At 45.0% G+C, this 141,967-nt stretch overlaps 4 protein-coding genes, 1 long non-coding RNA gene and 1 pseudogene across 8 annotated transcripts; 1 reads left to right on the top strand and 5 right to left on the bottom strand.

Annotated features, from left to right (window-relative positions):
• Positions 1–9,490: 9,490 nt before the first annotated feature.
• On the bottom strand, positions 9,491–10,135 carry LOC129517574 (coiled-coil domain-containing protein 169-like). Its single transcript, XM_055337467.1, has one exon. The coding sequence runs from the start codon at positions 10,133–10,135 to the stop codon at positions 9,491–9,493; it is 645 nt and encodes a 214-aa protein (XP_055193442.1).
• Positions 10,136–11,426: 1,291 nt separating this feature from the next.
• On the bottom strand, positions 11,427–12,210 carry LOC129518080 (60S ribosomal protein L7a-like; annotated as a pseudogene).
• A 23,542-nt stretch (positions 12,211–35,752) lies between these two features.
• On the top strand, positions 35,753–65,920 carry ZDHHC9 (zinc finger DHHC-type palmitoyltransferase 9). Its single transcript, XM_055337853.1, has 9 exons — positions 35,753–35,989; positions 46,220–46,380; positions 51,221–51,379; positions 57,228–57,365; positions 58,275–58,323; positions 59,068–59,170; positions 59,730–59,833; positions 60,434–60,530; positions 64,926–65,920. Exons 1-9 carry the CDS (start codon positions 35,823–35,825, stop codon positions 65,040–65,042), a joined length of 1,095 nt encoding a protein of 364 aa, XP_055193828.1. The 5' UTR covers positions 35,753–35,822; the 3' UTR covers positions 65,043–65,920.
• Positions 65,921–75,887: 9,967 nt separating this feature from the next.
• On the bottom strand, positions 75,888–89,521 carry SASH3 (SAM and SH3 domain containing 3). 2 transcript variants are annotated; one of them, XM_055338258.1, is made up of 8 exons: positions 89,312–89,521; positions 82,343–82,438; positions 81,524–81,670; positions 79,791–79,932; positions 78,511–78,659; positions 78,167–78,376; positions 77,860–78,010; positions 75,888–77,335 (listed from the first exon to the last, which is right to left on the bottom strand). In XM_055338258.1, exons 1-8 carry the CDS (start codon positions 89,366–89,368, stop codon positions 77,142–77,144), a joined length of 1,146 nt encoding a protein of 381 aa, XP_055194233.1. In that variant the 5' UTR covers positions 89,369–89,521; the 3' UTR covers positions 75,888–77,141. The 2 variants fall into 2 exon arrangements, with proteins under 2 accessions (XP_055194233.1, XP_055194234.1); XM_055338259.1 differs by having other exon boundaries at positions 75,888–77,332.
• A 7,472-nt stretch (positions 89,522–96,993) lies between these two features.
• LOC129518374 (uncharacterized) lies at positions 96,994–99,179 on the bottom strand. 2 transcript variants are annotated; one of them, XR_008666181.1, is made up of 2 exons: positions 97,480–99,179; positions 96,994–97,385 (listed from the first exon to the last, which is right to left on the bottom strand). It is a non-coding gene; the product is annotated as an uncharacterized LOC129518374 (long non-coding RNA). The 2 variants fall into 2 exon arrangements; XR_008666182.1 differs by having other exon boundaries at positions 97,484–99,179.
• Positions 99,180–99,237: 58 nt separating this feature from the next.
• XPNPEP2 (X-prolyl aminopeptidase 2) lies at positions 99,238–127,411 on the bottom strand. 2 transcript variants are annotated; one of them, XM_055337411.1, is made up of 21 exons: positions 127,209–127,411; positions 124,637–124,713; positions 122,808–122,918; positions 121,597–121,660; positions 120,552–120,656; positions 120,217–120,303; positions 119,143–119,289; positions 116,198–116,299; positions 115,413–115,494; positions 114,913–115,108; positions 114,083–114,172; positions 111,976–112,085; positions 111,140–111,217; positions 109,715–109,786; positions 107,442–107,502; positions 106,108–106,177; positions 105,489–105,593; positions 104,991–105,050; positions 104,435–104,511; positions 101,298–101,387; positions 99,238–100,687 (listed from the first exon to the last, which is right to left on the bottom strand). In XM_055337411.1, the coding sequence occupies exons 1-21, from the start codon at positions 127,255–127,257 to the stop codon at positions 100,493–100,495; spliced, it is 2,028 nt and encodes a 675-aa protein (XP_055193386.1). In that variant the 5' UTR covers positions 127,258–127,411; the 3' UTR covers positions 99,238–100,492. The 2 variants fall into 2 exon arrangements, with proteins under 2 accessions (XP_055193386.1, XP_055193387.1); XM_055337412.1 differs by lacking the exon at positions 109,715–109,786.
• Positions 127,412–141,967: the final 14,556 nt, after the last annotated feature.

Below are 141,967 nucleotides of genomic sequence, written 5' to 3'. Positions count from 1 at the left end.
TATCCATTTATCAGTTGATGGACATTTGGGTTGCCTCCACTTTTTGGCTATTATGAATAATGTTGATATAATCATTCATGTACAAGGTTTTATGTGGACATAGGCTTTAATTTCTCTTGGGTATATCCATAGGGGTGGAATTCTGAGTCATATGATAACTCTGTGTTTAATCTTTTGAGGAACTGCCAAACTGTTTTCCAAAATGGCTGTGCCATTGTACATCCTTATCAGTGGTGTGTGAGGGTTCCTATTTCTCCACATCCTTAATACTTGTTACCTGTCTTTTTGATTATAGCAACATCTGTGTTTAAAATGGTATTTCTTGATATTTTGTAATACATTTAGACATTTAAAAATTTGAAATATACTAAATATTATTTTATCACTTTTTTGTTTTACAAATTCTAAACTTAAAAATTACTGATATTAATATTTCAATATTAGTATTTCGATATTAAACAAAGAAGGATCCCAAACTCTCATCTTTGCTCTGAATATTGCAATAAATAATTGCACTTTCTTTTAAAACCTTGCATGACAAATTATATTCAGAGCTTAGAAATAGGGAACAAGGGAAAACCTTTTCACTATTTGTGTATTCCATCTGCAAAAATAATGAGAGCTCTGTAACTCATTCCTTCTTTGGGATGGCTGTTAGAAAGCTTAAAGCTAGAGTTTTTCTTAGTCACAAATCCTTGCAAAACTATTTAACTTTTATTTTCATTTTCTATGTTGTGGATGTTGCTTTTATGCCTCTAAATTCAGTTGCACCCCTTCAGAGGGAAATAAAGTAAAAAGAAGTAAATAAATAAATGTTTAGTAAATAACCCTTGATCTGTACAGCAATCTCAAGGTGGTAGTTAGGGTAAATATTCCCAGCTCTCTATATAATGAAAGTGAGGCAATAAAAGGTGATTTACTTAGAGTCAGAAGCTTAGAAGTGGCAAAACTGATATATGAACACAGATCTTCAAAAGTCTCCCGTTTCACTACCCTATCAACATTCTATCACTGTGTTTAAGACAGACATATTTTGATATCTGGAAAGTATTCTAAAGAAGCCCCTGCAGAACTAACACTTAAATGTGAGAGATCCCCGTGGTAATTAATAGGCCATCACAATAATTGAGATAATTTTAAATGTTCTTCAATTCAATCCCTGCAATGGCCTACCTCTATAAGATAGAAAAAAAGCTTATTTTATTCTTCAGTGATGATCTCTGATTATATTTATTACTAATATTAAGATTATCAATTTGTTGCTAATACTAAGAAAGATAGTGTAAAACATTAAAATCTAATATTTGATAATGTGGGCCATAGTATCCAATATCTATAGTTAGCTTAATTAAGAATATGAGAAAATATTTCCAAACAGCTCCAATGTAGAGTGATTTATAGGAAGTGACTTTATATTTCACTGCACTACATTTTGTAGTCCTATAAAAGAATTATTTGGCTATATGGAATTTATGCATTCTCCTTAAAGAAAGTGAATAACTATAGAGATAGCTTTAGAAATGCATTTGGTATTCATTACTGGTGATACTGAATAGATTTTAGGTTTTAGTGACAGATACAAGGTGAGAACACCAATAACTAAAACCTGTACTATTGGATGATTTCTGGGAATTTAAATCCACTTATGAAGTTGAACAAATAAATTATGTGTGTATTGAAGACCTATGTGATGGTTACAAAAATAGTCGAAATATGAATGAATAGGAGAGTTTAATAAATTTTCCTTTTTTAGAAGTTATTTTATTCTCTTTTTTTGATAAATTTATTTTTTATTGGTGTCCAATTTACCAACACACAGAATAACACCCAGTGCTCATCCCGTCAAGTGTCCCCCTCAGTGCCTGTCACCCATTCACCCCCACCCCCCACCCTCCTCCCCTTCCACCACCCCTAGTTCATTTCCCAGAGTTAGGAGTCTTTATGTTCTGTCTCCCTTTCTGATATTTCCCACACACTTCTTCTCCCTTCCCTTATATTCCCTTTTACTATTATTTATATTCCCCAAATGAATGAGAACATACATGGTTTGTCCTTCTCCGATTGACTTACTTCACTCAGCATAATACCCTCCAGTTCCATCCACGTTGAAGCAAATGGTGGGTATTTGTCATTTCTAATGGCTGAGTAATATTCCATTGTATACATAAACCACATCTTCTTTATCCATTCATCTTTCGATGGACACCGAGGCTCCTTCCACAGTTTGGCTATTGTGGACATTGCTGCTAGAAACATCGGGGTGCAGGTGTCCCGGCGTTTCATTGCATCTGTATCTTTGGGGTAAATCCCCAACAGTGCAATTGCTGGGTCGTAGGGCAGGTCTATTTTTAACTCTTTGAGGAACCTCCACACAGTTTTCCAGAGTGGCTGCACCAGTTCACATTCCCACCAACAGTGTAAGAGGGTTCCCTTTTCTCCGCATCCTCTCCAACATTTGTGGTTTCCTGCCTTGTTAATTTTCCCCATTCTCACTGGTGTGAGGTGGTATCTCATTGTGGTTTTGATTTGTATTTCCCTGATGGCAAGTGATGCAGAGCATTTTCTCATGTGCATGTTGGACATGTCTATGTCTTCCTCTGTGAGATTTCTCTTCATGTCTTTTGCCCATTTCATGATTGGATTGTTTGTTTCTTTGCTGTTGAGTTTAATAAGTTTTTATAGATCTTGGAAACTAGCCTTTTATCTGATACGTCATTTGCAAATATCTTCTCCCATTCTGTAGGTTGTCTTTTAGTTTTGTTGACTGTATCCTTTGCTGTGCAAAAGCTTCTTATCTTGATGAAGTCCCAATAGTTCATTTTTGCTTTTGTTTCTTTTGCCTTCGTGGATGTATCTTGCAAGAAGTTACTGTGGCCGAGTTCAAAAAGGGTGTTGCCTGTGTTCTCCTCTAGGATTTTGATGGAATCTTGTCTCACATTTAGATCTTTCATCCATTTTGAGTTTATCTTTGTGTATGGTGCAAGAGAGTGGTCTAGTTTCATTCTTCTGCATGTGGATGTCCAATTTTCCCAGCACCATTTATTGAAGAGACTGTCTTTCTTCCAGTGGATAGTCTTTCCTTCTTTATCAAATATTAGTTGACCATAAAGTTAAGGGTCCACTTCTGGGTTCTCTATTCTGTTCCATTGATCTATGTGTCTGTTTTTGTGCCAGTACCACACTGTCTTGATGACCACAGCTTTGTAGTACAACCTGAAATCTGGCATTGTGATGCCCCCAGCTATGGTTTTCTTTTTTAAAATTCCCCTGGCTATTCGGGGTCTTTTCTGATTCCACACAAATCTTAAAATAATTTGTTCTAACTCTCTGAAGAAAGTCCATGGTATTTTGATAGGGATTGCATTGAACGTGTAAATTGCCCTGGGTAGCATTGACATTTTCACAATATTAATTCTGCCAATCCATGAGCATGGAATATTTTTCCATCTCTTTGTGTCTTCCTCAATTTCTTTCAGAAGTGTTCTATAGTTTTTAGGGTATAGATCCTTTACCTCTTTGGTTAGGTTTATTCCTAGGTATCTTATGCTTTTGGGTGCAATTGTAAATGGGATTGACTCCTTAATTTCTCTTTCTTCAGTCTCATTGTTAGTGTATAGAAATGCCATTGATTTCTGGGCATTGATTTTGTATCCTGCCACGCTACCAAATTGCTGTATGAGTTCTAGCAATCTTGGGGTGGAGGCTTTTGGGTTTTCTATGTAGAGTATCATGTCATCGGCGAAGAGGGAGAGTTTGACTTCTTCTTTGCCAATTTGAATGCCTTTAATGTCTTTTTGTTGTCTGATTGCTGAGGCTAGGACTTCCAATACTATGTTGAATAGCAGTGGTGAGAGTGGACATCCCTGTCTTGTTCCTGATCTTAGGGGAAAGGCTCCCAGTGCTTCCCCATTGAGAATGATATTTGCTGTGGGCTTTTCGTAGATGGCTTTTAAGATGTTGAGGAATGTTCCCTCTATCCCTACACTCTGAAGAGTTTTGATCAGGAATGGATGCTGTATTTTGTCAAATGCTTTCTCTGCATCTAATGAGAGGATCATATGGTTCTTGGTTTTTCTCTTGCTGATATGATGAATCACATTGATTGTTTTACGAGTGTTGAACCAGCCTTGCATCCCGGGGATAAATCCTACTTGGTCATGGTGAATAATTTTCTTAATGTGTTGTTGGATCCTATTGGCTAGTATCTTGTTGAGAATTTTTGCATCCATGTTCATCAGGGATATTGGTCTGTAATTCTCCTTTTTGGTGGGGTCTTTGTCTGGTTTTGGAATTAAGGTGATGCTGGCCTCATAGAATGAATTTGGAAGTACTCCATCTCTTTCTATCTTTCCAAACAGTTTTAGTAGAATAGGTATGATTTCTTCTTTAAACGTTTGATAGAATTCCCCTGGGAAGCCATCTGGCCCTGGACTTTTGTGTCTTGGGAGGTTTTTGATGACTGCTTCAATTTCCTCCCTGGTTATTGGCCTGTTCAGGTTTTCTATTTCTTCCTGTTCCAGTTTTGGTAGTTTGTGGCTTTCCAGGAATGCGTCCATTTCTTCTAGATTGCCTAATTTATTGGCGTAGAGCTGTTCATAATATGTTTTTAAAATCGTTTGTATTTCCTTGGTGTTGGTAGTGATCTCTCCTTTCTCATTCATGATTTTATTAATTTGAGTCTTCTCTCTCTTCTTTTTAATAAGGCTGGCTAATGGTTTATCTATCTTATTAATTCTTTCAAAGAACCAACTCCTGGTTCTGTTGATCTGTTCCACAGTTCTTCTGGTCTCAATTTCGTTGAGTTCTGCTCGAATCTTTAATTAACTCTCTTCTTCTGCTGGGTGTAGGATCTATTTGCTGTTTTTTCTCTAGCTCCTTTATGTGTAAGGTTAGCTTTTGTATTTGAGTTCTTTCCAGTTTTTGAATGGATGCTTGTATTGCGATGTATTTCCCCCTCAGGACTGCTTTTGCTGCATCCCAAAGATTTTGAACAGTTGTATCTTCATTCTCATTAGTTTCCATGAATCTTTTTAATTCTTCCTTAATTTCCTGGTTGACCCTTTCATCTTTTAGCAGGATGGTCCTTAACCTCCACGTGTTTGAGGTCCTTCCAAACTTCTTGTTGTGATTTAGTTCTAATTTCAAGGCATTATGGTCTGAGAATCTGCAGGGGACGATCCCAATCTTTTGGTATCGGTTCAGACCCGATTTGTGACCCAGTATGTGGTCTATTCTGGAGAAAGTTCCATGTGCACTTGAGAAGAATGTGTATTCAGTTGAGTGTGGATGTAAAGTTCTGTAGATATCTGTGAAATGCATCTGGTCCAGTGTATCATTTAAAGCTCTCGTTTCTTTGGAGATGTTGTGCTTAGAAGACCTATCGAGTATAGAAAGAGCTAGATTGAAATCACCAAGTATAAGTGTATCATTATCTAAGTATTTCTTCACTTTGGTTATTAATTGATTGATATATTTGGCAGGTCCCACATTCGGGGATTGGGATTGTTAAGTCCTCTTGTTGGATAGATCCTTTAAGTATGATATAGTGTCCCTCTTCATCTCTCACTACAGTCTTCGGGGTAAATTTTAGTTTATCTGATATAAGGATGGCTACCCCTGCTTTCTTTTGAGGACCATTCGAATGGTAAATGGTTCTCCAACCTTTTATTTTCAGGCTGTACGTGTCCTTCTGTCTAAAATGAGTCTCTTGTAGACAGAAAATAGATGGGTCCTGCTTTTTTATCCAGTCTGAAACCCTGCGCCTTTTGATGGGGTCATTAAGCCCGTTCACGTTCAGAGTTACTATTGACAGATATGAGTTTAGTGTCATCATGATATCTATTCAGTCCTTGTTTTTGTGGATTGTTCCACTGAACTTCTTCTTAAAGGGGAATTTTAAGAGTCCCCCTTAAAATTTCTTGCAGAGCTGGTTTGGAGGTCACATATTCTTTCAGTTCCTGCCTGTCTTGGAAGCTCTTTATCTCTCCTTCCATTCTGAATGAGAGCCTTGCTGGATAAAGTATTCTTGGTTGCATGTTCTTCTCATTTAGGACCCTGAATATATCCTGCCAGTCCTTTCTGGCCTGCCAGGTCTCTGTGGAGAGGTCTGCTGTTACCCTAATACTTCCTCCCCATGAAAGTCAGGGACTTCTTGTCTCTTGCTGCTTTAAGGATCTTCTCTTTATCTTTGGAATTTGCAAGCTTCACTATTAGATGTCGAGGTGTTGAATGGTTTTTATTGATTTTAGGGGGGATCTCTCTATTTCCTGGATCTGAATGCCTGTTTCCCTTCCCAGATTGGGAAAGTTTTCAGCTAGGATTTGTTCAAATACATATTCTGGCCCTCTGTCCCTTTCGGCGCCCTCGGGAACCCCAATTAAACGTAGGTTTTTCTTCCTCAGGCTGTCGTTTATTTCCCTTAATCTATCTTCATGGTCGTTTAATTGTTTTTCTCTTTTTTCCTCAGTTTCCCTCTTTGCCATCAACTTGTCTTCTATGTCACTCACTCGTTCTTCCACCTCGTTAACCTTCATCGTTAGGACTTCTAGTTTGGATTGCATCTCATTCAATTGATTTTTAATTTCTGCCTGATTGGATCTAAATTCTGCAGTCATGAAGTCTCTTGAGTCCTTTATGCTTTTTTCTAGAGCCACCAGTAGCTGTATAATAGTGCTTCTGAATTGGCTTTCTGACATTGAATTGTAATCCAGATTTTGTAACTCTGTGGGAGAGAGGGACTGTTTCTGATTCTTTCTTTTGAGGTGAGGTTTTCCTTCTAGTCATTTTGCTCAGTACAGAGTGGCCAAAAACAAGTTGTTTTGGGAAAAGGAGAAAAAGAGAGGAGAGAAAGAAGGAAAGAAAAGAGAAAAAGAAAAAAGAAAAAAGGAAGAAAAAAGAAAAAAAGAGAAGAAAAAGAGAAGGAAAAAGAAACAAAGGGAATAAAATGGGGTGGGGGAAGCAAACAAATCAAAAAGCAAAAAAAAAAAAACAAAAAACAAAAAACTAAAACCACGGGGGCGTATCTTCTGATTCTGTGTACTTTAAGTCCCTCGACTTCCCCTGGAACTTGTCCTTCTAGCCGGTCTTCTGGGGGAGGGGCCTGTTGTGCTGATTTTCAGGTTGTTAGCACTTGGGGGAGCTGCTCTGCCCCCTGCCTGGTGCAGGGCTCAGTGGGGGTTGTTTACCCCGTGAGGCCCCAGGAGGAACAGCCACAGTGGCTAGGGCAGCTCTGGAAGCCTGGATTCAGCCTCCAGCAGGAACTACGGAGCTCTCCGTCTGCAGGGCCTGGAGGCTCCGGGGCGGGGCCGCTGATCTGCTCAGCTCGGGGCAGGAGCGTCCTTGCTGTCCTGGGCAACTCCTGGCCTCTGCCTGTCCCGGGGGAGGCCGGATCCTGGGCTGTGTCCCAGCGCCAGTGCTCCCCGTCTGCGCTGTTGGATTCGCGCTCCCGGCTGCGCAGCCGCCTCTCTGTGGAGCCGCCGCCCGAGCCCCTCCGAGCTGCTCCGGGTCCCGCCGTGCGCGCTGCAGCCCTTAGGGAGCTCGGCGCACTCTCCTGGGGCGCAGGTGTCTGTTAGTTTCCCAGGGAGCCTGAGGGCATCCCCGCCCTCCTGGGATCCTGCTCTAACTCCCTGCGAGGCCCTTCCACCAGGGGAGATTGATGCAGCTCCTGCTTCTCCGGGACGGGCTTCTCCTGTCCTGGGGACACTCCCCCGGCCTCAGCCCGGCTCCTCGCGGGGCCCCTCCCCGTTGGAGGCCTTTTGTTTCTTTATTTCTCTCCCCCCCCCCGTCTTCCTACCTTGATAGAAGCGCGAACTCTTTTCACTGTAGCTTTCCAGCTGGTCTCTCTTTAAATCTCAGGCCGAATTCGTAGATTTTCAGGATGATTTGAAGGTTATCTAGGTAATTTGGTGGTGACAGGTGATTTGGAGACCCTACTCTTTTTTTTTAAATTTATTTATGATAGTCACACACACACACACACAGAGGCAGAGACATAGGCAGAGGGAGAAGCAGGCTCCATGCACCGGGAGCCCGACGTGGGATTTGATCCCGGGTCTCCTGGATCACGCCCTGGGCCAAAGGCAGGCGCCAAACCGCTGCGCCACCCAGGGATCCCTGGAGACCCTACTCTTCCGCCATCTTGCCCGTCCTCCCTATTTTATTCTTTAATTTTTTCAATTTATATTTATTTATTTGAGAGAGCGAGAAGAGAGAGAGAGAGAGAGAGAGAGAGAGAGAGAGAGAGAGCATGAGTGGGGTGAGAGGTAGAGAAGGAAAGAGGCTCCCATTTAGTAGAGAGCCCGATGTGAGGCTCAATCCCAGGACTCCGGGATCATGACCTTGAGCCGAAGGCAGAAACTTAACCAACTGAGCCACCCAGGCGCCCCGAGAACTTAATCAATTTTCTAAAACAACTCTCTCCTAAAAAAAAAAAAAAAAAAAAAAAAAAAAACTCTCTCCTATCCTCATTCTATCTCCACTTCTAGACTTGAGTATTGTGGACATTTGCCAAGTTTGGTTAAAAAAATAAGGTCATTTCTATAAACTAATAAACGTCACAAACATGACTTAATTCACCATGTGCTAAGTGGCAGGACCTTGTAGTTGAATACATATTGATTTTCTAGAATGGTAAGAAACCTTAGAAGTAACATAGTTTGCCTCATTTTACAGATGCAGGAAATTGATGAGGTAAAGGGACTTTCCCCATATCTCCCAAGTTCATGGCAAAGTAGGGACTATAACCAAGCTGATTCCTGATTGAAGTCTATTTGCTCAATACTGTGATACTTCAAGTCAAAATTTATTCTTTTTAATTTTTACTTTTTTATTTTTATCAAGTCATATTTTAAATGTCATTGATTTACCACTTTGTTTAAACTTTGGGCTAAAAAATGAGCATGATATAGACTAAAATAGAAAAAATTTTGGTGAACTCAGGTTTTGAAAGTTATTATTTATTTTTTGAACTCACATTTTTATTTTTATTTATTTATTTTTTTAAGTTGGCTCCAAGCCGGGCTTGAGCTCCCAACTCTGAGATCAAGACCTGAGCTGAGATCAAGAGTCAGATGCCTAACTGACTGAGCCACCCAGGCACCCCAAGTATACATTTTTAGATTACAGCTGACCAGAAACCAAATGAAATAGCAATGTTACTTATCAAAGCATATCATAGAGAGATTATTTAAAGCAAGTATAATGATGACAATCTTCAGGTTCTCTAGGACTTTTTAAGAATTACAAACGCTGCTATTAAATATATTAGAGTCACTAAAATTACTTTCTAGAGTAATTTTTGAAACTAAATTACTAAAAATATTATTTTCACGCAGATAAAGGAACAAACATCTGGAAGAGGAGCTAAAGAAGTTTTAATAGCTCTTTTAAAAAATCTGTTTAATTCCCTGAAAAATGCAGTGAATGCTAACTTCACAAGTTGAGTAGTACATATGAAGAAAGGGAAGAAATAGAAATCCATCCGGTTCTGTAATCACGGATTGAATTTTGGAAGATGGTTTGGTTTTGTAATTTTTTTTGCTGGTACCTTCTTGGCATTTACTATCTTCTGATTAGCTGAATTATATCTTCCTGTTTTCACATGATTCTCTTTTATTTTCTGAAGTTGATCCATCTGTTGCCTTTTAGAAACTTGGTGTGAGCTAGAGAACTGAGACAGTTCAGCTAGATATGTACGGCGTTCATCATTGGTTTGGTTGTAAGCCTTTGACTCTTGTTCCAGTCTAAGTGCACAGTTTTTCACTTGATTTTCAAGACTCCTTTTCTCTTTCTCCAGCTGTGTAAGTAATGCATTTAAGGATTCCACTGGCATTCGCTCATAGACACGAATAGAAGATAGTCTATCTGAAGGATTTCCACGGATTTTTTCCATTTTCTCTTTGAGAGTAGCAATTTGCTTTCCTAGATGATTATTTAGTTCAAGTTGTGCCTCATAACGAGTTTTCCATTCACTACCTTCATTGTCAGTATTGGGTTTGGCTTCCAGTTCCACTATCTTGTGTCTTATTTCAAGTATTGAAAGCTGTTCTAAATTTCTCATATGGATTTCTTCCAATAACTCCAGTTTAAGGCAGTCAATGCTCATATCTTCAAAGTTGTCCCCTCTTCTGTCTCCCATGGTGTCAGGTCAAAGACCTTCCGCACCTTCCCCTCAGCACAGCTTACAATAGAAGACCTGAAGGGACACCCAGAAACTTGGGAGAAGAAAGTGTTGTCATGAACTGTTGCCATGGTGATCTGCCTCCTAGAATTCTTGACAGTTTCTTCCCCAGCACTTTGAATATGTCATAATACTACCTTTTTTCTCCATTCTTTCTGATGACAAGTCAGTTGTTAATTTCATTGTGGTTCATTTGTATATCACATGTGATTTTCCTCTTGCTATTTTCAGATTTTCTCTTTGGGTTTCAACAGTTTGACTATGACCTCTACCTCTCTAGCTATAAATATCTTTGAATTTGTTCTACTCAGAATTCATTGATCTTGGATGCAGATTGGATGTAGAAAATCAACTTGGATGTGTAGATTAACGTTTTTCATCAAATTTGTGAAGTTTTCACTCATTATTGCTTCAAATACTTATACTCCTTTTCCTTCCTCTTCTTTTCTGGGACTCCCATTATGCATATGTGGTGTGTTTGATGGAGTCTCTCAGGCCTTCGAGGTTCTGCAGTTTTCTTCATTCTTTTCACATGTTGTTCTTTAGACTGGATAGGCTCTATTGATCTACCTTTGGGTTTGCGGATTCTTTCTTCTGTCAGTTCAAATCTGCTGTTGAACCCCTTGAGTGAATTTTTTCATTTCAGTTATTGTACCTTTTAACTCTAGAATTTTTATTCATTACTTTTTAAAAAGATTTTATTTATTTATTCATGAGAGACATACAGAGAGAGGCAGAGACACAGGCAGAAGGAGAAGCAGTCTCCATGCAGGAAGCCTGATGTGGGACTTGATCCCAGGACTCCGGGATCACACCCTGAGTCAAAGGCAGACACTCAACTCCTGAGCTACCCAGGTGTCCCTATTCATTTCTTTTTTATAATTAATATCTCTTTATTAATGTTCCCTATGTGATGAGCCATTGTCATCATGCATTCCTTTAATTTTTTAAACGTGGTTTCTTTTAGCTCTTTGGACATATTATCAATAGCTTATTTGAAGTCTTTATGTACTAATACTATCATGGAAGCCCTGCTGCGGACAATTTATATATTATACAGGCAATATATATATATATATATATATATATATATATTATACAGGCTTATTATATTATAATTTATATATATTATACAGGCTTTTCCCCTTGTGTATGGGCTATACTTTGTTTCTTTGTTTTATTTATTTGTTTGTTTATTTATTTAAAACTTTTTATTACTTTTACGTACAGAAAATTCAACAGCATCCACTCAGCTCAGTTTGGTGGCCAGTTATTTAGCCTTTGCCTTTTGTAACTTGGCAATGAGAGTCATCGAATTTGGACGATGCCTCCCCAGTGGCGGTGGATTTTCTTGTATCTGTCATTGTAATTGGTCCTGATGGCTTCCACCAGCTTAACCAGAGCTCTTTTGTTTTCTAAGTTATACTGTGTGAAAGTGACAGTGGTGTAGGTCTTCCTGTGGACCAGATGCCGCAGCCTGGCCTCCCCCTTGATAATGCAGTAGGGAACCCCTGTCTTATGACACAGGGCAGGCAGACAGTCAGCTCAGTGGGATCCACATCATGTGCAATCATTACCAGCTGGACCTTCTTATTTTCCACCAAGGTGGTGACAGTATTAACCTCAGCTCAAAGACAGGCAGCCTCTTAGTGGGGACATCCCCTTTGCTGGCAGCTTTCTTCTCAGTCTGGGCCAACAATCTCTGCTTCTTCTCCTTCTTTGTCTCTGATCTGTGTTTGTGGGCTAGCTTAAGCAGTTGAGTAGCTGACGTTCAAGGCCTGGGTGAACTGGTTAATTGTGGGAGGCACTTTTAGGTGTTTATAGAGAAGAGCCCTTTGTTGCTGCAGCCAGATGTAGCAGGGCCATTTGACAAAGTAGGTAAGGTCCCTTTTGCACTGGATGTCCCGTCCGATGCCAAAATCCTTGGGACTTTTCTCAAATAGGAAATTGACCACCTTCTTGACCTCCTTCTTATTCATAACAGCAGAGGCTGGGACCATCTTCTTCCATTTAGCCTTCTTTCTTTTCAGCATCTTGGATGGCTGGAGAGCTATTTTGATTTTTTGTGTTGCACTATGTTCCTTTGTTTTTGTTTGGTGATAATGCTTGGACTAATTTTCTAGTGTGCATCTCCCCTGTAGTGTGTGACAACTGGAATCTTTGCTCAGTTTTTAAAAAAATTCTCGTTCTTATTTTTAAGCCTAGCCATCTAGGTTTCACCCTTGGGTCATCATAACTTAATGATTAGTCAATTATTTGTCAAAGATTTTGCTTAAATACTTTGAGCCAGCAAGGTTTCCACCTTTTTCCTAGGGAATCTGTGCATGTGTTGGTATACTCATTCTAAGTTCAGGCAGTTTACAAGTCTTCTCTGGTTTATACTCTTTGCTTGTATAGGGCCTAAGGTCAGCCATCTCTGATCTCCCCTGAGCATGTGTGCAGCCCTTTGTATGCACACAGCCTTCCAGATCCTCCAGAATATAAAGTCTATTCTGTCTAATATTCATATAGCTATCCTGACATATTTTTTAAAGATCTGTATTTATTTATTTATGAGAGAGAGGGGGGGATATCCATGAGCATGATTTTTATTTATTTATTAGAGAGAGAGCAAGAAAGAGAGGGAGGAGCAGAGGGAGAGGGAGAAGCAGGCCCCCAGCTGTGCATGGAGCCCAACTCATGACCCCATCCAAAAGCAGATGTTTAAGTGACTAAGCCACCACCCAGGAGTCCCTCTCCTGATATATTTTTATTATTGCTTGCATGATGTGTTGTTTTGCCATATGTTGCTTATTTTTAACCATTTTGTATTCTTACACTTAAAATGTAGCTCTCACAAGCAATATATGGTTGATTTTTTCATATAGTTGGACTATGTCTTTCTTTCTTTCTTTCTTTCTTTCTTTCTTTCTTTCTTTCTTTCTTTCTTTCTTTCTTTCAAGTAAGCTCTATGTCAAATGTGGGACTTCAACTCACAACCTGGAGATCAAGAGTTGTGTGCTCTGGGATGCCTGGGTGGCTTGGTGGTTGGGCGTCTGCCTTCAGCTCAGGGTGTGATCCTGGAGTCCAGGGATTGAGTCCCACATCGGGCTCTGCATGGAGCCTGTTTCTCTCCCTGCCTGTGTCTCCACCTCTCTCTGTGTCTCTCATGAATAAATAAATAAAATATTTTTTTTAAAAAAAGAGTTGCATGCTCTACTGACTGAGCCAGGTAGGCACTCCCGGACCATTTCTTTAATTGGAACTTTAATAATATTTAATGTAATCATTGACATATTTAGGTTTATTTCTGGCATCTTTATTATACCTGTTCTTTTCTTTTGTTCCTTTCTTGTCTACTTTTGGATTTATGAAGTTTGTTTTAGATAAACTTTTTATTTTGAAATATTTTTAGATTTACAGAAAAGTTGCAAAGGTAATACAGAAAGTTCCTGTAAACCTCTCGCTCAGGTCCAATTTCTCCTAATTTCAATTTTCTGGGATGTTCTCATTTGTTGTAATTAGGAAACGAACATTTCTCCATCTTTATTAACTGAACTTCAGATGTTATTTGGATTTCAAGAGTCCAAATAGTCTGCTTCAGGATCCAGTCTGTACTACCACATTGCCTTTAGTTGTTGTGTCCCTATAGTCTCCTCTGATTTGTGACAGTTTCTTAGTCTTTGTATTTAGTGACCTTAACAGTTTTGAGCAGGATTGACTAGGCATTTTGTAGAATGTCCTTTAATTTGAGTTTGTCTGATGTTTTCCCATGGTTGGATTAGATTATTGGGTTTTGAGAGAGTGTATCCCAGAGATGAAGTGCCTTTCTCATCGCATCATATTGGAGGGTACATGCTATCAACATGACTTATCATTGGTCCTATTAACCTTGATTAAGACGGTGTCTGGGGGGATTCTTGGGTGGCTTAGCGGCTTGGCCCCTGCCTTCAGCCCGGGGCGTGATCCTGCAGTCCCGGGATCAAGTCCCGCGACAGGCTCCCTGCATGGAGCCCGCTTCTCCCTCTGCCTGTGTCTCTGCCTCTCTCTCCCTCTGTGTCTCTCTCATGAATAAATAAATAGAATCTTAAAAAAAAAAGACGGTGTCTGCCAGGTTACTTCACTGTAAAGTTACTATGTTTTCCCCCTCCCATACTCACTCCTTTGGCAGTGAGCCACTAAGTATGATGTGTTTTTTATTATTCTACTTTCCATCTTTTAGTTTACTAGTAATACTTTCTTTTGTTTTTCTTTTAGTTGTTAACCTAAAAATTACAACATGTAGTATTGACTAGAACATACTGTTACTACTTTTACCACTGCTTAGTGTAAGAACCTTTCAATTCTTTGACTCTATTTATTCCCTTATAAATTGAGCTGTTGTTGTATGCTGTTAATGTTATGAATTTTAATTCATCATGTTTTTTAACCTCATAAGACATTAAAAATATTTTGAAACAATCTCAAACCTACAGAAAAGTTTTAAATACATTACGAAGAATTTTTTGCCTGAACCTGTTATGAGTAAGTAACTGGCATGATGTTCTATCTTTTCAAAATAGTTTCATGTGTATTTCCTAAAAAACAAAGGGAATTCTCTTAAAAACTACAATATAACCATCAAATCAGAACATTAACATTGATATATCACTATTATCCAGTACCCAGATACCCATTCAAGTTTTACCAACTTGCCAATAACGTCTTTTACAGCCAAAGAATCGAATTCAGAATGAAGCATTGCCATTGGTTGTCATGCCTATTTAGTGCCCTGCAATCTACAGTAGTTGCTCTGTTTTTCCTTGACTTCATTACCTTGACACTTAAAGATTATGCCCCAGTTATTTTGTAAAATGTCCCACAACTTGTGTTTATCTGATATTTCCTCATGATTATATTTGGTTTATAAGTTTTTGGCAGGAAACCACAGAAGTGATGCTTTGTTCTTTCATTGCATTAAGTTGATGTCTTCCAGGCTTCTCGACTGTAGGGTGATTCTTTTTGCCTTCACAAATATTAAGTATTTTGTGGACAGGTTCTTTGAAACTGTATATCTGTATAACTGTATATCTATATCTATCTCCAGTTCCTCATCAAACTTTTCATTCATTCATTCATTCATTCATTCATTTTAGTATGCACTCATGACTTCCTACTTTATTCAATAGGTCTTAATCTATTACTATCATTTACTATGATGGTCTATTTTGGCCAATGGAGCCCTTTTAGGTTGGCTTCTGTGTCCTTTTGATATTTCCCCCATTATTCTTTGAGCACTTCTTTACTTTTAGGGACAAAAAGAAGGTTCAGGCTCATCTTATACTTTCTGTGCCCCCGTCCTAGGATTAATCTTTTTTCCAAGGATCCCTGGTTCCTTTTAATGGAGGTTGGTATTTAGAAACCAAGATCTGGGCACTGGGTTTGCTCACTGTCATTAGGGTAGTTATGGACTGAATTTTTTTTAAATATTTTATTTATTTATTCATGAGAGACACAGAGAGAGGCAGAGACACAGGCAGAGGGAGAAGCAGGCTCCTCACAGGGAGCCCAATATAGGACTCGATCCCAGGACCCCGGGATCACGACGTGGGCCAAAGGCAGATGCTCAACCACTGAGCCACCCAGGCACCCTGGACTGAATGTTTGTATCCCCACAAAATTCATATGTTGGAGCTCTAATTCCCAGTGTGTTGCTATTTGGAGATGAGGCCTTTAGGAGATAATTGGGTTTAGATAAGGTCATGAGGATGGAAGATCAGTACCCTTATAAAAAAAAGGAGAGACCAGAGTTCTCTCTAGCATACAAGGGTACCATGAGAAGGTGGTCATCTGCAAACCAGGAAGAGCTTCTCACCAGAACTTGACCATGCTGGTGTCCTGATCATAGATTCCCAACCTTCAGAACTATGAGAAATAAATTTCTGTTATTTAAGCCCCCCAGTCTATGGCATTTTATTATAGTAATCAGGCTGCTGCTGCTCCCAGGCCCTCTTACTAGGTTAAAAGGGGGAAATCTGGCTCCCAATATTTCTTAATTCTTCTATAGGCAATTAATCTTCTATAGCTGTGACTCTCCATTATGTCATTTAATTTCATGAATGTATTAATTACATTTATTTTAAAGTCTATGTCTGGGAACTCTGGTATCTGGGTTTTCTGTGGCTCTGTATCTATTGTCTATTTTTCTCCTGATTTCCTTTTCTTTCTTTTTTTTCCCAGTAGGCTCCATGCTAGGCATGGAGCCCAATGCAGGGCTTGAACTCATGACCCCGAGATCAAGACCTGAGATGAGATCAAGAGTCAGATGCTTAACTGACTGAGCCACCCACGTGTTCTGTCCCTATTTTCTCTTGCTTTTCAGCCAGTGGTTACCTTTTTGCATGCTTTATGACTAGTGATTGAATGTTGGACCACATATAAAAAGTTAAAGAGATAATTTGAGGTGCTGGTTTATGCTATCTTCCTCCAGAGGGGGTTTACTTTTTACTCTGGCAAGCACTCAGGATAGGGATACATCACCTTAATCTGATTAGAGATTGGGACTGGGCTTCCATCTTTATGAGAGTTGATCTTTTTCCCATTCTCTTACTTCTGGGTTGTGGCCCTTTGGGGGATTCAGCTGAAATTCTGTGGTATTTACCAGAGCTTCTCCTTCATGGCCACTCGATTCCATTTTCCTTTCTCAGTTTCATTAGACTTCTGAAAGCTTTTCTCAGCTTCTTAGCTCTCAGGCACAATTTTCTGCTTTGTTTTTTGCTAAGGTTCTTAGCTTATAATTCTACAGCTTTCAAATGACCAAATGGCTTAAAAGTAAAAATGCAGCCAGATAGCTTGTTCACATCTCTCCTCTCTCCTCCTCCCTCTCTCTTCCAGAATCTTGGCCTGTCTCAATTTCTTGTTGCCTTGATGATCCTTCAATGTAACTAAAAATGTTTTTATGTGTTCAGCTTTTGGAGTTGCTCTCAATGGAATGGTTAATCTGAAACAAGCTAGTCTGTCATTGACAAAAGTAGAAATTGATTTGTGCTTATAAACGATCACTCTGGCTATTTTTTAAAAAGATTTTATTTATTTATTCATGAGAGACAGAGAGAGAGAGAGAGAGAGAGAGAGAGAGAGAGAGAGAGATAGGCAGAGACACAGGCAGAGGGAGCCACCTGGACTGCCCCCACTCTGGCTATTATGTGAAGAGTTAAGAGGGGCTGAAAATGAGACTAGGAAGACCAAGTAGGGAGTTTGATAAAATGTTGGCACAGGGTGCACCTGGGTGGCTCAGTGGTTGAGTGTCTGCTTTTGACTCAGGTCGTGATTCTGGGGTCCCAGGATCGAGTCCCACGTCTGGCTCCCTGCAGGGAGCGTGCTTCTCCCTCTGCCTATGTCTCTGCCTCTCTTTGTGTCTCTCATGAATAAATAAATAAAATATTTTTTAAAAAGATGATGGCATGGATAAGTGTGAAAACAGAGATGTGGAGAAGCAAAAGTAAGTTGGGAGGTAGGTGTGGGAAGAGGGAGAGGGAAATGTGGAATACTAATGTCTTCATCTTACAAAATGGGCAGTTAGGAGAAACTACCTATGGTTGATCAAACAGGAAATGTAAGTTTATGCATATTATTTAAAGTGAAAAGGAGGGGCGCCTTGGTGGCTCAGTTGGTTGAGAGGCTGACTCTTGATCTCAGCTTGGGTCCTGATCTCAGGGTCATTGGATGGAACCCCACATTGGGCTCCATGCTCAGCATAAATAAATAAGTAAGTAAGTAAGTAAATAAATAAATAAATAAATAAATAAATAAATAAAGTCTTTTTAAAAAGCTAAAAAGACAACCATTCGAGGAAATAAAATTAATGTTAAAACTATATTGGAAGGGATGTATGGGAGATGTGAGTGGCGGAAGTAAACTTAATCCTTATCTCTCATAGCATTAGCTAGTAGATGTCAAGAAATATAGAGGAGGGGAGAAATTTGAAGGGTTTTTAGTAGGTAAAATTTGTAGGGCTTGGTGGTTGATCCAATTTAATGAATAAGGGAGAGAGGAGGCGAAGCTGACTTGCAGATTTTCTTGCTTGAGTGATTGGGTGGATGTGGTATTGCAACTGAGGTAAAGAATATGGAGGAGCATTGAGTTCAAGAGAGAAGATGATACATTCAGTTTTAGTTGTATGTGGCACATTGTGATTGAGATGTATAGTTGGTACACACACATGGGCAAAGATTCTTACCACAATGAAATTAAAAATGAGAAATTAACAATAAAACTACAGCAAAAAAATCTGGTCACTTTGAAATTTAAAATGACTAGCCTAAAAGCTTTTGGGTTGAAGTGGAAATGACACAAATAAATTGTTTATGAATAGATGACAATTACAGCAAAAAGAACAAAGAACCCGTGCTGATGTTCTTAATGGATAAATGTCTTTACTTGGTAGACCTCTGCTATAGATTGAATGTTTTTGCCCCCCCAGATTCATCTGTTGAAATTTACCCCCTAAAGTGATGATATTAGTAGATGGGGCCTTTGGGAGGTTCTTAGGTTATGAGAATGGAGTCTTCACGTATAAGATTAGTGTTCTTATAAAAGAGACCCATAGAGCTCCCTTGCTCCTTCTATCATGTGAGGACACGGTGAGAAGATGTTGACTGTCTAGGAAGCAGTTTCTCACCAGACATCAAATATGTGAGTTTGAACTTCCCAGCCTTCAGAACTGTGAAAAATAACTGTTTGTTGTTTATAAGCCCCCGCCAACCCCTTTTATGGTATTTTGTTATAGCAGCATGAACAGACTAAGACAATTACATTGATAACTACAGTCAGGATTCTGATACATGGAATGGGCAGATAAGATGAGCCTTGTCCATTTGGTGGTGCTAAGTGGGGCTTGTATTTGTGTGGCAGTGCCATGCATTTCATTTTGTCTTGCATTCATTTATAACTCTGAGTGAGAACTCTCTCTCGAATAGCACAGTATAAATTGGCTTCATATTCTAATAGAATGTGGGAATGTTGATATGCTCAAACTATGGTATCCCAATGTTTCCATAGTAACTAATGCACACCCGGGAGAAAAGATTGAGAATAAATGAGAATAGCATTTTAAGAAAATAAGTGAGGGGCGAAGAGGCTTTAGACATGTGATTACCTCTTATTTAGGAATATGAAGACATTCATCTCTTTAATAATGGGGTTATAAAAGTTGTTTCGATGAAACTTGCCAGTAGCCATTTATATTCCATTTTTCTCCATAATCATCACCATCAAAAACATTTAAATGCTTCTTTGCCCAGCAATAGTGTAGACAGTGAGTAAAAGGGACATAGTTGCCATTCTCCAGCTGGAAATCAGGATGGGACAGGTTAGGCCAATGTTCATATTCCAGCCTGCCTGGCAGAGCTTTGACTTTGTGCACATTAGGAGGAGTGGGGATTCAAAGAATCCTATTCAATTCTGTGGAATTTGTTTGCTTTGGTGCAAGATTATACTAAAAACTTAACACTCTCCTGGTTAGAGACCACCCTTGTAGAGTTTGGCTGTTTCTCCTTTCCTTTCCAAGCAGCTGATTTTTTCCATTCCTCCCTAACACCCTTCTTCCTCCTCCCTCAAATACGTTCTACGCACCATCCCCACTAATTCTACAAATAATGTTTGTATCTATGTGGGTAGATACATGCTTCTGCATATATCTTTGATAACCTGATAATTCACTAAAATATGAAACAGTCCGTTTTACTGTGAATTGAGTTGTTATGAACTGAATTCCTCCACTCTGTTCATATGTTGAAGCCTTAACCCCCAATGTGACTGTATTGGAGATAGAGCCTATAACTAGGTAATAAAGGTTAAGTGAAGTCATAAGGGTGGAAGAGAGCCCTCACCAGGAACTGAACTGGCTGGCACCTTGATCTGGGACTTCTAGCCTCCAGAACTGTGAGAAAATCAATTTCTGTGTTTAAGCTACTCAATCTATGTATTTTGTTATGGCAGTCTTAACAGACAAATGTATCAGTATACATTCACAACCAATAAAGCTGTCATCAGATAGACACAGACTTTGTAAGGGTGAAGAGATGACTTTCTAATTTTAGAATAACAGAGATTAAATTTCCACAGATAAATATAATAACCAATGGGATGTCTATTCAACCTAGAACAGAAACACACAGGGTATAGGGAAAGAAATATACCGAGTATCTCCAGGTTGGTAGATTGCCTCGTTTAGCTGATTCAGCTTAGCCTGCCTGATTCCTTCATCATTTATAAGAGGGGTTAAGAAGCACATTTTTAAAACGTGCTCATGTCACCTTTTGAAAATTAGTCTCCAGCTCACCTGCTGTGCAAATTAATTCAGAGATTAGAAGCAACATGTGATAGGAGGTGTCAGTAGGATGAGGTTCATTAGTGGGAACTAAAGTCAATTTCCTGGAGTAGCCAGGGGGAGGTACACCAGAATGATGACCCTTTACCTTGGATGGCCAGAGGTCTGGTAGACTTCAAGTTCAGAAGGGCCTTATAGGTCAGGTTTAAAAAAAAAAAAGGTGTAGGGACGCCTGGGTGGATCAGCGTTTGAGTGTCTGCCTTTGGCTCAGGGTGTGGTCCTGGGGTCCCTGGATCCAGCCCCACATCGGGCTCCCTGAATGGAGTTTGCTTCTCCCTCTGCCTGTGTCTCTGCCTCTCTCTCTCTCTCTCTCTCTCTCTGTCTCTCATGAATAAATGAATTTTAAAAATATTTTTTAAAAAGGAGCATATCTTCATACAAGAGGCTCAGGCTGAGCAAGGGACATTTCCATATCTTGGTTTTGTTTAAGCTTATGACATTTGATATTTAGTCACTGGAGAAATGAGGGAAATTTGAGGAAGTGGAGTTATTGATAAAGCATTTTTTTCATCCCAAGGGATTTGGTATTCATCATTATTGCATCCAAACTAAAACAAGGCAGAGAACTATTTATTCCTAGATAAAATGGTCTTCTCTTGTCATCTAGAACACAGAGCACTTAAATAAAGCTCCTGGTGAATCAATTATATATTATATTAAAATGTAAATAAATTTTTTTCGCTGCATTTTTTCAGACTTCCAATTATTTTTATAAGTGTTGCTTTAGGGAAGTATATGAACAGTATAGGTTAGGTCCATTTTCTTCTGCCTATTTCCATGCCATTTAAAGACAATCATATCAATAAGGAGCATATCATTGCAGATAATTTCTTTTTAGTCTTTTTCTCAGTGTGTGATTCAAAGTCTAACAGATTGCCAGGATATATATTTAATACCTCAGTTCTGAGTATAAAAAAACATGATATTTTCATATCCATTTGTAGCTGGGTAGAAGTTTGACTTGAGATACAAATACTATAGTTTTGTGCAGTATAATGACATAAAAATTGATTAATTTTTAAAAAGATTTTATTTATTTATTCATGAGAGAGAGAGAGAGAGAGAGAGAGGCAGAGACATAGGCAGAAGGAGAAGCAGGCTCCCCTCAGGGAGCCCCATATGGGACTCGATCCCTGAACTCCAGAATCACGCCCTGATTGTGAAAGCAGAGCTTAACTGCTGAGCCATCCAGGCATCCCGAAAATTGATTAATTTTTAAGCTAATAAATGCACATGGAACAAAATTCCAAAGCTATAAAAGGATATACACTGAAAATTAGAGGTCTCTCTCCCACCTTTTTAAAAAAATTTTTATTTATTTATGATAGTCACACACACACAGAGAGAGAGAGAGAGAGAGAGAGAGAGAGAGAGGCAGAGACACAGGCAGAGGGAGAAGCAGGCTCCATGCACCGGGAGCCCGACGTGGGATTCGATTCCGGGTCTCCAGGATCGCGCCCTGGGCCAAAGGCAGGCGCCAAACCGCTGCACCACCCAGGGATCCCTCTCTCCCACCTTTATCTCTAAGTTCTCCAGTTTTGACCTCTGAGGGCAACCACTGTTACCAGTCTCTTGTGCTTCCTTCTACAGGTGTTCCATAGTGCCCTGTTTCTGGAATAGGATCTTTCCCCTTCCCTAGCAGACTCTTAGTACCTGGCAACATGAAAATGTTGCTCTTTGAGGTCAAAACTAATATTCTGACCAATAGCATGGAACAGTGACTGCCCTTGATTCTTCTCATACCCCTCCTTGGAAAACATATTCCCAAAGCAGATCACCAGACATTTGTCTACACCACCTCTAACTGGACAACACTACCACAGACACATTTATCATGAATATACAACAATCAAAACACCTAATAGACCCATACATTAGATATTATTTACTTAGTGGTGTGTGGGGGAAAGTAGGTACTTTTGGTAGGTTTTTGAACAAGGAAGGGGTTCTGTTTTTATACAAGATGGAACCTGTGAGGAATTATTCCCTCTTTTCCAGGGAGTGGAGATTTTATGAGAGAGGTAAAAGAAGAAAGAAATCTTGGCTGGAAGGTGCAGAAAAGGCATTCCAGCATGAGTTGTGGTCTGGTGCAGATCTTGGAATTAGAGTTTGAGATAAAAGAAAAAAAGAGTGTTGAATATTGATTTATAGAGAGCAGAGGGGATGAATTAGAATGGCAGGGAGAGGCAGTGAGGTGAGAGTGAGGAAATGTGGGATGAATGGCCATTTACATTTGTCTGTATTGAAGGTTTGGATAAAGACCTACGGACAGAAGTCAGTCCTCCTATCTTTACTGTGCCTCCCATGTTCCTAGCTCTGCCGTTAGAACTATCATCAGTCCAGAATATTTCTCTGACAAAGGCACCAAAGAATGGATTGTAGTGTCGTTCTCCTATATTATATTCTTCTCAGAGGTTAATTCTATTTACTAAATAGCCATAACTTTCCTTAACAGCTTGTTATGGCACAATCATCCACATAATTATGTAAAAGGATTTCTCAATCTCACCACTATTGACATTTTGTGGGGTGCTGTACTGCACACCATAAGATATTTAGCAGTGTCCCCAGCCTTGACCAAACTGATGCTGGTAGCACTCTCCCCCAGTTTAAGAATCTAAAAGGTCTAGGCATTGCCAGATGTCCTTGGAGGGCAAAACTGCTCTGGATTGAGAACCAGTAATATAAAGCCTCATGAACCTATATTCTTTTGTTCTGTAAAATCCCTTTTTAAAAATCAACATTTAAGAATATCTACTGAAATAACACATTCATGTAGATAAAAATTCAATAAAGCCAAAGGACTTATAATAAAAAGCAACTATCTCCTGCCCCACTCCTCCTCACCTGTATTCCCATCCCTGAGGTCTACCACTTTTAAGCTGTTTCTGGTTTGAGTTTTTCTAATGTTCCTGCTGTACCCACCTACCTGTTCATCCATTCATTCAAACCACATATTCACTGAGCTCTCTGTTTGCTAGGGCTGCCATAACAAAATAGCACAGCCTGGGAGGCTTAAACAGCAGAAATTCATTCTTTTTTTTAAGATTTTATTTATTCATGAGAGACACAGAGAGACAGAGAGAGGCAGAGACACAGGCAGAGGGAGAGGCAGGCTCCCCGGAGGGAACCCTATGCAGGACTTGATCCCAGGACTCCGGGATCACGCCCTGAGCCAAAGGCAGATGCTCAACCACTGAGCCACCCAGAAGTCCCCAGAAATTGATTCTTTCACAGTTCTGGACCTGGAGGTCCAGAATGAAGATTGTGGCAGGCTTGGTTTTCTCTGAGGACCATCTGGGAAGGTTCCATTCCAGGCCTTTCTCCGTGACTTGTGGATGGCCACCCTCTTGCTGCCTCTTTATGTGATTTTCCCTCTGGTGGGACAAGTCTTTATGTATTTGTACCCCTGGTGTCTCTTCCCCTTCTTCTAAGAATACCAGTCATACTGGACCATGCCAATGGTCTCATTTCCACTCAATCACCTCTTTATAGAACTTCTAATCTCCAAATACAGTTACATTCTGTAATATTGGGACTTGAACATATGAATTTTGAGGGGATGCAACTTAGCCCTTTTTAAAAAAGGTTTCTATTTATTTGAGAGAGAGAGAGAGAGAGAGAGAGAGAGAGAGAGAGAGAGAATGAGAATGCATAAGCAGGAGAAGGGCTAGCAGACTTCCTGCTGAATAGAGAACCCGACACAGGGCTCGATCCCAGGACCTGAGATCATGACTTGAGCCGAAGGCAGATGTTTAACCAACTGAGACACCAGGCACCCCTGCAGTTTAGCCCTTAATAAGCACCTACTATGTGCCAGTCACTGTTCTCAGCACTGGGGATAAAGTGGTGAACAAAACACAAAAGTCTCTGCTCTTATTAAGTTCATATTCTAGTGGGGGAGAGCAACAATACACTGTAAATATATAGTTAAGATATGTAGTATGTGGGCAGCCTGGGTGGCTCAGCGGTTTAGCGCTGCCTTCAGCCCAGGGCCCAATCCTGGAGACCGGGGATCGAGTCCAATGTCAGGCTCCCCGCATGGAGCCTGCTTCTCCCTCTGCCTGTGTCTCTGCCTCCCCCCCCGTGTGTGTCTCTCATGAATAAATAAATAAAATCTTTTTAAAAAGATATGTAGTATGTTAAAAGACACTGTAAATACATAGTTAAGATATGTAGTATGTTAAAAGACACTAAGTGCTATGGGAGAAAAAGAAAGCAGAGAAAAGAGATAGGGAGATTTTGTGGGAGGGCTGCTGCAAGTTCGAATAGTGTAGCCAGGGAAAAGCTCTCTGAGAAGGGGACATTTAAGTAAGGACCTTCTGAAGGAGGTGAGAGAGCAAGTCATGCATCTATCTGGGGAAAGATCATTCTAGATGGAAAGTGCAGCCAGTACTAAGATCGCGGACATGTTCAAGTAACAGCAAGGAGACCACTGGGGCTGGTGCAGAATGAACAAGGGGGAGTAGCAGGACATGCAGGGGTTTGGAGATGTTGAGACAAATGATTGTATAAGATCTAGTGAGCCCTTGTAATGACTTTGGCTTTTGTTCTGAGGGAGATGATGTGTTAGAAAAGTCTCCTTCCCTCCTGTATGTCTCCTTTACTCTCACTCTACTGTCACATTTGCAACACTTTTGACACCAGGTGTGTGGGTTTTTCCCCCCTATAACAAGGAATTTTCTGTCATACCAGCTGGGTGTCCTACAATTTAATTCAATTCTGACAATATCTACCTGGAGATAGCAGCAGGTCCCACAGGTTAAGGACTCAATCCCACAAGATGGTTCCCCTCATCCCACTGCAGATGCCGGTGGCAAGTTCAGGTTGTCACCTGTGCTTCTGAGTGACTCCTTATAAATCTGAGGTTCCCATGACCCTCTCCTGAGGTTTGGTTAGTTTGTTACAGCAGCTCATGGAACTCAGGGAGACACTTAACTTAGGTTGATCTAAGGTTATTAAAGGATATCCTAAAGGATACAGATGAACAGCCAGAAAGAGATGACGTGTCTACATAGGGCAGGATCTGGGAGGGTCCCGAGTGTAGGGTCCAGCTCCTGTCCTTATGGAGCTGGAATGTGTCAGCCTCCCGGCTTATAGATGTGTTCACCAACCAGGAAGCTCTCCGAATCCCATACTTCTGGGACTTTTCTGGAGGTTTCATCTTGTAGGCATGATCAATCATTAACTCCATTTCCAGCTCTTCTCCCTTCTCTTGATGAAGATGGGGCTGAAAATTCCAAGCTTCTAATCATGGTTTGATCTTGCTGGTGACCAGCCCCCATCCAGGAACCATCCAAGAGCCCACTTAGAGTTGCTTCATTAGAACAAAAGATGCTTCTATCTTCCAGGAAATTACAAAGGTTTCAGGAGCCCTATGTCAGGAATCAGGGTCAAAGACCAAATATTAGAACTAAACATGCTGTAGTACTCTTACCACTTAGGAATTTACAAGGGTTTTAGCTCTGTGCCACGCATGAACTGGGGAGCAGAGACCAATATATATATTTTTCCTATTATTTCACAGATGGGAAGCCATTGGATAAGCTGTGGGTGGAAGGTCTGGGTTAATGTTTAAAAGAATCTCTCTAGGGACGCCTGGATGGTGCAGTCAGTGAAGCATCTGAATCTTGGTTTTGGCTCAGGTCATGATCTCAGGGTCCTTAGATCAAGTCCTGAGTTGGTCTCCATGCTCACACAGAGTCTGCTTGAGATTCTCTCTCTCTCTCTCTCTCTCTCTGCCCCTGTCCCTACCCCACGATCTCTCTCCCTCTCTAAAATAAATACTTAAAAAAAAAAAAAGAATCTCTCTAGCTGCTGTGTTAATAATAGACCAAATGGGGGAAGGATAGAAATGGGGAGATCAGTAAGGGGAGTATTCCAATGATCCCTTTTCTCTAAATGATATGTGGATACTGCCCATCAGGGTTTACCAGCTTTTTTTTTTTAAATCTTTTTTTTTAAATTTTTTTATTTATTTATGATAGTCACACACACAGAGAGAGAGAGAGAGGCAGAGACATAGGCAGAGGGAGAAGCAGGCTCCATGCACCGGGAGCCTGATGTGGGATTCGATCCCGGGTCTCCAGGATTGCGCCCTGGGCCAAAGGCAGGCGCCAAACCGCTGCGCCACCCAGGGATCCCAGGGTTTACCAGCTTTAAACATCATCTAGTGACTTGCTGCTCTAATAGGTGGGATTTTGCTCACTTACACAGCAGCCCCACTACTCTCTTCCTCCAAATACATGGCTCTTATTCACTCTCTTTAGTTCCTCTACTTAGTATACCTCTCCAGAGACAACGATTCTAATGTGTTATCTTTTTGTTTGTATGTCTTCCTGGCTATCTTTCTGCCTTTATAGAAGACTTTTAAACTCTTAAAACTCTTTTTTGTTCCATCTTCTACAGATAGTATTTCTTGATTCTGCACTTTCTAAAATTAGAGTATTAGCCTTTACAGCAATTTTCCATCTCCCCTAATTTTGTCTACTCTCCAATTTCTATATGCTATTTTTTTTACATTAAGTTTGTTAACATTTACTTTATACTTTGTAATCACAGTTAAGTTTTCTGTTATTTGCCTCTAGACTGGATCCCCCAAATTGAAAACCAATAAGGATAGTGCTTATGTTATTATGACTATATAAATATATATCTGTGTAAAGCCAAGGGATGGGTCTTGATTACATTTTCTTTTTTTTAAAATCTTTTTTTAAATTTTTTTATTTGTTTATGATAGTTACAGAGAGAGAGAGAGAGAGAGGCAGAGACACAGGCAGAGGGAGAAGCAGGCTCCATGCACCGGAAGCCCGATGTGGGATTCGATCCCGGGTCTCCAGGATCGCGCCCTGGGCCAAAGGCAGGCGCCAAACCGCTGCGCCACCCAGGGATCCCTTGATTACATTTTCTTCTTTGTAGTTGCAATGTTACAACCTCCATGGCTTGCTCTATATCATTCCATGTTCCATTTGCCTTAATTATTGGAAAATAACATTTTAAACAGTTTTATATGTCCCTTGAATTTCTGATTGCCATGTATGTATGTATGTATGTATGTATGTATTTATGCTATGGGTAGACTAAACATATGCCTTCTTTATTGTATCTCTATTTTCCAGTTTCTTTCTCATTTTGTTTATTGCTCAAAATAAATTCTATTCTCCTTAAGGCCCACTTCCTGTGTTAGTTTGAACCATTTCTTCATGTTTGACCCATGGACTTCTTGTATAGCTTTTGTTTTCCCTGGGATTTCTTTACTGCTCCTTTTGGATTTATTTCTTGCATTCTGTGCCTTTATTGTATCCTTAATTTTCCTAGCTCTTTTAAAAAATTTTTAAAAAGATTTTACTTGTTTATTTGATAGAGAAAAAGATAATGACAGAGAGCACCTCCTGGGAGGTGAGGGAGAAGCACGCTCCCTGCTCAGCATCATCATGATGCAGGACTCTGGGATCATGATCTGAGCCAAAGGCAGACGCTTAAAAGACTGAGCCACCCAGGTACCCCAATTTTTATTTTACTTTTTATTTATTATTTTTTAAAGATTTATTTATTTATTTATGATAGACAGAGAGAGAGAGAGAGAGGGAGGCAGAGACACAGGAGGAGGGAGAAGCAGGCTCCATGCTGGGAGCCCGATGCGGGACTCGATCCCGGGACTCCAGGATCGCGCCCTGGGCCAAAGGCAGGCGCCAAACCGCTGAGCCACCCAGGGATCCCCAATTTTTATTTTTTAAAGTAACCTCTATGCCCAACACGGGGCTCAAACTCATGGCCCTGAGATCAAGAGTTGCACGCTCTACTGACTGAGCCAGCCAGGTGCCCCAATTTTCCTAGCTCTTAACCATATCATCGCTTTTGCTGATTGCCCTTTTTCCTGGAGTCCTCCTATGTTCTGTATGGCACTTTTCCTGAGCTGATCAGCTCCCAAATCAGCCTTAGTTCTGTGTATTCTGTCAACACCTTTCCCTTCATTTTTTACATATATTGTCATCTGATGCCCCTTTTCTTTGGTGTGTGCTTATACCTTTTAAATCCCTTCACTATAATTCTAATGGTGTCTTAGGAGGGAGAGCAGATAAATGCATGTGGTCATTCTGACATATTGAACAAATACAGAGCCTTATTAAAATACCTTTTTAAATCTTAATTTTTAAGTTCTAAAATTATGTTTCTCGCAATTAATTCAGACATTAAAGTGTATAAAGTCAAACTTAAAAGTTTGTTCACCACTCTCACTCCCCAGGAGTGACTAATGTTTAGTAAATATCCTTTCATACTTTTAAAATATGCATATACAAAATCATATACATATACACAAGATAAATTCTTTTGTTTGATAGAAGTTGGATTTTATAAACATTTAGATAATGGGTTTTTAAACTTAATATATTAGGCATATTTGCGTATCAGCACATAGATACTTAATTTTTTTAATTTTAATTTTTTTGAGTGGGGGAGGAGTAGGGGATAGAGAGAATCTCATGGTTAGCATGGCACCCTATGTGGGGCTCGATCCCACTACCCTGAGGTCATGGCCTGAGCTGAAATCAAGAGTCAGATACTTAACTGACTGAGCCACCCAGGTGCCCCAATACTTAGATTTTAATGTATAATTTTATTAAAATATATACACATACAGCAAGGCAATGGTCTGTTCTTTTCTGTGTATATGCTATATCTCATTATTTTTAATAGCTGCATAGTACTGCTATTCAATAAAGAATTATTTGTTTGCTAACTTTTGCAATTACAAGCAATGCTATAGTAAACATTTGGAACATATATCTTTGGACTTTGGCGCTAGTATTTCTTTTTTAAGATTTTTTATTTATTTGAGAGCGAGAGAGAGAGAGAATGAGTGGGGGTTGGTGAGCAGGAGAGGGAGAAGCAGACTTCCCCACCAAGCAGGGAGCCTGACATGGGGCTTGATCCCAGGACCCTGAGATTATGACTTGAACCGAAGGCAGGTGTTTAACTGACTGAGCCGCCCAGGCACCCCTGTGTTATTTCTTTCTCTCTTTTAAAAATATTTTATTTATTTATTTATGAGAGACACACACAGAGAGAGGCAGAGACACAGGCAGAGGAAGAAGCAGGCTCCCTGCAGGGAGCCAGATGTGGGACTCGATCCTGGGACTCCAGGATTATGCCCTGAGCCAAAGGCAGACGCTCAACCACTGAGCCACCCAGGCGTCCCCCCTGTGTTATTTCTTTTTTTTTCTTTTTTTTCCCCTGTGTTATTTCTTGATAGAAGTATGTTTGTTGGGTCAATGGCTATGAAATGTAAAAACATTGATACTCCTAAATAGCCCTACTGAAAAAAATTGCTAATTTACTCTTCTACTAACAGTATTTGAGAGGGTACAAACTTTTGAGGCAAGCTTTCCTTAAAAGGTTGGAGGCTCTGCTTTGCATGGTTGAGAACTGGACTCTGCACTGTTTTTTTATTTATATTTAATGACTTCACATGAGCTGTTCTTTTCTGTCTTTGAATATTTCAAGTTCCTTAGAGCCTGGGATCATGTCATATACTTCTTTGGTATTTCCTATAGTGCTTAGTTTAGGCTGGGAGGACTGTGGGTGCTCAGTACATACTTAATGATTGACTGATAAGCCAGTTTATATTTTGGGCTACACAATCCCTCGAGGTCAGCTCCTGGAATGAGAAGGCTGGGCAGAGTCAGAGACCAGGGCTGTGCCGGGTCAGTATCAGATGCTCTCACCTAGATATCAAGTTTAGATATCTAAGGAACCTAGATAGGAACCTAGGAACCTAGGTTAGTCCTAAAGCACCTAGCTTAGTCCCTGGCTCTTATGAGTCCTTAATAAGTGGTCTTTCTTGGTGCGAGAGTAGTCTTAGGGCTAGTGTTGAGGGTTCAAGCATAGCACCTAAAACCATTCAGGCTGGAGTCAGAAATCCACAGTTCAGAGATGAAACAAAATTGAGAACCAGCAGGAGCAGACAAGTATCAGTGATAGAAACAGAGGCTCGGTTTGAGTTCAGTTGCATTGTAATATCACCCTCCCTGCCACTCCAGGCATTTTCTGGGGATGGGGGCTTTCTGTATGTTTGGCTTTCATGCAGTGGTATCTTCAAGGTGTTTTTCAGTCTCTGACAGGAGCCGACAATCCCAGCACAGTGCTATGAATACGGGAGGTGTGTAATGAAAGAGATTCCATTGATCACTCACCTGTTGAAATGGATAACATGATGGCTATGTTGAGGATTCACTTGAGATGATGGTGCTATAGAGCAGCCATTAGGCCAGAACAAGATTACTGCCCAAGCTTTTCCTAATCAGGGACTAGGGTGCCCCCGGGATTGGGAAACCAAGAGGTCAGGCAGATAAAGATTAACTTCAGTGACCAATTTAGAGGCTCTGAAAATATGAGGGTACATGGATGACACAGGTTCAACAAAGTGAAGAATGGGTTTCCTTCTTCTGACCTTTCTACCCCTAGTCAGCAGTGTAAATAAAGGAGGGAGATAGGATGTAGTTACGTATAGTAAAGCAGTTACATATAGTCATCATCATAACATAGTGTTGATTGTGTTTCTCCTATGTGCCAGACGTTTCTTGCATATTATCTCTAATCTCCTTTATAACTCCATGAAATAGGTATTAGCTCTATTTTACAGAAGTTTATATAAGCTACTAAGAGCCAAGATTTGAATCCAGGTCTATTTGGCCATAATGCTTTTGTGCCTTCTGCTATACACACCATTCTGCCTCTTCTATGTCAGTGATAGCAGCCCAGGCCTCAGGGAAATAGCTGCTGCCTAAGAGCTGGTTGGTTATGTGTGGGCAGAGTGTCTCATGGTTCTTTCTTTTGCTCACCAATTCATGGTACAAATATATATTAATTTATAGCCAAAGAGTTGGGAAAGGAGGGCAGGTCAGGTAGGTGGAGTGGGAGGGGACACAAGGGTGGGGAGGAGGGTTGGAACTTAAGACGGAGCAAAAGAAAAGGATCATCATGAGCTAGAATGCAGGATGAAGGCTGATTTGGGGGGTCTGTTCTTACATGCAGTGCTAAATGGGTCTTTGGGTGTTTGCAGAAGAAACACCTGGAGCAAAACTAACAGGCAAGCTGCAGCCCGCTGGCAGCACTCAGGCCAGCACTTTATCCCTACACATCCACAAACACATACTATCATGGGAGCCATAAATATGGAGACAGATATCTTTAAAGAGGCATACCAAAATGTATAGTATACCACACAACAGAAGGTGATTGCAGTTGTGTTTCTAGTGCTCATCATGTGACTGTAACTCTCCTTGAAGGGAACCAGTGCTCATTTGGATACATGAAGTCTGGGAGGTTTGTTGGGAAGAGAAGAGAAAAAAGAAATCATCTCATTTTATAGTCACAATTTACTTGTGTGTGTGTGTTAAGACTTTCAGGGTTATATAAACTGATATAAGTACATAGAAGGAAGTACTATGGAATATTTGTTCATATAAATCTTCCTCATGTTTCTTTTAGTGGTAAACACAAGCAATAACAGATAATAATAAAACAAGCCTAAAAAAAAAAAACAAGCCTGACCTACATAGCCACTTAATCCCGGAGGGAAGTGACCCATACCAGGGAGGGGCAGGGCCCAGAAATGTGTTGCTGTGACACATCGATTCCAGGACTCCCTGGGCTTCACCTACATCTGAGATATGGACAAAGTATGTTTGGAAGCTGCAGAGATTTATCTTTGACTGGGATGGCAGCTGGGACAAACATGCTATTCCTAAGGGCATCTTGTGTACACTAGCTGAGGAATCCAGGGGTCTGATGGAGCCAAGGGAAGTTCTTCTCTGTTCCATACCAAGTGTATGCAATACCAGCACCCTCCAGGATTCAAAGAGGGTAGAATTGGAGACAATGATACTACCAATCATACAGGTTATAGGGAATAAAGCAATGATTATAATCAGTATGAGTGCTAAGGAACAATAGAAGCTTTATAAAGACATACTTAACCCTAAAATTAATTATAACACATCTCTCTCATAAGAGAATTACCTAGTGATTTTTCAATCCTTTTAAATTTTTGATTGAAGGGTGGTGCCATGAAAGTGTCAGATGTAATTATCATTACATAGTTTTTTTCTTCATTTCATGTGGGACCCAAATACTGTAAAGGAGAAATAGTTCCTGACCATGTATATGGTCCTTCAACTAATACACACAAAAATTGTCTTGGGAAGAGCTTTGGCAGTCTCCTGCATATTAATTGCAAATATTCTCACCCTAGAGAAACTTTATTCAAGCTCAGGAAAATGGTTGGCAACCTAGGCACTGTCCCCAGCAGTGTGACAGGTAAGGAGAGGCCACTTTCAGCCCTTTCTCATATTTCCCCTTGTATTTGGAAATAAGGAACTATACTAGCAGAAGCAGATATGATATTTTTTAAAGTCCGCTGTATAATAGTGATGCCCTGGTTCTCAACTGTTTTTCCCACACCCATCTCGAACTTCCAAAGGATGAGGCTCACTGGGATCAGCAGTGGCTCATTGTGGCTGTAGCTGCAGAAGGGAGAGGCCGAAGGAAAGAATCAATGTGGTTGGTGGGTGGGGATTCTGCGTTGTATCCCCGCCCCCCTCCAGTTATCTAAAGCTCTCCAAAGCGAACAGTAATTTGCAAGCTTCTTGGCGATCTTACCTCATTACCGAACTGGAAGAATTTAAGTCCTGTCAGTAGTAGAGTTTCTCTAACTTCATCACCATCAATTATTTGTTTTCAGTGCTGCAAAATGATTGCATGTTCCTGGGGACAGTTCTCCCTTTCAAGTTCCTTTTTATGTTTGTTTGTTTTGTTCCGGAAACCTTAGAGATGCAGGCCAGGGTGACTGGGACAGAGGTGAGGTCCCTAAACGACTGAATGGGACTTGGGAGGCAGAGGACTTGTTTTTATGCTGACAAAGAGTAAAATCCCAGGTCGCAAGTTGATTTCATGCATGTAGGGCCAAAGGGGCCCAGGGCGGACCTAGTATGGGGTGAGCACCCGGATCTATGAGCCAGTGTTGCTTCAGCGTCTCACCGTGTGTGTGTGTGGCGGGGGGGAGGTTGGTGGCCCATCCCTCCTTGTCCCATCAGCACTACCCTTAATCTCCGTCTCTGTGTAACTCTAACAGTAGAAAGCGACGCTTCTCACATTGGCGCTCGGACCCCAAAGGGAGGCTGGCAGTGGCTTGGCAGGTGGGCACGAAGCCGGGAGATGGGTGGGGGAGTGGGGCGGAGGCAGCGTCGAATGGCATTCGGGATAGCCAATGGTAGTTTGGGGCAGGGGTGGCAGGGGCGGAGGCGCTGAGGCCGAGCAGCCAATGGCGGGCGAGCAACTACTGGAACGACCTGGTGACGTGAGGAGCGTTCCATTCGGCCAGCGGTGGGCGGTTGCCACAGCTGGTTTAGGGCCCCGACCATTGGGGCCCCTTGTCAGGAGGAGGCAGCCTCCGGGCTGGGAAGGAGAAGTCGCTGCCACCTCTGGCAGCTGACGTGGTCCCCTGGGACGGTCCACTTCCTGCCCTCAGTCCCGGCCGAGTTCGGTCTCCCGGGTTCAGGTAACGAGGGGTGGGGGTTGGGGTCTCCTGGGCTCGGCCGCATGGTGGGCTGCCAGCCCCTTCGCTGCTCTGGGCCGTGCGGACGTCGGCAGCTGCCCTTCTCATCTGGGCAGCCGCCGAGCCCCTGGCCGCGGGTGACTACACGTGGCGGGGCGTGTGTGAGTGTGTACGAGCGTGTGGAGGTGGCGCGCGTCCCAACCTGCCTGGGGCGGTGGTCCGCTGCGTGGCGGAGGCAGGGCTGGCCTCCCGAGGCCGCGCCCGCCGCCCGCCCCGGACTCGGGCCTCCGGTTCCCGGCTGGTGGGCCGGTCGCTGGCTCTCGACGGATTTTGATCTTTGTTCTCCCAGGGCCCGGCTCCCCTTCCTGGTCTCTCTTCTCCCGCTGGGCCGGTTTATCTGGAGGAGATTGTTTTCCAGGTTAGTTTTACACAAAGGAAGTGTTCTCTGCACCTCTGGTGCTCCCTCCCCTTGGCCAAGCCTTCTTGCTTTCTCATTTCCCTGCTCATCTCCTGGTCTCTGTTTGGACCCTTGCCCTCTCCAGCCCGGAATGATTTTGGGTTGGTTGTTTCTCATCAGTCAGGCAGTCTGCAGGCTTCCACCTCATTCTTGCCAGCGTGGGGCATGTGGTGTCAGTAAATGGAGGCCACAGCACCACACCTGAGACGAGAAGGTGGGCAGTGGCTGAAAAAGGCTGGGCCGGGGGTGTTCAGGATGCCGAGTAGGGATGGCACTTATGAAATGTCCCAGAAAGCAAGCACCTTTATGACTTTTCTTAGCTGCTGCCATGTCCACTCCACCACCCCCACCCCCACCCCTAACCATTCCAGAACCTCTCCTGCTTAAGTCAGCCTTTCACCTATGGGTCTGTGATGTGGTTTCATTAAGATTCCCACAAATGTTAGGCTAGACTGTCAAGATTGATTCATTTCCCGGACTCAGGAAGTTACAGAGGGTTTGATTAGGGGAAATCTGTTTTGAGTAAATACAACCTGGATATGTGTACAGAGTGTCCAGAACCTCCTAGCCCTGCCAGAGGGTGACTTGTTCCCGGGTGTGATTCATATTTGAGTGGCTAATTGAAGAAAGAAGGTGAAGTGGAGGAGGGGAGGGAATAGCTCCTTAGGGACACAAACTCTACTATTGTTTTTAGAGTCCTCTTACTGATGATTATAGAACAGTGGTATAGTGGAAAGTGCCCTGAACTGGAAGTCAGCAGACGTATTTTCTTGGCCTAGCTTTGCAGCTGTGTGACCCTGGACAAGTTACTTCCTCTCTTTGGTCTTAACTTTACTCACTTCCAAAACAAAGTAATTGGGGTTATCACCCATAAAATCCCTTCTAGTTCCAAAGTTCTATGATGATCAAATCATCAGTATTATATTGGAAGCATAGGGATTTATTTAAGAAGGTATGCTAGCCCCCCTCTTTTTTTTCAGAACCTTTAACCTTTTCTCCTTTGCTAACACAGACTAGAAATAAACTTTTCCCACTTCCCTACCCCTACCCCTTCAGGCAGTGCTCATCTTTCCACCTCTGGGAAAGGAGGATTGAACTGCATTTTCTTGTTCCTGCCTCATTTTTTTTTACCTTTTGTGCTTTTTCTTAGGCCTAGAAATTGGACTTTTGATGATGTTTGACCCTGCGGCAGCAATAGCAGGCATCGTGATTTCAAACCTGGGCTCAGCTTCTGTTTCTTCCCTCTTGTAATCACAAAGCCCATTTTGGACCAGGAATTCCAGTCATGTCTGTGATGGTGGTGAGAAAGAAGGTGACACGGAAATGGGAGAAACTCCCAGGCAGGAACACCTTCTGCTGTGATGGGCGAGTCATGATGGCCCGGCAAAAGGGCATCTTCTATTTGACCCTCTTCCTCATCCTGGGGACATGTACACTCTTCTTCGCCTTCGAGTGAGTTTCCATTGAATAGAGTTGCCTGATTATGGTTACTTTGGGTCTAGGGGAAGAACCCTCTTTCTGGGAAGTTTGTGGATGGTCCTTGGATGGCACTATCCTCTTGAGCAATGTCCTTAGATCATGCTGACTGAGTTCATTTCTTTGTGCTTATAGCAGAGTCCATGCTTCCTAAAAAGGCCAAGACCTTTGACCCCAATTTTATAGCACTGATTTGGGACTATCCCTGGCACACTTGGGAAAAAAAGGAATTTCTCTTTGTTATTCGCCTCTCCTTTTCAGTGGTCACCTTAGGTGCTTAGTGACAGAATCCCTCTTCCCCACCCGGTCTGGGCCTAAGGGTAGCCCTCATGGTCATTACTCTGTACCACAAAACTCACCTATTCTGTTACTCTGGGTCCTATTTCCTTAGGGCTCAGCTCTCTGCTAGCTATTAAATTGAAAAGCTAACTTACTGGGGACCTGCAGACCGGTTCCAGCCTCAAATGTGCCACAAACTCGCTGAATGTGTGGCACATATGTGCCTATTAAATGTGAGTTTCACTCAAGATCACTCAACATAAACAACTCCATATTCTCTGTGAGCCTGATACCAGCCTTGGAGTTATTTTTTTTTCTGTGATGTAATAGCTAGTACTAGAGTCACCGTTTGAATCCTGTATAGGTCACTGCTCTAGGGAGGTGGCCGGTTGGATTCTAGGGTTCTATGGCATGACTACTGGGTGTGCTGAGAATGCTATATACTCGAGGGATGGGAGCAATGCTAATTTTGGGATTATTATGAGAACCCTGGGGAGCCAAGAGGTGTGTGTACAGACTGTAAGCCACACCTGGTATGAGCCTGCTATAGTTCATATACTAGAGTGACCTGGAAATGGAGCTCCCATGCTGGGGCGTGGCCATGAGAGGGAGGAGGGGGCTCCTCAGCCAGCCTTTGTGGGTAATTAAAATGAGCTTTGCCCTCCTGGAGCTCATTTTTACCCTTCTTCTGTGAGGGCTCCAGGCCTTCCCGGTGCATCAAGAGTGATTTTTCAAGGCTGCTTTGCCAGACTTTTTGATGGTTGCAGCTGGCTTGGATAACAGCAGGGGGAGGGGGGCAGTTTATAACAGGGCTAGGAAAGGAAGGTCAGAGAGGCTCTTTGTAAAAGGCACTTTTGCTGCTGCTGTTGCTGCCGACTTTGTGAAGTATTTGGCAAAGTCAGGTTGGTGATGGCTTCTTAGCTGCTTCCCAGTCTGAGGTTTATGGTGGAGTGTGTGTGTGTGTGTCTGTGTGTGTCTGTGTGTGTATTTGTGTGTGGTCCATGTGAACATGTGCAGTCAGGCAGGCATATGTGTACTGTTAAAAAAAATGTTTCCCCTGTCACTCTTCAAGGTTTTTTTTCTTTATTCCTGCCTGGCTTCTTTTTGAAGTGCAGAGCTGAACTCTGCTCTCTGTCATTCTCCCTCTCTTTCAGTCCTTCCCCTGCTGAAACACTAGCTCTTTTTGCCACCACACCCTTCCATCCTAGAGTTAAATTTTTGTGGTTGGAACCATTTAAAACAGAGATGAGATTTGTTTCCAGGCCCTGAGTGATCTGGTAATTCTGGGCCCAGGCAACCTCTGGTTTGGCTGTCCAGGGGAATTTGAAATTTGGAGCTGTTTGGCATTTGGCCCTTTTTGTATCTGGGAGCCAGACAGAGTCTGATTTGGATCTGTCCCACTTGGGCCCCAAAGGCCTCTGAACAAAACTGCCTGTGGGATGAAGCTTATAATTAGCCAAGTTACTGTTTGATGGAGGCAGGTTGAATTTTCTACTAAAATGACTTTCCCCCCAAGTTACTTCTTGTGCTTTGCCCTCAGATATGAGGGGTGAGGTTGTTTGTGAACTGCCATGAGTTCCAGCTGTCTGTGTGATAGAGCAATTTTTTAAAAAAGATTTTATTTCTTTATCTATTTGAGAGAGAGAGAGAGAGAGAGAGAGAGAGAGAGAGAAGCTGGGGGAAGAGCAGAGCAAGAGGGACAAGCTGACTCTACGCTGAGTGTGGAGCCCAACACAGGGCTTGATCCCACAGCCCTGAGATCATGACCTGAGCTGAAATCAAGAGTCCAGTGCTTAACCAACTGAGCCACTCAGATAGAATAAATATGTTTGAGGGTAGGGCTGGGGGAAGGAGAATGGAGAGGGGAAGGAAGAAGGAAGTTAACAGGTTAGTGAATGAGTGGAATGGGAAAGCATAAATCTAACCAAAGGGGAGAGGACCCTGGCAATAAATCCTTTTTATTGAGGGTAGTGAAATCTGTTAGTGCATATGCGTGCGTGTTTGTATGTGTGTGCATATGTGTTTGCCTGGGTCTGTCATATACAGACACACAGAGACTCTAGGTGGTGGCCGCCTTATGACTAGCCAGTGACAAGCTGTACAAAGGACAGCAACATGCCTCTGAAACATGAAATCTCTTTCTGGTCGACCTTTTCCTTTGGCGTATAATTCACTACCAACCACACAGTGTGGGGTAGGACTTGGGGGGCAGAATGTGGGCCCCTTGGTTAGTATTAAAGCTTAGGGAGACGTCAGGAAATCAGCTGATCTAATCTCCTGTCTTCAGGCAGGTGATGACATCTGAACCACCAGTGACAGAGGGCTGTCTGTTTTCATCTTCAAATTGTCTAGGGGTGTGGATTGCACATCCTCTGAGTGCTGCACTTTTGCCTTGGGGAAGTCGAGATCTTGCTGCACATCTGGACCTGCATTTTCATAATAGGGTCTTGCCTGCAGCAGGTGCTTAGGAACAAGTGCAAGTTGATTTATAGCTGCCCGCGGCACAGCCCTGGGTCAGCCAGATGGCTTGAGGAATCTGGCCAGGCATGCGGGCACCCCTTGATGAAAACATGCCGTGTTAGTAGTGCCAGTGGTATTTTTTGTTTTTGGATTTTGCCTTCACACGTTTCGACTTCTAAGAGAAGGGACCTATAATTTTGAGTGGACAGAGAGTAGGTTGAATACATAAAATGAGAAAAGTTTGTCTCTCTAGGAGCTAGTTAGCTCTGTATTGTTATAAGTGCTTCCAAAGATACTGGGTGGCCATCTCTCAGGGCTGCTGTCACAAAGTGAATTCTTGCTGGGAATAGGAAATTGGACTAGATTATCACTAAGCCTCATGCACCCCGGAGAGTCTGAAATTCTGTATAACCATTATGTTTGTCTGGAAGATTCAAATACACACCCTGAAGAGGGAAGGATAGATTACCAGTAGATAGCCGTATTTAAATATATTCCCTATTTAAATGTAATTATATCTATGGTAAATGTATTGACTTTAAAAGCAACGTGAAAATTATGCAGTGCTTTAAAAAAAGATTTCTTAAAAACATAAATAAAAATAAAAAAAGGATTTCCTAATTTATTTTTAGGGTGAGGTATTTAGATGTGAGTGCGTGTGCCAGTTTCAGCTTTGACCACATGAACCATTCTCAGTCTTTTCTGCCCAAACCCTGTCTAGCTTGCATGAACACGTTGCCACCAGCTTGGCTGGTAATGTCAGGACATTCTAGTGGAATGACGCTGACAACTGTGAGATGTCCAGCTACTCAGAGACTATTGTGGTATTTGACCAAATTCAACTTCCTGATAAAGCTTGGGGGAAGGAACACGTTCACTGTCTTCTAGAGTTGGCTTCCTAGCTGTTTCTTTTAATTTTATGACCAGATTACTGGTGGGGTCAAGGTACCCAGACTTTTCTTGTGGCAAGGATGATTGTGTGACTCTTGACCCCTGAGGTAGAAGCAGTTTGTGTCAATGATCAGTGCTTATGCCTCCTTGTGCTGTGTGTAGAGGAAATTGTATCAAGGCACTATCAGACCTTGTTGGACTGACCTTCACAGGTGCTTTTGATGTGCAGAGGAGTCATTGAATTGGGTGAACTGAAAAAAGCCTTGTAGTGCTGCCTAGTAATTGACCCACTCCTAGCCTATTCAAATTCTACCTCTGTTTCAAGTCCCTTCTTGAGTCTTCCTTCATGAAACCATTCCAGTAACTTCTGCGTTTGTAAGACTAGTTGTACATACTGCTTATTTAACACATCATCATAGGACAGTTCTTAGATTTTTAAATTCTATGATAATTACACTTTGAGCTCTTTCAATGTCAGGGACTATCTTTTATGTCTGTGTAGCCGAATAGTGCCCTCCACCAGACCTAACAGAGTAGGTGGTCAATAAATGTAACTGAATTCATACATTCTGAATACACTTAAAATATAACAATCTTGACTCACAGAATCATAGAATGGTAGAACTAGAAGGGGCCTTGGAGACTGTCTCCATCCTTGTGCAGGTAAGGAAACTGGGCCCACAGAAGAGAGGTCCCTTTATCAGATTAGTCAGCCAGCCAATGCCTCTGTATGACACTGCTTTTCATCTCATTATTACCTTTTGGGTGTGAAATCCTGAAGACATTTAGATTTATTAAAGCGAACATAGTGCCAAATGCTAGACCAGCATATTCTGGGTTCTTGCTAGCTAGTGATTGTGTTTCCTAATGGCATCTAGGTTATTTGGGCCTCCCCAGCTCATGCTCCTAGGAAATGAAGGCATCTTTGTAGAAAACTAATAGCATTCTAGCATGGCATTCTGGTAGCCTTGCAGGAACAGAGAAGCCCATCTTTAAGTATGAACCTAGAAAGGAAGCTTTGTGACTTAGGACAGATCATCACCTCTGTGGCTACTCATAGTCCCTGCTGCCTCAATGAGGATGGCTTGGAGAAAAATTAAGCAGTGTGTGTTCCCTACCTCATTACCATGTGGGTGATCCTAATCCTGATGAGAAGAGCACCATATCCCTGCAGATATGTGGGAGAGAAAAGGCAATCTGACAACACAAAGTTACCAGGTTTAAAGAAACACAGTTATGTAGACCAAAGCCAAACTGACACAGCAGAATGTTTGTGCCTGTAGTACCAAGGTCCAGGTTCCTGAAGTTACTTAGATGAGATTGGGAAGAGGAAAAAGTGACTTTATTATGATCTCTAACCAAGAAAACATTCTCTGAAAATTTTTTCTGTGGAGATTCTGTCTTGTGCTTTACCTAGCTCAAGATTCTGTGTATGACTTGGCCAACCAAATGGCAGTTTTAGAAAGTCACAGTTGCCTCTCTGATATCAATCTGTTATAGTACGTAGCTAAGTTCAACTTCCTGATAAAGCACGTTCCCTGGAGAAGGGTTGGGTTATGTCTCCTGAACAGTGTGCTTTCCTTCCTTTGCAGTTCTGTCATTCAGAATTTATCTATATATTTTCAGCCTCTACTACCTTTTGTGGTAATAAGTTTCACACTGTCAGTCTCTATTGAATGCATCTCCCATCTTTTTTTCTTTTTTTTACTTTATTTACTTTAGAGAAAGAGAGGGTATAAGTGGGAGAGGCAGAGGGCGAAAGAGAGAGAGAGAGAGAGAGAGAGTCTCAAGCAGACTCTATGCTGAGCATGGAGCCTCATGTGGGGCTCGATCCCTGGACCCTGAGATACTGACCTGAGCTGAAATCCAAGAGTTGAAGGCTTAATGGACTGTGCCACCCAGGCACCCCTTCCATCTTTTGAGAATGAGTCTTAATTTAGTATAGTGATCTATTTTGGGAAAAGTGAGCCCAAAGAACAGGGATGTCCCCCAGCATGCTGACATCAGTTGAGATGTTTATCGAGGGAGAGAAGAGACCTCCTAAATCTTCTTCCTCAGAGATGCCTGAGCTGGTATTGTGTTTAAGAACAAAAGAGGCACCTTATGCCTTTTGCAATAGCAAGAAGCTAGTGAATTCAGGATAATTAGGGGGATATTTCTGGAATGGAGTGATGAGAAGGCAAGAACCTTATGATGATGATTAGATAAGGCCAGTTAATGGAAGGCCTTAGAATACTGGCCTGTGGGGTTTGGGGATTCATATAATAAGCAGCAGGGATTTGTTCTAAGTTTTTGAGCAGGAGTACATTATAACTGAAATTTGTTATTTGTTATACTTGAAATTTGTTGTTTTTGTTATAATTGAAAGTGAAATTTGCTATTATCACTGTGATTTAGCAACTACCTAACAAGTTTGCCTGGATAGAGATTTTGGTCCTCCTCAGTGAGAGGATGGCTCATTGCCTCATAATTGAAAATGTCCCTGTTTGGTTAATTTTCCCCATTACTACTGGAGCAAAATAGGCTTATGCATCTTCCTCTGACCTTCACATAGCAGTCAATCTGGAGGCTGATTTTAAATTATGTTTTTAGTGTTCAAGGAAACTTTTTCCCTATCAGCAGACCCTTGAGTGTCATCAGAAGACCCTTGAGCCAGCCTTATAGGTGATTCTACATGTTTACTATGCTTTAAAGGTAGGTAGTATGTAAGAGAACAGAAAACTGTCCATATGAGTGAAGACTTATAGTAAAGGCTTATTACTATTATGTGGGACAAGGGCCATTGTGGGGCTCTAACCTTGGGCCCTTTCTGCTGTTACAAGCAGAGCTCTTTCTTAAAGCCACCCTTAACAGCTGCCGTAGAAGCAGTTTTAAGCAGCCATCAGTTTCCCAAGAGAGCTCTTCTCTGACCACTTATAGTCCTTAGGGTCTGAATCACCCTCCTAACACTTGATTATTGGTCTTATCTTATTCTCTAGCTGTTTCATATGTTAGTTATGTTTTCCCAACAAAATTAACTCCTATTTTCTCTTGTTCTTCATTTGTTAGACCCACAGCACTTGTTGGCTGATTGATTGCACTGAGCTATTAGGGAGAATTAGAGGTAGAGTATTTTAAAGAACACCAATCTGTTCTCCTAGTCTGTGAGGCAGAGCCCTGCTATGGAATCTGTCTGGTTTCTTACTAGCTCTACTCATGAATCTCTGGAGTTTTTTTCATCTCAATTGAAGTCTGTGTCATTATCATTGTCCCTCCAATGAACTAGCATGCTAGGGTTGGGGGATGGGACATGACACACCAGCCCAGCCTGGCACTGCTGGTTACTGCTAGACAGTACCACCATGTGGCCCATGGGACATGTGGAAGTCCAGTCATGTTACCCAGCTATGGGAGCCTGAGGCCAATCAAGAAGTTGGTAGAAGGTGGCTAAAATAATGATATCTCTTCAGGTGGCATAAATGAATACTTAGTGGGGACATGGTTGAGTTTAAAAAATTCAAAAGGGAGAAAAGCAACTTCTAAACCTTCTGGAAGGGGGAAAGCCTCTTGGCACCTTGAAGACAAAAGAGAGTTCTGTTTTAAGAAGTGTATGGATATAATTATTCCAAGAAGTGATATAAATGGAAAATGCTAGGGAATTTCAAAAACAGTTAGCTTATATTCATGGATGACATATCCAGTCTTCCACTAAGATGAATTCGTGATTTAGGATACTCCTGACTTTTCAGGTTGGTATTGGGAATTGCCACCAAATCTTCATGTACCCTATTCCTGTCAGAGACAGATCTCTAGCTTACTGCAGTTATCAGATTAACCTAAGGGGGTATTTTTGACCATAACTATTAAAGACAGACACTATAGGTTGTAGTTAACAACAGTCTTAGCCACTGGCTCTCTAAGTTTCCTCTTACTTGGAGTGGAAAGGCCTGCTGGTCCCACATCTGCCTTCCCAGCCACACCCACTCACTAGTGACAACTGGCTGCCAATAGCCTCATCTCTGGAGAACAATACAATGGGCCTATTGTGTACTTGTTGACATACAGAATGGATTGTTTTAGCAGGTGCAGAAGATAGTCCGTGTGGAGATTACAGAGACCTTTATCCTTGATGGTGTAGCGTAATTCAAATCTAAGTTGTCCTTTGTCTGGTTAACAAGCAGGTGTTGGAATGGGACTTGGTTAATCTCGGATCCTTCATGCATGGGGGCAACATTGATATTGTGTGTGTGAGTGTGTGTGTGTGTGTGTGTGTGTGTGTACGAGAGAAAGAGAGAGAAAAAGAGAGAGAGTTCTATTTTCTCTATATCTTTTTCCTGTAATAAAACAATTTAAAATCCCTTTGGTGGCAAATCAGATAGTTTTAATTTTTCTAAGTCCATTTGTTGGAGACTGTACCCCCAGAGCAATTTGAGTCCTAGAGAAATTACTTGTTTTCAAGAGTGATCTTAGAAATGGGCAGTGACTAGAAAGATGGCTGTTTTCTGTTAGTGTGGTAACTTTACTTGGCTTGTTCATGAAACAGAGTCTTGTGTTTCTCCTGTGTCCTTTGGGTCCCTGATAGGCAGAGGTGACTTTTGTTTCCAAATTCACTTCTTGATTAACTGTGCTACTGAAGGTGAAACAGTGGGAAAGAGGGGGTTCCATAAGTTAGTGAAATTCAAGGGCCTTAATTACCCTGTATTTAGATTCTTTAGTTCTTCAAAATTTACCCCCTACCCTTAGCTTTTAGGGGAAGGAAGTAAATCATATAAAATCAGGCTATGACCAAAGATTTTGTTAAAAATAAACAAGCAGGCAAGCAAACAAAAAGCCACAAAAATAATTTTGCAGGTTCACTACATATGTTCACCTTCAGGACAGACTGCTCAGCCTAATATAATAGTTGGTTCGCACTGGCCCCTGCAGTCATGTGTGTGGCAGGGAGGCAGAGAGAAGATCTCATATGTATTGTTTCAAAACTACAGCGAATGTACAACATGAGGTTAAATGTTTGCTCTGAGTGGACAGCAGCTTGCTTAATCCCCATGTGGATGAGGTAAGCGTTTTTTCCTTAGCTTACTTTCTCTGCTCTCCCTCTGGCCCTTGCTCATCCACTTATAGTCTGCCTCCAAGAGAAGATCTCTGTATTGAAGGAAAAAGTGTGCCTCAGGAGGAAGAGAATAAAAATAGGTCAGTGATAACTCTCATCACATATTCCTATTTATTTGGTTTGAAATTCAGTTTAATGCAACAAGTATTTGTTGATAGCATCTTTGTCCCCATACTTGTATTAAGCTCTGGGAGATAGAGAACCATGATGGTGATATTAATAGCTGACATTTACTTAACGTTTACTATGTGTCAGGTGCAGTTCTAAGCATTTCATTTATATTCATGCATTTGATCTACACAATGACCCTATGTAGTACTATTATTATCCTCATTTCACAGCTAAGGAGACTGAAGTTAATTAAGTCACCCAACTAGGAACTGGTGGAGCCAGAATTCAATCCCAAACATCCCCACTCCAAAAAGACAAGGTCTTGCTCTCATGAAGTCCAGCTGGGGAGATGAGGTCAACATAGTGAAAAACAGCTAGGAAACAATGCGAGGCTCTGGCAGTGAGGACGACGCTAGAGAAGGGAGAGATTAGTGCACCTTAGGAAAGGCCTATCAGAGGAGGCAAGGTTTCTCTAAATCCCAGATTCTTCATCTATCAAATGGGTCTAATAGACTCTACCTCATAGAGTTAGTGTGAGAATTGAATGAGATAATGCATATAAAAGGCTTAGTGCAGTGCCTGGCATATGCCAAGTGCTCAGTAAGTTGTGATGTTGACAGTGATGGTGTTGATGTCTCTGGGACCTGAAAGATGAGTAGAGCTGGGATATCCAGAGAGGAACGGGAGTGGCCTTCCAGGTGAATTATGAGGAAAGAGGGGGAGCAAACATGTTGGAAAGGGGTGCCAAGGAGATACAATTTTCTTATTCTCTTGCCTAAGGTCACTAAGCACCTACTAGCAGAGCTGATCAAGGAGAGAAGAAAGTGGATGTTGCAAAGACAGTCAGCAGCCCTGAAGCTTTCACTGGCCTTGAAGCATGCCAGATGTACCCTCTGCCTGATGCTGGGACCCCGCTTCATGGATCGTACTCATTTTTCTTCCTCCTCCTTGAGCTCAGGCCTAATGCCTGATGAGAGGTCATGAAAAGCTCTAGACATTCTCAGAGTGAGAGCAACCTGTGGTACTTACCAGTCCAGGCCCAGTTGCTTCCCTGACCTTAGTAAGTGTGAGCCTTTCCCAAGGCACAGAGGAAATGTGGTTCTCAGCAGGCTGAGACTTGCTGATAAGGGGAAGTCCCTTGAGACTGTCTTCTCTAGGTTATAGGTGGCATTGATCAAGTAAGTGTTGAGCTCCTACTACGTGCAGAGCCATATATTAGGAGTTATGGGTAATTCAAGAGAAGAAAAAAACATAGGCCCTTCCCTCAAGGTCATGCTGATTTTATTGTGAAGACAAGATCGACATGCTGGTAACAGTTTGAGGTATAGCTAATGTAGGTAGGTATAGCTAAATGTTCAATTGCCTGCTTTCTTCAGATGTCGATACCTGGCTGTCCAGCTGTCTCCTGCCATCCCTGTGTTTGCTGCCATGCTTTTCCTTTTCTCCATGGCTACACTATTGAGGACCAGCTTCAGTGACCCAGGAGTGATCCCTCGGGCCCTCCCAGATGAAGCGGCTTTCATAGAAATGGAGATAGGTGAGTTTTCTAACCAGCTGGTGAGATGCTGTGCAGTGAGTGACTTTAATCACTAAGGGAATGGAATCAATGGTAATTGCAGATTAAGAATCATTTTTAGTTTTTTTCCTGCAAGATCCTGAATCTGAGATCATGACCACCCTATGATTTTCGTAAGGCAGATTTAGCAAGACTTGAAAGCTATATGCTTCATTCTTCCTTGTGTTGGGTTGTGTTTCAGGAGGGGTTTGTTACTAAAGTCCTGCTGTACTGTTCCCAAGAGGATGGGCTTTTTTACTTTTGGGGGGTCATGAACTCATTCGATTTTTTAAATGAAAGCTTTAAGCCTTCTTTTCATAAAAATATTCTTACATATTTGCATATACATATAGTTTTGGTGATTTCAGGGATTCATAGATCTTTTGAAGCACATTCATAGGCCCCACCAAGAATTCCTGATTTAAGGCAATACACAAGGTAAGAGGAGACAGCCGTGGTGCCAGGAACCACTGGGAATTCTAGGAAGGTAAAAGAAGGTAAAGGAAGCAGTTACAGGCTCATTTCAGTGCAGTTTTCAGCTCAGGGTAGGTCTCTTTGGGATAGAGATGAAGTGCTACACTAGCCAGAAGCCAGGATGGCTCCACAAATTGAAGCAGAAGATCCCAAGGGCTAGAGGCTAATATCCGAGGAGGGAATATCCTAGGAGCTCGCACTGGAAAAAAAAGGCCATGATACTAGTACTAGGAGGAACTAGGAGCTCCCCAGACCAACAGCAGTGCCTGCCTAAATTGTTTGCAAGTCCAGTACCCAAGTAGCTTGAATCAGCATCGAATCCAGATAGAGTAGAAGAATGGGACCCAGAACTTGCAAGACTAGAAGGTATGCCCATGGACCACCAATCTATGGTTAGCCTTTAGATTGTTAAGGTGTTTGCTTGATTTTTTATTTTAATATTATTTTATTTAACTAGAAACACACAAACATATTAGAGTTATAATAGATATTACATTACATTTATATTTTTGAGAGAATTTACATGTGTATAATATTATCTGGCTAAGAAAATACTATGTCTTTATTTTCTGGTTGAATTTTATGCCCTTGAATAACATTTTTATAGTTTTAAAATCTAGTTTCTGTATTTCTCATATTGAGCGTATTCCTTTTTTTAAAAGATTTTATTATTTATTCATGAGAGAGACAGAGAGAGGCAGAGGCACAGGCAGAGGGAGAAGCAGGCTCTATGCAGGGAGCCCAACGTGGGACTTGATCCCGGGTCTCCAGGATCAGCCCTGGGCTGAAGACAGTGCTAAACCGCTGAGCCACCCAGGCTGCCCGAGTTTATTCCTTTTTTTTTTAAGATTTTATTATTACTTATTTATTCATGAGAAACAGAGAGACAGAGAGGTAGAGACACAAACAGAGGGAGAAACAGGCTCCATGCAGGGAGCCTGACATGGGACTCGATCCTGGGTCTCCAGGATCATGCCCTGGGCTGAAGGCGGTGCTAAACCGCTGAGCTACCCAGGCTGCCCCTGAGTGTATTCCTAATGTTTATATGCATGCTATCATCAATGAAATATTTTCTCCTATTTCCATTTGATGTTTTTTCCTCCAGTTTTATCAAGATATAATTGACACAACATTGTGTAAGTTTACAGTGTTGATTTGGTACTCTTTTAGAGGGGTTTGAAAGCTTCCAATCTTTTGTATTTCTTTTGTTTATTTTAGCTGCATTTCCTTCTAGCTTCTTTTTTTTAAGATTTTATTTATTTATTCATGAGAGACAGAGAGAGAGAGAGAGAGGCAGAGACACAGGCAGAGGAAGAAACAGGCTCCATGCAGGAAGCCCGATGTGGGACTTGATCTCGGGACTCCACGCTCTGAGCCAAAGGCAGATGCTCAACCGCTGAGCCACCCAGGTGTCCCTCCCTCTAGCTTCTTAGTGAATTTGTTTTTGAAGAATTCCAGACTGTTTTAGTTGAGCTAAGCGGACATAGGTTTGTGCACATCTGAGCTTAGGGATGGGGTGAAAGTGGAAATAGTGGGGAGAAGGCAGAGGCTGGGTGTCTTGGTGCAGCTGGAGTTCAGGAGAGACTTGGTAAAGCTGGAGTAGTTAGGAGCAAGATAGGAGGGAGAGTTGTGTGTGCCATCTTTTTTCCATCTGGATGATTCTTTTATCATCCTCTTTCCATTCACATATAGAGAAACTGGTCTCTTGCATCTCATAGCAGGTGTTAGCAAGGTCAATTCTGTTTTGCCGGATCACTGGGCCTGGAGCCCAGGCTTGAGCTGTCACATTGTTGTGACCTCTCATTTTAGTATGTTTCTCTCCATAGACGAATGCATTTTTGCATTCATTCATATGTTTATGTTAGTGAGTTGTTTTCAACTTAAGTTCATCCCAGTTCTGGGTATGCTCTGTGCCTGGGGGCTGAGGGGCAGAAGATGACATTGTGATTCCCTTGAATCATAGCGCTTCATGGGGAGGATGAACCATGAACCCTGTCTCACAGGTGTCTTCATGTAAAGCACATGCAAAGGAATATTAAGGTGGCATGATGGTACTTATATCATTCTCTAATGAATAGCTATCCCCATTCTTTTAAAACTTGGTGACGCACTGTTATTGTTTGATTTCACAGCATCCACCCCACTCTGCAAAAAAAGGAAAAAAGTTCCATATGGCAGATATTTTTAAAATCAAAGTGAATTGAAAAATTATTCTGTTTTTAGAATTATCCTGCATATCTAGGGTGCAACGAGACAGGCATTCTCATATGCTGCAGATGGATGGGCGTGCAAATTGATACTGTCTGGGAAGCATTTTGGCAATAAGCAATATGGGCTTTAAGGATTCATACCCTTTGACCCAGTAATTCCACTTCACTTAGAGTTTATTTAAGGGAAATAATCAGTTATACAAATTACTGTAGAAGGATTTTCAGTACATCATTTTTTTCTTTTTTAATATGGGCCTAGCTATTTTTATGCTGGCAACTTCATATATTACTGCTCAGACTTCAACATGCTTTCCTTTTTTTCCTTTATGTTTTAGAAATTAATTTTAATGCATGTATATATTCTTTTTTAAAGATTTTATTTATTAGAGAGAGAGTGAGTGAGTGCGGGGAGGGGCCGAGGGAGAGGGAGAGAATCTCAAGCAGACTCTGTGGTGAGTCCATAGCTGGACTCAGGTCTCAATCTCACCACCCTGAGATCACTACCTGGGCTGAGACTAAGAGTTAGTTGCTCAACTGACTGAGCCACCCAGGTGCCCCAATACATGTATACATTCTTGAGGAGGGGAGGTGGGAATTGTGATTGGAGTGGTGATCAAAGGGGATTTAAACTTTACCTGTAATATTTTAAGTTTTTTCATGCAACATCATTTAAATGTAAAAACCCAGAGGCCACTTAAATGTCCTACAATATAGAATGGTTAAATAAATTACAGTATATGCATATGATAGAATATTATATTGCCGATATTAATGTTTTTAGAAGAGAAATTAACAACCCTGGAAAAGTTCACCATATAATGATAAGTGAAAAATACAGAATACAAAATTATACTTATAATGTGATCTCTAATTTTTAAAAGTTGTGAATGTTTATTTATTTGTTAAGGAAATACACCAAAATGCATGGGTATCCCTGAGTTGAGAGACTGTCAATGATTTTTATTTTTTCTTATATGTATTTTCTATTTTTTCCAAGCTTGTTACAATAAGCATGCATTAATCTTATTTTTAAATAATTGTTTTTCTGATTCTAAGTATTATCAGTCTTTTTTCATGCATATTTTTTATTTTTGCAAGATAATATCCTTTTATGCATGTTGCTTTCTAATGCATATTTTCATTTTGCAACGTATTGTGGATATTGTCCTGTATCTTCATTCACTTGTCTATATCATTTTAAATGGTTGCATAATATTCCATCCTATGCAAGTATCATAATTTATTTAACCAACCTTCTACTGTGACACTGAGGTTATTTTCAAGTTTTCACTATTAAAAGAGACTCTGTGGCAAATGGCCTTGCATCAACATCTTTTGTATATCGCATTGTAATTTTGTTAAATTCTTAGAAATAGAATTGTTGGGTTAAAAAATATATGCCTTTAAACTTTTGGAAGCCACTGCTTTTATTGCTTACTGATAGTGTATAAAAATACCTTCTCCCCATCCTTGCCAACACTGGGTACTTTTACTCTTTTTAATATTTGTTAATATAGTAGGAGGTAACAGTGTCTTTGTGTTGATTTTTATGTCTTTGTTAATGGATTTATTAACTTATTTATTTATAAAGGTTTTGTTTATTTATTTGAGAGCGAGAGTGAGCAGGAGCCAGGTAGGAGGCAGAGAGAGGGGGAGATGCAGACTCCCCACTGAGCAGGGAACCTAACATAGGGCTCAATCCTAGGACCCCAGAATCATGACCCCAGCTGAAAGCAGATGCTTAACTGACTGAGCCACTCAGGCACCCCTGATTGTTAGTGAATTTAAATGTTTTCATTTAAAAAAAATGTTTTCATTTCATATATTTTTTTAGCCATTTCAGTTTCTCTTATGAATGTTTTTCTTTGTAATCTGCCAAAAAACATGAAGAAACCCCTTTTCACATGTGCATAAAAGAATTATATAGCATTTAGTGGAATTTCATTTTTTTTGGAATTTCATTTTTTACTGATGTATCAACTCTCTGATGTTGAGAGTGTCCTTAGATAGTGTTAGTCTGGAGAAGACAGTGTGCCTACGGAACTGGTGATTACTCCCACTAGTTTTAGAGAAGTGGTAAGACTTTAGGGCTCAAATAATGGCTGGCAGTGAAATTAACTGTTTTTACTGATCTACAGAAGCTACCAATGGTGCAGTGCCCCAGGGCCAGCGACCACCTCCTCGTATCAAGAATTTCCAGATCAACAACCAGATTGTGAAGCTGAAATACTGTTATACATGCAAGATCTTCCGGCCTCCCCGGGCCTCCCATTGCAGCATCTGTGACAACTGTGTGGGTGAGTAAAGCCAAAGTGGCTTTGTCTGGGGGGAAGGCTGAGTTGAAGGAGGAGAGGGTTAGGGTTATTATTCCAGGGAAAAAGCAGTAGGAGTGGGAAGATAGACTTATAGGAAATAAGCTAGAATTAGATAGGAAACTTTAGATAGGAAACATGCTTCTGAACAACTGTAGATCAACTGTACTTCTGGAGATCGAATCATAATTTAAATATCCTCTAGTCTAAAATTTATATTAAAAAACCTTTTTGGAAATGGGTGAGTAGACTTTACCTGTTTTTCAAATCTGGATTTGTTTCAAGTGGAGCCCACCTTATTAGGTAGGGGGAAGAGAACCCTAGTCCACTGGAGGGCAGCAGCGGGGAAGGAAGGGATATGTAAGAAGTAGTGTTTCCAAGAAGAAAGTTGCTAGCATTTACTGAGTTCCTGCTATATACCAGGCACTGTGCTAAGTGCTTTCCCTTTCTTTCATTTAAGACTCATAAGAACCCCATGAGGTAGGTATTATCCTCTTTTTACAGGTGAGGAAATAAGTGAAGAACCTTTGTGCAGGTTCATGTAACTAATATGAGATGAAACTAGAGCAGGTCTGGTTCCAACACTGTCCTTTCATCTTTCTCTGCTGATGCTGCAAGGGTGGCTGGTGTGCATAATACATGGGCCTATGGTTCTATCTCCATATATGTGGCTTGGTTGTAATCACTGCCTAGTGTGTGCTGAGCCCTGAGAAAGATCAGAAATAGGCAGGAAATATGTCTATGGATAGGCATATATGTGAAACTCCTTATATTACCAGTAAACATACTTCTTTTTAAAAGGATTTTATCTTTTTATTTGAAAGAGAGAGAGAGAGCATGAGCACACATGCGTGCCGGGGGCAGGGGAGGGGAGGAAAGAGGGGGAAGGAGAGGGACAAACAGATTCTGCACTGAGCGTGGAGCCTGAGGTGGGCCTCGATCCCAGGACCCCGAGTCAAACACTTAACTGACAGAGTCACCCAGGCACCCCAAGCAAACTTTTAGCATTCTTTGTATATACCATGGAACATGCCTGACTGAGAACATTGCTCACTTCTTATTAGCCAATTCTTTAGGCAAAGGTCAGGAAGATAAAACTTACTTTATATGGTAAAAATCTGTATATAGATAGGATTTTTATAAATTAAAACTCATTTTAAATTAGCTGGGAAACTCGATATTTCAAAAAGGTCTGATGTGAAGTTTTTCATAAAGAATTCCCTCTCCTTATTAATATTCTTAAATATAAAGAACTCATTCAAATTGATTTTTAAAAAGAAACACTGGGCAGCCCGGGTGGCTCAGCGGTTTGGTACTGCCTTCGGCCCAGGGTGTGATCCTGGGAACCCGGAATCAAGTCCTGCGTCAGGCTCCCTGTGTGGAGCCTGCTTCTCCCTCTGCCTGTGTCTCTGCGCCTCTCTCTTTCTGCCTATCATGAATAAATAAATAAAATCTTAAAAAAAAGAAACACTAACATTCCAGGAGAAATATGGACAGTTCGTTAATAGGATATGTTATTAACTAATTAACATGAAAAAGGTTCATCCTTACTATAAATCAGAGAAATAAAAATTAAAACAAGATCTTTTAAAATCCAGAACATTAGCAAATAAAACCTGATCATGCTTACACTCCCTGACAGGAGTGTAAATTGAACAAACTTTTCGGAAGACAACCTAGTAGATTCATAAAAGCTTTATTTTTTAAAAAAATTTTATTTATTTATTCATGAGAGATACAGAGAGGCAGAGACATAGGCAGAGGAGAAGCAGACTCCCTGTGGGGAGCCTGATGCGGGACTTGATCCCAGGAGATCACGACCTGAGCCAAAGGCAGATGCCCAAGCACTGAGCCACCCAGGAGCCCCTCTTAAAAGCTTTAAAACATGTATACCCTTGGATGCAAGTGATCCCCTTTCTAGGGATCTGTGCTAATAATCAGGGATCCTGTAAAAGATTTAGGTATGGAAATATTTACTTCAGGATTGTTATAATGTGGAAAAATTGGATAAACCTAATTGTCCATCCATAGATAAGTGGTCAAATAAATTGTGGGACATTCATGCAATAGATTTATGGGAAAAGCTCATATTAGAAAGCTAAATGAAATAAAATAGGAGATAGTCTACATTTATAATGTGATCTCAGTTACACATTTGAAAAAAAAATAAGTATATGCAAAGATATATGCAGGAAAATATGCCAGAAAATATACCAGTAGCTTATTATCTATGGGTTGTAGAATTACAAATGATTTTGTTTCCTTCATTTTTGTCTTGTTCTTTGTTTTTTTTTCAAGTTTTCTATGATGAGCATTTATTAATTGTATTATCAGAAAAAGTATGATTTAAAATATATTAGGGGTGCCTGGGTGGCTCAGTCAGTTGAGCATCTGACTCTTGATTTTGGCTCAGGTCATGATCTCAGGCTCATGAGATGGAGCATCGAGTCTACTGGAGATTCTCTCTCTCCCTCTCCCTCGGCCCCTCCTCCCACTCATGCTTTCTCTCTCACTCAAATAAATAAATAAAATCTTAATAAAATAAAAATGGTAAAAATATATCTGTATAAATCTATAGGTTCCAGTGTTTTTCTATGGCAGGTTTGCTTAAAGTGAGGCCATATCTGTAATTCTTGATCCAGGTATTACCTTAATCACTTGAGCAGGTTTTCTCTACATCTTCTTTTCCTTTGCTGAAAAGATATATTGTAGCCCTTTAGCCAAGAGATGTACCATTCTTACAGTCTTATTAATTTTGACTAGTATGTAGCTTTTTTTATTCATTAAAATAATACATGTTCATTGTAGAAAATATGGGAGGTACAGAAAGTATAAATAAAACTTAATCCCAAATTTCCTCTCCATTTTGCTGTATCTCCTTCCAGTGTCACTTGTTTGTGAAGTTAGATCACACATGATAGAGTTTTTCATCCTGCCTTTGTCACTTAACATTATATCCTGAGCATTTTTCTACATCTTAAATATGTTTTGAATGTATTATTTTCTAGTTTATTTAATTACATATTATTTGCTATTCCATTTTATTCATTATCATTACACTGCAATAAAAATGATTAAATTTAAGGATGTAGAGAAATTGGAACCTTCATATACTGCTGGTGGGAATAAAAAATGGGATAACCACTGTGGAAAACAGTTTGGCCATTCCTCAAAAAGTTAAACATGGAATTATCATTTACCCAGCAATTTCACTCCTGAGTGTGTATGTATGTGTGTGTGTGTGCGTTTGTGTGTGTGTGTGTGTATACCTAAATTAGCTTGCTTAGGATACCATAACAAAATATCATAGACTGGGTAGCTTAAACAACAGAAATTTATTTTTTAACAGTTCTGGAGGTTAGAAGTCCAACATCAGGTTACTGGCAGGATTGATTTCTGGTGAGGTCTCTGTCTCTGGCTTGCAGATGGCCACCTTCTTGCTGTGTTCATATGGCCTCTTTTCTGTGCTCATGCACTCCTGATGTCTCATCTTGTTCCTATAATAATACCAATCTGACATGATTAGGGCCCAACCCTTAAGACATTTACCTCCTTAGAAGCCTTGTCCCCAAATACAATCACATTAGGGGTTAAGGCTTTAACATATGAATTTTGAGGGGGACACAATTCTGTCCATAACAATACCAAAAATATTTGAAAATAGATAAACATTTTAGTACATCAGTGTGCATAGCAGTATTGTTTACGGTAGCCAAAAGGTGGAAACAACCCAGGTGTTCATCAACCAATGGATGGATAAACAAAATGTGTTATATCCATACAGTGGAATATTATTCAGCCATGAAGAGGAATGAAGTGATGATATATGCTACATTGTGGATGAATCTTGAAAACATCATGCTAAATGACAGAGGCCAGACAGAAAAAGTCAAGATGATTCCAGTTATATGAAATATCTAGACTAGGCATAGAGACAGAGAAAGATTAGAGGTTACTGGGGCTGGGGGAAAGAGAAAGTGGAGAGTTATTTTTTAATGGGTACAGAGCTTCTCTTTGGGGGTGGTGAAAAATTTTGGAAATGGGTAATGATGATGGTTGTACAACATTGTGAATTTAAAAAATGCCACTAAGTTATACACTTAAAATGAATAAATTGGCAAATTGCATGTTATATATTTTTCCACAATACAAAATCTAATAAAAAATTACTGAACTTAAATTTCTGTGCACATTTCTATTTCCTTATGAGAAATTACTGAAAATGAATTTATTTTGCCAAAGGGGCGTGAGCCTTATTAAGACTGTTGATACACACTGCCAGATTGGTTTTCTGAAAGGTTATCTCAATTTATACTCCCACAGAGTGTAGTGGTATCCATTTTATGCTATTCTCACCAGCAATTGATATTATTTTTTATATTCTTATTTTGATAGGCAAAAATTGTCTTATTTTGTACTAGTATTGCACTGAATTATTAGTGAATCTGAAAACATTTAACTATATGTTTATGTGGTATTTGTTAACTGTTTTCACCCTTATTTTCTTGAAGGAGTATTTGTATTTTGCTATTGATTTGTAAGGACTTCTCATATACTAAGGTACAGAAATTACATATATTTACACTGGTTTTTTTCTCTTTAATATTCTTTTATGATATTTTTAATATGTATAAAATGTTTTTTAAGGTTTATGGAGTCAAAAAAAAGGTTTATGGAGTCAAATATATTTTTCTTTATCTGTGTTTTCTTTTTTTTATTTTTTATTTATTCATGAAAGACACAGAGAGAGAGAGCTAGAGGCACAGGCAGAGGGAGAAGCAGGCTCCATGCAGGGAGCCCGACGTGGGACTCGATCCTGGGTCTCCAGAATCATGCCCTGGACTGAAGGCGGTGCTAAACCGCTGAGCCACCTGGGCCGCCCCTATCTGTGTTTTCTTCCATTACTTTTATGCTTACTGAGAAAATCCTTTTCTATATAGGGGATAAATGTTCATCTATTCTTTTTTTAAAAAGATTTATTTACTTATTTACTTTAGAGAGAATAGGAGTGGGAGGGGCAGAAGGAGAGGGAGAGAGAATCTCAAGCAGACTCTGTGCTGAATGTGGAACCTGACTTGAGGCTTGAACTCACGACCCTGAGATCACGACCTGAGCTAAAACCAAGAGTTGACCACTCAACTGGTTGCACCACCCAGGCACCCCTCATCTATTATTTATAGTTATTTGATGGTTTTATTTTATTTTTACATTAAAAAAATTTTTTTAGAGAACTAGAGAGAAGGAAGGAGGTGGGGCAGAGCGAGAGGGAGAGAGAGAATTTCAAGCAGACTCTATGCCCAGCGTGGAGCCTGATGTGTAACTGGATCTCACAATCCTGAGATCCTGACCTGAGTGGAAATCAAGAGTCAGACATTTAACTGGCTGAGCCACCCAGATGCCCCTGTAGTTTTATCACTTTAAAAGATAACTAGAGGTTAAGAAAAACCACACTACTCGTTTTTTAAAATTTCCTTGGCTGTTTTCACCCACTTCTTATTCCTGAACTTAGTCCACCTAACATTTTTCTTTGGAAAAGCCAAGTCTCTGTTGTCAACTGGCAGTGAGGCAGCTCACTTGACCCCTCAGTGCCTTAGCTTTTTCAACTGTAATGGGAGGAAAAGAATATCTTCTTTTGCTTGACTTCCAGGGTGACTGTGGGGATGAAATGAGATGACTATGAAAACATTGTGAAAAAGTGAAAAAAAGAAACCAGTGTTTTTTTATAATTGAAATTGACAGTGGTCATTGGGGTCTCTAAATTAGGTACTATGTGGATGGTGTGTTGTGCTTCATTTTGGAGGCTTTGGCACTGGATTCTCCCTTTTTCCCACAGAGCGCTTCGACCATCATTGCCCCTGGGTGGGGAATTGTGTTGGAAAGAGGAACTACCGCTACTTCTACCTCTTTATCCTATCTCTCTCCCTCCTCACGATCTATGTCTTCGCCTTCAACATCGTCTATGTGGCTCTCAGTGAGTATGCAGGGCAGTGTCTCTTGGTGAGGGGTGGGAGAAGACTTAAGGAGATCTGAGGGGAGTGGTTGGGTTTCCTGGTGGGACTTTACCATTGCAAAGGCACCCTAGGGCCAATTAGAAATGAACACTACTTTTTGCTCTCAATTGGAGCTCCAAAACTTAACTCACATCAATCAGTATTACTGAGTGTGTTCACCTTCTCATTTGGCCCTCTGCTGAAGACTGAGTCCCTGATTACTGGTCTGTACCCAGAGTAGGGGGCATTTCTGAGGTGATCCCAAAGATTGAGGATGTATTTCAGTTCTGCATCCTTTTTTCTTCTTCCTTGTAAGATCTGCTCTGTGCCAGGTAGTAGAAAGGGTTATACTAGAGAAATGACTTTCAGTAGCTTGTGGTCTACTTTGGGAGACAGAGAATACACACTCACATGTGTGCGCACATACACCCCCCCCCAAATCCCCCTAAAGGCAGATGAGATGTGGAGTTAAAGGAGGCTTCTTGATCAAGAGATGAGTTCTCAGCTGGATTTTGAACAAGGGAGGGGAGGGACATGGATTGGTGAGGAGAGAGAATTTTTCTTGGATAGTTCTGATTTCTTTCATCTATGAATGAATGTTCTCCATCCATGTCCATAGTTGGGGGCTAAGGAAAAGGGAGAGGAACAGGAAGCGTGGCTTCTGTCAGACTCTGTAGTCCAGTGCCAGGTCCCACATTGAAAGTGTAAACTCTTTGGTGAGGATACTACCTGCTTGTAGGTAAGAGTCCCTTGTCTGAGTGAGGGCTTAATCTCTTGCCAGTTTGTAACAAGGGATAGGGAGGAAAGGAAATGAGTGGGTACTAGGATAAGTGTGCATTTTTTACTAAAGTCATTGATTTTTCTTTCTACTTGTCCTCCCAATTTAACAGAATCCTTGAAAATTGGCTTCCTGGAGACGTTGAAAGAAACTCCTGGAACATATCCTCCCCTGGCAGTATGTTCCTGTGACGCCCTCTTAAACTAGTTTCGAGTAGGCTTTCTCTCTGCAGTTCTCCCACCATCTCGTTTTTCAGATGTCAGAGAGTGCCAAAGTCTAAAATTAAAAAAAAACAAAAAAGTGTAGTCTTAATGGTAGAAACCAGAATGGAAGATGACCAGGGCTTAAAGGGAGGTCTTTCCCTCACCCCTTTCTCCACTGCCTCCCTCCGAAGTCCTTCTGATCCCAGGCTCAGCCCTGCCTCCTCTAGTGTCAGTACACCTCTCATGTCACTTGACCAAAGTCCTATCTTTCTGTTACAGCTAAGGCTTATTTTGTACAGCAGTTGTATTTCTGAAAAGGAGACTCAGATGGGATTTCTATAAGTCATGTTCTGTTTTTCCCACCAATTTTTCATTTATAAGGTTTATTTTTCAATGGATTTTCCATTGGCAGTAATGGCTTTGGCTCTCTTCTAAATGTTCTCTTCAAAGAGCTAATGATGAATAAACAAGCATTTAAATGAACCAGAAATGTTAGAGAGCTACTTGTAATGACTAAACAGGAGTCCTCTACCTTTCATATATCCAGCGAGTTTAGAATTCCTGTTTATTATATACAGATACTTGGCCATTTGTGATATATTTTCTGAGAGGTAAGGATGGTATGATTGGTGCCGAGAGTATGGGCTGAAGCATTGAGCCCCCCTGGTGTAGCTTCTTCAACATTCCTTAACATCACCTCACTGTTCTAGAAGTGCTCATTTGCTTCTTCACACTCTGGTCCGTCGTGGGACTGACTGGGTTTCACACTTTCCTCGTGGCTCTCAACCAGACAACCAATGAAGACGTGAGTCAACTTTCCCTTTTCCTCATCACATATTCTTCCTCTATCCAGAGCCTATTCTCTCATTTCCTGCTGGAGAACTGAGTCTCCAGGGTTTGGAAGGTCAATGCAGACAGAACCCTAGGGAGATTGTTAAATCCAACATGTGGAAGAGAAAGCACACTGCTTTGTTTGGAGCCATGGGTTTTTTTTAAGTTTTTATCTAAATTCACCATTGTTATGGTATGATTTGTAGTCTTCCAGACTTGTTTCCGTGTTTTAGATGAATATATATTTTGTTTTTTTAGTTGAAAATAATACATATTATTCAGCTTCTGATTTTTCACTCTATTGTGAACATTTTTCCATGGCTATGCAGGTATTTTTTTTCCTGTTGTGGTAAAATATATATAATATAAAATGTACCATCTTAGCCATGTTTAAATGTAGAACTCACTGGCATGAAGTACACTCATGTTGTGCTACCATCACTACCATCCATTTCCAGAGCTTTTCATCTTTCCATGTTGCAGATATTTCTGCAGCATATTTTTTACTATAAGTCTTGGCTTTTGTCTTGCAGATCAAAGGCTCATGGACAGGGAAGAATCGTGTCCAGAATCCCTATAGCCATGGCAACATTGTGAAGAACTGCTGTGAAGTGCTATGTGGCCCCTTGCCCCCCAGGTATTCAGAGAACTAGAAGATCCTGGAATTCTTGGGACAAGCAATTTAACCTAATCCTATTACCTGGTCTGATGCATTTTTTTTTTTTTAGAGAGAGAGAGAGAGAGCAAGCACGAGCACAAGAGTAGGGTGGAAAGGGGCAGAGGAAAGAGAGAGAATTTTAAGCAGGCTCCATGCCCAGTGCAGAGCCCAACATGGGGCTCGATCTCATGACCTTGAGATCATGACCTGAGCCAAACAAGAGTCAGACACTCAACTGCCTGAACCCCCCAGGTGCTCCTGATGCATCCTTCTGAATGTGGCCTTTTTGGTGTCAAATAGGTCTTCCCAAGGATTATCCCTTGGTGCCTTGCTACATGGACCACAGACCACAGGCTAGTTGTTTTGAAGGGATAACCTTTCGTTCTTATTTCATTTGTTTGTTTCTTCCTTGGTTTGTTGAAGAAAACCATGAATGGAAGACAGGAGGCATGTGCTAGGATAACGCTAGTCTGTTAAAGGGTAGGTTTATGTTTTCTAGTACATGCAGCAAGGTTCAGTGGGGTGGGTGGGGGAAGGGATGAATACAAAGTGCTTTATTAATTGTCCTCTCTCCTTCAGTGTGCTGGACCGAAGGGGTATTTTGCCACTGGAGGAAAGTGGAAGTCGACCTCCCAGTACTCAAGAGACCAGTAGCAGCCTTTTGCCACAGAGCCCAGTAAGTATTCCTGACATAACGGCTGAATCAGTGATAGAAAGTGTAGGCTAAATTTATGCCTTTGAGATATAATTAGGCAATTTCATGTCCAGTTGCTCCAGCTTCTCTGTCTCTGCTTCTGCCCCAACATTGTCTTCAGATCTTTGTGCTCTTGAGGTAGATTAAGAGCTAGTCATTTTTTTGAAATCCTGTGCCAGTCACTGGGCTAGGTGCTAAGGATATGCCAGTTAACAAGACAAACAATTTCACTGCTCTCAAGGAACTCATTGTGTAGTGGGGTTGAAAGACAAGGAAACAGGCCATTGCTCAATGTTGTGAAAAGTGCCTTGAGGAGGAAGGCATAAAATGCTATCAGAGCAAAGATAGGGGTTAGGGCAGCAGTGGGTTAGAGTTAATGAAGGGGTTACCTTGGTAGAAGGAGGCTTCATCCTTGGAATATGCAGTGGTTGTAGCAAATCTCCCAGCTGTCTTGCTCAGGATATACTTTATAAAGTATGTTCCTAAAAAGTTACTATTTGATATTTCTTTTTTTTAAATTTTTATTTATTTATGATAGTCACACAGAATGAGAGAGAGAGGCAGAGACACAGGTGGAGGGAGAAGCAGGCTCCATGCACCGGGAGCCCGACGTGGGATTCGATCCCGGGTCTCCAGGATCGCGCCCTGGGCCAAAGACAGGCGCTAAACCGCTGCGCCACCCAGGGATCCCATGATATTTCATTTTTTATAATAGCCTTATTGAGCTATAATTCACACATTATAAAATCCTATTTAAAATGTACAGCTCACTGGTTTGTAGTATAGTCACAGAGTTGTGCAATCATCACAACAATCAATTTTAAAATATTTTCATGATCTCTCACCAAATGCCTGCACCCAGCAGCAGTCACTCTTTTTCCTCCTAGCTCCCCCAGCCCAATCCCTAAGCAACTATTAATCTACTTTCTTTTGCTATAGATTTTCCTCTTCTGTACATTCCATGTAAATGGAATCATATAGTGTGTGGCCACTTGTGACCGGCTTCTTTCATTTGACAATATTTTCAAGGTTCATCCATGTTGTCATATATAACAGTACTTCATTCCTTTATACAGCTGAATAATATTCCATTATATGGATAATGCCACATCTTATTTATATATTCATCTATTGATAGCCATTTGGGTTGTTTGCACCTTTTGATTATGAATAATGCAGTGATGAACTTTCCTGTGCAAGTTTTTTCATAGACATGTATGTATTCATTTATCTTGGCTATATACCAGGAATGAAATCACTGGGTCATATAATAGCTCTATGTTTCACCTTTTGAGTACCTTGTGAACTGTTTTCCTAAGTGGCTGCACCCTATTACATCCCTCACCAGTAGTGTATGAGGGTGCCAGTTTCTCCACATTCTTGGCAATACTTGTCATTATTATTTGACATTCTGGTTCTAGCCATCCTAGTGGGTGGGAAGTGGTATCTCACTGTGGTTATGATTTGCATTTCCTTAATGATGTTGGGTGTCTTTCCATGAGTTTATTGGCCATTTGTATATCTTCTTTGGAGAAGCATCTATTTAGATCCTTTATCTATTTTTAAATTGGGCAAGTTGGGTTTTTTATTATTGAGTACCAAGAGTTATCTTATCAGATATATGATTTGCAAATATTTTCTCCCATTCTGTGGGTTGTCTTTTCACTTTCTTAATAGTGTCCTTTAAAGCACAAAAGTTTAAATTTTGATGTAGTCCAATTTATCTATTTTTTTCTTCTATTTCTTGGGCTTTTGCTGTCAGATGTAAGAAACCATTGTCTAATCCAAGGTCATGAAGACTTATGCCTCTGTTTTTTCTAATTGTTTTATAGTTTTAGCTCTTAACATTTAGAACCTTGATCCATTTTGAGCTAATTTGTATATATATAGTGTAATGTAGGGAGTTCAAATTCTTTCATTTGCATGTGGATATCCAGTTGTCTCAGCACCCTTTGTTGAAAAGACTATTTTCCCCCCATTGAATTGTCTTTGCACCCTTGTCAAAAATCAATTGACTGTAAATGCAAGAGTTTGTTTCTGGATTCTCAGTCCGATTTCATTGATCAGTTTATCTATTATTGTGCCAGTATCACACCATCTTGGTTATTGTAGTATCGTAGTAAGTTTTGAAATTAGGAAGTGTGAGTCGTACAAATTTGTTCTTTATTTATTCAATTATTTTGGCTGTTCTGGGTCCCTTGAATTTCCATATTCATCTTAGGATTTGCAAAGAAGCCAGCTGGAATTTTGATGAGGATTGCATTGAAGCTATAGATCAATTTTTGGAGTATTATCTTCCTAACAAGATTAAATCTTACGAATCATTAACATGGCTGTCTTCATTTGTTTAGGTCTTCTTTAATTTCTTTCAACATTTTGGGGATGCCTGGGTGGCTCAGTGGTTGAGCATCTACTTTCGGCTCAGTGCGTGATCCCAGGGTCTCAGGATCGAGTCCCACATTGGACTCCTTACATGGAGCCTGCTTCTCCCTCTGCCTCTCTCTTTGTCTCTCTCTGTGTCTCTCATGAATAAATAAACAGAAATCTTTAAAAAATTCTTCTTTCAACATTTTGTATTTTCCAGAGTACATTTTTAAAAAATTTTATTTATTTATTTAGAGAGAGCATACACATGCAAGTGGGGGGAAGGGCAAGGGAAGAGGGAGAGAGAATCTCAAGCCGACTTTGTGCTAAGCATAGAGCCAGATGCAGGGCTTAATCTCATGACCCCGAGATCATGACCTGAGCTGAAATCAAGAGTCAGATGCTTAACCGACTGGACCACCCAGGTACCGCTAGTATAAGGTGTTTTTTTAAGTTTTATTTATTTAAGTAATCTCTACCCTCATCGTCGGGCTCAAACTCATGACCCTGAGATCAAGAGTCACATGCTTCTCCAGCTGAGCCAACCAGGCGCCCTCAGAGTATAAGTTTAATGCTTCTTTTGTTACATTTATTCATAAGTATTTTATTCTTTTTGATGTTACTGAAAATGAAATAATTTTCCTAATACATTTTTGGATTGTACATTGGAAGTATATAGAAATTCAATTAATTTTTTTAGATTGATCTTGTATCTTGAAACCTTGCTAGACTAGTTTATTCTAATAGATTTTTAGTAGATTTGAGCTTTCTTTTCAAATAGAATCCTACTTTTAAGTGGATGATTTTTGTAAAGTAGAAGCAGAGACTGCAGGGATGGGCCCAGCCTCCCACGGTGGCCCAGACCCTGGTGGACTGGTGCCGAGCCCAGCCCTGCTCCTCTGGGAGTGCCCAGGGCTGCAGGGGCCGGCCAGGGCCCTGTAGGCTCAGCCGCAGTGGATGAGGAGTCACCCAAGGGCACATCCCACCTGCCCAGCCCCCTCCCTCCACCAGTTACGGACAGCACAGAACGTCTAAGCACCACCTGCTCCTAGCCACAGCGAGTGGGACACTGAGGGGCCACCCTACCCATGTCCCTCACCACCCAGGCCCTCAAGCCCCCCTCACCCCCACACCACTTTCCCTTGTCACACCGTTCCTGAAACAGGGGCCCAGTGTTTCAGGTCGGTTTCAGAACCCTGGGGAAGCTGGCCCTTTTAGAGGCCCCAAACTGATCACGGGTAGATACCGACTTCCCCAAACAAGGCTTGGAAAAAGCCACATGCATGTACCTTTCCCTCATTCCTTCCCCTTAACTTTCTGAAAGGCTTGGCCACTAACTGGTGAGAATTACAATGGATATTGCTGACAGTGTGGCCAGCTCGGACATTCTGTGACATTGTTCTCTACCTTTCCTAAATTTTTAATTCTTTTTTGAAGTACAGCAAACTCTGGTTTATATATTATTATCATTTTGAATTTCATTTTCCTGATGAATCTGATCTTATATCATAACAATCTAGGTTAGTGATGTTAAGTTGAAGGTAGGGAAGGATAGTATTTTAGAATCACTAAGGGGGCATTTTCAAACCACATATCCCATCTGAAGATTTTGCCACCCTACCCTATTTGATTTAGGATCAGTGTTCCGGTGAGCTGTGTGTTAGGGAATAAAAAAGACTGAGAACCACTCAGGCCTTCTTAGACAAGTATATTATAGCATTCTGTTGTGAAGGGAAGGGGTCTGTGTAATTATTTGTGGTCCCTTTTATTAATATCACAAATAATGATGAAAACATCTATCCACAACAGTGAAGAATAGAATTCAAACTTCAGTCACATTCTGTTGAAAAGACTAGAGTTCAGTCTTGGTTCTGAGTTTGGTGTTGGTGGCTGTATATTTGTAGCATCAGTGTGGTTGATGGATTCAGAGGAAGAGTTAAGTGTCTATGTATTATCTCCATTTAGATCTTAAGGGAGAGCTTTGTATTGAATTTGATATGTTTTCCTTCTCAGGCCCCAACAGAACATCTGAGCCCAAATGAGATGCCGGAAGACACCAGCACTCCTGAAGAGATGCCACCCCCAGAGCCCCCAGAGCCACCACAGGAGGTGACTGCAGCTGAGAAGTAGCCTATCTATGGAAGAGACTTTTGTTCGTGTTTAATTAGGGCTGAGAGAGATTTAAGGGGAGAAGATAAACCTGAGACAGAGAGCAACCGAGCTGTCCCTTTTATTGTTTTCCTTTGGTCTTTATTCACCCAATTGCACACTGGCATTTTCTTGCTGCAAGCTTTTTTTAATTTCTGGACTTGAGGCAGTCACGGAAGATGTCAGTCACCTCTGGTAACTGGACAAATGGGTCCCTTGGGCCCCGACACTGGCTTTCAATGGCCTTAGCCATGGAGTCTCCTTGGACTCCCTTCTCTTTCCTCCAGATGCCAGCTCTCCTGCTTGGGGTCATTGGCCCAATTCTGGGGTTAAAGTTTCTTGAGACTGGCTCAAATCCTCCCAAGCTGCTGCATGTCATGAGTCCAGAGGCAGTCACAGAGAACTCTGGCCAGGGAATCCTAACTGGATTCCCAGGGCCTTCAGAACTGAAGAGGATGGAGAGTGGGCTTGGAGGATTCTCCTGGCTACAAAGTGCCAACATTGCCAGCAAATCCTTTCAGGAATGGGGCAGATAACTTCCACTTGTATTTATTCATGTAGCTTCTCCTCTGTCCCCTGCCCACTCTCTAACACCCAAGCCCCACTCTTTTTCAACTAGAAATATGTAAGTAGTTACTGTAGAAAAAACAACCACATTTCTTGTAGACTACCCGGAAACTTTTTAATACCTGTGCTATTCTTAGTAAGAATTTATGAGATGCCAATGACATGGCCCCTCGCACTCTTTGTCTCATCTCTCCTCCTTTCTCATTAGCCCCTTTTGTTTTCCTTTTGACTCTTGCTCCTGCTAGGAGCAGGAACAGCAGTAATAAAAGTCTGCACTTTGGTGGTTCCTTTTCCTCAGAGGAAGCCTGAGTGCTCACTTAAACACTACCCCCTCAGACTCCCTGTGTGAGGCCTGTAGAGGCCCTGAATGCACAAATGGGGAAACCAAGGCACAGAGAGGCTCTCCTCTCCTCTCCTCTCCCCCTATGTCCCCTCAAAAAAGAAAAAAAAGAAAAAAAAAAAAGAATAACCAGTACTTCCATTAGGCCTCGGCTGAGTGAGGAGGGAAAGCCCAGCACTGCTGCCCTCCCGGGTAAACCCACTCCAAGGCCTTGGCCCACCTCGGGCTTGGTAACCACACGGGGGCTTCCTCCAAGCCCCACTCTTCCAGCACTTCCACCGGCAGAGTCCCAGAGCTGCTTCACCCTGGGGGTGTGTTTTGGTCCCCAGTCAGCTCTGCTCAGGATCTGCTCTATTTCAGGGAAGAAGATTTATGTATTATATGTGGCTATATTTCCTAAAGCACCTGTGTTTTTCTCTTTCTAAGCCAGGGTCCTGTCTGGATGACTTACGGGGAGGGGGGGGAGTGTAAACCAGAACTTTTAATCTATTTGAAGGTGATTAAACTGTGTCTAATGCAAACTGCCTGCCTCCTCCTTCCCCCCTTCCATTTCAAAAACCACCGTGAGGTTGTGAATGTCTTTGTGTGGGGGGTGGGGGTGGGGGTTGAAGGGGTTGCTTGTTACTACATACTTCCGTTTTCTAGGGGACCCTTGAGTTGGAGAAATAGCTCCCAAACTCTCCACTGATCTAGACCACATTTTGAGCTGAAGTTTACCTTATTCTGGACTATGAAGAAAGGGCTTTCAAAGCAATATACAGTTTAGCATGATTGGGAGGGTTGGAGGGGGTATATTTACTTAAGAGAACATGTTCTTTATTAGGATATTGTTTTTATGCAGAGGGATGCTGTTAATTGCGAATGAGTCTTGATTATTAAAGCAGGCTCCTTGGAGCCTCCTCTTGGAAATATTTTGTTAGTGATCTTTTACAAGCGATGGCATATATTTCTTTTTTAAATAGTCTAAAATCAAGACTCCTTACCAATGCCTATCTCACCCTTCCCAGTTAATCAAAATTAATGAAATGTGGCTGCTTCTAGATTTTTCTGTATGTCTTCCTATTTTCTTTGTATTAGAGTTTGAGTGTAGCAATCAGGAGAAGCAGAGAGATGGGTTCTGAGTGACTCAGATTCCTCTCCTATCTGCCTCTATTTTTCCATTCTTTTTCTGGATCTCTCACTTTTATCCTTGTAGCTAGATTTTCATTAGTTCAACATAAGGCCAAGCCTGAAGAATTTGGAAGTTACTAGATTTTTCCAGTTAACCTGACACTCAGATGAACTCCTTTAGCCCACTCTCAGCCTACCCTGTCTCAGCCCATCTCTTCCCTTGGGTTAGGACAGATTTCTCTCCTTGCTCAATCACTTTCTCTCCTTACCTCAACCACTGTTCTGCTGATTCTGAGGTGAAGGGTAAACCTGGAAATCCCTTATCTCTAGTGTGAAATGAGTTTTTAAAAAGTTTCTGCTTTTTCATACTCCCTGCCCTCTTTCTTTTCCTTTATAAATCTTCTGTATTTAAGACCTTGGCCTGAAGATTTGTCCCATTCATACCATGCACCAGCTGGGACCATCCCTAGTGTGAGTTTGGGTCAGAGAGGAGATTGAAGAATTGATCCTTCCCCGGGGGGGGGGGGGGGGGAGTAGGCCTTAAATTGTTTACTCTTTTCAATGGCTGACATTCTTTCCACCTCTCACCTTCCTCTCCATCCCTTAAGTTTCCTATGCACCCCACTTCCCTGGGCCAAGATGGCTGGAACAGATCCAAAACCGCTGAGGGATGGTGGAGTTTGGCTATTTTGGGACCACTTCTCCATGTCTATTGGGCTCTGGGGCCCTCTTTGCTCTAGTGGAGAGCATCATCCGCCCCCTTTGCTTTTTTTCCCAGTGGCAGATATGGGTTCTAATTTCATAGCAACTAAATTCCATTCTTCATGCCCTGCCCTTCCTGCCTTTGCCCCTAAAAGACCCTTTTCCTACTGACCAAATCTCTTTACCTTGTTGGGGGAAAAAAGTATTTTGTTTTTAAATCTATTTTCTAACTTAAATGCAATTTAATATGTAAATCTCTGCACTTTTGTGTGAGCCTACAAATGTGTATGTGTGGTAGGTTTTTCACTCTTTGGTATTTCTTAATAAAGAAATTTTTCTTTTTGGGGTGAAGCCAAATAATGAAGGAGACTTGAATGGTTTTAGAAATACAGGGAAGTCTGTTTTTTTTTGTGCTTCTGCCTTATTTCTTTACTTGTGCCTAGTGTGAGTAACCAGCCCTTCCCCCACCTTTTGACTCCCTTCCTTTGAGAAAGCCCTCAGCCGAGTGGGACAGGGAGAGGGACCTGTCCTATGTTTGGTACTCTGGGACTGCTTAGATTGGCTCAAGTAGTAACCTAGCAACCGAGCCCCCTCACTCTCCTCATGGCCTAGCCCTGTTAGTGCTTTTCTTCTAGTTCTGTTCATTGATTCTCCTGAGGCTGGGGCCAGGCTAGGGAAAATCACCAAGGGATCACAGTGAACTGATAATTTGCCCTTGTGCCCTGGTACTACTAAAGAACAGGAATGCTTTCAATAATTCCAAAAGCATCTGTGTCAGTTTTAAGAATACATTCTGGGTGGCTCAGTTGGTTGGACATCCAACTCTTGATTTTGGCTCAAGTCATGATCTCAGGCTGAGATCCCCTCATTGGGCTCTGTGCTCAGCAGGAGGTCTGCTTGAGATTTTCTCCCTCTGCCCCTCACCCGCTTGCGTGCATGCTTGAACGAATGTGCCCAGGTGCACATGTGCATTCTCTTTTTCCCAAATAAATAAATCTTAAAAAATATATATATTCTAGGAATCACTTGCTATTCTTAGGCAATAGATTTTAGAAATAGTATCAAAGGCTAAAACTGTGCATATCATTAGTTTTAAAGGATGCAAGCCCAACTCACAAAAAGAGAGTCATTGTGAATTTCATGTTTTGGCTAAATATGAAGTGGGAATGGGAGCTAAAAATCTGCATCTGTACATTTTTGAATGTTCTATAGGATGTTAATGTAAGTGGGATCACCTAGTGTAATTAGCTTGGTCTGATTATTTTACAAATCAACACAAAGTATGTTTTTACAATTTTATTTATTTTTAAACATTTATTCATTCACTTAGAGAGTGTAAACAGGGGGAGGGACAGAAGGAGGGGGAGAGAGCGAATCTCAAGCAGACTCCCCTATGAACAAGGAGTCCAATGCAGGGCTTGATCTCACGACCCTGAGATCACGACCTGACCTGAAATCAAGAGTTGGATGCCTAACTGACTGAGCCACCCAGCTGCCCCTCTTTTTACAATTTTAATATATACACTGAATTTCCAGGAATGCAACAATTATGCAAATTAAGGGAAGATGGCATTTTATTTGGTTCAGAACTTTATCAAGAATTGTGACTTGAAAATCATGTCACCAACAGCAATGCCATTCATGGGTTTTTAAGGTGCCAGTGCAGTGTACCTGTATTTGTCTTTCTTTGTAGTAATTGCATTCACAGTGGTTCTACATATATAAGTGGAAGTCTCTATTATATCTTTTAGTATAGTCTTGTTCAGGCATTTGCATATTGAAATATATATTATCTCATAAACAAACTTCCTTTTTTTCTCCTTTATATTGTAATTAGTGTATTATATTACTATTCTGGAAATGATGTATATAAGCAGGTTATGTTACCTATGAAAGTCATTTCAGGGTGGCAAAGGGCATATCATATTGTATCTACCAAGGGAAGATTGGGGCTGATAGGGTTGACAACCTATTGTATTATATCAAAGGTCCTTTTCTACCTCTAAATATTTGGAAAACTCAGAAAATAAACAAACATCCCTCTTCCCTCACATCCTTAATGTGCTTTTTAATTTTAAAAGCAATACATGATCATTGTTGAACACTGGGAAAGTATAGGAAAGTAAGATGATTTTTTAAATTACCCATAAACTCATCACCAAGATATAATAATCACTGTTAATGTTTTGGTGTATTTCTTTCTAACTTTTTTTCTGTGCATGCATGTGTGTGTGTGTGTGTGTGTGTGTGTGTATAAATATATATCCATCCATCCATATATATGTATGTATTTACATATATATCTTAAGTGAACTCTACCCCCAGCATGGGGCTTGAACTCACAACCCTGAGATCGAGTCACATGCTCTATCAACTGAGCAAGCCAGGTGCCCCAGTGTGCATGTATATTTTTAGACGTAACTGGAATTCAACTATAAATAGAGTTTGTGATCCTGCTTTTTTTCTTAGCATTTTCCATATCATTAGAAATCATTTGAAAATACTTAATGATTCTATAACATATATATAACCCCCTATTGTCAGCCATGTAGGAGTTTCATTTTACATTATTATAAATAATGTTGTGATGAACTTCTTTCTATATAGGTATATCTGTGATAATTTCCTTAGGATAGATTCCTAGAAGTGGAATCACTAGAGTCAAATGGAGTGCTCCTTTAAAGGCTCTCAATAAATATGGCCAAATTGCTTTACAGAAAGCCTGTCACTGTTACTCCTGCCAGCAGTGTATCAGAGAGCCTGCTTCAACACATCTCATTTAAACATTTGGCAATTTGATACTTGTAAAAAATCTCGGTGTCACTTCATTTCTATCTCTTCTGTTAATAATGAGGTCATTTTTCACACCTCCCCTCTGCCTTATATTTCTTGTCATTTGTATTCTGTTAATTGGCTGTCCAAGCCATTTCTTTTTCTTCCGGTATTGGGAGGTTTTCTACTCAATTAGTAAATGAGAACTTGGAGCTCACATACCACCACAGGCCAGGAAATGAGGGGGGCCTTGATTTAAAAGTGGTTTTACAACTCTGAAACATGGTGTAGATGACCTCCCTGACATTCCATACTCCTGCACCTTCTTCAAGCCCCCCTCTTGTTACCTTTTCTGTCAGCCACTGCCCATCTTCAGCTATCTGGTTGTTACCATGTGGCTAAAGGGTTGTAGTTTTGTGCCAAATTAGAGATAGGATGATTGTCATAAAACTGGGGCTCTGTTAAATGACGTTGCTGAAGGGAACATGCTTGCATTTGCTCTTGTTCTCTCACCAAATTAAATATTGTGACTTACCTAAGGTCACATAGACAGTTACTGGTAGAGCTGAGACCAAATCCCAGATGTCCTGACTCCCAGTCCAGAGAGCTTTCTGGCATAACCTAGGTGCAGACAGATAGAGAGGTTTGAATATCTCCAAGTGTCTACTTGAGAGCCTTTCATTTATTGGACATTCAATAACTACTTGTTGAAAACTATGTGCTGGGGTTACCTTTAGGAGAAATTGCATTGCTGACCCCATTCTCTTGTGAGTTAAGAACTAGCAATGATTTTAAGATTTTTTTAATCATTTTGGATTAGTTTTACCAATGATCTCTCCATTTTAAGCATACAGGGAGCTGACTATATATAGTCAGGCTGATATGGGGGTGGTTGCCAGAGTTTTTTTTTTTTTAAACTTAAATCTCTTAAATATTTCTCCAGATCCCTGCACTTAGGTTGAACTGATGATGGGGTTTCTTTAGCACAGAGTCAGGAAGTTGCCTAGTCTGGTTCCCACAGTCAAGTTGGCTGTCCCTTTGTGAGGGTCATTGCCTTGGGCTCCTTCTGACACGATCCCTGGCAGGTCCCAGAGGCAATGGTATACAAATGCTATATTGGTAACTGTGAAGTTATAGGAAAAGGTGAAGCCTACATATCAAGTGCTATAGAATTCCATTTATTTAGGGCCTTCCTGGAGGAGGAGTCTTGGCTAAGTCTAGAAGGGAGGCAGTTCCTTCCCACTTGATTGTGTTGTCCGCTGAATATTATAGAATGTGGCCGACATTGTGTGAAAAGCTAAGGTAGCCTCTATTGTGAAGGAGAGGTGGGAGAGCCACTTCTTTTCCCCAGCTGGGAAACCTCATACCTCATCCTGAATTTCCTGACTTGAAAGGGGGGGAAGGTGTTGGAACTCACTGAGACTACAGTGATCAGTGCCCTTTTTTCCTTTTTTTAAAAAATATTTTATTTATTTATTCATGAGAGACACACAGAGAGAGAAAGAGAGAGAGAGGCAGAGACACAGGCAGAGGGAGAAGCAGGCTCCATGCAGGGAGCCCCATGTGGGACTCGATCCCAGGTCTCCAGGATCACACCCTAGGCTGAAAGTGGCGCTAAACCACTGAGCCTCCAGGGCTGCCCTCCCTTTTTTCCTTTTAAAACCCTGCTTTAGCTTTTGTTTTTAATGCCCTTGGTCTCTAATGGCCCCATCACAGCTTCCACTTATGCCAAAGACCTGGGTGGGGAGACCTTTATGAGTAAGAGTTGGAAGCCATGGCTGGGGCTAGTGACAGACCACACTGCTATAGGGTTTGGCTGGTAAGAGAGGGAATTTGTGGAGTTGACAGCCTTCATTATGAGGTTGTAGGGAAGCTGACCTGGGGAAGTCTAAGGTAAGTTTCTGAGAAATAGGGACAGTGAGTTCATTCAGGTGGGATGTGCTGATTCCCCCAGCTTCTTCCCTGCTGGGCCAGGGAGAAGGAAGTTGCTCCTAACCTTGAATTGGGGAGGAGCTTGCTGGACTCTTAATTTTTCCTTCTTGAATCTGGCCTGTATCCTCTTCCTTCTAGCGGCCCATGGATGTCCAAGGGAGTTGCCTAAAATAACTCTGGTGTTCAGGGCTGATCATACTATTGCGAACTGGGCAGATCCAGGGCTTCCCCACCCCCCCGACTCCTCAGGTGGGCTTACTCTCCATCATCAGCCTGTCTGGGTACCAGAGCTGGCCCCCTCTAGCCTAGATCCCAATATCCAAGGAGCTTGGATATCAGTTTGTCTCTAGGGTCTAGCAATTAGTCTGTAAACAAGCATGTTCTGAAATGGTCTTCATGCTCATTCTTAAACTCAGTACCCTCGAGATTGCAAAAGAGTCAGAGAGCCACCATTTATTGTTACTATGGGCCAGGAATTTATATGCATGATCTCATTTGTTTAACGACCCAAAGAGGTAGGTATTATTAGGCCATTATTCTTTTTTTAAATTTAATTTTTAAAAATCACTTTTTATTGAGATATTATTAACATATAACATAGTGTACATTTAGGATGTGCAGTGTGTTGGCTTGATACATTTATATATTGCGATATTGAATATTTTTATTTTACAGAAAAGAAATGTGTATATATGTAATTACCTGAAGTCATGTAATTACTAAGTGGAGGAGCCAGGATTTGAAGACATTTTAGTTTAACTCCAAAGCCTTTGCCCTTGGTCACTACACAAAGTAGGGATTCAAGGTGAGATGGGCCTTGAAGGGAATGAAACAGAGGGAGGAAGGTGTTGTGGATTTAGGGGTTCTGACATGTTATCATTCATTAAGCATTGATTTTGTGCTGGACACTCTGCTAAGCATTTTACGTACACTAGTTCATTCAATCTTTGTAACAACAGCATGGGGCTAGTACTACTGTCTCCACCTTATTGATTCGGAAAGTGAGGATCGAAGAGGTTAAGTGACTTGTCCAGGGTGACTCAGCTAAGGGACAAAGCCAGGACTTGAACTCGGGTTAGCCCTGACTCTTAACTGCTAGGCTTTGCCTGTCCACTTGCTGTCCCCAGGCCCTAGAGGGGCCTAAGGTCAGAGGAAGAGCCCCATTGCCCTCTTGGACTAGCCCACTTCCACCCTTCCAAGGGGAGCTAGAGGCCATAGCTACCTGGGCCTCTGACATAGACTAGGAGTGGGGATAGAGGGTCTCCAGCTGGGAAGACTCAGCCTCTTGAACTGCAGCCCTCGATTTGTGGGGCCTAATGGATAATACGATGAGGTCCCTATTGGCATCTTCTAGATGTCTATGGGCTGGAGAAGAGGTTCCAGCAGCCCTGCCTGGAGGAGGAGCTTCAGGCCATGGGCTAAAGCCCTACCTGACACTACACTTCTCATCCCTCAGACCCTGGCCTATAGAGTATATTTCCTTGTTGCCTCTCCTCACCTGCCCCTCCTAAAGTCCTGTGGTCATTGGAGTCTTTGCACGACTACCTACTTCCAGCCTATATCCAGCCTATAAACCCAAATGGGGCCAATAGCCCTGAGACACTTCCCACTCTCTTCCCTAGGATGGGTGGGTGGGAGTTCAAATCACTTTCTCAGTCTGATTTTGCTTTTTCTGATATTTCCCTTTTCTCAGCTTAGACCTAATAGATAGATATTACCCAGGGATTTTGAATGGGTTAGGAATCTCCTCTGATGAGGTCCCCTTGCTGTGTGTGGGTTTTAAGTACTATGGGCATTATTCATCCCCCTCTCCCCACCTTTCCAGAAGCCTGTGCCAAAAGACAGCAGGATAATGACTTGGCTACAGCCTCAAGTTGGAGGCCAGAGGTTTGGGTTTTTATTTTTTTCAAAAGTTAAAATGTTGTTCTTTTTTAAATAGACATAAAAATAATAGATACTTTTGAAATTCAAACAAAAGAAAAGAAGAATATAGAAGGTGAACACCTCTCCCTCACTCCTCCACCCCACCCTACTTGTCTCACTGGTAACCATCTGGTGCAGATCTTTCCAGTCTTTATTCTTTTGTATGTTTGCCTTTTCTTAGATAAAAATGGAATCACCCTATAAATAATGTTTTAGTATTTGTTTTCCCCCATGATATAGCACAGATTCTTTTACAGTAAGAATGTTTGTACATTATTTGTATAATTTTAAAATTTTTAATTAAACAATAAAAAACCATGAAGATCTTCCCTGTATCATTAAATATTTTTCTACAACATCATGATTAATGATGCACAGTATTGTGTGAATGAAATATAATGTATCTAACTTACTCCCCATTTGTGTGGTTTCCAATTTCTTACTCTCAGAGACAAAGCTGTTGTGAGAATCCTTGTCCATATATCTGATATATCTGCATGCACTTGTGAGACTCTTTCTGGGGATCAAATCCAAGGAGGGGAATGGCTGGGTCAAAGGGTGTCAAAGGCGCATTACAGGGGGTCAGATTGCCCTCCAAAGGGCAGGGGCCTCTGAAAGCTTGTTGGGCTCCCTGCACAACTTCTTCAACCTGACTGAGCTACAGGTTCCTCCTCTGTAAAATGGGAAGATGATGGTATGTACCTTGGGGCTGGGGGTACTGTGAAGATGATCTGAGAGAATAAATGCAAAATGCTTGGTTTCGGGCAGTAAGTGACAATTATTCAATACCATTGGAGCCGTGAGGCTGTTTGGGCCTCTCCTCATTTCTTTGGTTAGGATACTGCTTGCCACTTAGTGGCTGTGGGTAGCAGGAGCAAAGCCTGGAAGCTGAGTGGCCCTGTCCTCACTCTGGGGGCAGCTCTCAATCCAGTTTGCCCTCCCTAATGCTGTTAATGGCAGCAGAAACAAAGGAAGCCTGGGGTCTCCATCTCTGTCCTACCTTCCTGGAGATAGTGTAGCTTCAGTGGGCACAGGTGGGGCCTGAGAAGAGGTGGCCCCAGAGGGAAGGCCCTGCGAAATCCAAACCTCTTCTATTTGGACACTGGACGGCTCCTAGTTCCGGCCCTTCCTCACTGAGGGGTCCTCAAGGCTCTTGATAAATAATCATTCTAAGAAGACGGACATAGTTACCCCCCCACTCTCAGACCCCAGCAAGGCCTATGGCCCAGGAGCCCGTACTCTGAGGAGAGCTGGTTAGTGGGAAGAGCAGAGATAGCGCTTCTTACTGGAGCTTTCAGTCAGCAGGATCAAGGGCAGTGAGCATCTTCAGGGAAGGGACAGATGGCCCTGAAAGGACAATGGAGGTCATTTTGCCAAGTCCAGCTTTGAAGGATACTGGTCTGACCCTCCCCCAACCCTCCCCCCATAGGAAAGACAATTGGAGACTGTAATTAGTTCCACCTATGTTTATTGCTGCCAACTTAGCCCCCTCCAACCCGTCATATTTACACCAAGCCCTTCCCCTAAGCTAGCTTTTACCAAATTTCCTCAGAGTAGGTCCAGGGGTGTGTTCACTAAGCAGGCAGTCCTAGATGTAGTGGGCACTGTTCCTGGGTTACTCTGTGAATTCAGGGCACAGTCTGGGTACTGAGGTCACCGGAGGCCCCCACTGACAGGTATACTTCCCCCCCCTTCTGGAACTCAGGGTACATCAAAACCTTTTGCAAAGCAAAGTTGGGGGAGTGGGCTCCCCAGTGTCAAGCTTCGTGCTTTCTTTGCTTGTAAGAAGCCGTACAGGTGGCCAAGTCTGAGTTCAGACTTGCGTGTGACTTCCAGGGTGCAGTTCTGTCCTTGGAAGTCAGGTCTGGCGATCTGCCATCAGCCTTCAGAGGAAGTGTCATTGGCCAGGGCTGGGAGTGGAAGGGGAGGCTGCATGTTGTATGAGGTCTGGGCATTGTTTTCAGCCGGGGAAGTTGCAGCTTGGCTTGAGTTATGTGGGGAGGTACAGAATGAATAAGTGGGAGGAGCCATTTCATTTGGGAGCCCAAAGCCCCTTCAGCTCCTCCAGTAAACCCCACTGGCGTCCTGGGCCACAGGTAACAGAAGAGCAGACAATGTCACAGAATGTCCGAGCTGGCCACACTGTCAGCAATATCCATTGTAATTCTCACCAGTTAGTGGCCAAGCCTTTCAGAAAGTTAAGGAGAAGGAATGAGGGAAAGGTACATGCATGTGGCTTTTTCCAAGCCTTGTTTGGGGAAGTGGGTATCTACCCGTGATCAGTTTGGGGCCTCTAAAAGGGCCAGCTTCCCCAGGGTTCTGAAACCGACCTGAAACACTGGGCCCCTGTTTCAGGAGCGGTGTGACAAGGGAAAGTGGTGTGGGGGTGAGGGGGGCTTGAGGGCCTGGGTGGTGAGGGACATGGGTAGGGTGGCCCCTCAGTGTCCCACTCGCTGTGGCTAGGAGCAGGTGGTGCTTAGACGTTCTGTTCTGTGCTGTCCGTAACTGGTGGAGGGAGGGGGCTGGGCAGGTGGGATGTGCCCTTGGGTGACTCCTCATCCACTGCGGCTGAGCCTACAGGGCCCTGGCCGGCCCCTGCAGCCCTGGGCACTCCCAGAGGAGCAGGGCTGGGCTCGGCACCAGTCCACCAGGGTCTGGGCCACCGTGGGAGGCTGGGCCCATCCCTGCAGTCTCTGCTTCTGGGGCCCAGCCTCGGCCATGCCACCACCTCCGCCTCAAGGCGCCCCGGCCAGGGAGAGGCCGTGCAGCTGCTCCTCAGCGCCCGCCAGCTCCACCTCATCACGTCCGCTCTCTGAACCCTCGAAACAGCCAGAGTCTCGAGGAATGTCCACCTTGGGTTCAGACACAGTGTTTGCCACTGGCTCCTGGCTGCTTTCGGTGCCCTCTTCCGCTTCCTCGCTGCCGGCTGCTGGGGGAAAGGAAGGAGATGGAATATTGGGGTGGGGGAGGCTTGGGCCTTAGCTGAGAGGGGGTTCAGAAGCCCAGGGAGCCCCTGTGGGGGGATGGGAGGGACCCTGGGAAGTCCCCTGTAGGCAGTCCTCCCTCCGGGCTCCCTCCTTCCCTGCCCTGCTCACTCTTTCTGGCTTAGAACGGAGTGGGAGTGGTTTCTAAGCGGCAACCCAGGCAGGAGCTCAGCCTTCTTCAGCCCCTAGCTGGGAGCCCAGAAACCTGCGCTTGATTCCTGGCCATGCTATAGCCCCAACTTTGAGGCCTTGAGGACATGCCTTACCTTCTCTGGCCTTAAGTCCCAAAGGGAGTTGGACCCGATCATCCCTTAAGGCCCCTCTGTGGGTAAACTGCCTGAGACTGGAGTTCAAGCGCGGAAAGTGCCTTCCCGCTGCAGAGGGGTGCTGGGGCTGAGAGTGGTCAGGGGGCAGGCCTCCCCCCCAGTACCTGCAGGCACCCCCACATCCTCCTCCTGAGCCCACTCACTGTCGTAGTCCAACAGCAGCTCGGCGGCTGTGAGCAGCTTGGCTCGATGTTGTGGGTCTGTGATGTTCAGCTCATTGAGGTGCGTTTCTCGAAGCTCTTTGAAGTCCTCTAGAGTCTGGTAGCCATTGAGCAGCAGGGTGGACGTGTGCTCCTGCGGGCAGAGGTGGACCACCAGGGTGTGGCCACTCGCCAGCCACCCCTGCATTGGGATCCCTCCCTTCCCACACAGCTGACCATGCCCCGGCCTCTAGCCCCAGGCCAAGTGCGCCTCCCTTGCTCTGAGACGGGCCCAGGTCCCAGCTCAAACCTCTAGGCCTATGCGCTCCAGCAGCTCGTGCAGAGTCTTTGGCTTGGGCCTCTTGCCCTTGCTTTGTCGGCGGCTGGGGCGGGCCGGCCCCGCGGCCTCCTCTGGCAGCACATCCACATAGATGAACTTGAAAGATCCCAGCCTGCCATTGAGCAGGCCCAGCCATGTGCCCACGGGTGGCTTTTCAATGATCTGGATCACATCTCCTTTCTGTGGGAAGACAGGAGCACAGAGGAGAAGTGTATTTCCTGGCTTCTGCCGACATCGTCCTACTCTGGTGCAATACAGCCTCCTCTGTGGGCACAGCCTGCCATGCTTGGGAGAGGCCTAGATGCCAACCTTACCTGCAGTTTCAGCGAGTCATGGTCATAGGGGCTGGGAGTGAAGTCGGTGTGGACTCGTGCCCTGCCACAGAAGGGCCCTGTGTACTGGGGGGCAGGTGGTTCCTCTCCAAAGCTGCCAGAGCCTGGGCTGGGGCTGCAAAGCTCACTGCCTGCAGGAGATGGGGCAGGGAGGAGGGTCACCTTTGTCCCAAGACAGCTGGGGCAGTACCCAGGAGGTACCTTCCAAGGGCTGTGGCTAGAAATCCCAAGGCCACCATACAGAAGCACAGCTTCATCTGTGGGGCCTCAGACATGAAAATCGTTGACCACAGCAGGAGAAATGGGACTAAAGAATGAGCACGTTGGGAAAACCTCTGGAGACTGGTTCAACAACCCAATGAACAGATAAGGAAAACAGAAGCCAGCCAGGCCAACTGAGAGCCCAAGACCTCTCACCTTATAATTGGTCTCAACTCCAGGTCTTCTGACTCCCACTCCAGTGCTCCTGGAAGCCACCTTCCACCCGGGAAAACACACCCTAAACTAATATTTTACTTTCTGTACTTACTAAGACTCAATGTCTAGTTACAACATCATATGGAAACTCAGATGGTCTCTTTCTCTCTGGGAAGGGCGGGATGAAGGGCCTTGTAAGTGGCTTTCAGTAGGGAGGGGCTGGGAGGTGTATGTGGAGCCAGTGAAAGAGCACAGAAGTTAGAACTAGCCTGAAGAGTGAGAAGGGCAGTTCCTCCGTGGGTCTGTAGCTCAGAGCCTGCAGCCCCTCCTGCCCAACCCCACAGACACCGAGAAGATGCCAAATCATGCCCTGAGCCCAGTGAACCAAAGGGCTAAGAGGCTGTCTTCCCAGCTGGAGACCCTTTATCCCCATCCCCAGCCTGGGATGTCAGAGGCCCAGGTGACTGTAGCCTCTAGCTCCCCTTGGAAAGGTGGGGATGGGCTAGTCCAAGAAGGCAATGGAGCTCTTCCTCTCCCTTGGGCCCCTCCAGGGCCTGGGGACAGCAAGTGGCAGCTCCTGTAGGGTAGACCTATGTTCAAGACTGAGTCATCTTGGGCAAGTGAAAACCTCCCTGAGCCTCAGTTTTCACATCAATAAAGTGGGGATAGTAGCGTTGGTACCATGCAGTTGTAAAAATGTAACATGACAAGGGCTGGGCAAATTCCCAGAAGGCAAACTGTAAAGGTTCATTTCTCTTACCTCCCTCCCAGACAGCCACCTGCATGGCCTTAACCCAGTCCTCTTCTCCAGACTTAGCAGATGTCCCCTTCTGTCTCCTACTCACCTGTGGATGCCTGACGGCTAAGTGCTGGGAGCTCTCGCTCCTCGTGCTCAGAAAAGGCCAGTGCCATCTTCTCAGGGCTGGGGCTGTCCAGGCTGCAGTCTGGAGATGTCGGGGAGGCGGAGCCCTCCTCCAGAGTGTCTCCCTGCAGGGGAGGGGAGGCAGGGAGCCCTGAGCAGCCCTGGCCGGGGTGCCCATGGGGCAGCGCCGGGCACAGAAGAAACGGGCCTGAGCTCTCCAGAGGACTGGGGTCTGGCTTGAGCACCCCCCCACCCCGCTCTGCCACTTAGAGGCTGCACCACACTCTCTGAGCCCATGTTCCTGCTTCTGTGAAGTGGGAATGACCGTCCTCACCCCACTGACCTCATGCAATGGGGGCGCGGGTGAATGTGCTTTGTCAGCATAAAGTGGTGATGTCCACACATTGGACTTAGGCTGGACTGGGGCAGAGTCCCACACACAGGGGCCACTGGCCAGGAACTACTTTCTGCCCTGCTCCTCTGGGCCAGCCAGGCATGCTTGCCTGCTCATTTCATCCTCACGGCCATACTTGAAGGTAAGTGCTGCGATAATTCCAAGTTTACAGAGGAGAAGTCATGGAGAAATGTTCCCAAGGCTGCACAGGAACCCACAACTGAGCTGGCCTGACTCCAGAGCTCCTCTGCCTCACCAGCCCTCAGGGCGGTGGCAGCCCTTTCACAAGTGGCTCTCTAGGAATCAAAGCCCGGATGCCAATTCCTGTGTTGTAAATACTCCCCACCGCTGCCAACATCCAGCTACCGCTGTGAGGTCACTGACCCACCAGCACCCCTCTGTGGGCTGATTCCACCACACAGAGGCCGTAGATGCTAATAACCACAAGAGCACAGAGATCAGTGAACCATAGTCTAAGAATTGGGAAATCATGAGTTTGGAAGATGGACCGTAGTCTCTTTATTTTTAACATAATTTCTTTCATTCTAAGTTTATAGAATTTAATTTTCAGTAATGGTGGGGTTTCACACCTGCCTCACAAAATTCCTGAAAATTTGACCAACTGCTGTCCTGAGCTGGTATGGCACACCACCACCTGGGAACCTTCTGGAAGAGCCCAGAGCACAGGCCACTCACTGTGTGTTCCACCCTTTCTCCCTGGGCCCCAGCCAGCCTTCTCTATTTTTTCGCACTGGGGCCACTCTTCCAATCCAGTCTTCCCAATACCAGAGGCTAGTTCCAAGCAAAACTTTGAGGTGAATGAATTCGCATCAGGCAATCCCATATCCTTTTCAGTGACTCCCCCTTCAGGCCTGTCTTCTTAGGAAGCTTCTGTTATGCAGACTTTCATACCCCCTCAGACCCCCTCGTGCTCCCTTGGGAAGTGCCTCACTGCCAGTCCGTGGCTGAGTGAGCTCTCCTCTCATAGGACCTTCCTTCTCTCTCTTTTTAAAAAGATTTTATTTATTCATGAGACACAGAGAGAGGAGAGAAGCAGAGAGATAGGCCGAAGGATAAACAGGCTCTCCATGGGGAGCCCGATGCGGGACTCCATCCCAGGACCCTGGGATCATGCCCTGAGCCAAAGGCAGATGCTCAACCACTGAGCCACCCGGGTGTCCTGGGATCTTCCTTCTCATATGGAATCAGGCCCTCAAGCACAGTACCTGAGGTATGGCCGGCAAGGTGGCTGTGCTCACACCCTGCCAGAGCACTGCCTGTCCCCTCCCATTCCCTCCCCTCCCCCGCACTGCAAGCCTCACCATCTCTTCTGACAGGGCCTTCACCATCATCTTGCCCATCTTCCTGTTCATGGTTCGGGAGATCACGGCCCTCCACTTTTTCCCCAGCTTTTTGCCACTCTTCCCAGCATCTTCTGTGGTAGGGACACTTGAGTCGTCTTCTGGAATCTGTGACAACAAAGGAGGAGGTCCAGGATTTAGGGGCAGAAGGAGGCCTTCAGGTCCTAGTAGAGAATGTGGGGTGGGAATGAGAGGCCCCCCATCCCTTCCCTCCTAGCCCCCACCCTGTCCCATACTCAGCCCTATTAATTTGTAATTATTTTGACAATTACAGTTGACCCTCAAACGACGGGGTTGGAGGTGCCAACTCTCCCCACTGCTGCGCACAGATGAAAATCCATGTATAACATTTGACTCCCCCAAAACTTAACTATTAATAGCCTACTGTTGACCAGAAGGCTTACCAATGACATAAACAGTGGATTAACACATATTTTGTATGTATGTGTACTATATACTGTATTCTTACAATAAAGTAAGCAAGAGAAAAGGAAACATTATTAAGAAAATTGTAGGGAGGACAAAATACATCTATGGTCCTGCACTGTATTTATTGAAAAAATCCAACTGTAAGTGGACCCATGCTGTTCAAACCCGGATTGTTCAAGGGGTCAACTGTAACTTGTAATTGCAAAGAATGTGGGGGAATTCTTGGGGCCCAAATTTGGGAGGTAGAAGGGTTGGCTTTCTGTAAGCCGGCTTTCCTGAACAATCCACAAATCTCCTCTTCCCCCACCCAGGGCCAGCAGCCAGATCCCCCTGGGAGGCTCTGCAACTCACATTATCATCCAGATTAAATTCCTTCTCGCTCACCACGGGGGAGCTGGGTTTGGATTTGGCAAAATCCTTGAAGCTGCTGGAGCGCTGAAGTGAGAGCTGGAAGAAGCAGACGTGCTGCCGTCAGTGATGCTCGGTGGAGTAAAGAGCAGGGACAGTGTCACTCAGCGCCACAGGTGCCCTGAGGACCCAGGGCTAATGAGGTAAAGCATCAAAGTTGTGCTTGGAGCCACCTGGCTTCCTGCTCTTCTTCAGCCAAGAGTAGACTCTGATGTGGGCCCCAGAGCAAGCCTCAGACTCAGGAGTCTCCAAGCCCAGCCAGGCCTCAGACAAAGCCCACATTTCCACCAGCACCTGCAGTCTGCTCCCCAGAATTCTGGAGGCAGTGAATCAGAGCAAAAGCATAGCTCCCACTAGAGGTGTCCCCTCTTCGCGACAATAGCATCACCTTTATTTACATAACAGAGCAAACCTTCCCCAACACCGCAGCCTCCTCTTTGCCCTGGACCTGTGGCAAGCATGATGTTCCTGTCACCGTAAGAATGGTGAATGCATCGAGGTCTCCAGCTTGATGAATCTGTGTCCCCAGAAGAACAAGGCAATCCCCCCCCCCCCAGGAGTCAGTAAGACCTGGCATTATGCTTCCTGGAAACCTTCAGTCAAGGCTTATTAAGGGAAGGTGCCAACAGATTTGGGATGTGACCGATTTGGGCTAATTTAGTAAAAAAAAAAGTTGCTGTTTTTTCTTCCTTCACCTCGGCTTTTAACCTTAGCCACTAACACGATGAGCTGGCTTACTGATGCTGTGCTGCGCCAGTGTTTGGACTTTTAAAGCCAACTGATTGTTTGCACTGAAGAGACTATTTTCAAGAAATGAGCTTTCTTAACTGTATATGCGTGCAAATGGCAAGATAGCAGCCAGAAGCCAGGGCTGAGCAGGTAAGGAGTCAGGCTCTACATACAAGAAGTGAAGGCTGAGCCCGAATCAAGATCAACAGTCAAGACCAGAGATACATACAGGAACCAGGGTTCACAGATGGCCAGACAGATAAAGCGGGATAGACTGCAGACACCAGAGATAAGGGCTTGAGGAACCGAAGCCCCAAACCCACACAAAGCTGAAAGTTTCACATCCTCTTTCCTATGAAGGGGGGGGTCCACTGACAACCCCCCAGGGCAGGGGCAATATCACCTGCCCCCACCCACAATTGGCCCCAATTCCTGGGGCCTCTGGCGGTAGGGGGAGACTCTTGGGGACTTTTGTTCTCTTGGTGGGTCTTGACCAAAGCAAGCCAGCTCTCAGGGTCAGGGGCCACACCTCCCTAGGGGTGGCGGCAAGTTAGGGGACCAGAAACTGGGTCAGTGGTCAGGCCAAGCAGACACTACCACCAGGAGGGCCTCCTGGATGAGGCACCTACAGCCTCAGTCAGAAAGCCTCTTCTGGGCTACGCTGGGGAGTTGGGTAAGGGGGGCGTGAGTGGACATGGCGGGAGAGCATGACCGTGGGGCGACTGCTCTGGTTCCCATGCATCTCCTCCATCGTCTTTCCTTGGCTTTCCCCACCCACTATTCTTTCCTCTTTTTCTCCCTTTCTTTCCCCTTCTCTCCTCCACCTTTTGTTTATTTCCTCTTCTTGAATGGCTAGGATGCAGCTGCCTGGATAACTTCCTCCTCTTATTGCCTGGAAAAGAGGGAACAGAGAGAGGGTGGGCACCAGGCTGGCCAGGGCCCAGGGAGGGCAGGCCGGGCTGCTATTTATAGACCGATGGGACCTATTATGGCCTTCTTTGCACCACCCCCTCCGCTTGGTCTGCAGACAAGGAGGCTGAGAGTCGCCCCAGAAGCCCCAGGGACTGGTGAGCATGCAAGAGGGCAGGCCCAGGGCCAGAAGTGGACTTTGTTGGGGAGAGTAAACTCACCACCAGGCTGCAGTTCTTTCCTCTTCCTGTCATTAATCTGCAGGCTGGGGGTTCAGAGGAGGACCTTTGGCCCCCCGGGGACCTGACGTCAGGGCCCTTGTATCCCAGCTTCAGCTCAAAGCAGGAGGAGACAACCCCAAAGGGCCATAGGTGGTGCTGGGACTTGGACCCTGCTGGCCTCTCCTTAGCGGGATGTGGAAAGGACTAGATATGTGCTTCAGGTGTCCAAGGGAGGGATTGGCCAGGGTGGCCTTTTGCCCGGCCTACCCCCAACCTCAGGGGCAATCACAAATATCCTAAACGCTTTTTGATGGCCCTGAAATGATCCCCAACCCATCTTCGAGTTGAAATCCTTGAGACACCTTGGATTTTCCACCTGGCTTCCCTTTGGGGTGAGGCCTTCTTGGGGGTCCAGGGCAGGAGGTAGTACCATACACTGTTGGCCCCTCTTCCATGTCCAAGGGGAGTACGTGGGCCTCTCAGAAACAGCTACTTTCCTGGCATCAGACGTTGGTGAGTTCAACTCTGGGATGTGTGACAAATCATTTAACCTCCCTGACCCTCAGAGTCTGTCAGCTGGCAGGCAATCACATCTTGGTTCTGCCATTGACCAGCTGTGTAAAGTGGAGAGAGTTCCTCAACTTCTCTGGGCTTCCATTTCCTCATGGGTAAAATGAAGACAAGAGCGCCTACTTCACTGATTGCTGTGAGGATAGAAGGCTCTACTGCAACCCCTTAGCGAATGTCTGTGTGTGCTCAGCCTTTTTTCTGACCCCCTCCAGACTCTTGCCCAGGGGGTGCCCTACCTGGAACACTCCATCCTTCTCTGTCACCCCTAGTTTCTCCCTTCCTTCAAAATCCAATGGAACTGGAAACAGCCCACATGCCCATCGATGGTAGAATGGATACAGGAGTTGTAGAGTCATCGAAGGGAGTAGTGGCTAGAAGTGAGCTTAGTACAGCTCTCACTAATGATATGGATGAATCTCAAAGATACACTGTTGAGCAGAAGGGGCCAGCACCAGAGTACATTATATAGTTCCTCATATAAAAAGTTCAAAACCTGGCAAAACTAAGCTATGCCATTGGAAGTTAGGATAGTGGTTACTCTTAGGGAAAGGGAGTATGTAGTGACCGATAGGAGCATGAGAGAAGCTTCTGGAGTGTCAGAAGTGCTTTTTTTTTTTTAAGGTAAGCTCTATGCCCAACATGGGGCTTGAACTCACAACCCGAGATCGAGAGCTGCATCCTCTACTGACTGAGCCAGCCAGGTAGCCCGAAAGTGCTTTGTTGCTTGATTTGGGTGCTGCCTATGAAGGAATGTTCACCTTACGGTTCATTGAGTGGAACACTTATAATTTATGCACTTCTTTGGATGGATATTATACATCCACAGGAAGGCTTTTCAAATCCAGTTTCGAAGGTGCTGTCCTCTGTAGGAAGCCTCCCCTGATCACCCCCTCAGAGTCTCACACTGCCCCCATTAGCATCTTCGTCCCCTGCTTCCTAAGCAAACTTGGCTCTTACCAGGTGTCTCTGCAACTAGCCTCTCTGCTCCTTCAGCATACCACTCATATACCCAGCACCCTCTGGGCTCCAGGCACTGGCCTGTGCATGTGTGGGTGGGAATCCAGTAAGAAAGGGGTGAAGCACCTCCCATGTGCCCTGCACCCTGCCAACCACTTTGCGTGTGCTGGCTTACCTCAGCTTCACCACAGCCCCAACTTATATCCTTGCTGCCCAGCTGAGGAGACCAAGACTCAGAAACGAAGTGTCCTAGGCAGAGTTACCCAGCGGGCAGGAGCAAGAGCAGGGCTTTGAACCCAGATATGGGACTCTGGAACCCTGTGTGTGTGTTGCTGTGCTCAGAGCTCACCAAAGTGCCTCCTGGTAAAGAAATGGATTGAGCATAATGGAAACTGTGGGTGGTGTTTGAAGGGAGGCTCCAGGGGAGCAAGTGGGAGCGTGGAGGAGGAAAGGCTCCAGAAGGCTTCATGGAGGAGGCATGTTTAAGCTGGGCCATGCAGGGGAGCCAGGATTTCTCCAGGAGGGGCTGGGAAATGTTTAAACAAGAATGAATTAGAAACACTCTGAGCATAGTCGGCATGGTGGGAGGTGGAGCAGAAAAAGCCATGGAAGATTCCTTGCCAGTCATGCCAAGAAACTTGGGCACTAGCCTGGGGGCAACGAGGAGCCACTGGAAATACAATGCATATGCGGGAGGGGGTGTCATGTAGAGGTGTGCTTTCCTACTGATGCTCATCAGATTCTCCTAGTACTTCTGGGATCAGTGCAGGGACAGGAGGGTAGAGGGAGAAGGGGTCAAGTCTCTGGAGACTGACAAAGCTTGGCTTGGATTCCTGCTCTGCCACCTACTAGCTGTGTGAACTTGGGTAAGTCACTTCACCTCTCTGGGACTTGGGCATAAACCAGACATAACGACAATACCTGCCCCCGCCTCACAAGGTCCTCCTGAGGAGTCAACGAGCTAAGATATGGGTAGAGCGCATGGCACCTGGCGCCTGATGAGTCCTCCCTTAGTACAGGCTCTCGGTGCTTTTAAGTCTGGTTTCCTCCACTTTAGGGCCAGGACTGAGACTTGGCCTTTGCAGCGTGCTCCCCGCGCCCGCCCATGCCTACAGCACCCTCTCATATGCAGATGCCCACACGTGACAGCGCGCTCTCACATTGATTGTTCCAGGCCATCTACACAACCTCCTCAGCCCAGCCAGTCAAGAGCTATCCTCCTTTTCCAAGATGAAGGAGGAACCGAGGCCCAAAGGAGGTCAATGACCTGTCCAAGGTCCTACAGCTAGAACCTGTGGGATTTGAACACCCCGCCCCCCCTTCATGCCCCCTGCCCAACACATTGTTTTCTGGCGGGCTTGGGAGGAGGAGGAGGGGCAGGAGACAGAAAGAGGCCTCACTTGCCTTTGTGCTTTCCCCTCCACCACATCCCCTCAGCCACTGAGAAGAAGGGACGTGCCTGAGGTCACAGTGCTGGAGCTGGGCTGCTGTCCTTGGGCCTGGGGAAGATGCTCTCTCTACTCCTGGAAGCTTGGCTTTTCTTAGCACCTTTCCACAGTATTGGGGCTCAGAGAGTGGCTCTTGAGGCTGGTCAGGCTCAGGTAGGGGTGGGGCAGGGCTTGCCTGGATGATTTTCCCTAGAGTGACATGGACCTCTGAGTGCCGCACCGGCCTTGCTTCTCCTGGGGGGAACCTGAGGGTAGAATTCCAGAGGCCTCACCACCAAATACAGAATCTGGATAATGAGAGTCAGGGAAGGAAATGGGGACCTCCAGCTTCTGGGTGCCCTTGGGCATCTCCGTCCTAGGTGGCACAGGGTCCCCTTGTCAAAGTGTCAGCTCTTTCTCAAGCTCTTTCCTCCAGCTCAGCTTGCCTGTGGTTTGGGGCTCAGCACTGTCTATAGCAGCCTCTGTTTCCCACCCCCATCAACCAGAGAGCAAGGGGAAGTGGGGCCTGCTCACCGAGGAGTGGCAGCCAGTGGCAAGTCTGTTGGGACTAGCACCAAGTGGCGCTTGGATGCGGATGACGGAGCCTGTGCGAAGACTCATGAATGTTTACCCCCCTCTGCCCACCTCCATTGCAACTTTAGAGAAGCATCTGGGGTGGGGAGAGTACAGCCGGAAGTGACAGCCACCCCAGGACCTGAGAGGGCGCAGGATGCACACACCAGTGCCCTGCGGCTCAGCCTTTGAGCTGGCTCGATCTCCACTTGGGAGTTGCTCCCCTGACAAGGGGGCTCCCCCACAGGGCACCTGGGCTGAGCTCCAGGGAAACCAGCAGGACATAGTGAGGGATTGGAGAGACCCCGAGTGTGGGCCTGGGGCTAGGCCTGGGTTTCTTGGACTTGGTTCAAGCCTGCCTGGGGATGGTCCTAGGATCCCGTTGGATGTGTGGAATGTATTTTTTGATTGCCTGGGAGAGTCCCATAATCAAATAAAAGAATAAGTCTAGAAATCCTCAAATCCAACTAGAGAAACCTAGATCTGGCAGTCTTCAAGAAATCTTCTGGTTTGGCCTCTGCCCTCTGCTCCAGGACAGCTGCTTTTCCTCTTGGCCTTTAGAATCCCTCCACTGAATCTGTCCTCCTCAGCCCTCACTCTTCCTTTCCATCTCACCAGCTTTATTTTTTTTTTAATTTTTTTTTATTATTTATTTATGATAGTCACAGAGAGAGAGAGAGAGAGAGAGAGAGGCAGAGACACAGGCAGAGGGAGAAGCAGGCTCCATGCACCGGGAGCCCGACGTGGGACTCGATCCCGGGTCTCCAGGATCGCGCCCTGGGCCAAAGGCAGGCGCCCAACCGCTGCGCCACCCAGGGATCCCAATAATAATTCACCAGCTTTATTTCTCATTTCTCATTTTTCACAAATAACTTGTCCCTGCCTGGACAGAACCTGCATGCCCCCTGCATCCCACTGTTTTTTTCAGAGACCCGTTTCTTGGGTCTAGAAATCACATGGGGCCTCCTCTCCAGGTTGTCCACCTCTCCCATGGGCCTGGGGAGCTGCAACAGAGCAGAAGCAAGTGGGCAGAGTCTGGCCATGGCCAGAGGGCTGGGGCCCCAGGAGCATCATGGCGCCTATCTGGGTGGCCTAGTAGGGCCCCTTGAGCGAGATGGCTCCTGAGAGGCGGTGCTTGAGCAGAAGCAGTGGCAGGACCAGCGCAAGGGAGACAATGAAATACAGTCCTATGATGCAACTTGAGAAGTGTATTTTGTGATTCTTGAATTCTAGTCTAGGATTCTAGCTCCTGATTTTAGGTCTCTGTCCCATCACTGTAGGGTTGAATTCTGTAACTCTAGACTTCTAAGTGTCTATAACCCTGATTCTCTAGATTTTGAAAGTCTCTTCTATACTTTTGTTACTATGGTAACCTTGGGGACCCTAACCCATTGCCCTTGGGAGAATGCCCTTGCCTACAGACTCAACACTCCCCCTTTGGCTCTTCCCACTTCTGAGAGTCCTGGAGGGAATGGGTGGAGAGAACAGAGGGAAGGGGAAAGTGAGTTTCCAGAGATGCTCCTCACCTTTCTCTTCTGAGTGGGCTCCTTCTCACTGGCGTTGGAGGGTTTGCGGCGCAACATGGTCCTTTACCCTGGTGACACTCCGTCCTTGCAATCCTAAATGTCAAGATGCCAAGTCCTCTTGCTCAGCCTCGCAAGCACCGTCCAGGGGGCACGGCATGGACCGAGCCTCTAGCTGCCACTCTGAGTGCTGCAGTGGCAGCCTCAGGGGTACAGGCCATGGACACCCAGCGGCAGCAAGCATACAGGAAGCCCTGCCACGTGACGTGCTCTTACGGCAATCGCAGCCCCTGCCGGCCCCTAGGGAGGAAGGAAGTCCCAGCTTCAGTCTCCAGAGATTCCGATACAGATGGCTCTTAGGTTGAACAAGCAGAGAAAAGTCCCTACCCTGATGTCTCATGTCAATCAGCACCAGTCCTTCTCATCTCCCTGGAGGTGACCAATCCACTCGACATTATATGGCCTATTCAAGCCTCTTACCTTGCTGACCAGAATCCAGAATCCAGAAGTTGGGCCATCTCTCTCTGCCTGTTGGACCAAAGCTCCTGGTCACCTGACATCACTAGGTTGTCGCTACCACCACTACCACCCCTACAGCCATGACCCTACAGTCATCCCCATTGTCACCAGCATACTTACAGTGAACACCCTTGGCCGTCGCCCCCACAGTCATCACCATTGCAACTAGCACCCTCACCATCGTCAGCCTCATGGCTGTCACCCTCATGGGCATTCCAGCTAGTCACAATGATCTGACCCCCACAATGATCTGACCCCCTCCAACCATCATCCTTACAATCATCACTCTTGTAGCCATCATGATACCTCCGTAGGGGTCACTGTGGCAGTCATCCCCACTTCCATCACCACCACTTGCTAGAGCAGCCACTCCTGCAGTCAACGCCCCTCAGCCATCCACCTCTATCTGCCCCCCTCTGCTGTCACTGTCATGGCCATCTCCCTACAGGTACCATCCCCACTTACACCATCTATAGCCATCCTGGCCAGACAGTCAGGCCTGGGGTCAAAACCCCTTGGCTCTCCCCTCCCCGTATATTTATCATCACAACAGCCATCGCCATGGAAAAGACGTGCTTTCACAAGCAGTTTCATACCATCAGCAATGTCCCAGGCAAGAGGCATTTCTTCAATGTGTGTGTGGTTTAGAATGTTCACTTCATGGGTTATCTGTGGCAGATATTTTAATAACTTCAATGATTTTCTTATTACAGAAGCAATTCACGTTCTTCACATGTAATTTAGTGAATACAAATACACAAAAAGAAGAAAACTTTAAAATTCTCCATAATGATCTTCCATACTATTCGGATAAATATCTTTTTCTGTTTTTGAGCATTTAACTACCTCTCTGTCTCTGTCTCTATTTTACAAAAATCATACTGCACAGAAAGCAGATCTGTTGTTTGAAGGGATGGGAAGCAGAGGGAGAGTTCAGAAAGGGCACAAGGATCCTTTTGGGGGCGATAGGTTCACTATCTTGGTTGTGGTGATGGTTTCATGCGTGTATACATATGCCAAAACAAATCACGCATTTAAAAAATGTGCAGTTTATTGCAGGTTGATTATACCTAAACAGAGCCATTTGTAAAGTTTTAAAAATTAAAAAATTAAACACCCAAACTGTGTTGGTATCTGCTTGTCATACTGAACACAGTATCACTGAGATTTTCTCACCCTATAAAATATTCAATTATGACATTCATAATGGGTGCCCAGCAGCCCATGGTCTGAACCTACCATGATTATTTCAGTAGGCCCCCACCCATGAGCTCCGCTTGGCTTCATTTTTCTTTTTAACTCTTCGTGGTATATACTTAAGGTAAATATTCACAGCCACAATTTTTTCCTTTGGATAGACTTCCGCAGGGGGACACTGGGGTATAAGGTGTGCATCTTTTTAAAAGGCTTTCCATTGTGCGGCGCTTGTGAAATCCTGGGCTGGCCCTCCCCTGTTCCCAAGATGTTCTTGTGACTTCCTCCCCGCTGTGCCCCAGCCTGCCTCACGCCCTTTGACCATCCAGCCATCGTGGGTGAGCTCAGGGAAGCCACAGTCCTTCTCCCCCAAGCTGAAACCATGCTTCCTTGGCTCCGTCCTCACCCTGCCAGGCCGACTCTCAACTAGATCCCGCAGTCCAGCTCGTCCCCCGCCCCCCCCCACCACGGGCGGCCCAGGAAGGACCCCCCCCTCAGGGTGGAGGGAGTAGGTGGGGGCAGGGGCGGTGATCCCGCGGGGCGCGGGGCGGGCTAGGGCCGCAGGGGCTCAGGGAAGGCACCCCGGGGCTTGGGCTGCGGGAGCGGTCAGAGCCGGAGGCCCCCCCCCAGAACCTTCCGGACCTGCACCACGACGGCGGCTTGTCCCCCAACCGGCATGCAGGATGTGCCCCGCTTCCTGTTTGCTCAGCACGGCCGCTAGCCGAGCTCACACACTAACCGCAGAGCCTTCAAAGGCAGCCAGTTAACGGGGTGCTGGGTAGCCGCCTCCCTGGGCCTGGGAAAAGGCGGCAGGGGTGGAGAGGAACCTCTAGCGAAGCAGAGAGGTGACGAACTCCCCAGAACAGAAGGGGGCAAGTATGTTCAGCGCTGTCCTTTTCAGATGTGCCTCCTCTGGCAGCAGCTGCCCCCACCCACTCGAGGGGCCCAGGGCTCCCCCATCTGGACTCGCCTTCCCACAATTTATCCCTCCCAGTAGATTGCCCTGGCCCCAGTCCCCTGAGGTCAGTCTCCAGCTGGTTAATGGGCCCTAAACACCTTTTAAACAGGTTTCCCTTCTGGGCAATACATTAACATTTTATAGATTACTTTCCAGGTACACACTGCCCTCAGCTAAAGAAGTGATCCAGATCAGTAGTGCAGTGAACAAGGCAGCCTCAAACTCGATAATGGGCTGGCAGAAAGGACAGGCACTTTGAAGACATGCAAAATAAATAGTTGTCAAAATCCCTTGCACCTGGGAGCTTAGGGCTAGGTGGGGGAGGCAAGCTTACATTTGCTCAGCACTTGTTCTTTGCCAAGCACTACATTAATCCCAATACAACCCTCTGAGGTGAGCAGTTTAAATTGGCATTATTATCGCAAAGATGTGCTCAGTATAAGTATGGGGCAGGAAAGCCTTGATTTGGCAGCAATATTACAGGATGTGTGTGTTTTGGGGTGGGAGGGTCCACAGAGAGTGAGATCCATCTGAACCCTCAGAGAGTAGGTAACAGGGTTGCCAATGACACAAAGGTTATTGTAGGCTGCATTCACATAGAGCAGCTCCTTACCTGCACCCCTGAACAGATTCTAATTTGGTAGAAGATCATGGGTGGCATGTTTGATGCATTTGGCACCCAGATATGTGTGTAAACGTCCCTTACTCTCTGAATGGGTACAATCCTAGTTTGACAGAATAAGAGTTTGGGTATTGAAGGATATCTATATTTGGTTAAACCTCCCAAATGATTCTTATTCTCACCTCTCCCAACCACATGCACAAACACACACACACACACACACACACACACACACACACACACACACACCTAGTGGAAAATAATACTCTGTGTCAGGCAGTAGGAGTGAAGAGAAAGTGGAAGGCATCGGGAAGTCTGATTCCATGCATAAAAGCTGAATAGCTAATGCTGTTTAAGTGTGTTTGTGAGATCTATAGGAAGCCCCGTCAACCTGGGGAATACCCAACCCCTGTAATATTTGGCTTAGAGGGTTGGGGTGGGGAAGCAAGTTGATCTTTAACAGCTGTCATGTAGAGGAAGGGTTGTATTCTGGGTGGCCAGGAATGATGGGAAACAGAGAAATGGAAGGTTTGGGTTCCTTCTGAGGAAGACATTTTCAATACTTATTGATATGTTTTGAGAAAGAGAGAGAGAGCAGAGAGCAAATGGGAGGGAAAGAGGGAGGGGGAGAGGCAGAGGGATGGGGAGAGAGAGAATGTTAGGCAGGCTCCACCCCCAGTGTGGAGCCACACACCCGGGCTCGACTTCACAACCCCCAGATCATGACCTGAGCCAATATCAAGAGTTGGAGGCTTAACAGACTGAGCCACCCAGGTGCCCAGACATTCTTGATATTTAGATGGTACTAGTTCAGCCCTGGGTAGGTAGTAGAGCTTCCTGTCTCTGGAAATGTTCAAGCAGAGACCACACAGTCGCTTGGAAATAGGCATTTCCAAGACCTTGGAAAGGCCAGCCCACGAGCAGAGTTCATGGTGGTAATCTTAGGCAGGGAGGGTGAGAAGAATAAAAGCACAGGTAGGGGAAGGGCAGAGGAGGGGATGAGCCTGGGCAGGAAGCATCCATTTCTCAGGTACACGGACATACATGCAGAGCTTGCAGCTCTAGGAGCATTGGGGAGTCCCTGGCAGCAGGGGCTGATGGGAGAGAAAGTCATCTCTGAATCTCTAACTCCTGATAAGGTCTCGGTTTAAAAACAAAGAACACCTGCAGGCAGCTGTGGCAATGACCGCAAAGAAGAGGCTGGGCTTTGGTGCTCAGATAAAAACACAGGCACTGCTCACTGCAGGGCCTTTCTATGGGATACTGGGAGGGACCAGACTGTTCTGCCTAGGACTGTGTCCAAAGTTTACAAGGACTAAGGTCGCTGAGCAGTCTAGGGGACAATTGTCTAGGGAAGAGGAAGAGCAGAAGTCACCGCTCAGAAGTGGGGTCAGGTAGAACTGGATTCAAATCACAATATATCACTTACAGGCTGCATGGCCTTGGGCAAGTGACCTTGGGCAAGGCGCTCTTGTGGAGACAGTGATAAGGTGGGCCTTGTTTGGGGAGTGTGAGTGCATGTGTGTGTGCATTGTGTATGTGTAACCAGAGTTACCCGGATGACGGGTATAGGGAGAATACTGTCAGTTCAGTGCACAGTTCATGCAAAATGCTTGGTACCTGGTGGGGGACTGTATCACTTCACTTCAGGCCCCACCCACAGTTTCTCCTCTTGCCATGGCACCTGCTTTGACACTTCATCTGGACCCCACCTGAATCTCTGCTAGGTGACTCTGGCCCCTATTCCGTGTGCCTCCACCTTGCCAAGGGCAGGGTCCCTCAGGCCAAGCCACTGTAGAACACAGAAGGTATGACAAGTGAGGGAATCCAGAACTCCTAGGGACCCCTGGGAGGGAAATGAGCTTTCCAGCTTCATGGCCTTGCCAAGGACCACTGGGGTTTTCTCAACCAGCCATCCTTCCGACTCGAGCTGCTCACTCAGTTCCTGTTTCACAAAGAAACAAGGAAGTGAGGAGGTGGGCCGGCCAGGGGCAAGGGCTGGCTGGGCATGGTCCGGAGCACCTCCCACTCCTAGCTCCCAGTGCCTAGGACTGACGGAGGGCCCAGAATGGACTCGGGGAAGACAGTTGCTATTGATTCTTTCAAATTTCCATGTTTTTGGGAACCAGAAGCGCCCAACCACTGATTTGAGGAAGTGCGCAGTGAGTTGGTAAAATTCACTGCTGACGTGGTTTAGCTGGGTGAAGGCGGCCAGCTCCACCCCTTCCGTGGTCCCAGCTCAGGAACTCGAGCCAGCTGGCTGGCAAATGAGGTGAACTGACTGGCTTAGTTATTATTTTAAAAGTGAACCATTGAGACTGTGTATATATATAAGTATGTATGTATGTATGTATGACCTCACCGAGGCTCTTCCCTATTCCAAAAAGGATTTATAGCATCACAAAATGTAGCCCAAACCATCATCACCACTGTTATCACCGCTGTGTGACCTGAAACAGGTCTCCTTTGGCTTCAGTTTGCTCCTTAGAGGAAGTAGGGAGTGACAGAAGAACATACTGAAAGCAAGAGATGAGCCAGCAGAATTGAGTCAGGATGCTGGGAATTTCATCCCTGCTGTGGCCACAGTGGGCTGCGTGACCTTGGGCAAGTCCCTCTCTCTCTCTGGGCTGCTGTTGCATTTCCTTATCTGTACATCAAAGGGATGAAACCCGCTTTTTCTTTTCTTTTTTTTCCAAGACTTTATTTATTCATGAGAGACACGGAGAGAGACGCAGAGACACAGGCAGAGGAAGAAGCAGGCTCCCTGTGGGGAGCTCGATGGGGGACTCCATCCCAGAATCACGCCCTGAGCCAAAGACAAACACTCAACCACTGAGCCACTCAGGCATCCCAAAACACGCTTTTTCTTAGTCTTTGTTTTCTTTTTTTCCCCCACAAGAAAATGTAAAGTTTATTTCAAGAGTACTTATTATATTTCACTTACTTAAAGACTAGGGGGATAAGTACCCCTTTTTCATAAAATCACACATCATGGGATTTCTACTGTTAAAAGTTACAAAACTCACCGGCCACACACCGTTTGAGGACATGGTGATCTCTTACTATTTATAAGGCATAACTATAACAATAATTATGTTTTTTACACTAATATGTCAAATCCATCTGACTCTTCTGCCATTTTGCTTGAGATAAAGGAACCCAAATACTTCTTTTTTTAAAATATATTTTTTATTGGAGTTCAATTTGCCAACATATAGCATAACACCCAGTGCTCATCCCATCAAGTGCCTTCCTCAGTGCCCGTCACCCGGTCACCCCCATCCTGCCGCCTGCCCCCCTTCCACTACCCCTTGTTCGTTTCCCAGAGTTAGGAGTCTTTCATGTTTTGTCACCCTCTCTAATTTTTCCCACTCATTTTCCCTCCTTTTCCCCTATAATCCCTTTCACTATTTCTTATATTCCCCGTATGAGTGAAACCATATAATGATTGTCTTTCTCCAATTGACTTATTTCACTCAGCATAGTACCCTCCAGTTCTATCCACGTTAAGGCAAATGGTGGGTATTTGTCGTTTCTAATGGCTGAGTAATATTCCATTGTATACATAAACCACATCTTCTTTATCCATTCATCTTTCGATGGACACCGAGGCTCCTTCCACAGTGTGGCTATTGTGGACATTGCTGCTAGAAACATCGGGGTGCAGGTGTCCCGGCGTTTCAGTGCATCTGTATCTTTAGGGTAAATCCCCAGCAGTGCAATTGCTGGGTCGTAGGGCAGGTCTATTTTTAACTCTTTGAGGAACCTCCACACAGTTCTCCAGAGTGGCTGCACCAGGTCACATTCCCACCAACAGTGCAAGAGTGTTCCCCTTTCTCCGCATCTTCTCCAACATTTGTGGTTTCCTGCCTTGTTAATTTTCCCCATTCTCACTGGTGTGAGGTGGTATCTCATTGTGGTTTTGATTTGTATTTCCCTGATGGCAAGGGATGCAGAGCACTTTCTCATGTGCTTGTTGACCATGTGTATGTTTTCTTTGGTGAAATGTCTGTTCATGTCTTCTGCCCATTTAATGATTGGATTGTTTGCTTGTGTTGAGTTTAATACGTTCTTTATAGATCTTGGAAACTAGCCCTTTATCTGATAGGTCATTTGCAAATACCTTCTCCCATTCTGTAGGTTGTCTCTTAGTTTTGTTGACTGTTGCTTTTGCTGTGCAGAAGCTTTTTATCTTAAGTCCCAATAGTTCACTTTTGCTTTTGTTTCCCTTGCCTTCACAGATGTATCTTGCAGGAAGTTGCTTTGGTCATGGATCTCCTAGTCCAGACTGGCTATGGAATTTGTAGGACCTGGTACAAAGTGAAAACGCAGGACGTCTTGTTCAAAAATTTAAAAGAAATTTCAAAATAGTGACAGTGGAACACAGGGCTCTTCTCTTTTCTTTTAAGATTTTATTTATTTATTTATTTATTTATTTATTTGAGACAGCAAGCGAGCACGAGTGGGGGAAGGAGTGGGGGTGGGGGCAGAGGGAGAGGGAAAAGCAGATTCCCTGATGAGCAGGGAGCCTGAGGACGTGGGACTCAATCCCTGGGCCCTGAGATCATGACCTGAGCCAAAGGCAGCCCCCCCAGGTGCCCCTGGACAGGGCTCTTCTAAGCACAAGGCCTTAAGTGACTGAACAGGTCAATCCCCCAGAAGTTGGCTCTGCAACTATTTCCAACACAATTTTATAGGAAGCCCACGCAGGCTGCTTTTGGCTGGGGCTCTGTTTTCTGTGGCTGTCCTTGTAGCATGTCTAAGGCACTTTAGGCTCTCCGAAGCTGGAAAAACACAAATTAGATACTTGGTCAAAAGCCTGTCTGGTTTTGATGATTTATGTATAAAATTTGGATCCTGTTTTTTTTTTTTCCTTACCTACCTCCAAAGGTGAGGCAAGAGTTGAACTCATGCTGAGCAAAGAATATCATTATCATCTCCTGTCTGCGTGGCTTCCTGGCTCAGAGTGCTGTCACATCCGGATCTTATGAGCCTCTCTCACCTCTAGCATAACCTCATGTGGAAGGTGGTATAGGTAGTTTACAGAAGAGATGACTGAAGACCAGAGAGGTGAAGGGGCTTTTCTGAGGGGGGCATTTATTTATCCTCAATTCCCAATGATGTCTCAAGTGTTCCTGTGGGCATTAGCCTTGCTGTATGCGTCCTGAATGTGTCCCTGCCTGGTGCCGAGGGAAGCCCTCCCAGCAGGCTGCTCAGTGTGCTGGCCATCTGGGGTCCAGGGAGGGAGGAGCTGGGGTGGCAGCAGCCCCCTCTGCCGTCGTGCTTCTGATGCCAGGGCTCCTAACCTCGTGATGGTGAATTGGAAGGGGTGGTTAAGGGGAGAGATGACACAGAATGCTGAGTTTTGCACTGAAGGGAGGAAAGGGGAGTACGTGAGCTGCCCTGGGCTGAGAGCATGTGAGTGGGTCCCTGGGCCACCTGCTGTCTATGGCCCACCTGAAGCCCAGGAGCGGGTATCAGGGATCAAAGGGAAAGATCTAAAAAAAAAAACAAAAAACAAAACAAAACAAAACAAAAACAAAGGGAAAGATCTGGGTGGGCAGGCCCTGGGGAGGCAGGATGGTATGCAGAACATCAGTTGGGTCTGAATCCCAACTCACTGGCTGTGTGGTCCTGGCTGAGCCTCAGTTTTCTGAGGCATGTGAATGCCATATCACCTGGCCTTTTCTGAGAGAGTGGGTTCTGGAGTCATTTGACTGGTGTGAGTCCTGCTTTTATCATTTTCTTGCAGAGTGACCTGGAACGAGTTGGTTAATCTCTATGAGCCTTACTCATTTTCTTCACTTGTAAAATGGGAACAGTAAAAGTACCTTCTCAGAGGTTGTGGAGATTGAGTGGGAAAATACAATAATGTATTGGACACTTAACCCAATGTATTAAGAGAAAAAAAAACAAAAAAAAACCCAATGTATTAAGAGGATAGATCTCATGTTTACTGTTCTTATCACAGTAAAATTTAAAAAGAATTTAAAGTGCGTATACAGCACTGTGCCTCGTATAAACGAAACACTCAGTGAATGGTAGCATTGATGATGATCATGATCATGGTGGTGATAACTTTAATTTTTATTATTAGTAACTGTCTTTGTGTGGTGACCAGTGGGAGAGTAAATGAATCAGCAAGTTGAGGCCCACTGTTGGGTGCTGTAGGGTCTCATTGAGGATGGCTCCCAGATGGGGCCTTTGGATATAAGCATCCATGGTGATAACAGTCACAGGTCACCCTCACTCAGCAAACTAGGCCTAGTGGCCCTAGGTGGGGGCCTCCTCTGCCTGGCACCTTTACCCGGCACTCAGCCCCGGATACTTGATTCTCTCCTCCCCCTGACGGTGCCCAGCGGAGCATGGGTGCTGCATCCAACTTTCCTGGACTACATTTGACAAGTCCCACAGCATGAGGCCCCCTTCCAGCCTCTCCAGAAGGCTGTGACTTTTAGCATGGGAGGTGGTTGGCTGGGCGTGGCATGCATGCTGATGAGTGTTCACACACGTATGTGCACGCATGCTCACACGCACATTCTCAAGCACATGCTCTCCAGCTGAGCTTCTTGGAGCCTCACATCCCTCCCCCCACCTTATCCCCTCCCCTTCCTCCCCCACCACAAAAGCCACAGGTAACAGCAGTCCCCAGCAATACAGAAGACGCAATGCAAAACCCAGAGGCAGGCTTCATTGCCATGCTGTTTTAAGCATCTAGCAGGATGTAAGCCCAGGTGGCTAACGGCAGGGCTGACCAAAGAAAACTCTCCCTCCCTCCCCTCTGCCCTGCCCCCAACAGCAGGCTCAGTGACTTTGGGAAGGGCTTGGAGGTATGCTAAAGGATTTTACATGGTGCTCCACCAGGTCCCAATCAAATACTGTGTGTCCTTGGAGAGGTCCCACCCATCTGGAGCTCAGTCTTCCTATTTGGAAAATGGGGAAAGCAGACTCACACAGGTTCAGCTAGCCCACACAGGTTAAAGACCATCCAAGGATGCTGGAGGATTTGACAGCCTTGCCACTGTAGCTGCATTTTGGAAACTTAAAAGAGTTCCGCATGTGCTGGCAAGTCAGGGATAGTGACTGGGCCCTGCTGCTGAGGTTGTTATCAACTTTGGGTAGGGTCATGTTCCAGAATCCTCTCCATACTTCCTCCTACCCCATGGCCAAATTGTAATGGTTTCACTCCCTGTCCTGTCAATTGGCATGGAGCCCACCCAGGGTTTAGAAGTGATGAGCTCACATGTGGGGCAGGTTGCTGTCCATGCCCCTTGTCTGGCTGGCCTTCCTGGTGGCAGTATGCAACCAGAAGACTCAGCCACCTTCCCTTCCTCTGCCTCTCCAGTCACAGCAAGGAGCCTAAAGGCAGCCCTTGCTCTTTCAGCCTGTGGACTGCAGCCAGGAGGGCACTGGAGGGCCAAGGGCAGGTTGGGATGGTCAGACGCAGCTTCAAGGGTGTGGAAAGACCAACAAGTCGGGAGCCGGTAGGGGTGGGAACAGCTCTGACTATATCCAGCAGGTGGCGATAGGGTGGGGCTCTTCAAGGCCATGGAGCCCCTGAGAGTCGGGTACTGCCTTAGATTGGTTTTGCATGGGGGTGGTGGTAAGATGCTCTGCTAGGTTATAGGTTGTGCTTACTGGGTTCACAGGAGGAAAGCAACTAGCCGGCTCTCCTATCCCAGGGCTGGGGGTCGGGAGCCCAGGGTGAGGTGTACAAGCCTGGAGGGGGCTTGCTTGGGGCCAAGAAGCCCTGTGTCCCTGGGGCTTAGTTCTGGAAAAGAAGGCTGAAGGCAATGGTTTCCTGCGCAATGGGCTGGTGGGGGCTCTTGGGGCGTGAGTGTTGCTGGCTGAGGGTTGCTGAGCTAGAGGTTTGGCCAGCCAGTCTGAGCCTCTAGACACTCCAGCCAAGGATGATAAGAGAGGAGACCACCAACAGAGGAGCCAAAGAGGTAGTACGCAGGGCCCTGGCAGACAGGGGCTCCGTGTGCCGCTGCAACCACTGGAACTCCTCCTGCAGCTGGCGCTGCTGCAGCTCTGGGCCCACCTTCTCGCGGATGGTCTGGTAATAGTGGTTCAGGTACTGGAGCTGCAAAGGGAACGAGGGGTGAGGGCCTCCCCAGGCCGAGCTGCCAAGAGATGAGGTCTTGGTGCCAGCCAGTCCCATCCTATGGTTTTCCGGCTGCCCACCCTGGCCCAGCTGCCCACAGGGAGTGCACAGATCACCCCGGGGCACCAGCCGTCATCAGGCCACAGGCATTCTCTGGGGCTTTTCAGAGGCAATTCACGAGTGGCTGTTTAGTGTCACAGTGAACCTTCGTGGGGTGGGTGGGGATGGGAGTGACTTTCAGGCCCAGGAATGAAAGTCGGGCAAGCATTATTAACTCCATTTTACATAAGAAGGGACCAAGGCTTATTTTAGGACTTGAGGAGGCAGAGTCCAGAGATTCAGTCTCAGATTCCCCAGGAGTTCACTACCTGGCAGGTTGGTATGACCAGAGAGTTCTAGAAGCTTTGGGGTCTCTGGTGGGTAGAGGAGGGATGACCCGGTGTGTGCAACAGTGTGGATCCTCCCAGGGGAGGAGAAGTGGCAGAAGGTCTTGGGGTAGGGGGAGCAGAGGCAAGAGAGGTGCAGAGTTGGGAAGAAGGCAGTCAGGAGCTTATGGGCTGAAAGACGGCCAGTGCTGAATGTTACTTACGTGCTCGGGAGACAGCAGGCTGATATCAATGAGGTTCCGGTCATAGGGCACCAAAGACACCACTTCAAAGGTCAGGTAGGACCCTGGATACTGGGGTGCCACAGGGGAGGTGGCAAAGCAGGAGACTGAGTGAGTAGAGCATGCTTGGCTGAAGGGAAGGAGGGAGTGCTCCACTCAGAAGCCATGGGCACAGGGAACTGACCCTTGTCAAGCCTGAGACTCCAGGTAGGCCAGAACCTACCATCCCCTCATCCACCTCCCCTCACCCTGGTCTGCCACTCAGCACCTCACCTCTGGTGCTTTTTAGGCTTGCCTGTCTCTAAGTGTGTGCATCTACAGCACCACAGGGGCTTGTTAAATACAGAGATTCCAGGGTCCACCCCCCAGACCACTGGAATGACAACCTTCTAGTACAGGGCTGGGAACCTACATTTAAATGATTTTAAGATAAGTTATTAGGTTTTCATATCTATCTAATCTATGTCTTTATCTATTTCTCTCTCTATATCCAAACTTCTTTGTGTCTGTCAACTGACGTATCTATAGAGAGAAGTATAAAGAAGAACAAATAGGCCATAATTCCCATTTCCCAGAGATCCCTTGCATGCTTGTGCTTCAAAAGTTCAAACTACAAAAAGATACCCAATAAAAATGGCAAGTCTCCTCCCTGCCCGGTTTCCTTCCTGAAAACATTTAAGACATATGTGGTAATTAACCATTAATTAACTGTTTCAATCCACAGAAAACGGATCCTACCAGATGCTTTTCTGCACCTTCTCTACACCCTGTTAATAGTAAATGTAGGAGAGCGCTGCATATTAGCACAGGGATAGCTACCTCACTCTTTTTTCTTTAGGATTTTATTTATGTATTCATGAGAGACGCAGAGAGAGAGAGGCAGAGACATAGGCAGAGGGAAAAGCAGGTTCCCTGTGGGGAGCCCAATGCGGGACTCGATCCCAGGACTCCAGGATCATACCCTGAGCCAAAGGCAGAGGCTCAATGGCTCAACCGCAGAGCCACCCAGGCGTCCCTACTTCATTCTTTTTTTAAGGGCTGCGTAAGGGCCCATGTATGCAGATGATGATTTATTTCATCAGTGGTGGATACTTAAGCTGTTTCCACTTCGTTTTTTACTATGACCATCGATGCTACAATCCACATCAATGTATCTTGATGGGACCTTCTGGGACTAGATCCAGAAGACACATATCTGGCAGAGGGATTGTTGGGACGAAAGGTGTAGGCATTTTAAATAGATATTTTGATGGATGTTGTCAAATTGCCCTCTAGAAAGATTGTATCAATTTGTACTTCCTCCAGCAGTACGTGAGAGGGCCCGTTTCCTCATAGATTCACCAGTCCTGGGTATCATCAAAATCTCTCATTGTTTGCCAGTCAGGTGAAACATGGTCATCTATTGCTGACTTGATTTGTGTTTCTTTAAGAATAAAGTCGAGCATCTTTGCATGCTTATGGGTCACTTGTATTGATCTTAGTGAGTTGCCTCTTCATGCCCTTTGCCTGTTTTTAATTCTGTTTTCCCTGCTTCTGTCTTACTGATTTGTAAAAAGCTCATGGTAAAAGAAGGAAATGCACGCTTTCCCCGTTGTGCATGCTCTATTTGTCATACATCTTTTGACTTTGTTTATGGTATTGTTTCCATGTAAACATTTTTTAAGAAGATTTTATTTATTTGAGAGAAAGAGAGCCTGCGCACATGAGTGGAGGGAGCAGCAGAGAGAGAGGGAGAAGCAGACTCCCGGCTGAGCAGGGAACCCCACAAAGGGCTCCATCTCAGGACCCCGGGATCATGACCTGAGCTGAAGGCAGATGCTTAACTGACTGAGCCACCCAGACGCCCTTCTATATAGACAGTTTCGCATTTAATTTATCAATCTTTTTCTTCACAGCTTCTGGGGTTTGCATAGAAAGGCCCATTTCCACCCTGGGATTATAAATGAATTAATATAGATTTTCTTCCAGATCTTTGATGGTTTTACCTTTAAATCTTGATCCATTCAGAATTTTATTTTGGGGTACCAGTCAGGTTCTTCACTTTATTTTTTTTTCACTTTTATAGCCCCCCCCCAGAACGATTGGCCATTTGTTCCCCCTGCCCATTTATTAAATCTTTCTCGTCTTCACTGTTTTGAAACACCAGCTTTATTATAAATTAAATCCCCATTTTGTTTATAGAAATTGGGGAGGTCCCTGGGTGGCTCAATTGGCTAAGCATCCGACTCTTGATTTGGACTCAGGTCACGATCTCAGGGCTGTGGGATCAAGCCCTGCATCAGGCTCCACCTTCAGTGTGGAGCCTGGTTAGCATTCTCTTTTTTCCTCTCCCTCTGCCCCTCTGTCACCTCTAAAAAAAGAAATTAGAGGATGTATTTCTGGATTAGCTATTCTGTTCCACCGTTACATCTGTCTCTCCCATCTCTAGTGCCATACTGTTTTTGTTACAGCAGCTTCAGAGTATGGGGTGATATCTGAAAAGGCTAGTTTCCCTTATTGATCTTCTTTTGCAGAATTTTCCGAACTACCTAGCTATTTTTGCATGCTTATTTTTGCAAGTAAACTTTGCCATCATTTTGTGAAATTACAAAAGCATCCATTTAGCACTGAAATTGAGGTTGTCTTGAATTTACAGATTAATTTTGGGAGAAATGACATCTCCATGATATTGAGGTGTCTCTTCCAGAGAGCACCATTTACTTAAATCTTTTTTATGCCCCTCTGTAGCAATTTTCTCCACATAAGTCTTTTAAAGTTTATATGCAGATATTTTATACTGTTGGTTGCTAATATAGGGCATCTTTACATCTAACAAGCTCTTCTGGTGATTACTCTGCACCTTGAGAACCAATGACTTAGGGCAGGGATACTGATTCATTTGGTCTAGAGTGGGACCTGGGCATTGGCATTAAAACCAAAAAGCTCTTCCGCTGATGCTGATATTATAATGTGCAAACAGGTTTGAAAAACTCTGAGTTATGGGGTTTTTCTGGAGTGGAGGAAACTCCAAATAAATTCATGTCCATCAATAAAATGCCTCTTTCCTTCAGCCTTCCAAAGTCACTGCCATGCAGTCACTGCCATGTCTACAGCTCTAGCTTGTCTCAGAAGCACTTTACCTTGGTCTTTGCTTCTACCACGACGGCCACATCTTCAATACGTATCCCAAATTCTCCATCCTGATAGTAGCCAGGTTCTAAGAGACACAGAGATGCTGGTGGTATTAAGCAGGAGGAGGATTCAAGCCCGTGTTTCCTGTACCAATCGAGGAGTGGCTGGAGGACCCAGCTGCCTGGCTGCCCCTGGCTTGGGCAGGCCCACCACAGACCACGCGGAGGTAACTTGCTAGGCCTTGTAGCCCAGCAGGGAAGACTTAAGAGCTTACTTCAATCGTGGAGGCACTCCCATCTCCTGGTGTGCTACTGTCCTGTTACCCCAGCATTTGACTGGAGACTCCAGAGTTTGGACAGCCAGGAACCAACTCCCAAGGGCAAAATAAGGTGTTTGAGCTGAAGGGTTTTAGGGTTCGGGGGGAGACAATGTGCTTGGGGCTGGGAGTGCTGGAGCCCAGAGGGGTCCATGCTTGGCAAGCTCCCTGAAGGCTGGTGCTCTCTAGACTGCAGTTCTGGGCTAGTCTTAGGGTGGAGAGGGGGTAGAAGAACCCAAGAGCCGTACCGATGGAAGTGAACATGCCCTTGGCCATGGGGATGTTGCCAGACTGGAATCCCACTGGCCCTGGAAAAGGAGATGTAGGCATGGTGTCAATTCTCCCATACTCACCAGCTTGGAAACTAGCAGGCTCTGGGGAGGACCAGATAACTGGGGAACCCTAGGGCATCTCTGGCAGCACTTGTCCACCACATCATTGTCTACCTGGGGCTGCTATGGGGACCAGACTGTCTCTGCTTTTTATTTCTCTGGCATCTATGCCAGCCAGCCCCTAGGCCTTGACCTGCCACTCCTATCTGAGGCCCTCCTGGATACCAAGCAGGCAGCAGGAAGGGCCAGTTGCTACCATTTCTCACTTACCCTGTGGAGCATCACCTCCTACCAGCTGGATAACCCTGGGTGAGTCACTGCATCTTTGTGGGTCTTAGTCATTACCATACCTGTGAAATGTTCTACCTCCTTCATGGAGGGGGGGACCCAGAGAAGTGTAGAAGAGACACCTACACTCGTGCACACACAGGAAGTTGCCAATGCCATGGCCTGTTCCATGACCATAATTAAGCCCAACATCCCACAAGGCTCTTCGGGCAAATATCTCCATCATTCGCCCTGGAAGAGAGATGGCCCCAGTCAGTTAGCTGAACCCCAGACTATCTGCTTTGCCCTTTCCTGCTCTCTTGTCCCAGAGCTAACTACCAAGATGGTACTTCTGGAGAATCACTCCTGAGAGGCAGTTTAGCATGTGCTTTTTCCAGCACATCCTACATTGTACCTAATTACCTGGACTGATGACTCTACTAGAGTTTCTCCCCATCTATCAAGATATCTGCTTCCTCTAAGAATCCTTCCATGACTGTTGTAACCCACAGTGACCTCTCCCTCCCCTCTGAGCTATAATATTAGATTAGGAGGCTGGATGCCTGGGTTCAAGGTTTGGCTCTCCCAACAACCCTCTGTGTGACCTTAGACAAGTTACTTTCACTCTCTGGGCTGGATTTTCTCATCTATACAATGGATGCAATGATAATAAAATTCCTGCCCTGCTAGCCTTCCTGGGTGGCAGCCTGGGTCCAGTGAAATCAGGGTGTGAGTCTCTGGGTCCAGCCTGGTTTCCAAAACCCACCTGATGTACTAGCAGGAAAGACGAGTCTGGACAGATCGATATTTCCTATCAACACGCGGGTGTATGCCTCCTGATGAGGAGAGAGAGTGGTAACGTGGTGCGTAAGAGGAGAATCCTAGGAGTTTCCAGCTATGTGTGGGCCTAGGCCTACAGGGGGGCTGTGTTGGGGGAGGTGCAGGCTCACATGTGGTCACCCCAGTTCTGTAAAATAGCCAGAGGCAGCTGAGGGGGACCCATCAAAAAGCTGGAGCTTGGTCCATATGATTCTCTTTGGCTGGTTCCCAAGGGACGCTTATAAATGGTGGTGGACCAAGAGCCAAACTCCCCAAGCTAGAATCCTGACTTGGCCACTCACAAACTCTGAGACCTTGGGCGAGTTTCCTTATTTGTAACAGAATGATCACAGTACCAGCTCATGAGGTTGTTGAGAGGAATTAGGTAGACTCATGGCATACAAGGTGCTTCAAATAGAGTAAATGTTCAAACACGGGGCAGAGCCATTATCACTATTATGATTACCCTTCGATTTGCTTAAGGCCTTATGTTTGGGTTGGGGCTTCATAATCTGGCAGGTCAGCCTTGCTTGGCTGGGCTGGTTTACCTTGTGGATAAAGGGAGGGAAGTGGGCTGCCAGTGAGTGACCTCTTTGCTCCTTGGGGCAATGTTATAAATCCCTTTCACCACACACACACACACACACACACACACACACACAGGCTTGTCATCTTGTGCACAACAGCCTGGGGCAGTGGACGCAAGCCACTAAACTGTGAGCTCCTTGAGGCCTGGCCGGCTTTGGTTTTTTTTCTCTTTTGCCAGCACCATGTCTGAGCCACAGTCTGCTTGCTGAATGCACGAATGTGGCCCCCTGTTCCCCACCCACCCAAAGGTCCCCGGGACACATAGAGGATGTCCCAGCCTCTGCTCCAGGTGGGTCAGCCCTCGCTGCTTTCTGAAAACCTCCAGCCCCTTTCTACCTCCACCTCTGAGACTGCCTGTGCTATTTCTTAGTGCCTGGAATCCTTTTCCCCTCCTTTCTGCTCCATACAGGGCTAGGCACACAGACAGCACTAAGTAAATATTTGTTCACAGATTTACTGAAATGGAATGATGATGAGCTGGGGCTGAGGCCCCGCTGGTGGCCTGAACTATCTATGGGTAAGTAGCTAGGAGCCCTGGGTTCTCTGGTTCTAACTTGCTGTGTGACCCCGGGCAAACTACTTAACCTCTCTGGGCCTCAGTTTCAGCCTCTGTAAAATGAAGGGCTCTTGCTGGAGTGTTTGCTTGGGTGTCCCTTGAGGAAAGGTGGGTAGGGGAGTTCTGGGAATGCTTACCTTTTGGAAAGCCGAGGGGGTCCCCCAGTGGACTGTTCTGGTGATGTCTGTGGTTCCATCCCTGCAGAGAAAGAAAAATCAACATATATAGCTCTGCTGAACACTTGAGGGTAGGGATTGTGGCCCTGTGCTCCCCATGTGTTTTCCACTGCGGTTCGAGTGGCAGGAGTGGGGTTGGGGGAGGTGAGTTAGGGATAAAGGAAGAACACAGATGCCATTCTCAAGCTCCCATCTTCAGCATCTGTGCATAAAGGGACTCTGCACAGCTATTAAGTTCAAAATTGCTATGTTGTCTGACAATCCTGATCTGCAACATACATAATCTGCCCCCAAACCACCTATTTTGGCCATTTTATAAAGCAGAGTTTCTTGGGTCAGTCTGGCTTTATTTATTTATTTTTTTTTTAAGATTTTGTTTATTTATGAGAGACACAGAGAGAGGCAGAGACATAGGCAGAGGGAGAAGCAGGCTCCATGCAGGGAGCCTGATGTGGGACTCGATCTCGGGACAAGGGATCATGCCCTGAGCCAAAGGCAGACCCTCAACTGCTGAGCGTCAGTCTGGCTTTAAAAGGAATCTTTCTTCTAGGCTTTCAGAGAGGCAGGAGGGAGGGGAAGTCCCATTTTTACCAGCGGAGAAACTGAGGTTCAGAGAGATCATTACATTCTTTCTTAAACATTCACACGGTTATTTACCATTTCTAGAACACTCCTGCAGCTCCCTGGGAAGGGCAGCAGAGCAGGCCGCGTTATCCTTATTTCCCAGATGAGGCAATCAAGGCCATGAGCCATCTCTTTTCCTGAATCTCAGTGAAGCCAGGCCTGGAACAAATGCTGACTCTCTACACAGTCCTCTCCTTGTAAACATGGATCTGACCCAAGGACTTGCTTAGAGTCCCAGGGAACTGAAGCCAGAAACCAAAAAGTCTGACTTTCAACCACCAGCAGCAGCTGTGCCCCCAGATGACCCCTGTGGCCACCACCAGGGAGGGGGAGGGGAAATATGGCCCCAGGGCCCTGGGGATTCCTCCTTGGGAGCAGGTCACAAGGCGTGGCAGACTTCTTTAGAAGGAGAGAAGAGGAAGTGAGGTGACCAGTTCCCCAGCCTCACCCTGATCTGAGCATGCCCCGATCCAGCAACACCCCACAAATCCACTTCCTCTTTGCACTTTGGCCGTCTCAAGTACATAGTACATGCAATGCCAAGCTGGTGACGCTGTGCTCAGAACAAGAGCCATTGTCATTAGCACATTCACCATTTCCACAGGATAGAGAATGGGAATCAGTTTGAAATGACTCCTTGCTCCTCCATCAGTTCAGTACACCCCTTCCTCCCTGCACCAACCCTGCCCAAGCTTTCCATAATCCACTTGCTTCCTAGATGAGAAAGGGGAAAATAATCTATTGGTTCATCTTATCTCAACTTCTGTGTGAATGATTGGTCACACTTTTGGGAAAACTGGGGTTAGCCTATTTTGCATGGTTGTTCTGTCTGGGTGTTCAGGTTGTTCGTTGTACAAGGGTAACACATCTAAAGTTGGGTCCCAGGCACTTTATGGTTATATATGAATTTCAATGAGAGCACACAGGTGGATATACAGATTGTGGAATGCTGGAGCAGGGGGACAGGGTCCTCCTACATAGTTCTGCATGGTCATGTGCACACTCAGAAGAGCACTCACACGCATCTACTCGCACACATACCCATGCTGATAAGTGTGCCCTGTTTCCTGTGCTCCAGGCATTCTCTGAAATTGTTCTTCTTACCTGCCTGCTGCTTTTGGAGGCCTAATCTCACCCCCCACCCCAGCTGGATATGGTTACCTCATCTATGCAGTGTGGGGAGAAGTGACTGAGGAGAATGCATGCTGCTGGTGGCATGGGGCCTGTGTCTGGGGTGTGCATGAGTAGGTGAGAATATGGGTGCGGTGTTTGTGCAGCTAGGCAGGGCTGCTAAGCATGGCTGTTCAGACTGTGTCATAATATGCTGGCTTCAAAAACATTTTACTTGAGCAAGGAGAGATGTTTCCTGATTCTGACAGAGGTGCTGCGTGGGCAGCCCCACTGTTTTGGCTTGTGTGTGTTTCCCACTGTGCAGGGGTCCCCAAGTGTGAAGATGGGAATGATGCTCAGGCTCATTCAATCATTCAATCCAGGGCTTTCCTTTTTCTCAGAGGACTCACACTTGGGAAGGGAAAGCTGCAGCCGGCTATTGGGGGGCCTTGGGTGCCTGAGCTGAGATAGTTGGCCAGGGCAGTGTGGGGAATACATACCAGTATTGCCCCCCGGAATCCAGCAGGTACATCTCATCTGAAGACAGCTTCCGGTGCTGCTCCTTGGTTGGACTAGGAAAGGGAGAACCACTGAGAAGTGAGCAGCCTAAGCCTGCACTGGGCAGGGTGGGGGTCCTGAGTGGAAGCAGGGGCACCCCTCACCCCTTACTTCCCCAAGGGCCCTGGGGGAGTGTTTGATGGATGCCGCTAATGTCCTCAGTGCACATCTGTTGATCTGGTACCTCACCAATTAAGGCCCTGGTCCCCAGGAAAGAGCCCAGAATGCGGGAGCCTAGAGAGCTTCGGAGAGCATCCAGTGCCGCCATCTCCTTCTACACAAGGGACACAGGCCTGCAGAGTCTGCAGGAGGCCCTGTGGCTAAAGCTGAGAAGGAGCTGGGACTGGACCCAGGTGCTTAGCCCCATTCTCTCTGTTTCTCTCTTTCTCTCTCTCTCTCTCTAACTTTCTGCAGCCTCTGGGAGCAGAGGGCCCTGAGAAGCCAAGACACAGGACGGGGTGGGGGGGTCCTCGAGGGTGGGGCTGGAGAGCAAGAATTGGTAGGGCCAAGGAGTTCCTCCCCTGTTATTCTCTAGTGGAGGAGAAGGGGCTGGGCCAAGGCAGCTGCAGGCTTGGGAGACTCCAGGGAGGGAATTCTGGGATAGAGCAGGCTGGCCCATGGAGGGCATCTGATCTCTTCCTGCTGTCCCCGTGCCAGGCTAAGGCATTCTGGTCTGCTTGGGCCCCCAAATTCCATGAGGCAGTCCTGCAGGTGTCTGTTTTCTATGGAGCTAAACGTCTGGTTAGCCTGCCTCTGGGCCCACCTTCGTTGGCTCAGGCTGAGTAAACAGGCCTCTTTGCCTGTGTATTTGAGAGCTTTAAGAATTAGCTAATATAAGTAACTGACAGGAAGCCAAGGAAAAGCATTCAGCAGCAGCAGCCCTAACTCCCTTCCAGATCCCTCAGCACTGTGTGCTCACAAAGTCTCAGTCTTTCGTGGTCAACAACTGTTTGGCCTTTCAATTTCAAGAAGACTCTGGACCTCTGACTGAGCTCCGCTGCCCACCTGGAGCCCCCACAATACCCATGGCCTCAAACCGTAAATGTGGACCTGGGTCCCAGAGCACTCCGTCCTTCACACCGCCCCCCAGCCCCCCAGGATCCCACCACACAAGCTCTAGAAAATTGCTTCTGGGTTTGGCGCCTGCCTTTGGCCCAGGGCGCGATCCTGGAGACCCAGGATCGAATCCCACATCGGGCTCCCAGTGCATGGAGCCTGCTTCTCCCTCTGCCTGTGTTTCTGCCTCCTCTCTCTCTCTCTCTCTCTCTCTCTCTGTGTGTGTGTGTGACTATCATAAATAAATAAATTAAAAAAAAATTTTAAAAAAAAAGGAAAAAAAAAAAAAAAGAAAATTGCTTCTGAAGTACCTGTAGTGAGCCAAGGCAGCGTTCAGGCCACTAGCAGAGATGGTTTCGAAACTGGGTCCAGAGGAGAAGTCTTCCTCTCTGCAAAGTACACGGCGGGAATGGTCAACAGACGGGTTCAGAAACTAGGCTGGGCCCAGGGTATCTGATCAGGGCAAATGATGCATGGCTGCCTCTTCCTCAGCCAGACTCCATTTGGCTCTCCTGGCCCCACCTCCTGGCACCATCTTCCCAGGCTCCAGTCTGTCAGCTACAGAGCATTCACGGTCAGACAAGGAGGGATTGTAGGCATCAATTATTCCCCCTCCACCTCCATTTTACAGATGGGACAATCAAGGCCCGTTGTCCCACAGTGAGTTTGTGGTAAAGCAAGAATGAAGAAGAAACCTAGCTCCTTATGTCTGAAAGCTTCCCCAGCCCCAGAGCAGCACCCTGCACCTCAAACCTACAGTTTGCTTACAGCCTGGGCCAAGCATGCCCTTAGGGGACTTCACTCTCCAACTGGATATTTTCAAGTGGTCCAGGAGCCCCACCTGGCCTGACCCAGCCTCCACCCTCCCTAGCCTTACTCCTGGGGTCTGAGGGAGAGGGTCTGTGCCCGAAGCAGACACTAGGGGGCAACTGATGGGTGGTGGCCCTTCAAGTTGTCCCGCTTTCAGCTGGGCCTGGGGACTGTCATCGAACAGGCCCTGCCCAGCTTAATTCCTTGTTCCAGAGAGGCCCCCAAATACAAGGAGTGCTTGACTTGCCCCTGAAGTAAGGAGACCAAGTCCTCCTCCTTGCCCCCACCCCCCACACTTAAAGACAGTCCGTCCGGAAGGTCGGCAGTGGTTCTTCACCCGCGGAACTTGTCCAGCAGCTCTGCCCCTGAGAACTCATCCACCGTGCCTTTGGGCACATTCTTCTCCAGCCAGACCAGGTAACGGATCACAGCCACGGCATCCCGCACCTGGAGCAGCAAGCAGAGAAGCCGGCTGACAAGTGCTCGCAGCCGGGGCTCTGGGAGCAGGAGATCAGGTGGCTGCCCTGGGAGCTGAGCTCTACATACGTGAGGCTTTCCCTGACTATTTGATAATATTAAAGGATTTTTAAATTTATATATGATCGTAGTGTGGTTATGTTTTGAAAAGAGTTCTTATCTTTCAGAGATACTTACTAAAGTGCTATCTTTAGAGATACTAAAGTGTTGACAGAAGAAACTGTATGATATCTGGGATTTGCTTTAAAACCAGCCAGTGGGGATGCTTGGGTGGCTCAGTGGTTGAGCTTCTTCTGCCTTTGGCTCAGGACGTGATCCCAGGGTCCTGGGATTGAGTTCCACATCAGGCTCCCAGCAGGGAGCCTGCTTCTCCCTCTGCCTGTGTCTCTGCATCTCTCGAATAAATAAAATATTTAAATAAATAAATAAATAAATAAATAAGCCATCATGAAATAGGCAATATGGATGGACCCTGAGGGCATTATTCTGCCTCCCTCTCTCTGTCTATTGTGAATAGATAAATAAAATCATCTAAAAAAATAATAAATAAAACCAGCCAGTGGCAGAGGGTAGGAGTGCGTAGGCAAGGAATGTGGCGTAGTAGACTAAATGGCCACAAGCTGCAAAGTGTTGAAGCCAAGGGAGGGTGGCTGGTGATTATCATGCTATTTTCTCTATTTTTGTATATGCTTAAAATTTTCTCTAAGAAAAAGTTTTGTAAAATTAGGCGATTTCTTCTCATTTGAACAGAAATATGCAAAAGCCATTCTCTTGCCCTGGTGGGGAAATCAGGATAGCTAACACTTAATTTAACACTTGGGAATGTGCCAGGCAGTGATCAAAGATCTATCTATCTATCTACCTATGATTCAGTATAATTATATTTATTATATGTTATTGATGTTTACATAATTATATAATTATATAAATATAAAATATATAATATAACTATAAATTAAATATAAATATATTATAAATTATAATATATTATAATATAAATATAATATATAATTATTAAATTATAAATTAAATATAAAATATATAAATATAATTATAATTATATAATTCTGTTTATATGTATATAATCATTTATTTATTTTTAGAATTTATTTATTTTTTATTTTTTTATTGGAGTTCAATTTGCCAACATATAGCATAACACCCAGTGCTCATCCCATCAAGTGCCCCCCTCAGTGCCCGTCACCCAGTCACCCTCACCCCCTGCCCACCTCCCTTTCCACCACCTCTTGTTCGTTTCCCAGAGTTAGGAGTCTCTCATGTTCTGTCACCCTCTCTGATATTTCCCACTCATTTTCTCTCCTTTCCCCTTTATTCCCTTTCACTATTTTTTATATTCCCCAAATGAATGAGACCATATAATGTTTGTCCTTCTCTGATTGACTTATTTCACTCAGCATAATACCCTCATATATTTATATAATTTATATACTCACTATACATTTATATAAGTCCACAAGTCTATTTATATGTATATACTTATATGTATGTGAATGTATATATGTACACATATTTATATCTGATTATAAATTATATATTATACTTAAAATGTTAATTAAATTTTACTTGTATAATTTATGTATATATTATCTATTATATAACATATATGTTAATTTGTCTATTTAATCCTCACCACAACCCTATGCTGTAGATTTTTGTTATGATATTCATTTCGCAGATGAAGTAACTGATGCCCAGAGAGGTAAAGTAACTAGCCAGGAGGTGGGTAGACGAGCTGGGATTTAAACTCAGACCTCTAGCCCCAGGGCCCAGGCTCTAGACCACAGTACCAGGCTTGGAATAAGGGAGTGAAGCACAGGTGGATGCCCGGGAGCCTGGTGTCCACTTTTATGTTTCATTGAGCTTCTTCAGGTTTGTTGGCAGGGTCTCCTTCCTAACTCATCAGGCAAGGAGTTCCCAAAAGGCTGGACTGCCTGCCTGTGACTTACATGGCTGGCCCTGAGGAGGGCCTGCTCCTTGCTGTTTTTCACCGCCTTGGTCACCATCACTGGGGAGTAGGTATCTTCTATGAGTTTCTCCTGTCATGGGCAGAAAGGAAGAGATCTGGGAGCATCTCCAGAGCACAGTGGGGTTTGGAAAGGTTTGGCAGGAAAGCCCAGCTAAGGGGAGACTTGCCATTCCCTAGATTGCCAGTAACTTTTCTTTCCTGTGCTTTCTGGCTCCCTTCTGTGTCTTCTGTGTCCTAGTCTTCTGTGTCCAGCTTAACCTTCCCTCCCTGCCTCCCTGCCCTTGGATCCTGGTAGCGCTCTGGGATGGATCAGAGCCTAGCCTCTGCTAGTCAATGGGCTATTCTAACAATGTGAGTTTTGTGCATGTGTATCACGACAAATACACATTTACTGAGTGCATGCTGTGTGCCAGACACCGGGCTTTATATGTACTATCTCCTCTAATATCTTTGGAGCAACTCCTCTGAGGTCAGGACTCTTATGGCCATTTTACAGATGAGGAAACAGAGGTCCAGACTGGCTAAGTCACTGGTCCAAGGTCATTACGTAGTCAGTTCAGGACAGAACCAGGATTCAGTCTCAGGTTTGGTGACCTCAAAGCCTCTGCTCTACCAGGCTGTACTCCGTCTAGTCTCCTCAACAATCTTTCTGTGGATAGACATCTGCTCCCTCTCTTTCTATCCGTTCCCAGGGAGCCCTAGCAAGGGGACTGAGCAACTGCCTCAATGGCTGGGAGGCTGTGGCCTCGCTTTAGGTTGAGAATTATCAGGGTTAGAGTGGGGGATAGGGAGTGAGCCCAGCAAACCTACCAGAGGTATCACTTCATAGAGCCCATATGTAGTATAGCTGGTCCCGATCCAGATCTTCACGTCTCCAGAGGCATAGGTCTGGACACTGCCACGGACTTGGCTGTAATCTTCAATTTGCACACACATGGAGCCCGAGCAGCTGGAGTTCAGGTACTTCAGGGTCTCAGAGTCAAGGCAACTCTTATTTACAAATAGCCTGCATGAGGAGGGAAGACCAGGAGGGTCCTGAGGGTCTCTAAGGACAACGCGAAGGACAAGAGTCCTTTTGTTCCTGGAGGTCAGAGGAACCGCACCAAGGAGCCAAGCAGACCAAATTTGGAGTAGGTGGGAATTCAGGTCAAGGGGTCAGGAATAGCTGACTGGAGGCTTCCTAGAGGATCCTGTTGGGGCAGGCAGCAGGCTCCTGGGAAGGCTGCACATTACAGCAGGGTAGGTGGGGTGGCAGGAGAGGGGTGGCAATTGGAAGAAGTCCCGGAGAGCAAGCCAAGGAAAAGCTGTACCTGATGGAGGAGTCTGTAAGCAGTGTGTAGGAATAGAAGAAGGGGTTATAAGGGATGTCACTGCCTCGAAGGTTGAAGAGCCCTGGGAAAGAAAATTGATGGAGACTTTTTGAGGCTGATCTGCCTGAGGCAAGTATATGTCACACCTTTGTCTCACAGTTTGCTTTGCCCACCCCCTCTCCCCCCACCAAAGATTCCCAGCAGTCTGCCTGCACATCTGCCTTGAAATGTTTCTCAGGTTTTATTTTTTTGGGGGGGGGCAGGGGCGGTGTCTTTGAGGCACTGATGAGAGCTGTGGACCCTTTGTCCCAGAAAAACGAAGATATCCAGCCAGCAATCAGCATAGTTTTGGTGGATTCCCAGTGGAATCCGAAGCCCAGAAATGGGGTCAGGTAAGAAGCCCTGAGCCACATTGGGATAGAATCGGGCTGCACTGGGTGCCAAAGCTGGGAGAGTATGGATGCCCTGGCTGGGTGGCCAGGCTGATGGCAGGTGTTAGCTGGGGCTCTTTCTCTTTGTGAGACAGCCTTTGCCTCTGTGCTCAGCCCATTCCTCTGATGGCCTGTGGGCTGGCTCCAGCTGGCTCTGGGCCTCCTGGTTTTCTCCTTCAGCAGACATGATCTCCTGCCCCCTCATTCTCCTAGTTCCCACAGACCGTGGCCATGGAATTCATGAACCCCATTGTTATATGGTGATTGGGGGGAGGAGTCCTGTGCTGCAGGGCCATGAGGCTTGGGGGTTGGAGAGACTCAAGTGCCCACCCATGTCCACAAGTCCATACTCACAGGCTGTCTCATCGAGTGCCGACAGAAGGACGGCTGTTGGGCCCTTGTGATGCTTCTGCATCTGGCTGCGGATGTCAGATACCTTCTCCTCCCAGGTGCTCCCTAGAAGTAAAGGATCCCAAAGAAAGCATAAGTGACAGACTTTCCCTTTGGCACTCTGTTCCTGAGAGTGCTCCCTGAGGGAAATCGTTGTCCATTTCTTTCTTTTTTTTTAATTTTTATTTATTTATGATAGAGAGAGAGAGAGAGAGAGAGAGAGAGGCAGAGACACAGGCAGAGGGAGAAGCGGGCTCCATGCACCGGGAGCCCGACGTGGGATTCGATCCCGGGTCTCCAGGATCGCGCCCTGGGCCAAAGGCAGGCGCCAAACCGCTGCACCACCCAGGGATCCCTGTCCATTTCTTTCATAGCAATAGAAAACTTTCTCCAAACAAACTCTGACTGTGTAGCACGACTCTTTGAACCTACTGTCTGGGTTCAAATTCTGTCTCTGCTATTACTAGTTGTGTGACCTTGGACAAATTACTTAATCCCTCTGTCTTATTTCACATACCTATAAAATGAGGATGGATTATCATAAGAGTATCTATGTCTATAGGGTTGTTATGGGGATCAAATTAATTACCCTTTGTAATGCACATAGGATGGTGTCTTGGTGTATGGTAAGTCTGCTGTAACTTTCTGATCAATAAATAGGTGTACAGAACACAGCTCCAAGAGAGCAGCCTTAGTCGAAGGGCAAAGGGTTGGTCATGGTCAAGCCTCTTTTTTTTTTAAATAACCTGGTGCCTAATTAACCACAGGTCCTTGAACATTGTCTTAATCCTTCTTTAACCCATTTTACAGATATTGAGACTTCAGGGAGGAAAAGTGACCTGTCTAGGATTTCACAGCTAGTGAAGGGTAGAGCTGAGATTTCCACCCAGGTCTGTTTGATCACACAGCTCACCCTCTTACTTGATATGGACCCTGGACTATCTTGCTAACACTGTCAGTCCACAGACTTGTCCTTAAACTCTGTCTCAGAGCTGTCCTTCCCAGGATGCTTGTACCTTGGCTCTAGTTTTCATCTTTTATCCCTACTCTCTGTAATGCACATGAAGAGTCTGTCCCTAGGCACGGCTCAGAATTTGCTGGCAGAAGGTACTAAACATTGAGGATCCCAGTTGGGCTCAGAGATTAGGCATGAGTAACTTAATGCTATTTAAAAAAAAACTTCATGCAAACAGGTAAAAACTATCCAACAAGAGCCAGAGATTTGGGTATGATACTGTTTAAGGATTATTTTATTTTATTGTAGTAAAATATACATACCATAAACTGTATCATTTTATCCACTTTAAAATGCACAATTCAGTAGCTTTAAGAACATTCACATGATTGTGCAACCACCACCACTATCTAACTCCAGAACTAATTCCAGAACATTCTTATCATCCCATAAGGAAACTCTGTAGTCATAAGGCAGCCACTCCCCATTCCCCTCAGACCCTTGGAAACCATTAATCAGCTTTCCGTCTCCATCTCTATGGATTTGCCTATACTGGATATTTCATACAAATGGTACCATGCACTATGGGGCCTTTTTTGGCTTCTTTCACTTAGAATTATGTTATCAAGTTTTATGAACATGATACATTTGCATGACAACAAGCAAAGGCAAATTTAAATTGTCTGATGCATACAGATATCTCTGATTAACTTTGCACGGTCTTCTCTTTGCCCTTTGCCCCCTTTAAAGACTATCTGTTGCTGGAGAGAATGTCTCTCTTGTCTCTGTAAGCTTAGGGACTCAAGAACTGTTCTTGGACTTCCAATCCTAGTTTTGGCTCTTTCTTGAAGACTAGCCACCAATAAAGGCTCAGCATTCCATCACTTGTGGGCCATAAGGAATCCCACGTGAATTCTCCCTTGGTCCCTGGAAGCTTTCCCTTCTCTATCTCCTCTCCCTCCCAACATAACTGAGCCCTTCTTTATCTGAGAGGGATATGTTTTATTTATGATGGCAGAGTCCTGGATAGCAAGTTTCCTTAAAAACTTTTTTGAGATGCCAAATGATTCTACGAGCTATATCAGAATGGATAAAGAAAATTGGGCACGATTTTAGCTTGTTTCATCAGCCTTGCTATTTTGAAATTCCCCTCTTGCTTTCTTGACTCCTTTTCAAACAAGAAATGTGCATGGACCTGCGTGCGGAGACGGGCTGCTTGGATTGCCCAATATTCTTAGGAATCCACATCCATTGGCTCTTTCAGAATTCCTAGGGAGGTAGGGGGTGGTGGTGGCCAAGACAGTGATTCATCATCAGTAGCCTGGTCCGGTCAGGATTTTAGATACTACTTACCAGAATTGTAGAGAATGCTGTTCTTTTATGACGTTTTTAGGTGGTATCGATGACATCAAGATGAACATTATCGGTGTTAGAATTGGGGGGGGGGGTCAGTTAACTTTCTTTTGTGGTCTGGCCAAAATCTGAACCCTAATTTGTACCATGGACTGACCTTGAATTTAATTATATACTTCCTTTGTCAGCCTGGCTCACCTGACCCCAGTCATACCACAGGAGGGCCAGAAGTCAACAACCAGACAGACAATTCATATCATGTTTTTTCCTTCTCTTCAAAGGGGTAGGGCTCTTTTTTTTCTTTTCATCTTGCTCTGACTCCTTTGTTTCCTCTCTTTCTGCTCCCTCTTGCTTCAAATCCTAACACTACTTATTCCAGCCTTTTCTAAATACGGTCTGAGGACCTTTGATTCAGGCTGTTTGAGATGAGGGGCCCCAGACATCTGCTTTTTAAATAAGCATCCCAGACTATTTGGGTACACAGGAAGGTTTGAGAACCATTGCTCTGGTAATTCCCGGGACAAAATTTTCAGCCAAAGGAGCAGCAGTGGGGACCTGTGTACCTTCAAGCTGGGAAGAACGAGCTCAGTCAGGGAATCACCTGTGAATGCCTCCTTCAGGGCATAAATGGGCTGGCTTGGAAACTGAGGCTTCTCTGACCCCCATGCCAGGTCCACAAGATTGTTTGTGATGGACACCAGTTGTATGTTAGAGTTTTTGAGGGCCGTGTAATAACTCTTCCAGGAACCTGCAGAGACAGGAAGCCGTCACTTGTACCCTCACTTGTACCCTGCCAGTTTACACCTCCGCAAAACTGTGACTCGGGCAGAATTAGTCCTTGTCTCCTTGCCTCCCACTGCATTGCCACAGCTTCTGCTGCCCAGAGCAGGTCCAAGCAGTCTGGTCCTCCTGGGGTATGTCCTCTCAGCCTCCTCTTTCTGCTTTTGAAGCCTGATTGTCCCGGGGCCCACCCAACACTGCCCACGGCCAACTGGCTAGGCTTATCTTTCTAATTGCCAGTGGCCAGGGGGGCCTCTTCTCAGGACTCTCCATTTTAAAAGAGTATCAACACCATAGCCCGAAGGAAAGGTGATGTTCATGCCGTTGGAAAGGCTGGTAAAGAAGCCAGTTCTGGGGGGGTAGTCTTTTAGTTCATGTTCATGAAGACTCCACCCTTAGGGGCAGGCTGGCCAGCTGGCTGGGGCCCCAGAGCTCAGGGAGCTGTATTCTTGGCAGGGGTGGGGGAACCATGCTTCTTTGCTCAGAAACCCACTGGCCTCCTTTGACCTTCCAAGCTGCCTTCTAGAAGAGGGCTACCAAATGATTCTACAGCCACAACTGGCAGAGAGCCCCGGAGTATAGAGGCTGGTTCTAGGTTCAAGAACATCCTGGTCTATTGTCTGCTAGATCTTAATAATTCCCTGAGTCTTCTAGGTTGGCTCTCTGTACTCATGACTTTTTTTTTTAAATCTGCATTCATTCTTTTAAATATATCTTCATTTCACAATCCATGAATCAATCTTTGTTGCAAAATATCCTGCAACTACAACTTCAGACACGCTATCTTTAGGGTCATCCTGCCTCTCCTTCTACCAAGGTATGCTTCTTTACATCCCAGAGGGGCTGAGTCACCCTCATGGGTGTGAACAAATGCAGGAATGAGGGAAAAACATACCAATGGAGAAGAGAAAGGGGTCGAAACCCACATGCCCTCCAGCGGGAACCTCAGCGAGGAGCCAGGTGACTATGGAAGTTATATCAACTGAGAGGGAGACAGGAAAGAATGCGGAGTCACCTCTAGGGCCAGCACCAGGCCCTACAGTCAGACTTCTGTCTGTGACAGTCCCGTCTTATCTGTCCTCCTTGATGTTAGCTTCAAAGGTTAGGGACAGCTTCAGATTTTCAGAGTCCCCCACAGAGGCCCACCATGGCCTTGCATGCATCCTCTTACCTGTGCCTTGTAGAACCTAGTCCAGGCTTCAGAGCTTGGGGGATGTGCGCCCCTTTTACCTTCTTTATGCAGTTCCCAGTTGCAGTCCATTTGTCGCTCAGCCTGGGTCCAGTAGCGACTGTCGGTCCAGAGACCTGCTTTCCCCACGCTCACTACTGCTGTACCTGGGGCAGAACAGAGAAACTTGGAGGCGTGGATGAAGGTGAGGAAGGTGGCCTTAGGGGATGCATAGGCAAGATGGTGCTGACTCTGAGGATGTCCCAAGGGGCCTTTGGAAAGAACTGCTCTCCTTCACTGCAAGGGAGTGAGGTGGGAGACATTAAGGAGAGCATTGAGGGAAGCCAGCGTGGGCATCTCTGCTTTGTGTTGAGGGCCTCTCCTAAGGAGGGACAAGTGGGGTTCACTTTTGACAGTCAATGCTGCAGGTAGGCTCTCTCAGGAAAGATGGTGTGGTAGCCATCTAGACTATAGCATCAAGACTCAGTGGCCGATAGGGACATGAAGCCAGGAGCTTAGCTGAAGACGCAGAGAAGCCAAACCCAGTGATTGTGGCCAGAATGGGTAAGGCAAGGGAGCTTGAAGCCCAGGGAAAGAATGTTTAAGGACCAGTGAGGGAAGCTTGGATTTCACTCAAGGGCCACAATCAGGGTGGGAGGCCTCTTCAGAAACAGAGATCCCATAAAGGGCCTCTATTTGGTGTCTCATTTGGCTCAGTGAGGTGACATCTGAGAAAGGACCAGCTAAGTCAAACTTGGTCCCCAAGTGAGAGCATGTGAAGGGAATTAGTGGGCCCCCAGTTGCTAGATGTGGAAGTAGCAGTTGTTCTGGAATTGGGGCCCAGGGTGTGCTAAGCTAGGCCTGGCTGCTGCAGGGGCCACAAGCACAGCAACAAAGCCAGGAGGGCCATCCACCTCAGGCAGAAGTGTGACTGATGGGCTATGATGTGTGCCCTGGTGGCCCTTTTCAGAGTAGTAGAGGGGAAGAAGAGCCTCTGGACACTAGGTCCTAGGGTCCTGGCTTCAGAGAACTGGCCATATCAGAGCCTCTGTGACCATGTCTGGGTCTCCCAACAGAAGCAATAAAGAGCTGGGTAATGGCTCTCACCTGCAGACCCTGTAAAGCCTGTGATCCACGCACGCCTCTTGTCACGCTCGCCGATGTACTCACTCTAGGAAATCAATGACACCATCGTTAGCTTTTTTTCATGGAGTTAGACATCCCTCTCCTCACGGAAGACCCCCCACTGCATCCTGGTTCTTTCTGTCTGGATGGATTCGACCAGTCCTACAAATCCAGGCACACTGGGCACCTCTTCCAGGAAGTCCTCTATCACACCCCCAGATCTCAGGATCTCCCCTTCCTTTTGGACAACTGGATTTCTTGGAGTCTAAATCCCATAGTCCAGCACTGGGCAGAATAGTCAGAGAATCTTATCTCCCTGGCCAGAATGTAAACTCCGTGCAGTCTAGGATCATGTCTTTGGGTCCTTCTGGGTTCTTCCCTCCAGTTGTCCTGCCTCTCTCCAGGCTAGTACAGTACACTGGGTACATCATAAATAATTTCTGCAGAGGGCTTCCCACATTATTGTATTTTGATCATCATAATCCCTTGAGGCAGATCTCAATATTTCTATTTAGCAGAAGAGAAAACTGAGTCTCAGAGAAGTTGAGGCACTTACCCAAAGTGGGAAAACAAATTCAAGCAATCTTATTAACACTGAAAATCCCCTCTCTTTCAAACTGGCTAGTACTGGAAAGGTGGATGGGATGGAGGTGGAACCAGTGGTGGGGAAAGGGTGGGCTGGGTAGGTAGGGGTGCTGCTTTGGGAAAAGCAGTTCTTATTCAGACCATCTTGTTTTTTGTCTGCTCCCCTCCCCCAATCTACACCCCAAACTCGTGTAGCCCTGGCCTCTGGATCATTCCAGTGCTCCACCCACCAGGTTAAGGGAAGGTTACAATGCTTCCAGTCCAATTCCTAGCCCACACTTTAACCTCAAAGGGCCAGATTACCCTAATCTTTCATTATGGATCTGCCATTTAGGAATTGATCAAAATCGATTCTGAACTTGTTGATAGTTTCATTGCCTGAAGTCAAGGAGATCTAGTAGTGTCTTCTCTCCTATGTAAAGGAATACATTCTCTCAGCTGCCCTAAAATTCCCATGTCCAAGCCCCTTACTTCCATCCCTTTGCCTTTTGAATCCGTTCTCTGCCTTCATCTTCTGAGCCTTAATGGCCTCTGGTTCGTGGCCTGTCCCCATTGATGGTTGACCCAAGACAGCAGAGGGCAAGGGTGGGGGAGGAGCTGTCCCTCACCATGTGGGCATCCGTTTCGGGGATGATGTAGGCAGAAAGTTTCTGGCTGTGCATCTGCTGGCGAAGGGCCGTGAGCTGCGCTGTGGTATTGACCGCAGTAACTGGAAGGTACTGACAGATGACAGGAAGACACCAAGAGACACACAGAGACACACACTACTTAGAGAGAATGATGCCTGGGCCCCAGCATCCAATGGTACCACTGGTCTCTCCTTAGGCAGGTGTTATAGGGCAGGTAGGTTGGGTCAGCCTGGAGAGGAATGGGGTGGGGGTGTTGGCAGCTGATGTCACAGGTTAGTCTACATTAAGGTGTCTGGGCCAAGCAGAGATGGAGGCATTGAAGAACTTGGAGAGGAACTCCTTGTAGCAATATGCGACCTGAGTCTGGGATGGGGGCATGGGTGAGAACTGCAGGGATCTGAGCCCTGGCACTGGGCCAGGCTAGAGGGATGGTCTTTCTCTGGATACCTTGGAGTCAGGGTTGCCAACTTAGCAAATAAAAATACAGAATATCCATCTGTCACATCTGAATTTTAGATAAGCAACATATAATGTTTTTGTATAAGTATGTCCCATGCACTATTGGGGCATACTTACACTAAAACATGTATTTATTATTTGAAATTCAAATGTAACTGGGCACCCTGTATTTCATCTGGCAATCCTACCTTAGGGACTTTTTCAAGTTTCCATTCACTGGTCCCAAATGGCAGAGGAGAGTGAATAAGTAGCCCCAGCATTGCCTAGAAAGATCCCCCTCTAAGCCAGACATTTCTTAAAAGGCTGCCTTATCTTTAAAACAAACTGTGGGGAGATTCCTGGGTGGCGTAGCGGTTTGGCGCCTGCCTTTGGCCCAGGGCGCGATCCTGGAGACCGGGGATCGAATCCCATGTCGGGCTCCCTGCATGGAGCCTGCTTCTCCCTCTGCCTGTGTCTCTGCCTCTCTGCCTCTCTCTGTGTGACTATCATGAATAAATAAATAAAATATTAAAAAAATAAAATAAAAAATAAAACAAACTGTGTGGGGTTTTTGTTTCGTTTTACCTTCTATTCAATGATATAACCATGTTTGTTTTCATATAAAAACAACGTGGATTGCCCACCCACCTGCCTGCCCCAGTGGTCTCATAAAGTTGACATTGCAAGCAGATGCACCCCACTGGCCCCAAGGCTTAGTGAACTGCTGGCAGGCCACAAGGTTTCACCTCTGGCCTGCCCCTGCCCGAGGAAGCTCTTTCGCCATATTCTGATTGTGGAAAGAATCTACTAGTCTCCAGCTAGGAAGCTGCCACCGATCTTTCAGCTCCAATATGCTGGGCCTTCTTCCTAGTCACACCCTAGGGCTCCCTTTTGTCCTTTGCATCCTTTTTTTTTTCGTGGGCTTTTCTAGCCCTCTGTCTTACTTCCTTCTCTCTTCAGTGCCTCCCTCCGCTCTGTTCCTTTAGAACTTTTGTTTTCTTTCCTCCCATCCTCCTCCTTGCCTCTCCCTAGCCTCCGCCAAAGGCTAGTTAGAGGCCTCCACCCTCTTTGGTGCCCTCCCCCCTCCCGTGGGGCTGCCCAGGCCGGAAGTAGATAACCTGCTGTGGGAATGGGGGGGGGTGGGAGGGATGGGGCGGTGTGGGGGGGAGTGGGAGGGAGGGAGGGATGGGGGGTTGGGTGTCAGACACCTGAGAATGTGCTGCCCGCCCGGAGGGATGTTAATCAGAAACAGGGGCCTCAGAGTCCGGAAGTCAGGAGAAAGCCTGGTTAGAGGGAGAGACTAACGACTGAGCCAGTGGGGGATGGGGAGGAGATCGGAGCTGGGGGGCGGGGCCGGGGTGGGTCCTTACCGGAGGGCTGATGGAACAGTTTCTCACATCCTCTCCTCTCAGGTTCGCTGCTTTAGGGTGGCCCCAGGCACCCAAAGCTAGAAACCAGGGAGAAAAATCCAGGGTCACTTGGAGACCAGTGAGCTCCTAGAGAGCACAGGGACGTGTTTCCCCAAATCGCCCTCCCTGTCCCCCACCGGGCCTCCATCCTTTGAAACAAGCAGCGCTGTCCAACTCTATTTGAGGATAAAAATAATCACATTTCATAGGAAATTAGGTGGAATGGGATGGCACCCTGGGTCACAATCAAAGAAACCTGTTTCATCGACAAGTGATTGCCACTTTTGCAAGGGTTTTATTGCTCATTAAATCAATTTTCCCTTCTAATCTAATTGGGTCTTTTCAGGGTTTACCGAACCGTTGTGTGTAAATTAAATTTTTGTAATCAAATTTTCTTTGAAATGCTCTAGAGGATCTTGCTAAATAATCACCCCACCTTCATTTTACCCTTCTATAAATCTAATTTTATATATATTGGGTTTACTTAAATTCAAGGCCCACTTGTACCATTTATTACAATCCAAATCTCTGGCTGTCAGTCCAGGCCCATTTTAAATACATAAAACAAATCAATCCCAATCTGACACCATCACCTGGTGGGGAAAGGTAGCTTAGCATTTAAAGGTCTTCTACTATGTACCAGACACTGAGCTCAGTAATTTATCTATAGTATCTTATTCTATACTTGCAACAAACCTGTGAGGTGGGTATTACCATTTATTTTCTTTTTTTAAGCTTTTATTTATTTATTTGACAGAGAGAGAGAGAGCACAAGCAAAGAAAACAGCAGGCAGAGGGAGAGGGAGAAGTAGGCTCTCTGCTGATCAGGGGGGCTCCGTCCCAGGACCCTGGGATAATGACCTGATTGGAAGGCAGACAATTAACCAGTTAACCGACTGAACCACCCAGGCACCCGTACCCTCTATTTTCTCCAAGGGAGGAAGCTGAAGCCCAGATAGGTTTAGTAACTCATCCAAGTTTTGCCACAGTGAGTCAGTGGTAAAGCAGGGATTTGAACCCGGGCCATCAGAGTACAAAAAGTCAACCATGGAAGGGTGGTGCCCCAGAAAGGAGAGAGCATATGAAGACTTAGTTTCCAATTTGGGCTCTGCCACAAATTTGGTGTGCCCTAAGGAGAGTCACCCAATATTCACAGGGCAAGCATTTCCTAAATACCTACTGTATGCCAGACACTGGGCTAGTCCTCCAGTCCTGGCCTCAAAGCCTAAAAAGCCTGTGGTCACTGATAGTCCTTTCCTCCAGCCCCTGCCTTTAGGGGAGATCTCCTCAGAGAGTAATGGGGGCCTGGGCATGGGGAGACACTATGCTTTTACCTTCTGAGTGGGCTGAGGTACAGATAGGAGGGTGACTGGGCATCTAACACTAGAAATGCCCTGCCTGGCTCTCTTGGTCTCATAAACTTAAGGGGGAGATGAGACCCATACTGTTGAAATAAGAAAATGATCCCATTTCTGTAGGAACAGATAGTTGGCAAAACAGTGATGCTAAGGTGCCAACGTAAGAAGCAAGACTCAGCCAACCTGTGTCCCTCTGGACATCCAGATTGCTGTTCTCTGAGGCCAGGACCATGGCTCCCAAGGACAGGCTCTGCAGTTGAATCTCTCTGTGTTCCCTGGCCCAGAGCCTGGCACTCAGGAATGGGGTGCTGCCTGAATGAGCGGAGTCCTGCTGACAGAGGAGGAAGGGAAGGGAGGCCTCCCTGAGGCTGGGGGTGGAGTGGAGGTGGGGGGGCATCGAGCTGGGCGTCTAGTTGTGACCAAAGAGGCAAACAGCACCATAGGAGTGACAGAGACCGAACTTTAGCTAGGCTCCTCTGAGCCTCTTCTTTACTTGGACTTGACTTTGTTTATGTCCCTCTGTGTCCATCCTGTCCTTACTGGGCAAGGCGTCAGCCAGTCCTCAGTAAGAATCTTGCTAAGCCAGTTTAGAGACCATCCCCCCACCCTTAATACCTGATCACCTTTGCCATCTGATCACATTCCTCATTCTTCACCTTCGATAGCTGATCACCCTGGCCTGCCTTCAGCGAGAATCCTATTAATAAGTTGGCTCAGCAAGAACCCCCACCCCTGCTGTCTTCTCTTGGCAATATTACATCCACTGCCCCCTCCCCACTCCCCTACTCCCGTTCACTGGCTGGGAGTCCTCAGTCATCTTTGCTGTGTTTAGAGTTGAGCTCGATCTTTTTCCCCTATTGCAATGCCCTTATTGCAGTAGTTTTGGATAAAGTCTTCCTTACTCTCCACAAGTGCCAGAATCATCTTTTCTTTAACAGGTAGAAATGGCAAGGTACCAAGCCAGACTTGACCTGAGTCTGGAGGGCCCCCGAGGACTGGCCCTGGGATTCTTCTTTCTCAAGACAGAGAGGAGGACCAAGAGAGAAAGGGACAACCTGGGCCCCAGCCCTTACTCCAACCCTTTCTGAGCCCAGAGGGGAGAGGCCAGAGCTGCTCTCCAGCTGGACCTGCCCTCCCAGTGGCAGTGTGGGAGGGAGGGACCAGGATGCACATACCACAGAGGAAGACAAGCCAGGGGCAGCAGCCCCAGCGAGCCCAGGCCATGGGGTCTCCAGATGCTGGTGCTGGGTGGATGGAAGGGACGGGGGAGAAGGAGGAAGGGCTGTTTCCCTGCCCTCTTCCTCCAGGCCTTCCCAGGGCAGGAGCAGCCAGGAGGCTGGGGCTGGCGATGGGGAGGAGGCGTCCGGCCAGATGGATGGAGAGTCCCCCTCTGGTCTCTTGTATCTGAGGGCTCCGGGAGTCAAGAGTCCAGGTGGGTGGGGAAGTGTGGGCTCTCCCGAGCCCGCCCCGTGCAGAGTCCAAAGATCTTCAGGGCAGAGGAGCAGCAGCTGGTCTCAATCAGCCTGCTCCTCCCTGCCCCCCTCTTCGGCAGTCTGCCTCAGCAGCCATTCTGATTTCTGTCCCCCTCCTTCCAGCAAGCTGTTTCCCATTAGCTCCCCACCCTGGACTCTGGCTCAGAGATGAATGTTGATCCTTCCTCCTCCTTTGAGCTGGCCTGTCTCAGAAAAAGCCAGTGTCCTCTGTCCCTCATGTTTAGGAAGCCCCACTGTGCCCTTAAGGGAAGTTGGTTACAGCCAGGGAGCAACGTTCTGCAGTTGGGGTGAGTCCCCACGGTAGAGCCTGCTTGGCAAGAGTGCTGCCAGCCACCAGCAGAGAGGAGGACCACATTTCTCTTGTGGTGGCTGGGACGGCGGAGTCCCACTCAGCTGTTGGGGCCATTCCTGTGTCAGAGAGAATGAAGGTCCTGTTTGGAGGGTTTGGGGGAATGCTACTGAAGAGGGAAGAAGACTCAAAAGGGCAGTTTGGGGGCACCTAGAACACTGGGGAACTGGACACGCCCTTTCTGCCATAGCTTCTAGAACGAGGCTTTGGTTCCCCTGAAGTATGGATCACTCCGAAGCAGCACGAGTCCCTACAGGGGAAGCGGAGAGTACAGAGCCAGCCTTGTCTCCACGGCCCCAGCATCTTCGGGCAGCTGGCTGCATCAGTGCCTCTAGAACGCTTGGCCAGAAAGCAATACGTCCGCGAGACAAACTGACCCAGTAGACAGGTACTTACCTAGTCTAGAGGACCCCAGAAGTAAACCACCCGCTCCTTTTCAACTTGTGTTTAATGTATTTACACTCTGCTTCCATCCGCCACCAGTTTAAGTTGAAGGTGGCTTTCAAATAACCCATCCAAATACAATAAAAGAGACCCGTTTGGAAGAGGGAAAGAGGGTCTTTACGGGACTCCTGCCAGAAGGGGAATTTTTATTTTTTTAAAGATTTTATTTATTTACTCATGAGGGAGAGAGGAGAGAGAGAGAGAGAGAGAGAGAGAGAGAGAGAGAGATAGGCAGAGGGAGAAGCATGCTCCCTGTGGGGCTTGATGCGGGATTCAATCCCAGGACCCCGGGATCGCAACCTGAGGCAAAGGCAGATGCTCAACCACTGAGCCACCAAGGCACCCCAGGAGGGGAATTTAAACGAGTGAGGAGGTTCTGTGAACTCCACCTCCAGGCATAAAGGCAGATGGCAGAGCCCACAGCCTCAGAGGACAGACCAGAGACAAGGACCATGAGGACCCTGTATGGTTCTGGGACTGCTGGTGCTCCTGCTGTCTTTTCCCTGTTCCACCCCCTCCCCACTCCCGCCCCTGTTCCAGGACTGGAAATGATGTGATTCCCAGAGACCAGAGGACTGGGGGGAATGTCCTTGCAAAGGCCCTTTCCTCCCCTGTGCACCGTCCTGAGGGCAAGCAGGGAGACTTGATGGGGCCGTGCAGAGGAGGGACCCCATGAGACAGCCTTTTAGGACAAACAGCCCTGCCTTTAGCAGTGGAGCCAGATTGCTGGAGTTTCGGTCCCAGCTCTGTCACCCACTGACTGTGTGGTCTCAGGCAAGCGGCTTCATTGCTTTGAGCTCACAGTTTCCTCACCTGTGAAATGCAGGGATAATAGGACTAACTTCTCAGCAACGAGATGAGGATTAAATGAGTGAATGTTTGTGAAGCTCTCAGAATGTGCAGGCCATAAGGAGTAAATGCTATGTCAGTGTTTGTGAAGGTGAGTACATCACCACAGCTAAAACCGGTGTCGTCTGTACCTTGTTCTCTCTGCCCCTGGCAGCCAGCACTGCTGAAATGGCAGTTAATATTATAGCAAAGATCAGCTGGGCTGAAGTGTCAGCCCTGGAAGCAAATAAACCAAGCAGGTACCCCTCCCCCATCCTCTGGACTCTGCCCAGGGATGGTCTTGGAGGATACCAAAGCCACGCACGGTCCTCAGCCCTGCAGTTCTGTCCCTGGGGTCCCTGTCATGATGGCAATGATGACCTCACCTGCTTTCACTCTCAGCTTATCTCCTTATCTTGAAAGCAATGTCTTTACTCATCACTTTAGGGTACAGGTTGGCATAAGGCCTGGGAAGAAATGATTGAGGGAGGGTGGGGACGGTGAAGGGCCAGGAGTCCTTGTATGGAGTAGTATAGAAGAACCCTAAGTCGGTTGCCGGAGCCTTGCTGCGCAGCCTGCACTGGCAGCCTGAGTCAGTTTGTCTCACCCCGAGACCTGGGCCTGGCTGGCTGAAAGGCCAAGTTCTGAAGCCGGGATGTCCCAAGATACTACAGAGGATGCAACCTTGAAAGGGGGCCTAAAGTCCTGCAGTTGCACAGGTGGGAAGGAGACTTCACACCCAACTGTTGATATGACCTCGGAGACTGAGAGACAGGGTGCCCCTGGCCACGTGGCATACCCCTTCCCACCCTTCCATCAGGTTTGTCAGCCATGCTGGGAGACAAGCAGGGTGGTCCTCACCTGCAGAAGAGCAGATGGGCTGGACAATAGTGGCTTAGCCCAGGTTCCGGCTGATTAGTGGCAGAGCTAGGACTCAAACTTGGGTCTGGGGGACTTTTGAGCCCTTTCTCCCTCCACTGGGCCTCATGGCTGCCTCCATCTGAAGTTCTTCCATGGCTCCCAGTCCTCACGACAGAATTCAATCTTTACAGTTTATTGGCCATAGCCTTCCTCCCTGAAACGTCCCATCACCCATCTCTTCTTGGCCACATTTTCTCCATCCATCAGAGTCTAGTTCAAAAGTCACCGCATCCACCACACCCTGACTTCCACCCCAAATTCCTCCCTCTATAGTGAGGGCTCCCATAACATTTTGTTTGAGCATCTATTTAAAAAGCTTTGTGTTGGGGTGCCTGGGTGGCTCAGTTGGTTGAACATCCGTCTTTCGCTCAGGTCATGGTGTTAGGGTCCTGGGATCGAGCCCTGTGTTGAGCTCCATGCTCAACGGGGAACCTGCTTCTCCCTCTCCCTCTCCTTCTGCCACTGCTTCTGCCCCACTCATGCTTTCTCTCTCTCTCTCTCTCAAATAAATAAAAGCTTTAAAAAAGATCCAAACACTTGTATTAACCCTTTGCTTTCTTGATTCTCTCCTCCCACGTCACACATCCCTAAGGGGCAGGAGCTTGCTTTTAAGAATTACTGCACGTAATTCCAGCATCCAGGACAGAATCCAGTGGAGAGTGGGATCAATACAAGTTTGGTGAGTTGGTGCTAAATAAACCCCAACGATGTGTGGTCTAGCCTCCCATCCCGAACCTGAAAGGAATGCCACTGACGGAAGTGATTCTCTAGCCCCCAGAAGGCTGCCATGGTGCTCTTGGGTGGCCCTTCTCTCCCATATGGCCTGTTTGACAGAAAGCCAGCTCTGCTCATGTTGTGTGTATACTCGTGCAGATGGGTAAATTTGGGGGGGGGGTCACAGCGGTGGAGGCAAGAGTCAGATTCCTAGAGGCTGGTCTTGATTGTGAGGAGACCAAGAACCTCACCCCCCCCCCCAGCCTGCCCTTTGGCAGGACCGGTGTTTATCTCCTCAGACTGAGCGGTGGGCCTCCCTTCGCTACTGATGAGAAGAGGCAGCAGGCGGCTCCTTCCCTACAGGAGGCTCCTTCTCCTCAGGGAAGAAGATGGTGCTTGCAGTCTGGGAACTTTGTTAACAGGACAAGGTGCACCCGGCTGGAGCCCTCTGTGAGCTTGGTTCAGTTCTGTGGGCACAGACCGAGTCAGATCCTGAGCCTGAGCTGAGGGCTAAACTCAGGCAGCCCCATGACAAACCTGTGCTACCTCCTCAGAGGCCTCACACCACAGGCGGTTAGAGTCCCACTGTGGCTTATCAAGGTTCCAGTCGGTTCCACTGAAGCTTCTATTTGGTGGCCCTTGGGCACACTCCTAACCATCTGTCTTCTTTGGTAGCCTGCTCCCTTTCTACTTCTCCGTCAGCTTATGCATCTCTCCTCCCTGTGTCCACTCCAACCACACTGGCCTTCTGTCACTCTCGCTTACTCATCACGCCGCAGCTAGCCACAGGGCCTTTGCTTGTTCTTTCTTCTCCACCTGGAATGCCCTTCCTTCCTCTCTTGCCCCGTGAACTCCTTCTCCTTCCAGTCCCACCTCCAGGGTCACTTCGTCTGGGAAGCTTGCCCTGACCCCTTGCAAGCTTGAGTCGCTCTATTAGTCCATTTACTTTGGACCACACCAAAAGCAGCATATTGGGCTTTGTCATTGCTTGGGATTGCCATCCACTGATATATTGAACTCCAACTTCCCATTCTCAGGCCATATCCTCTTAACCTTCTTCTTTTGATAGTTCTCTCTCCCTAACTCCTATTATGCCTTTTTTTTTTTTACCTCACCAAAATTTCCCGTCACTGATCTTATGCTCTTCCTCTCTATTTATCAGCATCCCCAGTCTCACTTCCCTCTCTATTTGGTCCAGGTAACATAACCCATCACCCCAACTTCCCTATTATTAGCACATTTAACTTTTCTGTACCTTTGTCCTTCAGCTACATCCATCCTGCCAATTTCTGTCTTCAAGTAAAGCACATTCCTACCTCAGGGCCTTTGCACACATGATTCCCACTAATAGGAATGCTCTTGTTCCAGATATCAACATGGCTCACTTTACTTCATTCAGACCTCTATTCAAATGTTACCTCTACAGAAAGACTATCCCTGATCTTATGTGAACTGTGCCTCTGTCATTCTTGATCATCTCATTCTGCTTTGTTTACCTTCGGAGCATTTACCTGATAATATATTGTTATCTATTTGCCTATTTTTGTCCATATCTCTCACTAGTATGCAAGCTCCATGAAAATAGGGACTCTGTTTGTTTTGTTCACTGCTGTATTGCAGAGCCTAGAAAGCTGCCTGGCACTTAGTAGGCACTTGTAACTATTTGTTGAATGAATGGGTAAGCCCCAGGGCATTTGAACTATCTGTCTTCCTCACAGGAGAAAAGTATCATACCTCTGTGGGTTGGAGTCACTCCAAATTCATGATGCCCAATGTCAGCAGGCCTCTTGAAAATACTTGGCAATCTCTTTACTTGTCCTGGGTCAGCTCCCTTTTCTGCTGCCCTTGTAGACGATTCCAGGCTTTTACCCTGGTCCTCAGACCCCTAACCTGCCTGCATTCCATGACCGATGGACCTCCTACTTGTTTCTGACTTTGCTTTATTTCAAACAAGTGCACTGAAAACCTTTGCGCACAGAGTAAGATTTCTCTAGGATCCACATCTAGAAGTACAAAGTGTGCACTTCTCATTTCAGTAGATTCTGCCAAACTGCTAAGAAAAGCTATACTAACTCATACTAACATGGTATGAATAACTATTTCCACAAACTAATCAACACAGATATCATCAATTTTTAAGACTCTTTTCCAACTTGATGGGTGAAAATTGGTCTCTTGTTGTCTTTTTTGTATTTACTCTATTGTTACTAAAGGTTGGCTACATTACTATATGTTTTATTTACCTTTTATTTTTTCATCTCTGAATACCTGTTCCTTTCCTTAGCTCATTTTCCTGTGGGTTATTTATCTTTCTTATTGATTTAAAAAGATCTTTATATATTTTACACATTCCTCCATTATACGTTTGACATATTACAACAAATATTTATATACCACGAATATATTCTCCCTTTTATCTTTGTCTTTTAAAGACTTAGTTATTTATGTAGTAAAAAAAAATCTATCAAGATATTATTTTATAATTTCTAGGATTTGTGATCTACTTGAAAAGGAAATATTATCCACATTTTCTTACAGAATTTTTGATTTGTGAGTGTGTGTGAAAGAGAGAGAGAGAGAGAGAGAGAGAAAGAGAAAGAGAGAATATGTGTTTAGCTCATTATTTCATCTGGAATTTATATTTGGATATGGTAAGAGATACAGATCCAACAGTATAATGGGCTTCTTTATTTTTTATTTTTAAAATTTTTTAATTTTTAAAAAAGATTTTATTTACTTATTCATGAGAGACACAGAGAGAGGCAGAGACGAGTAGCAGGCTCCCTGCAAGTCCCAATATGGGACTCGATCCCAGGACTCCGGGATTATGCACTGAGCTGAAGGCAGACGCTCAACTGCTGAGCAACCCAGGGTTTCTTTTTTAAATTTGGACAACCAATTGTCCCAACATCACTTATTGACTGGTATAGCTTTCCTCATTGATTTGCAATGCCTACACGGGGCTGTACTAGACCCTGTTTTATTTAATGGATCTGTTTGTGCCAACATCACACTGTTTTAATTATTATAGTCTATGTTTTCTTTTGAGAGTTGGTAGTGGAAGCCTTCCTCCCCCTTTACGAATACTTCTTTGTTGGGGCACCTTGGTGGTTCAGTCAGTTGAGCATGAAACTCTTGGTTTTGGCTCGGGTCATGGTCTCAGGGTCATGACATCAAGCCTCACCTCAAGCTCTGTGCTGAGCACGGAGCCTGCTTAAATTAAAGATTCTCTCTCTCTTCCCTCTCCCCCCTCCGGCTCTCTCTCTATAAAAATAAGGGGCGGGCCTCTAGTCATGCTCTAGAAATAAACAAATAGTAAAACAAAAACCAAAACCAATGAAACAAAAACCCAAATATTTCTTTGTCATAATTGCAGTTTCTTCTTCAGCTCCTCAAGTTCTACAAAATTCTGTTCCTGATGCAATTTGAGATTGCATTAAATGTATGAATTAATCTGGAGAGAATGTCTATCTTTATAAGACTGGGTCTTTTTTTTTTTTCAGGAACATACCATATCTCTTCATTGATTCAGGTATTTTATGGCCTTCTGTCAAGCTTTCTATCCTGATCCTCACCCACTGTGGCCTGATTTCAGCCCCTATGACTCCACCGCAGGTGCTCTTGTTAGGATCAGCAACGACCTTTGAGGTGTTTTCCTTTGAGAATGGGGGGCTATGTCTACTCCCTTTGAAGCTGGGTGGCTTTTTGTGACTGTTTTGACCAATAACATATGGTGAAAGTGACACCATGTGGCTTCTGAGGCTAGATCAGAAAAGTCGGTACAGTTCCTACCTTCCTTGCTGAAATACCCCTTTAAAAAAATTGAGGTGAAATTTACGTGACATAAAATCAGCCATTCTAAAATGAGCAATTCAGTGGCATTTAGTATATTCATAATGTTGTGCAACCACCACCCGTGTCTAGTTACAAAACATTTCTATCACTCTAAAATGAAACCCCATACTTCTTTCCTCCTCCTTCTTCCTGCCCCTGGCAGCTACTAATCAACCTTCTGTCTCCGTAGAATGACCTATTCTGGACATTTCATATAAATGGAATCATACACTATGTGACCTTTTGTGTCTTTCTTTCTTTCACCTGGTGTGATGTCTTCAAGTTTCATCCATGTCTTAGCATGGATCAGTACTTCATTCTTTTTATGGCTGAATCATATGCGGTTATATGGATATATCACAATTTGTTCATACATTCATCAATTGATGGGAAATTTGGGCTGTTTCTACCTTTTGGCCATTGTGAAGAGTGCTGCTATGAACATTCATGTATGAGTTTTTGTTTTAACAACTGTTTTCAATTCTTTGGAATATATACCTAGAAGTAGAATTGGTGGGTCGTAGGGTAATTCTGTGTTTAACTTTTCAATGAATCACCAAACTATTTTCCACACCACTTTACATTCCTACCAACAAAGTACAAGGGCTTCAATTTCTCCATGGCCTTGCCAATGCTTATTATTTTCCTTTTTTAAAAACAATAGCCATATAATAGGTATGAAGTGGTACCTCGTGGTTATGATTTGCATTTTCCTTTTTTAAAAAAAATATTTTTTTATTTATTCATGAGAGACACCTAGAGAGGCAGAGACATAGGCAGAGGGAGAAGTAGGCTCCCTGTGGGGAGCCCAATGCAGGACTCAATCCCAGGACCTGAGCCACCCAGGCACCCCTGATTTGCATTTTCCTAATGACTAATAATGGTGGGCATCTTTTCAAGTCCTTTTTGTCCATTTGTATATCTTCTTTGGAGAAATGTTTATTCAGCTCCCTTGCCCATTTTAAAATTGGTTTGATTGTTGATTTGTGAAAGTTATTTTTATATCCTGGACACTAGGCCCTTATCAAAGACATGGTTTGCAAATATTTTCTTCCATTCTATAGGTTATCTTTTCACTTTCTTGATAATCCCCTTTGTTGAACAAAAGTTTATCATTTTGATGAAATCCAGTTTATCGATTTTTTTTCTTTTGTCACTTGGCTTTTGGAGTCATATCTAAGAATCCTTTGCCAATTCCAAGGTTATGGAGGGTTCTTCTAAGGGTTTTATACTTTTTTCTCTTATATTTAGGTCATTGGTTCATTTTGAATTAATTTTTGTATAATGGCCTGAGCACCCTTGTGAGAAATCAATTGACCAAAAATTTAGGGTTTATTTCTGGGCTCTGTATTCTATTCCATTGGTTTTTCTGCCTGTCTTTATTCCAGTACCACACTATTTTGGTTACTGTAGCTTTGTAGTAAGTTTTGGAACCAGAAAGTGTGAATCCTACAGCTTTATTTTTCTTTTTCAAGATTGTTTTGGCCATGAAGGCACCTTGTAATTTCACAAGAATTTGATGCTCAGCTTCTTCTGCACAAAAAGGCCATTGGAATTTTAATAGGGATTGCATTGAATTTTTAGCTCACTTTGAGCAATACTGCCATCTTCACAATGTTCAGTCTTCCAGTCCATGAGCAAGGGATGGCTTTCCAAGGTCTTCTTTAATTTGTTTCGGTAAGCAAAGTTTTGTCCTTTTCAGTATATAAGACTTTCACTTCCTTAGTTATATTTATTGTTAGATATCTTATTCTTTTGCATGCTAGTATAAATGAATTTGTTTTCAGGCTCCATGCAGGGAGCCCGACGCGGGACTCAATCCTGGGTATCCAGGACCACACCCTGGGCCAAAGGCAGGCGCTAAACCTCTGAGCCACCCAGGGATCCCCCAAAATAGTCCTTTAGAGAACCAAAGAACTGGAGCTCCAGTTCTTTGTGGCTTGTTTGTTGTTGGTGTATGGAAACATAAGATCCTCACTTTCAAACCTTTGGCACCCATGTGAGCAGTCCACCTACCTGGAGACCTCCAGGCTACTAAGGAAGCTCAAAGTAGCCCATTTGAGAGGTGTTTTGGAGAGCCCCTGAGACTGTATGAAGAGAGAGAGAGAGAGATGTTCAGGCAGCTCCCAGCTGCACCAGCCACCTCCCTCCCCATAGTGTATGAGCTACAGCCACTCTGATTGCAACTCCATGAGAAACTCCGAGCCAGATTGCCTAGTCCACCAAATTCCTAACCCATAGAAATCATGAGAGATGATAGGATAATACACTGATTTTTGTTGTTTGAAGCCCCTAAGTTTTAAGGTGACTTTTTTTTTTACTACATAGCAATAGAACAGTCTTTGAATAACAAAATCTAAAGGACCATTTTGGGGGATCCCTGGGTGATTCAGCGGTTTAGTGCCTGCCTTCAGCCCAGGGCATGGTTCTGGGGACCCGGGATCAAGTCCCGTGTCGGGCTCCCTGCATGGAGCCTGCTTCTCCCTCTGCCTGTGTCTCTGCCCCCCGCCCCGTGTGTCTCATGAATAAATAAATAAAATATAAAAAAATAAAGGACCCAATAAAGGACTCTTGTATCTCACTTTCCCTGGAAAATCTCCCATCTACAAGGCGATGCCAGCCCGGACCTCTTTCCTGAGCTCTCACCTCGTAAAACCAATTGCTGACTGACCCCCTCCACCTGGATATCTCACTCTCACCATGGCCAAAATGTATCTTTTCATTTCTGCCACAGCCCATCACATTCCTCATCCAATCACCTCCAATGTTCTATCTCAGTGATTGGCATTCCTATCCATGCAGTTGTCCAAGCCAGAATCCTGAGAGTTATTTCTGACTCTTCTCTCTCTTCTGCCTTCACATGCAATCGATCACCATATTTTGTCATATCCACCTCCTAAGTACATCTGAAGATCATGGTGGGTATCTTTCCACATCCATATTCTCTCCTAATCAATGCAAATGCACACACAGTTTTTCCTATTCAGACCCACTGTATCCAAGCCACAGCTGGTGCGGTCCGTGAGTTTGGAGCTGTTGACTTCACTGAAGAAGTTGAACTGCTAGAGCCATCCAGCTCTCTCTAACTCCAGAGTCTGTGTTCTTCATCACTGGCCATGGTGTGAGGGCAGGTTTCGTAAGCAGAGAATGGAGGCAGACAAACCAGCCAGGGTCTGTGACAATATCACATCTCTGCCACTCACTAACTCTGTGACCTCAGGCAAGACATTCACTTTTCTGAGTCTCAGTTCATCTGGAAAATGGAGTTAATAATAATTTCCTTTACTTGTAAGGTCGTTGCTAGGATTCAGTAAGATAATGCACGTGCAACACTTAGTATAGTGCCCTGAACACAGCAATTGCTCAATAAATGATTGCGGAATGTTGAAGGAGACTTAGAATCTGGCTGGCTCCAGCAGCTCACCTTTGCTAAAGACAACAGCTCCACGCTCATGGACCACACCAGCTGTGGCTTCCGTATGTTAGATCTGAATAGAGATGACTATGTGTGTATTTGTGTTGATTAGGGGAGAGTGTGGGTGTTGCTGAAGACATCGCATTTTATTCCCGATGTCAGGGAGGCAGATAGGGGCTGGAGAAACTGGTAGGTGCTGGGAAGCGGCTGTAACCTAACTGGAGCCAGCATGTCTGGATCCAGACAGCAGAGGGCAGCAGAGGTTGATGTGATTGCTGTTCCCTGGGTTGGTGTGTGTGTGTGGGGGGAGGTGGGGTGGGGAAGAGAAATCTACAAGATGAACTTGGGGTCCTAATTCCAAATGCAAGTTCGGCTGGGAAAGCTGTCCAGAGCAAGGAGTACTCTTGGGCTTTCTCTCCCTTAGGGCCTGGGATGAGGTGATTAAGGAAGTTTGGAGGCTTGGGGAAAGCAGAAAGGCTAGAATTTAGGGATGATAGGTGAGTGAGTTGCGATATTTAGAAAGTATATCTAGGAAAACACATCTGTCCTAGCCTTGTGTATGTTTGGGCCTTCTCTCTTTTCTCAGAGTACCAATGATCCTTCTAAGGGCAGGGTTATCAACTGGGGACCCTAAAGGATGGACATATACCCTTATGTATGTTCGATGATGAATTTGTAGTACAGGTAAGGGACATGTCCCTAAGGTACGAATGCAAAAGGCCTCAGGTTCATGAAGAATCCAAGGCCCAGGGAAGGAGAAATGACTTGCCTAAGGTCACATAGTTAGGATTCAAAGTAAAAGTCAACACTTACTGAAACCTTCTGGGTACTGCTGAACACATTATATACAATACCCCACTTAGCCCTCACAATAACCTTATGAGGCAGAACTGGATGTTGTATCATAACATTTTATGAATGAAGAAACAGCTCAGAAAAGCTCAACCACTTGTCCAAGGTGCACAAGGTTGTAAAACCAGCCTGACTCTAGTGCCTGCACTATTAACTGCTGTATTCTTTGCTACTAGCCTGGACCCAGGATTGGGTCTCCAGACTCACAAATCAGGGTTGATTTTCTGTATTTTTTAAGATTTTATTTATTCATGAGAAACACACAGAGAGAGGCAGAGACATAGGTGGAGGGAAAAACAGGCTCCCTGCGGAGAACCTGATGCAGGACTCTATCTGGGACCCCAGGATCATGACCTGAGCCAAAGTATATGTGCTGCTGAAGTGAGCACACAACCTGAGCCAAAGGCAGACACTCAACCACTGAGCCACCAAGGCACCGTGTTTTTTTTTTTCCTGTATTAGTCTACATTGTGTTGGATGGAAAAACAGTGTCAGTAAACCAAATCCTGGTTCCAAATTAAATATAATAGCAAGGCAATTTGCTACTTTAAATGGATTTTCAGTTAATTCTTTTGTAAGGTAAATACCTCCATTTAAAAAAAGGAACCTCCTCTCAACCATAATTTACCTGCTTTGTGATGTTCCAATATTGTGTGAACCATCTGGGGGTGTGTGGTTGGTGAGCTTCCTACAGAGCATTCCTACCTATGTGTTCTGTGCTAGGGGTCATCTTTCCCAGCCTGCTCTGGCTCTTTTCTGGGCTGCCCTCCTACACCATACTGTCAGTGTGGGGCCAGGGACAATGAAAGAAAGTTAAGGCAATGAGATTTGGGGGGCAATCTTGTTTTCTTTGTACTATTTCTTTTGTTGACCAAACAACCATTCTTTTTATTTAATGTTTGTCCGCATGGAGGCATGAGTGAATACATTTATTTACTTAGCACTTTTTGAGCACCTACTATGTGCCAAACACTATGCTAAATCCTGGTGGACACAGAGATGAATGAGGTATGCACAGTCCCTGTCTTCATGGAATTTTGAGTCTAGAAGGAAATCATTGCCTCTTGGATGCCCCTTTGGGCAATCTCCCATCTTCTCCATCCCCATTGCCTTAGCTTGAGCTCTCACTATCTGTCTCTTCCTTGAGTCACTGTGGCTGGTCTGCCAGTCTCTGCCTCCTCCCAACTCCTCCCCCAGCCTGCACATAGCAGACAGCAACAGACAGACTCCACCTTTGAAAACATCCCTTTCAACATGTCACATCCTTCCCCTGCTCAACCTGCTCAAAATCCTTCAATGACTCTCCATTTCCTGTCAAACGAGGTTCAAATTCCTTCACCATCTGGCTAGCGTCAAGCAATTCCATGAGCCCATCCTGCGCTATCTTCCCCTCTCTACCCTTATTTCCTACCTGTCCTTCTGTTCTAGTAGGGAGGGTCGTTTCACTGTTCCTATACACTGCCATCTCCTTCCTAATTTGTCCTTGAGTTCCATCTCCTCGATTCCTATCTGTCCTTCAGAATACCATCTCATACTGGAAGCTTTCCCGTAGACTGCCTCCTTCCTCTGCTCTTCCTTCCCTGTGATCGTGGGCCCAAATCCTGGCTGGTGTGAGGATCAAACAAGATGCCATCATGGGCAAATGCTTTGTATCACATGATGTAAGGTTGTCTTCATATCAGTTTTCATGTCTACCATTTGGTACCATATCTATCACTACTATTTCTGTCAGATAGTGGAGATCAATGGTTTACAGACATTAAATTCTCAGAACATTCTATGGAATAGATAATATCTAATATTAGGTACATCATTTAGATGAGGAACTGAGGCTGAGAAGTTAGATATCTGGCCCAAGATCACACCTGTAGATAGGTCCATCTGAGGAGTCTGTGCTCTTTCAGGAGATGGTCCATCAGACTGAGCTTCATTGAATCTCAATTCTGCTTTTGTTTTTTTAACTCCCTGTAGTTCACCTCTATCTGGCCTTTGAGGTTTTTTACACTTGATTTTTCAAAGTTCTATTGCTATTTCTCCTGATCATGACCTTCTGTTCTTATTTTATCATTATTTTATTGTTGTAAGCCACTAGCAAGCTTTTGGGAAACAAGGTGGAGAAATTAAATACATGCAAGTAAAATGCACTTCTCCTATCTTCCCCCCCAGTGTCCAAGACAGAAGTGGGTGCCAGCACTGGGCAAGCATCACCTAACCCTGAGTTCTGTGAGGCCTTGAGGAAAAGGCAATCCAAGTCAGCAGGCAAAAGCCAGTTCCTTCTGTGTGATAAAAGGGCACAGAGTCTGTGCCAGGTCCTCTAGCAAAATGTCAAACTGTGGTATGGACTCTATTTCCTTCCATGGTTTTATTTTTATTTTTAAGGAGCCATCAGGTGGTAATGGATGATTCATGCTTTACTTACTCTTCTTGTTTATTTCCCTTCCGCGACCTTCAGATTTTTTTCCCCTTAATGTTTGTTCCGGGTTTTGACAAAACACTAGGGTACTAGACTTGCCTTGATAACTTTTTTTTTTCCTAATGTCTTCTTGGGGAAAAAAATGAAAGGAAGTGACAGTATTCCAAAACCATCTTTTATTCCATCAGTGGACAGATTGCACCTGCTACATCTAAGATCGCTCTCCGATCGTTTCCTTTTTCAGTAAAACCTCATTAGAAGACACTCCATGAGTACCATGAGTAGGCTTAGGCCTTACCTGGCACTACTTTGCCCACTCTTGGCAGAAAGAGCCATCTGAATAAATGGACTCCATGTACTGTATTTCCATACCCCAGGCAGCAAATTTTGTCACTCCTTTGGAAGTACCATTTGCATACAAATGATTGATGCTGGGGATTCTTTTTTTTTTTTTTTTCATTAAGCTAAGTCTCGATTAGGCTACAATTTGTTAGCCTACTTGGAGTAACTGTGAATTATTCAAAGCAATAAAGTTTCATTTCTTTACAAGTAACCTAAGATACAAATGGCTCACTAATTTGAAGGGCTACCTCCATTAGTTTGAGTAAGTGAGCTTGGACTACATTCAATAACAATTTATTGATTTCTTTCATCATTCAAATCACCCTTCC

Source organism: Nyctereutes procyonoides, unplaced genomic scaffold, assembly GCF_905146905.1.
Source record: "Nyctereutes procyonoides isolate TBG_1078 unplaced genomic scaffold, NYPRO_anot_genome, whole genome shotgun sequence".
Lineage (NCBI taxonomy): Eukaryota > Metazoa > Chordata > Mammalia > Carnivora > Canidae > Nyctereutes > Nyctereutes procyonoides.
Note: the sequence above shows the minus strand (reverse complement) of the source record. Positions and strands in the feature narration are given on the sequence as shown.

Coding starts and splice junctions, on each gene's coding strand:
- LOC129517574 (XM_055337467.1), bottom strand. CDS start 10,135: ATGGGAGACAGAAGAGGGGACAACTTTGAAGATATGAGCATTGACTGC.
- ZDHHC9 (XM_055337853.1), top strand. CDS start 35,823: ATGTCTGTGATGGTGGTGAGAAAGAAGGTGACACGGAAATGGGAGAAA. Junction 46,381..51,220: donor TTTCATAGAAATGGAGATAG/GTGAGTTTTCTA, acceptor ACTGATCTACAG/AAGCTACCAATGGTGCAGTG. Junction 57,366..58,274: donor CATCGTCTATGTGGCTCTCA/GTGAGTATGCAG, acceptor CCAATTTAACAG/AATCCTTGAAAATTGGCTTC.
- SASH3 (XM_055338258.1), bottom strand. CDS start 89,368: ATGTTGCGCCGCAAACCCTCCAACGCCAGTGAGAAGGAGCCCACTCAG. Junction 82,439..89,311: donor AGCCCACTCAGAAGAGAAAG/GTGAGGAGCATC, acceptor TGCTTCTTCCAG/CTCTCACTTCAGCGCTCCAG. Junction 77,336..77,859: donor GCTGCTGTTGGACTACGACA/GTGAGTGGGCTC, acceptor CCTTTCCCCCAG/CAGCCGGCAGCGAGGAAGCG.
- XPNPEP2 (XM_055337411.1), bottom strand. CDS start 127,257: ATGGCCTGGGCTCGCTGGGGCTGCTGCCCCTGGCTTGTCTTCCTCTGT. Junction 112,086..114,082: donor CCCTCCTCAGGGCCAGCCAT/GTAAGTCACAGG, acceptor TTGCTGCTCCAG/GTGCGGGATGCCGTGGCTGT. Junction 104,512..104,990: donor GGGCATGTTCACTTCCATCG/GTACGGCTCTTG, acceptor TGTGTCTCTTAG/AACCTGGCTACTATCAGGAT.